General features: G+C 44.9%; 2 protein-coding genes across 2 annotated transcripts in view; both read right to left on the bottom strand.

Moving 5' to 3' along the window:
* Tm9sf3 (transmembrane 9 superfamily member 3) overlaps positions 1-16349 on the bottom strand; it is a 46153-nt gene extending 29804 nt beyond the window's left edge. The window contains exons 1-2 of the mRNA XM_027407338.2: positions 16115-16349; positions 5522-5717 (exon numbers count right to left, since the gene is read on the bottom strand). Coding sequence (XP_027263139.1) covers positions 5522-5717; positions 16115-16210 — 292 coding nt within the window. The 5' untranslated portion in view covers positions 16211-16349. The remainder of the gene's footprint in view (positions 1-5521; positions 5718-16114) is intronic.
* An 8089-nt stretch (positions 16350-24438) lies between these two features.
* Positions 24439-140351, bottom strand: Pik3ap1 (phosphoinositide-3-kinase adaptor protein 1). The gene is made up of 17 exons (XM_027407336.2): positions 140339-140351; positions 130579-130998; positions 90019-90155; positions 85839-85983; positions 84601-84743; positions 83997-84129; positions 80093-80289; positions 77267-77456; positions 60586-60681; positions 55225-55419; positions 50250-50315; positions 48560-48765; positions 45370-45442; positions 37805-37960; positions 32719-32789; positions 31507-31643; positions 24439-26059 (listed from the first exon to the last, which is right to left on the bottom strand). Exons 1-17 carry the CDS (start codon positions 140349-140351, stop codon positions 26002-26004), a joined length of 2436 nt encoding a protein of 811 aa, XP_027263137.1. The 3' UTR covers positions 24439-26001.
* Positions 140352-144179: the final 3828 nt, after the last annotated feature.

The raw sequence follows: 144179 nt of genomic DNA, 5'->3' as shown, positions 1-144179 counted from the left end.
AACTTAAAATCTGAAATGTAATTTTCTCACAGAAACATGAATTTCTTTAGTATTAATGTTTCTTAAAAATTATAGATGAATGATTAATGGCTACCTGTCAACAATATTTCCTTATGAACTAGTGATCTGAATTACAACTTGATATTCCAGAGCACGTCTGAGGAAACAGCTTCCTCTCATGACAGATTAGCCCAGAGTGGATCCATCCCAAACGACAAAGCACAGTCATGTCCTAAGGAAGGAGGAGAGTAAGGACCCACCTACTCTTCCCCTCCAAGTCCAAGAAACTAATGCTGCCTATGACTTGCAAACACATTTTCTTTCTAACTCATCCCTGTTGGGCACAAAGGAATCTAGGATTTTCATAATGGTAGTCTCTAGTGCTGGACAGTTAAGAGTTAGGAAATGAAAGTGCTGTAAAGTTTCCACAGCAAAATCCAGAACTGTCAGCAGGAGGTACCCCCAAAGAGACTTCTATAGAGTACAATAATCTACAAAGGGCAAGGGCGACAGCAGTTCAGAAGGGACAGATGGAACCAAAGAAGGCTTGGAGTGCAACAGTTACTCTAGTGACTGTAAAGACTCACAGCTATCCTGCAAAGCTACTGTATGCTGTTACAAAAAGGTACTGTGTAAACGGTCATTATCAGTGTGGTAGTTTTAAGTACTATGATACACAGTATGCATTTACCTGTATAAAGGATTCCCCACAATCTAACGTCAATTAAACAGCTTCCTGACTAATACACCATCCTCTTCCCCTTCACTCTACCATGGCTTGACTGCCCACAAGCCCTGCAAACATCAACTCTCTGGCCTATGGAACTTGAGGCTCACAAAACTCTAGCAGGAAGGCCATTCTAAAATCTTTATCATCCCACACTTTCTCCTCCACAGAGTACTCAGTGGTTTAAATGTCCTTCTCTTGTAGAGAAACCAGGTTCAATTCCAAGTGCCACATTGGACCCCTTCACAACTGCTGATAACTCAGTCTCCTGGAGGATTCCATGCCTCTGGCCTACATAGGCATCTGCACCCATGCATGTGCTCTCTCTCTCTCTCTCTCTCTCTCTCTCTCTCTCTCAGACACACACATACACACTGCCCCTTTTGTTGAGGTTCCTAGTTTTATCACCAATTTATCATGGCACTGCAAAAAGGACAGTTGTTGGTCATTTTAATGAAATTCCTCTTTCAGACATGAAGGCAAATGTAAACATCACAAATAATTCAACAGCCTGACTGTCCAACCAAAACAGCATTCTTCTCTCAGGTGGGGAACCACTGTAAAGACAATGTGTACAATGATGCCAGGTCACTGTCCACATTCAGCATACCTTCCTAGCGTAAAACACAAACCTACAAATTCCGAAGAAGGAATCTTAAAGAGAGGACAAAAACAAAGCTATAAATTAGCATATGTTGATACTTTTCAAACAGATTATGACACTAAGTAGATTCCAGAACCTAAGTGCCATTTTGTGCCCAATAAAGGTCTAAAAAATAACACTGCAAATACTGAGTTCCCTGGGAATGTACTATGCTACCATACTTACACTTTCTCTTTTGATGGCATTACTAAAATGGAAAAGCAGATTCTGACCTCAAATTCAATAGCACTTAACACAGTTATTGTGAAATCACCATATATGTACAAAGAGACATGGCTAAAGTCTTGAGTTCTGGTTTGAGTTCCACTACTCACTAGCTACCTGAACAAAAGCAAATGGTTTAACCTCTGTGACCCTCACGTAGCCCTCAACTGCGAAACTGAAAACAACTGTGCTGACTCCTTTTAAGGCTGGAGTGTGAATGTATTCAGTGTTCTTAAGTATTTTTGACCTCACACTCTTGAGAGAATCATGAAAGTGTTACTTCCCCTGCCACAAACCCACCCCACCCCACCCCACCCTGCAAATAAATATACACCCACACAAAATTAAGTGCACAGTTTCAGAGTGCCCAAAGAGGGACCCCTGAAGCCAGAGGTCTGGTTAAACTCTACATTCACAGTCCACCACAGCAGAGAAGCATGGCAACAAGCAACAAGCATGGTGGCTGGAGCAAAACCTGAGGGCTCACAAACTGAAACACAAGCACCAAAAAGAGACGGCGAACTGGAATAGCTTTGAAACCTCAAAGCCCACCCCTAGTGACATACTTTCTCCAGTAAAGCCATATCTCCTAACCCTGCCCAAACAGCACCACCAACCAATAAGCAAGTATTCAAATATCTGAACTATGGGAATGGTCTCATAAAAACCATCACAAATGGAATGAAGAGCTTAATACATTTTTGGAGAAGGAAAAACAGAATATGACCAGTGACACATAACACGGGGAAAACAGAACAAAAGAGCTGCACAGAAAAAAGAAGACAAAAAATGGGACCGATGTTACAGAATGCCTAAGATACTGCAGACCTTAAAATGCAAACAACAGATGTAAGGGCTAAACATATAGAGTGATTACATGCAAATACTTATATGGAATGGACAGGATGGTAGCTTAGACCTTTGATCCCCAGGACTTAGAAGGCAAGAGACAGAAGGACCACAAGTTTGAAGCTAACCTGGGATACTTAACCAGATCTTGTCTTTTAAAAATCAAGCTGGGGATGTAACTCAGCGTAATTCCTAGGATCAAGAAGATGATGAAGTAAAAAATGATGACAACAAAGACAATAAAACAATGGCAAAGAAGACAAAGAAGAAATTAAGAAGGCTATAAGGCTGGAATCCCATGTTCTTTCCCCACCCACCATACAGCTAGATAAATATCCTCAACTTGTCTGTCCCCTGCTGCAAGAGACAAAAACAGAGAGTCTCTGTAGTGACAGTGGAAACAGCAGAAGCTAGGGACTGAAATCAGGGTGAGGGACTGCCTTCAGTAACAACCTTCCAGCTGAAGGAACGGACCTGCTATTCCAAGTTCTTTCCCCATCCTTTGGCAGTCAGGACTATTCTACCCAGGACAGCAATCACCATTTCTCAAACATAAACTATAGATCAGGTACTTTTTAAAGTACATTATCTCACTTAATCCTAACAATGATTCTATCAGGTATACTATTCCCCTTGCTTCCCAGACAAGAACCACAAAAGATCAAAGAGATCAAATTATCTGCCTACAACCACACAAGTAGACCCAGGCAGAGCTGAGCTATACCATGTCTGATTATAAAACACAAGTTCTTTCCACTCTATAACAGCAATGTTCTAAGAGATAGTACCCATAATTAGAATGCAATAAAATGAGGCCTGGCTCAAGGATGCCTAATATAGAACTGTCCTTGTATATTTAATGCATTTTCTCTAAATGGTCTCAATTAGCATTTCTGTCTAGCACTAGCATATTAAAAGAAAAAGAAAGGAAGGAAGGAAGGAAGGAAGGAAGGAAGGAAGGAAGGAAGGAAAAACCTGAAGTGAGAGGCATCCTACACAGCCCAGACCTAAACGGTCTATCTTCAGACAGGGACTGTGGTTAGCTCCTTAACATAATCTCTCTAGTGATCTTTACTCTACAAAATGGTACCAATCCAATTAGCTTCACAGAATCTGCTAGGTTAAAAAAAAAGTTTCTGTATACATGTGTATGTGTGTATGTTTCTGTTTATATGCATGCATGTGTGTTTTATGTGTGTTGTTTTCAAAATTTTACTACATATGAATATGCTTTCAGAAGAATCATTAAAAGTCAAATGCTTGATAATGAAAGACTAAAAACATACAGTAGCTGGATATAACGGAACTTGTGTGTAATCCCAGCACTCAGAAGGTGGAGACAAGAAAGTAAGAAGCTCAAGGCCAGCCTCAGCTGCATAAAAAATTTGAGGCCAGTATGAGTTTCTTAAGTCCCTATCTTAAAACACCTCAAAATAGTAGGTAGGTAGGTAAACAGACTGATCGATCAATGGATTGATCAACAGTTCACACTGAGACAGTGTTCTGGTTTCTACTTGTATTGTTAGTATGAGAACATCCTACCTTTAAAAGTTTATAAAAATGAGTAACAATCATGAACACTTTCAAAGCATGATCATCAATATCCATAAACTGAAGAAACAAAAGCCTACAGTATCGGGAAACAGAAAGCAATTGCCACTGGCTAGTTCAATTGGGCTACCCAAGTTAGCAGCTGTTTGGGCAGCATTTGACTGAAGGTATAGAGCTGGCCAGACCCCAAGAACTGCTACCTTTCTGTAACAACTGGTAGTTCTTTCATCCCTCTAGTGCTTAGCTTAATCCGAAAAGAAAACAAACCTTACTTTCAAGCTCATGGAAATGGCCTCTGACTATTTATTTCCATCTCAATCTCAAGGAATTAGAAGAAGAAAGGAAGATTAAGACTGCTGAAGAAATGTTTCTTCAGGTAAGTAAGGCATAAGGATTTCAAATCTGATGAAATCACTGCACCAAAGCAGACTTGAGGGTTTACTCTCTTGCTGGCTCCTCTCTAGTAAAGGAGACATGTCTACTACTGAATATGGAAAAGGAGAAACTAGGTGAATAAATAAAGCATTAGGGTTCTTAAAAACCACATGTTCCAGTTTAGTTTCTTCATATTTGTGATTAAATATTTCAATTACCTTATTAAATTAAAACATGCACTTCAGGGTATGTTTCCAACACTCATAAAATTATAGGCCACGCCACTGTGGTTTAAATTTATAACTCAATTTTATAATTAGGTCCCAAGAGGCATTAGGGAGGAGGTATAAAATATGTACCCATTTTCAAAACAGTAACAAAAAATGTCTGATAAATAAAAACATAATTTAATAAACCAAAATAACATTATCATATATCATTTCATAGCCTAGTCCCAATGCACTAAAAATATCATAAGGCAGGTACTATTCATATTACAAACCACAGACACAATGAAGTCAAAATTGGAGCAAACAATTGTATGTAAAAGAAATGAGGCAAAAAACAGTTCCTGAGTAGAAAGCCCATGTGTTCTATTAAAAATCAAGGCCCCTGATCAAAGATCCTGCAGAACTCCAACTTCCCAGAGATGCTTTAGCCATGGTACTACCAATGCCTGTGCAGGGAGCCAATGTCTGTGCAGGGAGCCAACACCTGTGCAGGGAGTACTCTAACAAGCTCCACAGAGGACACACTAAGAATAAACACACAGTCTCAAAGACAGCTCCAATAGACTCCCCTCAAGTTTAACAGTGTCTGACTTAAATCTTAAATATTCTATAGGTGCTAAGAGAATGAATTAATATAACAATACCAAATAAATTCTGAGTACACTGTACATGTTAAATCTGTGGTTTTACACAAACTTCTCAGTAACTACATTGGAGACCCAATCTCCAAAAATTATTATTCTCTGGCCATATATGTATCTAATAACTAAAGAGTTTACTGGAAAAATACTTTTCAGAAAAAAACTATGTTAGAAAAACATTCTATTAACAATTTACTTAGCTGAACATCCTGTAATGTACAACCTCATACAATAAAATTACCTGGCCCAATGTCAGCAAGAACTATTAATGTTGACTTACCTTTAAATTTAATATCCAGGCCACTAAATTCTAATTCAACTCCTTGAAGTGCTTCCCCCAAAGTTTCATGGTAATGACTGATACTTTTTTTTGACCCTACACAGAATGGAAGTGAAAAGTATTTATACGTTTCTTGGCGATTGTGGTAGGGCCCAACAGTATTCATCCATAAAACAACTTCTTCTTTATCTTGATACTGCAACAAGAAAAACAAGACATGCACTTTTAAAACATCTCATTCAACTAAGCGTATTGTCTACATTCAAGATGCTAAAAAGGTGAAACAGAAACTGAGTACCAATGCCTACACTTTCAAAATCAAGTTTCATGACCCCTAAAACTTTATCCTGACTATGGTCTCAGGATCCATTTTCTCCAAACTTTGTTTTGCAAAAGACAATGTTTTTAAAAAGTCCAACAGCTCGTAAGTGTAGGTTTATAACTAGTAAGTGTAAGGAATGGTAAGCCCCAAACCAACATTATTTGTCAGGGAAACCTGCACAAGGAAAGAGGAAACAAAATCAACAGTTCATCTAGAACCTCATGCTAATCATTAGATTGGCTCCTCCCACAAACCAATGTCAGCACAAATACATACAACTTTCCTCTCCTAGTTTTTCTTACATATACTGGCCAAAGTACTAGACAAGAGACAAATAACTAAAAAAGAAAAGCAACACTGTGAAACCAATGCAAGAACATTCAAAGCCAATCCCACTTGTCAGGACAGACTCACCTTGCATGTATATTTCTTTGAATAATTATACCTCTAACCATCAGTGAATATTACTTGTAGCCACATATAGGCCCGGGACAGTCAACTTCAGGTTTTTATGTCTTGGCAGTGGGATCTGCCAAAGATTTCTTAAAATCTCTATAAATTTAAAACCTATAGCAATATTAACTAGACACTATCAGATTTTTTAAAAAATATTTATTTTAAATATTTATTTTTAAATTGTGTAGTGTGTGTGTTCCTGTGTGTGTGTGTGTGTGTGTACACACACACCCTTGGAGGCCAAAGGCATCATATCTACCTGGAACTGGAGATACTGAAAAAAGAATTAATAAACACTTTCAATAAAAATCTATCATCTTTTTTTCTTTTTTGGTTTTTTTGAGACATGGTTTTTCTGTGTAGCCCTGGCTATCCTGGAACTATCTCTGTAGACCAGGAAGGCCTCAAAATCACAGCAATCCACCTGCCTCTGCCTCCACAGTGCTGGGATTAAAGGCGTGAGTCACCACCGCCCAAAATGTATCATGTTTACAACCAAATTTACCCCACTCAAATCTACCAGTTTCAACTCTGTTTTCCTAATGATACTACAATTCTCTAGACATGGAGATTCAAACCCAAGGCCCTTTGTCTTCCAGAGATCCTGAAGCCACTAACTCATCTACTCTTACCCCCTAAAATCTGCTTCTTCCTTTCTGCTCTTACCACCACCAGCCTAAATCATACTAAATGCCTCATTCTTCATACAAGACATCACTGAGGTCATCAAAGAAACAAAAACTTATCTTATTATTCAAACACACAGGCAGCATACAGCAAGCTCTAAGTTAAATATTAAGGCATATGGATAATAAAAAGATCCTTCTTGCCTGGCATAGTAGCACGTCAGGGCAAGATGACACATTAATCCCGGCACTTGGGAGGCAGAGACAGGTGGTTCTGAGTTCCAGGCCAGCCTGGTTTATGCAGTGCATTCCAGACCAACCAGAGCTACACACACACAGTCAGACCCTGTCTCAAAAATGAAGAATTTTTTCCTTCAAGAAGAATTTTCTTCTTCCCTTCAAGTTCCCAATCCACACAGAACCATACAAGTAAATGATTAACAACGGAGAAAAGGTTATAATTACAGAGAGCTATTACAGCAACAATAAAGGGACAATTATTTCTGCTTTAGTTGAGAAAGATCAGGGTGAACAGTAATACAGGAAACCATAAGCTGCTTCAAGCAAGTTCAGAAAACTACTACAGCTAATCTCCACTTGTGAAGTAAACAATCAAGGTTCTGAGTACTAAGGCCTCCATAGGCCTCTCCATCCATAACTGCTCCTTCTATTTGGGGGCAAGACTGACAAAGGCATATGCAGGCCATTGTTCTCCCATAATGCACAAGCACAGAGCGCTAAACTAAGCACTCTTTCTACTTGCACATCCCAGGAACTCTCCAAACTGAAATCTACAACAACCACTTCTCTCTCATCAGAGTTCCAAGAATTAAAACCTATTCACCAAGGCAAAATGTCACAATGCACAAAAGTACTTAATACCACTGGTAAATACTGAAGAAATAGTGGCATGTAAAGTTCACTAGCAACTTCATCAAAGTCTGAAGTATGCACGACTATAACAATATTCATTCAGAGATAAAAGAAAGGAGAGTGGGCAACACTTGAGAACGGAACATTGTATAGACGTGCCCACTAATGAGAACCTGGCCATGAATCCTGCTGAGACTGTAGAAGTGTTACATACTGCTCTAGAAAATACCTTTGAGCTAAACCTCAATATAAGTATCTTTAGGAATAAAAAAAAAGTGAATATAATTATTTCTTTAAAGTTAAGACATTCACTTATTTTATACACACTGCAACAGTCTGAGTTCGAATGTAGATTAAACCCACATTCTAAAATGAAGTTAGTCATTTTGAACACCTGAGAAGCCTTGACAGGCTGGTATAGAGTTGTGCTGCATGAGCCAAGAACTAGAACGTACATTCTCTGGTCCAAGATTCTCTCTCGGAAGAGGACTAAGGTAATGGCCAGAAACACAAAGTTGCAGGTGAACTGTTAGGACTGTAACAACAATGTGTCCCATTCCACACACAGTCTGCCTCTGGGATCAGAGCTCCAGCAGTAAGCAGAAACACAGGTGAGCTGCAGGTGAGCACCAAGGCACAAACAATGTTCACTTCTACCGGGCTCTTTTTATGCAGTCAAATAAATGAACCTAAAATGTTTATTACTGCATCCCAGACTTTATTTGATCCTGAATATAAGCGTTCCCAAGCCGAGATCAAGAAGTCATTTTCACTGAGCATAGTGGCACACACTAATCAAATGCTCAGCTGTAGCAGGAGGATTATGGGTTTGAAGCTAATCTAGGATACACATTGAGACCTTATCTCAAGAAAAACTGGAGTTTTATCTTAAGAGAAAAAAAAATGTTTAAAAGTATCTTGAAGCTCACAGAACCAAAAGGAAGATTTCAAAGAACCTTGTAAGGAGATAGGGAAGCTTTTTCTCCCCAAATCTGTAAAAGTGTTTTCCTTCACTAATCAACCTCTTAGAAACCTGTGGTAAAAGCTGGTCTACTTCCCTCCCAACACATCCCAAGAAGTCCTAGCAAACTCTTAAAATACTTTGCTCAGAAAAACTGCACTGGGCAACGGCCCTGAGAAAAAGGATGTTAAAATTACCTGAAAAATATATGTGGAGGAAAGGACTGTCAAGGGAGCAAGCATAGCAGGGTCCCTAGCATGGTGGCAATCCCTTCCATGTGAAGCCTCTGGAGGACACAGCCACAAGAAAGGGGGATCTAGCTGCTTGCATTCTTCGCCTAGTCACTCCCCAGCCTTCAGAAGACTCCCTGGAACACTACTTCTGCACTGTCCATTCCAGTCGCAAGGCTTTACCACTGCCCCCTTCCTTTTATACTTCACCGTTTCCTTCTGTCTCTCCCTGCAGTCACCATGCCAATCTTCTCCAGGCAGCCAAACTCTACTTGCCCTCCGAAGTGCTGAATGCTCCTTTCTCAACTCCTGGGTTAGGCCTTAACTGACCATCCCTTGCCTAGCATGACCTTATCAGCTTCTGCAATAGCACCACGCTGACTATCATTTTATAGCTACATACTAGGAACTAGGATGCCTAAAGTCTTTACAGAAACATGGAATCTCTCAAAACTCTGTATATAGGCCATATTATTTCGCCTGTTTTACAGATTCAAAACAAAAACAAGAGAGATGCTAAATAGTTTGTCCAAGCCATGAATGGTAGAATATACCAGTAAATCACAGCCTTTGGAAGGCTGAGGTAGAGGCAAGGTAAATTAGATGCCAGATCAGGCTCCACAGCAAATTCTAGGTCAGTCTTGACTACCTAGCAAGACTGTCTCATAAATAAATTGTTCAAGCTTATAAAATTATTAGTACCAAGTTTACAACCTAGGACTATACTTTTGTTGACTTCTAAATAGCTTTATTTTTTTCATTTTTTAGATTTATTTATTTATTATGTATACGGCATCTGTCTGTATGCCCATAGGCCAGAAAAGGGTGCCAGATCTCATTACAGATGGTTGTGAGCCACCATGGGGTTGCTGGAAATTGAACTAAGGTCCTCTGGAAGAACAGCCAATGCTCTTAACCTTTGAGCCATCTCTCCAGCCCCTTAAATAGCTTTATTAACCAAAAAGAACAAATAAATTTTAAAAAAGCACAGCTGCACAGAGCAACAGAAGTGTATAGCACTCAATGTACCAAACTTTTCCATTTGAGACTTTAATCTGCCCCAAAGGAAAAATACTACTTGTACTCTAATCTCTAAAGTCAAGACCTTCTTCTCAAGCAGTCATAGTATTGGGTCCCGCTTACTCTGTTATGTTTTGAAGTGAGGACCCCAAAACTTTCTTCCCTGACAGAAGTCATTAATTTTCCCCCTCAGGAGGAACACTGAAAAAGTGCTGCTGACCTCTTTGTGAAACCTGAATTAGAGAGAGAGAGGGAGGGAGGGAGGGGGGAGGGAGGGAGGGAGGGAAGGAAGGAAGGAAGGAAGGAAGGAAGGAAGGAAGGAAGGAAGAAGCCCACCAAGTGTCAGGAGCGCAGAATAAGGCCCCAAATTCTACCTTTCATTTTACAGGAAAGGAACATGTTGACTTTAAAATGCTTTAACCAGAGAAAACAAAATCCATTTCTGTATTTCAGAAATCAGTTTCAAAAGCCTTTCAATTATTCAAAACCACACATAAGAATGCAAATACAAATAAACTGGAAGTGCAGTTTTGAATCATAGGTTGAGATAAACATTTTCTTAAAACAGCTCTGTACCTAAACTTTCAGTCTATCATTAAGTACAGCTCCAAACAGGACCAAGTACAGCATTTCCTATAAACAAAGTCTGTCTGCATCAGCACATTCACAACTCACTTATAGGACATGCCTTATTCTAAGATAAATCTTCAAATATGTTTCTAAGTTCCTATACTTCTAACAGGGACTAAGACAAAGGCTGATTTGCCAAGCAAAGAAATCCTACTTCAGGGGCTAGAGAGCTCATTTGGTGGTTAAGAGCACTTGCTGCTCTTGGAGAGGCTTCAGGTTCAGTTCTCAGCAGGCATTAGACAGCATACAACCAGCTCTAGTTCCTGTTCTAGAGGATCTAATGCCCTCTTCTGGTTTCCACGGGCACTGCATGCTCATGGTACCTTTACAAAGACCCATACACAGAAAATAAAAATAAGCCTTTTTAGAAAACCTTTTTCCAAAACACTCAACTGTACAATATAACATGTTTCTGGCAGAGGCAAAGTAAGCCATCCTAGCTCCCCACATCAGAGGTCCTGAAACTACAACTACAAAGGATTACAAGAAATGGATGGGTGCCTACGGTTATGTATGACCTTACACAGGCACTGGTCTGTTTTTGTTCACTGTGCTTTAAGCAAGCTTTGTGTTTCCAGCACTGAATACATTTATCCCTAGTAGTTACTTGATTACTCAAGTTGCTCAGTAGACACTAGCTAAGTACTAGGACTAAGCACAGTGCTGTAGCATACTCAAGTCGCTCAGTAGACACTAGCTAAGTACTAGGACTAAGCATAGTGCTGTAGCATATATGTAGCGGGTGTGAGGGAAGAGGAGGAACACAAATGGCAAAACACAACTTCATGGTCATGTTGAGAAAGAGAACCCATAAAAACCCCAAGTGCTTTTCACCCACTGAGCCATTTTCCTTACCCCCTTCACTTAAAGACCTTAAAGGCATGGGGGGAGGGTGAAGGAATGGGGAGGGGTGGAGGGGGGATGGGAGGTGGGGGGGTTGTCTCTCACTATGTAGTCCTAGCTGGCCTGGAACTCACAGAGATCCACTTGCCTCTGTCTCCCAGTGCTAGGTTTAAAGGTATGTGCTATGTCTGGCTTTAAAGAGACCTTGCGACTACCCTTCAATCATGTCACAAGAGACTGTCTTTAATGAGTGGAAGTATTCTTTAGTTTTAATTTCCTACAGTATATCCTATAATCTACAGTCCAACTTTAAAAAACTAAAAGTAGCACATTCTCCAGAAATCAACAACACACTTCCTTCTCCTTATTTTTCTAAGAATACAAGAACAACTTTGGATAAACAGGGACATAAAGAATGTCCACTAAGAAGGAATGACTACTTGCTTTTCCCCAAAGTTCCCCTTTTCCTGTATCTACTACTTAACTAAGATTTAGCTTGCCATTTGATCCATAAATAGTATGCTTGAAGGAAGGGGGAGTGTGGCTCAGTGGGTAGAGGTACTTGCTGTTAAGCCTGATGATCTCAATGTCAATTTCAAGTCTACATGGTAGAAGGAAAGAGCCAGCTCCCACAAGTTGTCCCCTGGCCTCCACATGCCCACTGTGGCACATGCACACTTACCTACCCAAACCACAGAAAAAATAAAAATAAACAAGTAAATGTAAAAGCATTAAAAAAAAAAAAAAACTTCAAGCATACTATTTATGGATCAGATGGCAAGCTAAATCTTAGTTAAGTAGTAGATACAGGAAAAGGGGAACTTTGGGGAAAAGCAAGTAGTCATTCCTTCTTAGAACCAGGTACTAATTAGGGGAACCCATTACAAACTAAAACTATCTAACCAGGAATAACGATACATGCTAGTAACCGCAGCTATTCAGAAAGCCAAGGCAGAAGAATCACTTGAGTCCATCCAAGAATTCATGACCAGCTTGGCCAATACTGAGACCCTGTTTCCATAAAAGCAAAAGCAAAGGGCTAGACAGATGGCTCAGCAGTTAAAGTGCTAGTTTCTCTTTCAGAGGACCCAGGTTCGGTTCCCAGCACCTACACTGGGTGGCTGGCCACCACATGTAACTCCAGTTGCATGGGATCCAACACCCTCCTATGGCCTCCAAGGGCAAATGCACACACGTGAACACACTCTGATACAGACACATGTGCATAAATAACAGACGTTTACAAATAAAAATATTTAAAAGCATTAAGAAATAGATAGGACCCTTTGTTCAAAAGTAATTTCAAGACGGAAATACAGTCTTGCGTGACTGTTCATGCCACCTGCCCATTGTGCCCACCAGCTAGCCTTATCCCTTCTTAATGCTAGTACAAACATCTCAGTAACACACAATGTGGCCTGGCAGTGGTGGCACACACCTTTAGTCCCAACACTCGGGAGGCAGAGGCAGGAAGATCTCTGTTGAGTTCAAGACCAGCCTGATCTACAAGCGCTAGTTCCAGGACAGCCTCCAAAGTCACAAAGAAACCCTGTCTCTGAAAAACCTCAAAAAAAAAATAAAAAAATAAAAAAAAAAACCACACACACAATATGGATCTAGGCTCATCCAAACATTTCTTCATGCACTTAAAGGGTTCTATCTAGTGTTTTACAGTCCTGTTTTTAAAATGAGCTATAGAGTCCATCACCTGAGTCCACTAAAGACATTAATGTGGCCCAGGAAGATGGCTCAGTTGGTAGAGTTGTCCAGAGGAGGTAAAACGGAACCTGTAACCCCAGCACTTGGGAGACAGGATGATCCCTGGGGTTCATTGGCTAGTCAGTCTAACCTACTGAGTAAGTTTGAGGACCAGTGAGATAACCTCTAAAAAACAAAGGTGGAGAGCAACTGAGGATTCACTTAATTGTAATAGTAACCTTTGACCTCCGTATGCAAGCTCATACACATACACATATACACACACACCATACTCATATACGAAAACACACAATTTGTTTTTTCAAGACTTATTTACTCGTAGAATGTGTGGAGTGATATCCCACCTCTATCCTTACTGGGTTACTGTGAGCTAATATACAGAAAGCACTTACAACAGGATCAAAGCATACTATTCCAAGTTGTATTAGTATTACATCTGGTGATATCTGAACAGAAAATGGTCTAAGGGGTAAGCTTCAGCTCCTGAAAGCTGTTCTTTAATTAATAATTCAATCCCACAAGTGTTTTTTAAACACCCCACTCAGCAATCTTCCCTTGACAATTTGTCTCTTCCCTAAATATCAGTTCTCTCTTCACTAGCTAGTTCTGCCTTCTTGGAATTAAAAAAAAAGGGGGGGGATCACTTGATAAGAGCCCTACTATCTGGCCAGGGTGAAGATCTGGCAATGTAGACATGCAATGAAATAATATTCACTCTCAACTTTTGTCCATCTCATATGTGCCATGTCTTCATATCTTCACACTAAGTCTCTTATCCTGAGAGGAACTTAGCATTTGTGAAGCCAAGCCTTCTAGCTCCAGTATGGTGGAATGGGTGGGTGTAATATCCTGTTATCAAATATTTTGTATGAATAAAAATTAAAACATTCCAGGTGGAGTTAGACATGATAGTGCACGTCTTTAATCCCAGCACTGGGAATTCAGAGGCAGGTGGATCTCTGAATTCAAGACCAGGCTGGTCTACAGAGCCAGTTCCCAGACAGGTAGGGCTACACAGAGAAACCCTGTCTCAAAAGACGAAACATTCCATTCAGTGGTGAGGTTTGTACCTAGAACACACAGGGCCTAGGCTCAATCCCGGTGAGTGAATGAAGACTGAAGTAAATAAATGACATTCCTAGCAATAATATTTGATTGAATTCGGGGTTGCAGGAACAGCTTAGCAGTTCAGAGCACTTGCTCTTGCAGAGTTCCCAGGTTTGGTTCTCAGCATTCACACTGGATGGCTTATAACCACCTGTAACTCTAGTTCCAAGGGATCTGACACGCTCTTCTAGCCTCTAAGGATACACATACATTCATGCTGGCAAAACTATCACATAAAATAAAAATAATAAACTTTAAAGTTGTTTTTCATGGAAATTGCCACTTACATATTAAATTTGTGAATTATGCTATTTTTGTACCACTTACAATTTATTAAATTGTAAACTAAGATGTCCCTCTTCATAGCAAGACTTAAAAAGTATAATATAAACTTGTATGTCTATATGGTGGAACTGTAACTAATAAAAGTTCAGGATTTTACATAGGAACTGAAGTACTAAAAAGTTATCAAAAACTAAACTACTGAACAAAAAGATATTTGCTGGGTATCTAATTACTCCAATCTCTACATGGTTTCTGTTTACTATACAAAAAAAAAAAATACCTTTCATAAACTTTAAGACAAGTTAGCTAGCTGATAGAAGATAGTTTTCACTTAACTGCTTAAAATCTGAACAAAATTATCTTAAAAGGAAAAATCACAAATATCAAAGAAAATTATGTTACCAGTACAATGTTTCTGTGAAAAAAAAAAAAAAAACCTTATCTATACATGCAATTAAAGTCTGGCTAAAATAAGATGTCAGCCAATCCAGGCCTTAGAACAAAGTTTTGTTAATTACAAACAAAATCTAAAGTCTGACCCCTTAAATGAGAATGCCCTCGCTTCATCACCGATCAGTTACAACCGGACGTTCTCCATATCTTTCAAATTTGGCAAATACACAACTTCTCAGGAAAAAAAAAAAAAAAAAAAAAAAAAAAAAAAAAAAAAACTACCAATAAAAACAAAATCAATCATTTGCCAAACAACCTTCTAGATTATCTGACTTTCTCCACTTCCCAGAGTCTACCATCCATGGGGGGGGGGGGAGCCCACAGCGTTTTAGCTCTAGATGAAAGTCCCTCCAAGAGTCATTAAACCCAAGCTTTGATGTGAAAAACCAAAAAAAAAAAAAAAAAATTAAATAAACCGCTAATCAACTTCAGACCCAATGCAAAAGTGAGTGGGGGGTGTGACCTGAGCGCTGGGTGACTCAAGGGCCCCTAGGGTCAGGGCTGCCCGGGTTAGAGGCCGATCACCCGGACCCCACGGGGACTCGGGGAGCGCGGACAAAGTTAGGGGAAAGGCCTGGGGACCTAGTGCGTGCAGCGCGAAGACGTGTCCACGTGTAAACCGTTCACACCTCCGCTTCACTCAAGCTGTCCCCCACCCCACAGCTCAAATCCGGCGGCCGGGACCGGAGGGAGAAGGGTGGGGAAAGGCCGGAGCGGGTCGTGAACTGACGGCTATTTCCTGGTTGGCAAGCGCCTGGTGATCGCGGTGCATCCATCTTCCGCCGGGTTGTGTCCCACAGCGTCCAGTTTCCCGGGTCCAGAGCCCGCTACTGGGCGACCCCCGGGCCCCAGCCCCGAGAGGCGGAGCCGAAGAGCAAGGCCCAGGCCGCCGGGAGTGCTCGAAAATGCCTCCTCCCAGCTCCCGCGGATCCGGCCCCGCCATGCCCGACCGGAAGGAGCGCTCGGGCGGCCTCGGGGCTGCACCGGGCCTCCAGGCCGCGCCGGGCCTGGCGGGACGGCAAGCGGGGGAGCGGACCGGGGGCGGCCGCACGGCTCGCTTCGCCTCACCGTGTGTTCGTGCTCGTCAGACCGAGCCCGGGGCAGCAGCAGCAGCAACAACGCGGCGGCCGCCGCCACGCCAGGAGCGCCCGGCAGCGGCCTCATCCTCCGCGCTCCCACAGGCCGGGCGCCGGCCCACCGACTCCTCCGCCGCCGCCGCCGATTCACATCCACCGGGCGCGGACAGACGCACGGGGCCCGGGCCCAGCCGCTGCCTCCGCCGCCGTCACCGCCCGCTCCGCGCCGCCCCCGCCCCCCGGCCTCCGAGCCTCTTCCTCTGACTCAGCCACGTCATCCGGCCACCCCGGCACACGCCGGAAGTCCTCCCGACGCGGGGCCGCAACCGCCGCCGGCGCGCGCAGGCCGTGGGGCTGGCTGGAGGGTTCCGGAGCCCGTGTGCTGCCGGCCGCTCAGCTTCGGCCTGAGCTCTCGCGCTTTCCAGCCCAAGGCGCCTGCGGCCGGTGGGCCGACGCCAGCTGGGCTCTAGCTCGCGGTGGCTGCGAAGCGGGGTGGGGCGGGTCATCCCACCGAGGGCCTGGGGCTCAACGCGAGCACCCGCTTCGGTCTAGCCCAGAAAATGAGCTCCCCGAGCTTCTTTATGGAAGGTGATCGTTCAGCTTGTACAGGGTGTGTTAACGTCACCCGGTGCTGATTGGAACTTCTATTCAATCCAGAGATGTGGGCTAAACTGGCGTTCTTGTTCATTTGTTTGCCTACGTATTGTCTTTCTCCCATCATCCCCAGTCACAAATGTGCCCTGGAATGGAGGCTCCTCACAGCCCCAATCACTTGTTTTCCGTATCCGAACCGGTAGTGAGGAGCTAGATTTGGTATCTCACTGTTGTCACCTCAGCACTCCGGAGGCTGGGCTAGTAAGGTTGCATTGTCAGTGCTTGCAACTTGGGTTACAGTGTGAGACAAAACAAGAACAGAAAACAAACAAAAAAATGAAATAAATCAGGTCATTGTGATGCAGGCCTGCAATGCCAGCACTTGAGGGACAGAGGCAGGGTTGCTGAAAGACTGGAGCCAACCTTGTCTACAGACCCAGTACCAGGCCGGCTAGGCCACATAGCAAGGCCCATCTCAAACCAAAACATATTAAAGACTCAGAAATACCTGTCAAATGAACAGAACAGTCCTCTAAATGTGGTGCTTGGGAGGAGGATTATCTCATCCATCAGTACTGGGTAGAGCCTAGTGTTTGGTCACATAATATCTCAACAGCCAATATTCCATCACCACTGTGCTGTGAAGAAGTCTGAACAAGATCCCACTATCTTCCTTCCCTGTTCACTACCAAAGAGTGCCAGAGTGGTTGCCTACAAAGAAATTAGATTACATCACTATATCCAAAACATACCCTGAATAGTGAATAAGTAAATCATTGAATTATCACTAAGGATTTCATCTGCCAGGCACTATTTGATACTCAGACAGACCCTATGAAACAGGTACCTTTAGTGTGTTATCATTACAGAAAAGTAGCTGAAGCACAGGTTGGACGACTTGTTCAAAGACCAGACCTGGTTTGCTTCTTTAGGTTTTTTGTTTTAGTTTTATAACTGCTAGTATGCTACTAATCATACCATTTTTTTAAAAGGTGGATTAGATATGCACTCGTCATGAAATGTTACCCAAGAAGTACTTATAAAGAGAAATAGTCTGCTTCCATTTTAAATGGTAACATAATAGTTTACCTGTAGAAAGCAATCTTTTTGTTTGTTTTCAAGACAGGGTTTCTCTGTATATAGCCCTGGATATCCTCAAACTTACAGAGACCCACCTACCTCTGCCTCTCAAGTGCTGGGATTAAAGGTGTGTGCACTGCCACGGTCCTGCTAGGAAACGATCTTAAATAATTAAAACTCAAACCATTACCAGAGAGAATCACATTGAAATTTGTATATACCTATTTGGAAGTTTGTGTGTACATGTGTGTGTGTTCCTGTGTGTGTGTGTGTGTGTGTGTGTGTGTGTGTGTGTGTGTGTGTGTGTGTTGAGGCCAGATATTGACATAGGTGTCTTCCTCAATCACTGTCCACACTTTATTTTTTGAGGCATCATCTCTCCCTGAATCTGAAGCTCAAGTATTCTACTAGACTGTCTGGCCAGCAAGTTCAGAAATCCTGTCTTCACTTCCCAGATCCAACTTTCTATGGGGCTTCTTGGTATCTGAACCCAAATCCTCATGCAAGCAATTTACCAACTGAGTCATATCTCCAGTCCTATTTGGATGTTTCTTATAAGTGTGCACTATGTATATAATGAAGGTGGAGAATGACGCCCTTGCTGAAGGATACAATGCAGCTTCCTCAGTCTGTGACTGTCTTAGTGACTGTCTATTGCTGTGAAGAGAGACACTATGACCAAAGCAACCCTTATAAAAGAGAGCATTTAACTAGGGGGTGGAGGCTTGCTTACAGTTTCAGAGGGTCAGTACATTGTTATCATGGCAGGGACCATGGCAGCAAGCATGGCGCTGAAACAGTTGCTTTATAAGTGACATCCTGACCTCCAAGCAAAGAGTGAGACTGGGTCTGGCATGGATTTTTTTTTAAGGCTCCAAGCCTGCCCCCAGAGACACATCTCCTCCTTGATACAAACTAGAAACCCTTGAAAAGAGGAACCCTCAATTAAGGAATTGCTTCCATCAGATTGTCCTGTGGGTATGTCTGTGGGGCACTTTTTCTGATTCCTGATAGATGTGGTAGGACACAGCCCATGTGAAAGTGCTACCCCAGGGCAGGTGGTCCTGGATTGTATAGAAAAGCAGCTGCACAAGCCATGAGAATCAAGCCAGCGCTTGCTTCAAACGCTCCTGCTTGAGCTCTTACCCTGACTCCCATCAACAATAGACTAAGACTTGGAAATGTAAGCCAAACAAACCCTTTCCTCCACAAGTTTCTCATGGTGTTTAACACAGCAGCAGAAAGCAAATTAGAACTAATATCTGTGTTCTGCCTTCGCTTAAATATACGTCATGTCCTTACACCTCTGTGGCCTGTGCAGTGCTGGGAATAGATCCAGAGCCATCTATAGCAAGGCGAGCACCTTGCCACATAGCCACTTCACCAGCCCTAAGCCTTTGCTCTTGGTTTTCCCTTTATCTAGAATGCCCTGCTTCATCTCCTCTCTTTAATTCTGTCCTTCCAAGGCCAGCTGAATCGCCCATCATGCTTTTGGACAATTGAGCATCCCTTCTTTGGGATTCCCGTAGCATGTGGTATGCCACATCATACTTACTACCTAATCCCAATTCCTCTTCTGTATTGAGGGCTGACCTTCTTTGATGGCAGGAGCTACCATTTGATGATCATTTATCTGAGCTGCCAAGATGGTGCTTGATTCAACAACTATTTACAGAATGAAAACATTAACAAGTGAAAAGGCAAATCACACAGCAGTATTTAGAGAATTCTTTCCAGCTAGCATAAGAGACATCACAAAGCAGTGTGTGATTAATTGCTTATGAATCTTACATTAGTAATTGCTACCGAAATCAGGGGAGGCATCTTATTCGTCTTTGTATATCTTCCAAAGCACCTAGCACAGTGACTGGCTCCTAGTGGAGGCTCCGCAAAAGCTCCATGAATGAATAATCACTGCCTTTGAGTGAAGCAATGATGGGCAATTGAAGAGCAAGCTGCATGAGTGCCACATTGAGATGGATGAGTAGGTTCTTAAACATCCCTCAGCATCAGCCTCCACAGATTTGAGGCATAAGCTTTTGCTAGGTTTTGTGGGGAGCACTAGGCTGGCAAATGCTTGGAATTGCAAAGAACACAAGAAAAATTATGAAGTATTCATTTGGGAAGGGTAAATTTAAAATTAGGAACCCTTAAGTTAAAAAATAGGCAGGGGATATTTTTTTAAAAAATACACAACGCAAGCCAGGCAGTGGTGGCACTTGCCCTTAATCCCAGCACTCAGGAGACAGAGGCAGGTGGATCTTTGTGAGTTGGAGGCCAGTATGGTCTACAAAGTGACTTCCATGACAACCAGCCTGTTACAAATAAAACCCTGCCTTGAAAACCCGGCGGGGTGGGGGGTGGGGTGCACAATGTGACTGATCGTGTAAGTGCTCCTCAAGTGGCAACAGGCGTGAGCAGTAAAAGAAGAAGACACCCCATCTCAGTGGGGAATTTGAGAAAATTTTTCTGGAGGGAAGAACTTATAAAGTCATCAGTTCTATAACCGTAGAGTTCAAATGCTCTATTGAGCATTTACTATGTGCCAAGAACTCTGGTACGTCTTCAGCCAATAAAAACCGTGATAATGACAGGGGTAGATTCAGAGGTAAAGGATCTGATTAGAGAAAAACAAGCATGACTGCAAAGTTCCTTGAAATCTGAAGCCTGAACCACAGGAGCTCTTCAGGGGCTTGGGTGTAATAGAGCACTGAGCCAGCCTGCAGAAATCTCTGGAGTTTATCCCCAGCACCCCCAATAAAATCAAATCATAAAGATCTTTTTACAAACCAGGGAATGAGAATCATGAATGTCTTGTTTTATCCATGTCTTCTAGATTAAGCTCATTGGGCAGAAATGCAAGCAGTGAAAGTCTTCCTCTCCATGGCAGTACAGCCTCTTTCTTTAACAATTTTACGAGGCCCAATTTTGTTTAGAGAGCTGAGTACCCATAAAACAAGTTTAAAAAAAGCCATCGAAATCTTAGGGTACAGATGACAATGTACCTTCTGGTTTCCATCCTCAGTTACACTTTTCTTGGAAAGTAATTATCTTTTCAAGGAAGTTTGGTAGCACAGGCCAGTCTATCAGCATCCAGAGATGAGCCTCCACTATGAACTCAGGATGAGTTCCAGGCTAGTCAGGTCATCCAATCAAACATATATACATATATCTTTGGTGGTATTGGAATTGAACCCAGACTTGGGCACAACTACTCTATCACTGATCTACACAAGTCTTTGGTGTTTGGGGTATTTGTTTATTACTTACCTGTTCTGTATTGCTAACGCAGGATCTTTCAACATAGCCTAGACTGACCTGGAATTAACCGTGTTTCCTGCCTCGACCTCATGGAAATCCTGGGATTTACTGGCACATTGCCTCCTGGCTCCTTGAACCTCTGTTCTTCCTTGGTCTTCATATTTGTCTTGGCAGTCACTTCAGGAAGATGAGGGAAGCGTACTTACCACTTTTCAACACTCCTTTTTCTGTTCTAGCTGAACTGTTCTAGAACTTTATTATTGCTGTGAGTTCTTCCTTTAGGAAGCTATGAGCCAAAACATTCAGTTGTATGGGCTGGCAAGATGGCTTAGAGGGCAAAGGTGCCCTCTACCCTGAGGGCTTGAGTTTAATTCCTGGAAACCACAAGGTGGAAGGAGGGAATCAACTCCTAAAAATTGTCTTCTGACTTCCACCCTGTACTGTGGTACAGACTCCCACCCCCTTCTTCCCCAAAAAAGGCCACACAAATGAAAAACAAAATCAGAACTTTAGTTTGGAGACTGAAAAGCTATTAAGGCCATTCATTTATTTGTGTGGTTCATAGTCAATTGTCTCTGTCTCGGTTTTATTTGGGTTTCATTTTGACTCTATCTTCCAGATAGAGTCAATGAAATTCATGCTAGTCTTGAGCTCACTCTGTACCCCAGGCTGGCCTCAAATTCATAATCTTTCTGCCTTCACTCAGTTGTTGTTGTTTAATTATCTAGTCTATTAAAATGACAAAAGGCAAGAAACAGCAACTGTCACATATTAGAAAGCTCTTGGGCTGGAGGATGCTCAGTTGAAGAGCACTTGCTCAGCATGAGGGAAGGAAAGCCTCGGGTTTGATCCAGTCTCCCTGCCTTCTTCTCCCCACTACTCACACCACCCACACACAAAGATCCTGGCCACTTGGGTGGTGATGGCTCCATTTGGCTGCTTCTGTGCTTCTTCACAAGGGGTTCCCTACCTTGGTCTTGGTCTTTCAGACTTGAGGTGACCTGGAGCATTACTGAATGCACAGTTCTATGCTGCAGTGGTGATGCAACACACAGCTGTGTAGTCACGATGTGAACTCCTCCAGTGGGCAGCTGCCTAAAATAAAAGCCAATCTTCCTGCCTGCTAAAGGAAGACTCGAGTCCTTATACCACGCTGAGTCTTTTTTCTTTTTTCTTTCTTTCTTTTTTTCTTTTTTTTCAAGACAGGGTTTCTCTGTGGCCCTGGAACTAGCTCTTGTAGACCAGGCTGGTTTCAAACTCACAGAGATCCGCCTGCCTCTGCCTCCCGAGTGCTGCGACTAAAGGCATGTGCCATAACCGCCCAGCCCCACGCTGACTCTTAATGGTGCAGAATGATAAAGCTATCTTCTATTCTGTGGATTAAATAAGCTTTAGCAGGCCAGCTTGGAAACCTTTCTTTTTCTATGAGAAAATGAATTCTAAGTTGTGCCTGAGAATTGTAAATCCACAATAAACCCTCCTACTCATCCTCTCACTACCCTGGAAGCCTGGTGTCTGGCCAGCAGGAATGAATGAAGACCATTCATATTAATAACATGCTTGGAAACCAAAAAAATTAATACATACCCAAATATCTTACAGGAAGAGTCCTTCAATTTCAGATTTAATCACTCATCTTTCTCAGAAACAAATCTGTTACTATTACCTCCTCCACCAATGAGGCAGAGCTTGCATACTATTTCCTGAATGAGGAGCTCAGAGTAGCCACTTGCTTCCCTGATGTATATCAGAGAGGAATCTAAGCCCCCCAGCTATTGGGTGTTAGCGAGCTAGGCTTTACAAAGAATCTACTTGATTTGTAAAATCAGTCATTTGAGTGGTCTACATGCATGTTATTTGTATGGCTACAGCAAAGCACAATGGGTCATTGGCATCTGGTAAATATGTCGATTGAATTATTTGCTGGGAACACCAACCTCTTATTCACATTTAGTCTCTCAGTCTTCATATTTTGTTACTTATGTAGTTAGTTGTCTGTGCCTAGTCTTTAACACAAGATGGAGGTCACTTTGCTTATATTTGTAGCAATGTAACTGCAGTGAACATGACTCTGGTAAAATCTTGTGGAAGGAAAGTGGTGGTAGACCTATTGTCAATACACCAGAGAGAAGATCTGGAGACCATCTCTTCACATCCCTGCTTATACTTTAGTTCTGGTCCTCACTGTATTAAAAAAATGTTTTGTTTTGTTTTGTTTAGTTTTTGTTGTTGTTCTTTTTGTTTGTTTGTTTTGAGACAGGGCTTCTCTGTGTAGCAGTCCTTCCTGGCTGTCCTGAAACTTGTAAATCAGGCTGACCTCAAACTCACAGAGATCCACCTGCCTCTGTCTCCCTACTGCTGGGATTAAAGGCATGCTTCGCCACCACTGCCCGGCTCAGTGTTTTTATTATACATAATGTATCCCAAACATGTGAGTAAATGTGTTGTCTATGTAAAGGATGGATAAATATGTGCTTTGATGTGTGGTTCTTTCTAAGTAATAAGAATTCATTCTCACCACTGGGAACACTATGGTAATACTGTTCTATGATAACACTGTCTAGGTGTTCCATCCAGATTCTCCTCCTTCCTCTTTCACACATACTAACCCGCTTGATGGTGCATTGACTATCTCCTCAGGATGTAAGGGTGGCCACTCCCAACTCTGACCAGGACTATGTCCCTCCCAAGTGTGTCACATTCATCAGAGCCAGATTCCTCAAAAAGCATTTTCAATTTTTTTTTTCAAGACAGGGTTTCTCTGTGGCTTTGGAGGCTGTCCTGGAACTAACTCTTGTAGACCAGGCTGGTCTCAAACTCACAGAGATCCGCCTGCCTCTGCCTCCCGAGTGCTGGGATTAAAGGTGTGCGCCACCACTGCCCGGCAAGAAATGGCTCAGCAGTTAAAAGCACTTTCAATTTAAGACAGGAATGAAATGTAATTATGTATCCAAACTTCGAACCCTGCTGTACATCCAGGATGCTAAAACCATTGGCTGGCCTTTCCATGTTATTATCAAACTTGTTCACCAGAATATGTACACAAACCTAAGTTTGGTATCCAAAAAGGGGCTTAAGGTAAAGAGATATAAATCTTTTATTAAAATCCTCAAGATGGAGACAATAAGCAACAGGAGGACAACCACACCAATTTCGACATTTTTTGTTGTTTTATGTGATATTCTCTCATTTCTCCCAAACAAATGACAGAAGGGTTGAGGTACCACCAAAGGCACATTTGCAGAATGGTCACCATGTTCCAGGTTCTCTATGAGATACTTTGTGAGAATATTCTCATGTGGTGGACACGATCATGTGTGTGTTTTATACATGACTCAAGAGTCCCCTGAAGTCAAACTCAAGAAGTGTTAGACTGAGAAATGAGATTGAAGGAGAACATTTAATTATGAGAAAATGACCCAGCAAGAATACACTGGAGCAGATCAATAATAATAATAATATCTATGTGGGGTTAGACAATGAACTCATGAGAAACAAGCATATTACCTGTACTTTAAAAGAAACACTTCTGATAATTCCACTGAATGCATATGTGAGATTAAAGATCTGTGATTTGAAGGTAGATATATATAACAGGAACTCAAAATTCATAACATGGTTACAGTTCTCTGCTCTCTGTACAGATTTACCAGGCCTGATAATAACTATATAGAGTAACAGTAGTAAGTCTGGAAGAAAATATTTTAGCTTTTTTTCTTCCACCACTTCAGGCTCCTCAAGAGAAAAAACGTCAAGGGTTCTTCTCTTTCTTTACGGCCAGAACTATAAAGGCCACAGATTTATAGATGGACAACCTGGTACCTCAAAATTCTGTATCTGACCATTTTCAGTGGTTTCTGGGAACATGACTCGTTTGACAGCAGACTGAGGTATAAATGCCCAAACTGGAGGTCCCATGCCTGGATGACATGTAAGAAGGAAATTCTGGAAGGCTGATAGTCAGGTATGGTTATATTTCCACATTTGGGGGGGGGAGGGCTCTTAAAAGAAAAGAGGATTGACTCGTTAGAGAGAGAAAATGTGGTGACAGGGGCTGGGCAAACGGGTCAGTAGATAAAGTGCTTGCTGTTCAAGCATGAGGACCTGAGTTCAGATCCCCAGCTTCCACACAGATGTCAAGGGGGCACAGCAACCGGCCTGCAATTCCAGCACCAGGAGAGTGGAGACAGGATTCCTGGAGCAAGCGAGACTAGCTGTATCAATAATCTGAGTTCAGTTGAGACACTGCCTTGGTGAAGAGATGGAGAGTGGTTGATGAAGACTTCCAACATTGCCCCTAGTCTCCACAAACATACAAACACACACGCACACCACACACATACACATGTAAGGGGGGGTGTGATAACATAGAACCACCAGAGTTCTCTTAGTTCCATACTTCTGGGGGACCCCAGATGCCTACAGTGGAAAAGGAATCTGGTTTAACCCCTTTCTAAAATCATTTGCTGCTTTTTGTCTGTGACCAGCCCTAGCACATACATAGAAATGTGGAAGAAATACTTCAAAGTTAGGACACTTCTTCTACTGGAAGTGTCATGATCACTTCTAGAAACTAGAGCAGGTATGTATGGACTAATATATGTTTACTACAGCACATTCATATGTTAAGTACATTTTCATCAATCCCGTTAGGCTCTTGCTACAGGACATAAGAGGTAAGTATTTTGACAGAGTCTTCATTCTTTTGACAAACAAGAATGTGAACCAATATACTTGGCGGTGTTGAACAAAGTTCTTAGTCTCAGATTTCACCATGCTTTAATGTCTTCAAGGAAGGAACACCCAAACCAGCAGGGCTGCAACATCAGCGGTGATGGCGGATCTCAAGGTCCTTAGTCATGCAGAATAGTCAATATGAAGACTCCATTAACAGGCTGAAAATTGCCAGTCTTAAAAGTCGTGAAGTACATTTAGAAGGTGGTATCAGCGACCTCTGGGAGGAACTGGTGGGGGAGGAGGGAAGGGCTCCCGGGTTAGAGGCCTGCAAAGAAAGAGAAAGGAACTCTAAAAAATTAACCAAATCCAAGCCGTCTTGGGTATCCACCACCTGTGGCTACTTTGAAGTGCTATGCAAAAGACACCTCCCTTAGTTCAGGAGTCAGGACACACTCCACATGTCTGAATGACATAGATGTCATGGTCTCTAACCCCTGAACATAAGAATCTTCAGCGGAGCAAGTAACTAACACCAATTCCCAGGCTCTAGCCCTGTTCATTACAATTTCTTGAGCTAGATATAAAACCTTTTCAACAGTATCCCTGTCACAAAGCCCTTGTGTTAACTAAACCTTTTATTTTCTGTTGCTCTGTCACCCTTGGGCCTTGTCTGTTGACCCTGGAGGGACTGCATTTCTCTCAGATAACTAATGCCCCAAACGCCTCCTTGGGACCACTATCGACTCACCCTTATCACCTCAGGGTCAGGTCCCAGACAAACAGAGATAGTCCCACTGCCTCAGCACCTATTGTGTTTATCCACACTAGTGATCCCAGGTCTATTTGACCCTGCCTACTCACTGTTTCTCATGGGAACCACAATGAAAAGCTCATGCCCAGGTTTGACCTTTGTCTCCTCTGCCTCCTGACCCAACATGCATGTGTCCCAGTATGAGCCCCAGTGGTATGGTACCCGCATGCTCTAGAGAACCATGAAGTTAGCAAACTATCTTCTCAATAGCAGCTTTCTCCTGTTCTGTTGACCTTCTTGTGCCTAAGTAACAATAGAGTCTAGATATTAAAATGCCAGCAATTTCAATAGGCAGCCTGGGTAGAGACTCACTATCATAGTGAGGCTGGCAAAAAGAGGGACAGAGAATTCCAATGCCTGCTTCTCACTTCCTCATTGAATCACTAAGTGTTGTCCCAACTGTGTGCATGCCCACTTAAAAGCCCCTTTTCATGTTTCTCTGCTTGGATTTTTGTAAAGTCCCAAGTGACACTCCAGGTAGACCAGGGTGGGTCTATTTACAGATCAGTTCAATGATTACAGATGGTATTTCCATGTGTGTGCTGTAAAACCAATATTTAATCTCCAGGAAGCAAATCAATACATCCAGAAAGAGAGCTTTGTTGGGTGCTGTAATTGAACTGTGGAACCCCGGAGCTGCATAGTCCATGGTTGAATGAATCTGTGAGTAAATATTTGCTAAATGCCTCCTGAACACTGCTTTTGAACAGGTTGAGGAAATGACAAGAGTTGGAAATGGCAGGGCTGTCTCAGAAACAAAAGAGGGAGTTGACAAGAGTTAGAAATGGAAGGGCCATCTCAGAAACCAGAGAAGGAGTCAGAAATAGCAATGAATAACCACAGATGTCCACAGGAGACCCTGCAGAGGTCCCCAGTGTGTTTGTCACTGAATTGCTGGGAACTATCCAATGAAAACAAAAGAATGGTGTCCTTCTGTCTCCCTATCTCCTGCCCTACAAACTACAGGTCAGACCATACCACTTAAGCAAGTTTAGGCTGTTCCTTCCTTTCTACGAACACACAATTAACACTCCCATGTGTGGCAAACAGCAGGGAAAATGAGCATGGGTCTCATGGGTCTGTACATGTGTGCATGAGACAGACAATGAGCAGTTGATAGGCGCAGTTCAGGCCTTAAGGACATCTAAGCATGGATGTTTACATACACAACTCTCAATCTGTCTCTCTCTCTCTCTCTCTCTCTCTCTCTCTCTCTCTCTCTCTCTCTCTCTCTCTCTGTGTGTGTGTGTGTGTGTGTGTGTGTGTGAAAAATTCAACTTAGATGACCCTGTTTTCTCATCTGCCCAATCAAGACATGTGGGCGCTTAGAGATGACATGGAAATTAGTCAGCAGCACTATGTCTGGCCTGGAGCAGGCACTCAGAAAGTTAAGATAGAAATCTCACTATGAGGATGAATGGTCTAGTCTTAGACATTTCCCCCCACAAACCTTACAGTCTGTCTTCCTCTATGAGACAGTCTGTATGCCCTCTGGTCCCCTCTCTCATCTTGCTGTCACAGTGACACACCTGCAAACACATCAATTTAATTTCATTCTGATGGGCAGCTCCAGCAAAAGATCAGAAGCCGTATGTCGGGGAGATGGGTTTATAGCAACAGGTATAACAGAACAGAGAAGTGGAAAGAGACTATTCCCAAACCAGGAGTGGTCTGCTGCAGATATTGCCTTCTTGGACACCCAGAAGCTGAAGCTGGAGACACCTGCAAGTGAAACCAGCAGAGAGACTGGCCAAAGCTCAGATCCTGTGTAACTGAGGTTACCCCAGAGAGAGGAGAAAGTTGAGGAGGACATGGGATTACAGGTTCCCAGAGGGCTGCTTGTGACATCAGCTGGTCAGCCATTCAAGACGGCCAGAGAGGGGCTTACTCCATGCTCTGCACAAAGACTGCCTCACTTTTACCCTGAAACCTGCACACATCCTCATGATGCAAGCACATACTTGCAGGTCCTTTCCAAACCCAAAATGCACACAAGTCTTGAGTTCTCTTAATTACAGGTCTCCACAAACACCGTTTGTTTAGCAAAGTGGTTTAGTCCTATGCTCGCCCTATCTTTATCCCAGCACACTTCCCAGCTCCCCACATGAGCCATTGCCTGTCTCTTCTCACACCTAGATGTGTCCTAATTTCTGAAAGCTGTTTTCCTGACTGCTCTCCTTTTCTCTTCCATTAACAACAGTGACAACAATGTCGACGACAACAGCATTTTCAAGCTTGCCACCCCCTCTCCTGGTACTGAGTTCTCCACCTTCAGGAATAAAATGTCTTGGATCTTGGATTTCCTCCTCTCTGACACCTCCATTTTCTTGGCCAGGTGCAACATAATGACTAGAAAACTAAATCTGTCAATCAGAGAATCTCTCCATCCATTCCCTAGCCTCAGCCTCTACACCTGCAAGATGTGATAATTCTAAAATGGACTTTGGGGAGCATTAAGCCAGTAATGCTCTTAATGTGTTTTACATAAGCACTGCCACAGGGTAAGCAGTCACTAAATAACAGCATGTATTACCATAATCACTCCTGCAAAGCACCCCCCCACACACACACACCAGATACATAGTAACTTTCAAACAAGACAATACAAACTCAGGGCACAGCCTTGGGTTATCACCCGCACTCCTTCTGGGAGTAGGAATTCCTAATGTGCATCTCTCAGGCTGTGTCAGGGAAAATGCCTAGGATTGCAGCGCAGTTTAGGGCTGTCAGATGTTCATGCAGCAGGTGTCAGTATAGGAATGTTACTGGGAGCAGCTGGAATGGCAGTAAAAAGCAGAGGCCAAAATGGAGAGAGATGGAGAGGCACAGAACCCCAGACAGAAGGCCTTTCTTTATGTTGCACTTTCTCAGCAAATCCCACAGGTGAGCTTTATTTACATTTAAATACGCAAAAACTTCCTTTTTTCTCATGCACTGTATTTTAACCATTAAGACTGGGCTTCACATCCAGTCCCTGCTTTCTGCACGGCAGCCCTACTAGCTCGCTTGAACCTGAACCCTGTTTACTGTCACTCCACAGACCATACAGAATGTTCCTCCCCAGGCCTCTGCACCAACTGAACCCAGTTGTAGTAAGAGGCCAGCAAGTGAGTCACACCAGTCTGGGTCCATCTTCAAATCCCCAGATGTCTGCTCCTCTCCTGAACAAATATATATATTCATGTTCTTCATCTCTCAACATAGGAAGTTCAATTAGTAACTCCATTTTTTTTTTTTTTTTTGAGACAGGGTTTCTCTGTGTAGCTTTGGAGCCTATCCTGGCACTCGCTCTGGAGACCAGGCTGGCCTCCGCCTGGCTAGTAACTCCATTTTATCGACAAGAATACTGAGGTACACAAAAGTTAAAGAACTCAACCAAGCTCACAAGTGATGGCAGGACACAACCCCATGAGAGTGGCCTAGAGCCTTGCTCACCACCCCCAGACCAGGCTGGGTATTTGTTTTGTTTTTTGTTTTGTCTTCATTTTCATTTTCTTTTAATGAAAGGTGTATGTCTTTTTTTTTTTTTTTTTTTTTTATTTTATTTATTTATTATGTATACAGTCTTCTGCCTGCATGCCAGCAGAGGGCACCAGATCTCATTCAAGGTGGTTGTGAGCCACCATGTGGTTGCTGGGAATTGAACTCAGGACCTCTGGAAGAGCAGTCAGTGCTCTTAACCGCTGAGCCATCTCTCCAGCCCTTGTCTTCATTTTCACTTCTAATTTTATCTCCTGTTCCTGAGAAGCCCAGAACCCACAATTCAGCCAAGGGAATTCAATAACTATGAGCTGAATTCTAGACAGACCGATACAAATTATTAAGGGGCCTGAGGAGATGGCTCATCTGTTAAAGTACTTGCAATGCAAGCATTAGGACCTGAGTCTGGATCACAAGCACCCATATAAAAACCTAGGTGCGGCTGCCACATCTGTGATCCTAGCAAGGGAGGCAAACAGAAGGATCCAGAGTGCTTGCTAGCCAGCCAGTATAGTCAATCACTGAGCTCCAGGTTCAGTGAAAAAGACATTCACACACAAATATGTATATACATACAGATGTGAATAAGAAATTAAAATTTGCTTAAGGAACTGGAGAGACGGCTAAGCAACTGAGAGTACCTGCTTTTCTTCAGAGGACCCAGATTTGCTTCTCAGCACCCAAACAGAGTGGCTCACAACCACCTGTGACTCTAGTTCCAGAGCAACAATACCATCTTCTAGCTTGCATGGGCACCTGTACACATGTGGTATTTCACACACAGAGACATGTGCATACACAAAAACGTAAACACATAAATCTACAAAAGTTATTTTTAAATCAGTAGCTGTATTTGTGTCTCTCACTTGTGCACTTAAGTGTTATTTAAATTGTGAGTGACTAAACTGGGCATGGTGGTTCACGCCTGAAATCTTAACTTTCAGGAGGCTCGGGCAGGAAAAGTAAGAGTTGGAGGCTAGCCTGGGTTCCATAGGGAGACCCTATCTTAAAAAAGCCAAGAGCAGGGGGCTGGAGAGGTGGTTCTGCAGATAAGAGCAGTCGCTGCTCTCCCAGAGAATCTGTGTTTGGTTCCCAGTACCCACATCAAGTAAGTGGTTCACAACTCTCCGTAACTCTAGCTCCGGGTGATCCAGTGTCTCTGGCCTCTGTAGAGTCCTCGTGCACATACCCACGTGCAGACACACACACCGACACATGATTTAAAATATATAAATAGTCTGGGCAGGGGTGGTGCACTCTTTTAATCCCAGTACTTGGGAGGCAGAGGCAGGCAGATCTCTATGAGTTCAAGGCCAGCCTGGTCTACAGAGTGAGTGCCAGGACCAATCTGAAGTGGGTCAACCATAGGGTTCATATTAGCTCTGTCCTCATTCTTTAGTTGTTTTAATAAGTTCCTAAATCCTATTCTCCTTTACAGCTAAGAGAGAGAGAAGAAAAGTTCACATCGACTTCAATGTTACCTCTGTGAGGCAGCTCGAGGAGGTACCCTGGGGGGCCTCTCAAGGGTCATGACTGGTGTTCCGGTCACAGCAGGTGCTCCATCCATTTGGGTAGGACCTGGGCTACGACTTCGAGTAATTTCAGGGACTTCATTATCCTATAGCATGTAAGATGAGAAACAAAGGTGACTATTCCACAAAACACATGAACATACAAAGGTGGGCACCATGGACTAGCCCTCACCATCCTTAGGCTGTTCCCAAACCAGAAGTCAACCTAGTGCCAAAGGCAGTTTTCTAAGTCCTTCTGATGTGGTCTAGGAACATAGCTTTACCCAAGTCATCACAAAAAAAAATGCCTAAACTCGAAGTCCTTGCTTCTCTAAGTACAGTCTTCTGTCTGACAGCCTTCAAGTTTACAGATGTGCTCTCCCTAAAACCCATTCTCCTGAGGCTTCAGTGTTAGCGGTGACTCATGTGACCCTCGGGCTCAAACCAGCCACTGGTCACCAGCCAGGGCAGACACTGACACAAACCGGCCAACTTGAAATGCGGCCTCCCCTAGAGCAGCTGGATCTCTCATCTCAGAAGACTCCTGGAGACCATGCCACCACCCATGTAGAAGCAGGAAAGGCCAGTGTACAGGGAGAGGGATGAAGTGGGGCACCAAATACCCTGGACCCTGGGACTTACAGGGCAATCCCACGGCTCCTTATAGCAGACACAGACTCCTGATCTAGGCCCACCGTGGTGCTGCCCCTGGAATCCTCACTCTCAGACAGCTCCTTCCTGCAGACACCCCACTTCTAACTTAAGTAGTCTGGGTAGATTTGTCTATCTCTACCTATGCTAACTGTTGCCCGTTTCCTTCCTTTATACTGAGGCAAAAATTCATGTAGCCATAAGGCCAACCACTACAAAGTAACAAAGCTTTGGGACATTTGTGGTTTTATGCAGTCACCACCTCTATCTAGTCTCAAAACCTTTTCCTCACCTGCAGAGAAACCCCCAAACCCATTAAGCAGTTCTCCCTATTCCCTCCACCCTCCAACCCTGCCAGCCACCCAACCCTCACTCTGTCTCTCTGGATTTGCCCATTCTATGTTATTCCAATATAAGCAGCATCCCTTAACGTGACCTTTTGTGTGTGGCTCCCTCCCCCATGGACTCCTTTCTCTTGTGATAAAATGACCCCTGAGACCAGACAGACAGAGTGGAAATCCCGGCTCTCACCTCATTGTCTCCCTCCATCCCACTGCTCACACTGAGGAGGCTCCTCGTACTCGATCGGTTACTCGTGCTGCCTAAAGGGCAGAAACAACATCAGCTGGACTGCAGATTCTCCCCGGAGAAAATGAAATATGGAATTCCAGCCCTAAGTGATTTATAGCAATAGAAACAGTACATAAACCGCAAAGACAAGAGTCTTCAAAGGGTAGCCACCTTAAGCCGTTTCATTAGAGTTCAGTTTTTCTGTCAGCATCACACAAAATGGTTTGCTTTCCGATGACCACTTTGGGCTTAACAGCTACCATTTACCCAGGATTTACCACGTGTGGAGTGCCTTCGAAAGCGTGATTGCTGTTTAATCCCTTTGAAAATCCTATTTGATATTACAGCTTTGGCCCCGGAGGCATGGGAGCAGAGGTACTCAGGACTCGGCTGCTCTAGATCTGCAAACTGGCTTTGTTACCATGGTCTAGCTGCCTAATTAGGAATTACAGGCCAGGGGTGTATGTAGGACACAGATGCCCATTAGAGATTCCATGCCAGCACCAGACAAAAGGCATGGCCATGGGTGTGGCTCAGCAGTAAAGCTTTGCTAGCATGCACAAGGCCCTGGGACCAATCCCCAGGACTACAAAAACAGAAATGTACACTACAAATTCAAAAGTGCTCGTAGTAGGAATTCTGTGTGAAAACCTTTTCAAGTTAGGAATTTATTACCTGTATCATTAAAATAGCACTAATCCATAGAACTTTCTGGAAATGTGTGTTATTCATTGTGATATATAGTGTGAAATCAGGTAGAACTAAGAAGTTTTAACATTTGAGTTTGTGTTTTGAGACGGAGTCTCATTACCTAGTCATGGCTAGCCTGGAGCTTTCTATGTCTGAAGACCATGATGGCCCTGAACTTGTGGCCATCCTTCTGTTTTTATTTCCCAAATTCTGAGCTTACAAGTGTGTGTTATTGGAGGCAGATTTAAAAAAAAAATTTTTATTTTATGAGTGCATTTGTCTGCTTGTAAGTCTGTGTACCATGTGCATGCCTGGTGTCCACAGAGGCTAGAAGAGGGTGTCAGATGCACTGAAAATGAAGTTATAGGTGGTGATTATGGGTGCTAGGAACTGAACCTGGCTCCTTTACAGGAGTATCGACTGCTATTAGCTCCAGCTGTCTTTCCAGCCCCAGATTTAGAAACATTTTATTGTATTTATTCATTTTATTTTTATGTGTGAATGTTTGTCTGCATTATATGTATTTACCACACGTGTGCCTGGTGCTCTCAAGGTCAGAAGAGGGTATTGGGTCCCCTGGAACTGGAGTTATGGATGGCTATGAGCTACCATGTAGGTGCTGGGAATTGGACCCTGGTCCTCTAGAAGAGCAACAAGTGCTCAACAATACTGAACCATCTTTCTAGCCCTCAATACAGATTTTTAAATCTGTCAAAAATATTTCTCTAACCCAGGGGATTTGGTTTGTTCATTCCGAGCACTTGATCCAGCCTCTTTCTGTTCAACTTATACTCATAACCCAGCTTACCCACCAAAACACCCTTCTTCTTCTTCTTCTTCTTCTTCTTCTTCTTCTTCTTCTTCTTCTTCTTCTTCTTCTCCTCCTCCCTCCTCCTCCTCCTCCTCCTCCACCTCCTCCTCCTCCTCCAGCACTCATAACCCAGCTTACCCACCAAAACACCCTTTCTTCTCCTCCTCCTCCTCCAGCCAGCTGCTGCCCCCAAGGCCCAAGCCTCCTCAGAACCCATATGTGGAATAAATGCTATCAAAACTCTCCAGATTCCCCAACTAAAAACAATCCCTGTGCTCCTGTGTCCCCATGCTCTATGCCTGAGCGTCCACATGTCATCTATTTCTTGTCTCTCACAGTCCCCATGGTGAACCCCATGGTGTTCTGAAGGTTGTTCATCAGCAAGAAGTAAAAGCAGTTACAGGCACTGGCTCCATGGCTGGAAATTCACACCCATCAACTCCCACTACCCCTTTCCTTGGCATCCCTAAACCTGTGACCACAATGTTTGGCTCTAAACCTTAGCCCCCTGGCATTATCTCCCCTCTGGGCTCATGACTGACCCCATAGTTCCCTGGACTACACAGTAGGCAGCACTCTCTGGTCTTGGCTGAATACTCTGCTCTCATGTCCCAGGGAGGGAGGTAGTGCCACATCTCTGTCACTGGGGAAAAAGGCTCAGACTGGCATCTAACTCACGCTCTATTTGCGCTTTTCTCCATTGAAAGCCCCTAAAGACAGGATCTGGTTCTTTTCATCTTTCTGTCTCCAGTGAATGAATAAGTGAGAGGGAAAAAATGCTCATATAACCCTTGGGCCACATAATCTACATGAAGGTCAACAGTGTTCCACAATCAAGGTTTTGTTCTCTTAAATGTACCACTAATTACTGAGGCTTAATTACTTAGTTCTGGCCAGGTTTAACCTGCAACTGTCTTTCTGTGGATCCCAAGAGATGACAGCTGCGTCATAATAAAAATCATGTTGCTGTCAGGGTGTGACTCCAGGGTAAAAGGCAGCTAGTGGCTCCAAGTCTGGCTTCCCCCACCCTCCCTCCCTGCCAACGAACTAGCTCTATTTGGAAGGCGGTGCCTCCCTGGGCCATAGCATGGGCAGATATGGATATGACTCCCGGACCCTCCGTTCAGTTGCCAGAAAAACGAAAGGCTTGTTTTCCAGCCCCTAACTGTTATCTAGAAATTATAAGCTTTACTGTCTTGGATGAACTAGGTCACACAGGGATATGCTTATCATGGGGCTGGCAAAGAGCAGGTGTATGATAGAAGCTGGTATTCTCACCATCTTTAATTTTAAGTCTTGTCCTTCCTTCCCAGATTCGGTTGCCATGTAAGAAGTTCAGGCTGTTGAGTTAAAGGCCATGTGAAGTAAAGCTTTGGAGAACACACAGCCATCCTGGATGCCAGTTGAATGCAGTCATCTGAGTGACTATTGCTCACTGAACATAGAGAAGACACAAGCCACCCCTTCTGGGTTGTGCCTAGGTTGTGGGATCAGGTGTGATAAATGATTGTATTTCAGGCAACTAGGTTTTGTCATGGATTGTTACATAGCAGAAACTGGAGCAAGAACCAACCTTGGTATACACAAAGAGGAGTGTAAGCCCTTGGCCTGGCATTAAATAGCATTTCCTAACCCCACAAGCTAGCCATTTCTGGGCAACAATTTACTTGGTCCACCCTGTCCTCACTATAGGCTATCCCCAAATTAAAACACACAGAGAACAACTTTTGAATTGCAACACTTCACACCAAAACAAACGAATAAACAAACAGAAAACCAAGCACCTCATATTTGTCTTTCCAACTATGGCTCCCTTTTGCCGTGGGGAGCAGAATCCCACCAGAGAGAATTCTGAACCTTCCCTCCTCTCTCATGTGTTGGAAAGAAGTGCTACTTGCCTCTAGTTTCTTCTGTAGTCTGTGATCCCTGGGGAACTCTCTCCTACTTCTAAGATCAGATCTATGAGAATTCTCAAGTTGCCTTTGGCGTGAGCAGTCTTTGGGTATACATAACTGGCCCCATTGTGTGTGGGGAAATTTTCTTTCTGTCCAGTCTACATTCCCACGTGGTCACATGATGGGCATTAGATGTGTTTCCACAGGTCAAGGTGTGAGGAATATTCAGTAAAGAGGACAAGCTGGCTTCTATCTGCTATCACCTGGCTGTATAACCTTTAACAAAAGAATTTCCCTCTCTGGGAAAAAGCTATATGGTAAGGAGTCTTGACCTGTGTCTTTGGGTGAGCAAAATGTGTGTGTGTGTGTGTGTGTGTGTGTGTGTGTGTGTGTGTGTGTGTGTGTGTTCATGTGTGCATGCATAGGTGTTTGTTGGTATGTGTGCATGTGTGTGATTTGTATATGGAGGGGTACAGACAGGTTTTTCTGGGAAACAGATTTAGAACACACAGTAAATTCTCAAGGAGGCTGTAATGTAAAAAATATCACAAGTGGTTTGGATAGTCTGTTAACCTACATTCATTTGTGGATATTCTGCCTGACTTCCAAGGAGACCTGCCTCCTGAAGTATACTTCTCCCTGTCTCTTTCATCACTTTTTTAGTTGTTTTGAGGATGATGAAGTATAAGGCAAACAAGGTAACTCAATGTATGGTGCTAGTGAAGCCAGCAAGTCAGCAAATGCAGCTCAAGACACAGAAAGAGTCCCAAGCCCTGCAGCCTGCACACCAGGCCTCGTCTGCCACAATCAGACTCTCATTCATGCTTCTTCACCAAAACAAAGATGTGTCCCAGTTAGACCCCGAACCACCCGCGCAGAAGCCAGACTTGTCAAATTTGAGTCTATTGTTGTCTACAGCTCTGATGAGATGCCCTTGGCTTCCCCTTAGCACAGCTGGTGAAGAAGCTGGACAATGGTGAAGAGTCCTGGCTTGGCTCCAGACTGAGTTCAAATCCCAGCCCTGCTCAGTTCTATTAGCTACAAACTGACACAAGGCACTAAGCCTGAACACTTCCTCCTCAGCAGAAAGAGGTCAGGAATCTACATTACAGAGGTTTTGTGGTCATTAAATGATCGATGAAGACAATTCAATTTCAGTAAATGCCCAATCAATGTTAAGAACTATTATAAAGCAAGAGAGAAAGATGGAAAATTAAGGGATGTGAGAAGTGGTGCTGGGCTTCGCCCCCCATCCCTGCTGACAATCACTAGGTTCAGCTATTTATAAAAAAGAAAGTACACTAAGAATTATCAAACCATTGGGCAAATGCCACAGGCCAGCTAGTCTACATACTTCACACCTCTCAAAACCAAATCAGGTCTCAGTTGAGATCTTGGGCTCCTAAGAGTGTTTGTCAAGCTGGGTAGTTGTGGTACACCCTTAATCCCAGCACTTGGGAAGCAGAGTCTGGCGATCTCTGTAAGTTCAAGGCCAGGCTGGTCTACAATTGAGTTCCAGGACAGCCAAGGCTACACAGAGAAACTCTATCCTCAAAAAACAACACAAGACAAAACAAAGAAGAGGATCTGCCCAAGTCTGGGAGTACGGGCTGGGATGCAGGGGCGAGGGCACCTCAGGCTTGCTGCTTACTTGCTGTGCTTGATGTGCTGTCTGTCTTCCAGTCTCCACGTCTCAGCTCTGTCCTGGGCGGAAACACGCTCTTTCTGGGGCCGCTCTCATAAACTCCAAACTCCACTTTTCCAGGCAGGTGCTGAGAATGCCGGATGGGGACTGTGATCTCCAGATCTGGAATCGGAAGGAAGAAGGAGATTCAGGCCGGCTGCCATTGCAACATTGTCTCTCTTGCTCACTGTCCACTGTCTCCTGGGCCTGGGCCTGGAGGAGAGAGGGAGATCCTGGGGTCTTGTCCCGCTGCAGCACTGAAAAGCCATAGAATCCAGCCTGGCCCAGCAGGGGGGAATGGATGGCAGAGCATGAGAAATGGATAGAAGAGCTCCTCCACCTCATAGAGAGGAAAGGATACACTTAGGTAAGGCTTGGGCTCCCAGCCCCATCACTTGGCTGCACGAAGCCCACATCTCTGAATTAGTCCCCGTCTAAGGAGGAGATCACGAACACCACTGATGGTTGGAAACCGTCCCATGCACAAGCTCATTCCAAGAGGCCCCATATTTTTAGTTGACTGAGTCCTCATAAAACCCAAGAAACCACCAGGCGTTGGTGGCGCACGCCTTTAATCCCAGCACTCGGGAGGCAGAAGCAGGCAGATCTCTGTGAGTTTGAGGCCAGCCTGGTCCCCAGATCGAGTGCCAGGATAGGCTCCAAAGCTACACAGAGAAACCCTGTCTCGAAAAACCAAAAAAAAAAAAAAAAAAAAAAAAAGAAAGAAAACACAAGAAACCAGGTCCATTACTATCATCCCCAGAAGAAATGAAGACACTGAAGAGTAAAGCTGCATCCCCAATGAACAGCCAGAAGGACCAAACTGAGACTGAGAACCCTGACTCTGGAGTCCAGGCTCTTCCCCACTCCTAGGGTCAAGGGCCTCTTGCTCCCTGCATTTGTTATGGCTGACCGGTGAGGGGGTATGGGATGGGCAACCTATCCTGACAACAGTGGCCCGGGGAGTGTGTGACCAGAGTCCTCCATGCAGAGAAATACTGTGACTTCTGAGGGTAAAGGCACAGTCTGTACCCAGCTCAGGGTCGACCTGACCTCTTCAAGGCTGGGCTCTGCCAATGGTTTGGTCTTTGGCCCTCCTGAGATTTCCACCCCATGGTGCAGGGAGCATAAGAACTCATTCTAGTGGGCAGAATGAAATGCCTGCTGTATCACCAGCTTCCTCCCCAGAGGGGTGTGAGTGTGAGGCAGGTCATAAAGGAAGCCATAAGAACAAGGGTGAAAGAGGGGGGTGCTTTGGGACTGTGTGCTCTCTTCCGGGTACTGCCTCTCTTCACCACTCTGTTCATCCATGGAACAAGTGTAGTAGGAAATTCAGCAGTGACTCCTCGTGCCAAAGCCAGAGACCAGCCGAGAAAGTTAATGAATAAACTAGAACAATACGAAAGAGCAATGTGAGGGTGGGATGGACGGGACACAGTGCCAACCACCTGAAAGAACACCTGAAGTGTGGATTACTGGTCTTCACAGGCCCCCAGCCTTTCTCATTCTAGAGAAACTGGTTCCAGGAGTAGATCATCAGGGGCCTGGTGATAGCCAGCTCCTTCATGCCATGGGGAGTAGTTTTTGGTCCCAGGTCTTTGGTTACACCCGGAAGCCCTTCCCATGCTCACTGCTCTGGGGCACAGAGCATGGCCAAGGCAGGCTTTTATGGGGTGAACAGTGAGTCCCAAAGTCTTCCCTTTCCTTCTCAGCTTTTATTTACATTTTTAAAAAGTCGATTTAGTCCAGTCTGACTAAATTAATTTTAAAGTGGTATTTTCCCACCCTCAACCAGTTCTATAAAGAAGGAAAGTAAAATACACAGGAAGAAAAAGACCAGAGGTCAAAGGTTCAAAAAACTCAGGGCCAGGCTCAATGTTTCTAGAACACCCCCACTCTTTGCTTGAAGGTACAATATCAGGAACAATTTTCACGATTAGATTACAGCTTTCCTGAACTGTATTCATCTGCACTTCCCTTTGTGCTTTGGGACTTTTCCATTCAGTAGGTGATTACAATCCTATAAGGAAAACGAGCGACACACTGGGTAAGAGAATGGCCCCAGATACAGAAGAGATTAGCAAAGACACAAGGAGCAGAACCCAGTTTCCTGGGCCTCAGCTGGCTCTGCCTCCCAGGACACCCCCAGAACACAAATATTGACTGTCTTCCTGGGGCGGGGCATAGCATCCAACAAGCTACACGTTGGCAGCTGATTTCCTGTGCTACCGACTCCAGGTACTACAAAGAGCAAAGCTACTTCCTGGGGTTGAAGACCAGGAATGGAGCATCCATTTTCAAGGATCCTTGGTCCTAGGTGTTCCAACCCCAATTAAAGCAAAATGAGAGTTATTTTCTAAAGCAACTGGAGTCTCCAAATTTGAGTCAGCCTGGGTTTAGAGTGAGTTACATTCTTAGAAAAGGTCTCTCAGATGGAAGTGCCACCCATCAACCCCGAAGTTCTTATTGGTCAGCAAGATGTATGCTAATGGTTTTCTTAAAAAAAAAAGATCGTATTTATTTATTATGTATACAACATTCTGCTTCCATGTATATCTGCACACCAGAAGAGGGCGCCAGATCTCATAATGGATGGTTGTGAGCCACCATGTGGTTGCTGGGAACTGAACTCAGGACCTCTGGAAGAGCAGTCAGTGCTCTTAACCTCTGAGCCATCTCTCCAGACCCCACCAATGGTTTTCGGTGGTTTTGGTGCAACAGAATTATTTTCTCCAGTGGAGACAGAAGCTTGGCACTGAAGACACATTTTCAAAAGGAACCGTGATGGCCAAAGAAGAGTGACTGACCTCCACCCTGTGGATCCTAATCTACTTCTTCTCTCCCAACCCCATGCAGTTCTTAGCCTGGCCCCATAAGAATACACATAGAGACCCCGAGGCCCCTAAGGAGTGCAGTGTGAAAACCCGCAGACTAGGACATTGCAAGTCAATACACAAATTAATAACAGAAGTTTACAGAGTTCAATAAGTCATAGCTACCCAACCATAAATGATGCCTTTTCTTTGGCAGGTGCCCTGATACCTCCCACCTCACCCTGAAGGACAGAGTCCAACTTCTTAATACCCAGTGCATGATGTCCCTGGCCAGAATAAGGCACCAGATCTCCTAGAACTGGAGTTATAAATAGCTGTAAGCTATCATGTAGGTTCTGGAAGCCACCTGGGTCCTATGAAAGAACAGCAAGTCTTCTTAACCCCTGAGCCATCTCTCCAGCCCTGCTATTTATATTTTACCACAATAAAAATTAAAAGCAAGGGGGCCGGAGAGATGGCTCAGTGGTCAAGAGCACTGGCTGCTCTTCCAGAGCACCCAGAACCCACATGGCAGCTCACAACTGTCTGTAACTCTAGCTCTAGGGGACCTGACTACCTTAACACCAATGCACATAAAAATAAAATTAAATAAAAATTAAAAGCAAGGATACTCCTCCCCAGATGGGCTTTCTGCCATCCTGACCCATCCCCCTGTGTCTGTTTGAGTTGGACCTGGAATATCCCCTAAAGACCCACGTGCTAAGGGGCTGGCCCCTCGATGGGACTGCTTGGAGGTGGTGGAAGCTTTAAAAGGCAGAGCCAAGTAAAGGCCTTTAGGTTATTGGAGGTCACCCTTGAAGGGGACAACGAGACCCCAGCTCTTTCCCCTTTCTGCTTCCATTCCCAGCTAGGAGACGATTTTGTTTTGCCACACATTCCTGCTATGATATGCAACCCCATCCCAGGTCACAACAAAACAGAGTAACCAATCACAGACTCAACACTGCAAAACTGTAAGCCAAAATAAACCTGTTTTTCTTTTCTTTAAAAAAAAAAAGACCATTTTGTTGGGCAAGGGTGGCGCATGCCTTTGTGGGGCACAGGCAGGCAGATCTCTGAATTTGAGGCTAGCCTGGTCTACAGAGAGAGTTGTAGGACAGCCAGGGCTACACAGAGAAAGCTTGTCTCAAAACCCAAAATAAAATTTTATTTATGGTAGGCAGAGGGTAGACACGTGTGCCATGGCATGACAGTGAAGTTCAGATGACAACCTGAAAGACTTAGTTCTCTCCCCCATCACGTGGATCCTGAGGATCAAACTTGGGCCACCAGACTTAGCAATAGGGGCCTTTTAGCCACTGAGTCATCTCCATGGCCCGGGCCTTCCTTATTTATAACTTGATTATCTCAGTTATTTGTTACAGTAATGGAAAGTTAACTAACACAGTGTCCAAAGATACATGGCTTAATCTTTTCATAGTAATGGCACTAATTATAGTCACTGACATAGAAATAGTGAAAATTATTACCCCTCCCCAAAGCAAAATTCCATGTCAGAAGATCCAGAAATGGGGTGGGGGCTGGTCATGCTTCTTCACACACTGATCATTCTGATATACACTATATGTTTTAGTGGGTGGAAACCATTATTTAGAAGCTGAAAAGCCTTGGGTGAACTTTGTGGGGCTGGCCTAGAACTTGTGATCTCCCTGATTTACCCTTCCAAGTGCGGGATTACAGGTGTGTGTCACAGTGCTCAGACTGAACTCAGTAAAATATTTCAAAACTTAGGACCTTTGGGCTGGTCAAGTCCCAGCCCAGAGCACTTACTCTGGGAGGCTCTGTTCCAGAGGACACCAGTCCAAATGTAGGGCCTCTGTGGATTCAGGGGAAATTGCCATTTTTAGAGATCTTCCATGTGCCAGGCCTGTGCTAGGCACAGGATGCAACCATACTTGCCCATTGCAGCACCCCTGTTAACTTCCCATTTTGCAGGTAAGGACTATGGCTCAGGGAAGTAAAAAGTATTTTGCCTGTAATTCCAAAGCAATTAGCAGTATGCAGAACTCCAACCCCAAACTTGCTTGCCCCATGGCCATATCTGTGCCACTCTGCTCCTCAGTGTGGGTAGGTGCTGACCACTGACCCCTGAGTGCATGTGGCTGTACCCTCCCAGCCTTTGGACACTAAGGTCACAGACAAATCACAGGCCAATGTGGCCAATGCTTTTTTTTTTGTCTTGTTTTGTTTGTTGTTTTTCGAGACAGGGTTTCTCTGTGGCTTTGGAGGCTGTCCTGGCACTCGCTCTTGTAGACCAGGCTGGTCTCGAACTCACAGAGATCCACCTGTCTCTGCCTCCTGAGTGCTGGGATTAAAGGCGCGCCACCAACACCCGGCTGTGGTCAATGCTTAAAGGCTTGACAATCTCACTCCCTTGGTGCTTCTGTCTTTGCATGGATATACTCAAAACTTCTAAAAAGCACTTCAGTCCTTCATCACCTAGAGCCCTATTTTCTGAGCCCAGGTGACTGCAGATCATGAGCCTGACTTCCCACCAGGTCAGCTCTCTCCTCCTCTCTATGCAGACATGATGAGCCTGGGGTGGGGGAGGGTGATACATTTAAAATCTAGACACTCAAAAAGAAGTGCTACGATGAGCTCTCTGACCCCTCTTCCCTAGTCAAAATCATGAATATTCTCTAAGCCAACTATTTTTGAAAAGACATGGTGCTAGGCATCATGGGAAACCCACACCTGCATAAGTATAAAGACCACTAAGTCATAAACTAGCAGATGATCACATACAGTGGGTCCTGGGTTTCTTCTTGAGCTGGTGCTGACACTTGGTGGCTGTGTGGAATGACTGGTGTCAGCAGACGTTTGATTGAAACCTGTCATGCCAATACAGACGTCCTGAGCTCCGTCAGGACTATGATGCAGACTGAGGAGCCAGAGGGCACAAAACATGTATGTCCCTGCCATCGCGGGGCTTATAGTAAGAGGGGGGAGGGATGCTGGTCCATGGCCAGACTAAGGAAATCCTGGTCCATGCTATAGGGGCATAAGGAAAATAAGAGAATAGGAAGCAAGGTATAGGGACTCATCTAAAATATAAAAATGTCAGAGAAGCCTCTTTGGTGGGTGAGAGGAGGCAGCAGGTAGGGATGTGGAGGAAAGCAGCAAGTGCAAAGGCCCTGGGGGAGAGCTGTGCTTGCTTGTTAGAGCAACATGAAGGGGTTATTAATGCCCAGGCCCAGGTTGGAGCCATGGAGAATGAGTACAAGGGTCACATAATGTGGGGCCTTGGTGACCACAACAGAAAGTCTATCTTTCCTCTGAGTGGGACAGGAGCCCCTTGAGTGCTTAGAGCAGAGGGGGACATACTCTAATATTTTATTTCTGGCATTATTGCTATTATTTTTAATTATGCGTCTGTGTGTGATGCTGGTGTGTACGTGAGTGCAGTTCCCCACAGAAGCCAGAAGAGGCAATAGATCCCTTGGATTTGGAGTTACAGGTGGTTGTGAATCACCTATATGGATGCTAGAGACCAACCTTAGGGCTTCTAAAAAAGCAACACAAACTTTTAACCACGGGGCCATCCTTCTAGCACCTAGTGGTTTGTTGTTTTTAAAATATTTTAAAATATAATTAATTAGTTTAGTGATAGGGTCTAATTGTGTAGACAAGTCTCAAATTCACAGAGATCTGTCTCCATTGCATAAGCACTAGGATTAAAGTCATTTGTCATTATACCCAGCCATATGATACTTGATTTATAAAAGGACACTGGCTCTAGGTTGGGGGATGAATTGCAGAGGGGTGAGAGTGGGCAAGGGTAGGGATGAGTGCAGAAAATACTGTACTAGTTCCACCAAGAGATGGTGGTGGAGAAACAGCACAGGAGAAATAGCCAAATTTAGGTTGCACCTTGGAGCTAGAATCCCAGGAATGAAGAAATGAATTAACAACAATTACGGCAGTAAAGAGACATGCCAGGGACAACAGGCTCTCCAGATGTCCTGACAAAGGACACAATACAGAAGCCTACAGTGGCCCAGAGCCTTCTCAGAGAAGGGGCCCCCAGTTATAAGAACTCAGGTGTGGAGGAAGATGCCTGAGCAAGAAACCTGTGGGGGAAATACCCATGAGAAGCCAACTGATGACAGTTCAACACACAAGTAGGGCTGGATTTTGCTTAATTCCATAAGGTAAGGGGCTCCTACAGGAGCCTTTCTTGCCTGCTCCTCTTGCCAAAAAGCTGGCAAGGTCCTTGCTCAGGATGCTTGGTGTCACAAGGCTGGTGTCATAAGAGGTTTGGAGGGAACAGAAGAGCCCATCCATAGTGTATGCAACAGCCACTCACACCCTACTATTGCATAGTGTGCCCTCAGACACTGGTGGCAAAGGCTGCCATTCTCAGGACAGTGGGGCTTTCTTGGCTCTGTTAGCCCCTACACTCTCCTAATTGTCAAGGTTGGAGGCAAGAGAGAAATTATAACTGTCCTTTTTGGGTGAGAGGGTCTTCTAACCATTCACTCCCTCGTTGGCTGGGCATGCCTTTCCTGGCACTTCAGATTTACAGAAGGGACAAGACAGAACCATCATCTCATGGCTCTCCCCATCTAGTGAAGGGCCCAGATATGCAGACAGGTGCTGGACAAGCAGTCTGTCCACTCAGGCCACAGCAGAAGGGACAGTCGAGGATGGCAGCAACAGCCACTCCCTGGTGACGCAGCACACCGAGAAGCCACCTACCTGCATGCTTTCCCGATTTCTGCTTCTCTCTCTGTCGTCGGGTGATGCTGTCTCTTAGTCTTTTAAGATTTTCCTGGAAAATAGTGTATTTGTTGTTTAAGTATCCAGCAGAGCGATACCTTTTGGACATTAGAATTCCATTCTTATTTTATGCCCTCTGCAGGGGCTAGCACACTACAGTCACTTCTTTCAAGACTGCTGCCAGGCAAACTGAAGTCTTCGATAAACTGTGCCTGAGATGTGCCATTTTTTTCTACAGTGGAGTGTGCTTCCAGATGCCCAGTCCCATTCTCAGCCTTAGAGCCCACCGCCCTCTTGTTCCTGTACCTCACACCCAACCCCAGCCTGACACACTCACACTCGAATGCCCCACTGCCTCTGACTGTGATCTCTCCTCGGTCCTCTGAACTCAAGGGACCCTAATTTCTATAAATCTGTCTCAGAGGACCCAGGCCTTAGTCCTGTCCACTAGGCCCCAACCACCTGGCCCTTGGGCTACACTGCCTTGCATATAGCATATGCATATGTGTGTACATATATGCCCTGTCTCTTCAGGAACACTGGACTTTCCAAAGACCAGGTCTGGTAACTTTCTATAATTCAATCATTTGGGCCACTGTAGTCATTCAATAAATGTTGATTGGGTACACGAAGGTAAAAATTTGTTTCCCCCTTAAGTCAGCCCACAGCAACAGTGCCTGGGCATTCCAGGGAAGTTAAGAACCTGAGCACACAGTACCCTGGGAAAATGTCTAAGCAGTATGGTTGGGATAGCAAGCAGGTGGATGTGAGAGAGCCACAGGAGGGGCCGGCTGGTCGGCAACTGTGGGCTAAAGACAATGAGCCTCGTCCAGAAAGCATTGGGGGAACAAAGGAAGTAATAAAATGGTCATCGTGATGAAGTTCTCATGATCTCGAGGTGGAGGCAGGAAGACCCATCTCCTGGCCAGGTGTTGCTCTGTTGCCTCCGATGCAGGCAACAGAGCCAACAGTGGGACATGGCTAGGGGAATGGAAAGACACAAGAGGAGACGGACATCTCAGAACAGGAGTGGGTGAGACCTCCAGCAATTGTAAGTGAGTGGGAGTGCGCCATGTCTGTCCGGGGCCTTGAGAGATAAGCAGAAAGTAAGCTACTCTGTTGGGCAAGCCTCGGGTGTCGTGTACCTCAGGGGAACATACCCAGCGAATGGCTGCAACCAGAACTGGAGGCAGACTCAAGTGTTCTCTGTACAAAGAAAGGAGAGCCTGGGCAGTGACCACTCACGAGGGACAAGGATGAAGGAGACAGAGGGACAGACAGAAGCAAAGGGACATGAAGGTGAATGCCCAGGATCCGTCAACACAGTAGAGTCCGGGACAGGGGAGGCTGGCAGGCCATAGACTTATTTGTACTTCCATTGGCTGGGTTTTCTACCATCCAGGAACTCTGCAAAGCTGTGTGCAGGAACGTGTCTACTTGGGTATAGATACAGGGAGAAAGCTGGCCCTCCCTTTGCACCAGGCAGTGAAAGGCTTTTCCTGCTTACACACTCCCCCTGTTCCCTTTGCATTTCAGAGGGGGAGAAATGCAGGCACAGCAGACCCCTGTCACCCAGCTTTAAGGGACAGAATAGGGATGTACCTTGGGCTGCTAGCTCCAAAGAGAGCTTGTAACTAATTTGACACATGGTCACAGGTCTTAGAGGAGAGGGGGAAAATCAATGCTGGGCCAAGGGCAGCCTTTGCTCAGGATGGCAGTTGCTCTTGGACTCTTAAATGAAAGGAGCCTGGAGTCCTGTGTTCAACACTGGAGGGTGCCACCACCCTCTGACCCTTTAGGGAGGGAGGCACCTAGTAAAGAGAGTTCTCAGGTTAAAAACTCAAAGCTAGCAGAGTTAAGGACTTGTGGTAGAGGTGTGGGGAACCTCTCTATAGACTCTAGAGCCAGCCTCTGAGCCTGCATCTGGCCAACTCTTCCCCAGTGTGAACCCCTGCTTTCTGTAAAACAGATGCCATACTATCTCCCTCACACTTGCACTGTGATGAGCCACAGAGGCTGATCCAGCTTTGATTATCCATGCTCAAGCACAGGTGTCTTCTGACTCACCCCTGCTTCTCACCACCTTACACCCCCAAAAAGCACGGCTTTCCTCCCAGGGTTAGAAGCCTCCACAGTTCAGTAGCTGTCATGTCAGATGCAGGGAGACCTTATCATTCACTAGAGAAGTGGCCTTGAATATGTCCCTAATCCCATGGGCCTGATTTCCTCACTTTTAATATGAATATATGAAAATAATAAAAATATATGCAAAGTTGTTTATTTTCTCATAGAAATCCTCAAACCAGAGGGGCATGGTGGTGCATTCTTGTAATCCCAGCATTTGAAAGGCAGAGGCAGGTAGATCCTGGTCTACCTAGTGAGTTCCAGGTCAGCCAAGACTGTATAGTGAATCCCTGTCTCAAAACAACAACAATCTTCAAACCATACAGATAAATCAAGAGTCTGCTGTGAACCCCAATCCTCTAATATGAGGCCTCCCAGAGGGCAGTGCCTGGAATGGTGTGTTTGGCATTTTACACATCTGTGCCTTTGTATTTACAATGTACCTAGAGAAATACAGTGTGTGTGTGTGTGAGAGAGAGAGAGAGAGAGAGAGAGAGAGAGAGAGAGAGAGACAGAGACAGAGACAGACAGAGACAGAGACAGACAGAGACAGAGACAGACAGAGAGAGACAGAGACAGAGACAGAGACAGACAGAAGCTGATTTTAACTCAGGAAGTTTAGACTCTGCAGCTTGTAGTGTTCATTTCATCATATTTCTTGGGTTCTTTCCAAGTGTTCTTCGTGTCCTAAAGATTGATGATCAACTATGAGAGAGGGGTGAAAAGGTCCCTGAAGAACAGAGCTATCTAGCAGAGGTATAAGGCCAAGAAGCAGCAACAGAGGCAGAACTGAGGTACACAGGGAAACTCGCTCCTCACCTCCAGCCTCATAAAGCTTTTAGCCACAAGTTCCAGACAAAAGCACAACTCCTGACAAGGACACTCAAACAATGTTCACAGGTCCAGCCATCCAGTTATAGTGACATACGTGGCAGCTTCTGCAGCTGCCTCTTCCATTGCACTGTGGGGCGGGGGGGGGGTAGTGTGTGGGGTGTCTGTGTGTGTGTGTGTGTGAAAACAACCCCACAGTGGCAGAGCTGGCTACCTGCTGGAAGCGAAAGGACTCGGATCGTTTCTTCTGGTTGAGTTGCCATTCTTTGAAGTGCAGTACAGCCTCGTCCACATTGACAATGCCCAGCTTCACCTGCTCCTGCAGGGTAATGAGCTGCCTCTGGCCTGGTGTTTTCATCCCAGCAAATGGGTCGTAGATGCTCGATGGGGGCCTGTCCCTCCATGGCCTCACCGGTGGCTCTGGAAAGAAGGGCAGTGACAAGTCAGCTGGCTAAATCCCAGCTGGGAAAAGCAGACCTGAGAAATGGCAGTAATGGTGGTGGGTACAGGGCCCAGGGAACAGTCTGCCACAGCCAGAAGGAACAACGGACACATAGAACCAAGACGGGGGTGGGGGTGGGGACATGGAATGAGGAAGGGGAAGTTGCTGATAATTTCAAAGCCTGCTGGAGTAAAGCAGACAAAGCCAGAACATGGAAGGGAGGGGCGAAGTCTGCTGAGCACACTGAACTTTGACCATGAAAGCATCAAACCCAGCATTTCTCTGCCTAGAGACTGCTGATATTTTGAGATGGACAGCTCTTCCTTGTGGGGGCTTGTTCTGTGCATGAGGCAGTAATGAGTAGTATCTCTGGCCACTACTTACTGGGTGGCTTTCCTTGGATTTGGCAACCCAAAATGTTCTCTGATATTGCTAACTGTCCTCTGTGGAGGGAGGGCATATGCTCTCTATTTGAGAGTCACTGCTTTAGACATAAATCCACTTACAGACCAGAACAATACACAGGAAGAGTCCAGACAGGAGGCTTCTCACAGCCCGGTCTCTGAGAAATGGTTATGGACTGATGGACACAAAATACCAATGGAATTGCCACCCAGGTCCAGTGGCATTGGTATAAATTAGGAGCCCAGTTCCAGCAGGCTGCCCTTGGGTTGTTCTGTGCCAACCTCTATTTCAATGTGGTTGAAGGACAGCTGTCCACTTCAGAGGCTGTAAACCAGCCAGCCCCTCTCCAGGCTGCACCTCCAGTTCTCTGGGGAATGAACTACTTGCAGAGATGACGGGGGCACTGGGACATGTGAAGACAACTTGACATCTAGTTCATGTATCGTGTTCCAGCTCTCCCAGGTGACTATTGTCTTTCAGGAATGCCTCTGAACGCTTAGAAACTGCTGGGGCCATTTTCCTAAGTAGTATTAAGTGATATAACACTGAATGCCTAGGCCTAACAAATCCCCACTCAAGGATTATGGGGAGCACTCAGTTCCTTTCAAACTTTCTTAAATGATCTTTGGGAAAACTGGATGTCCCAGTGGTTATTCAACAACAAGAAAGTAACTTTAATCCAAGTGGACTCAAAGCATAGTGGAGCTGGTAAAGACAAGGCAAGCAGATAGTTCAAGAGGGCTGTGCCACAGGCGAAGACTTGGCGCTGGGCCCACTGCCATGCTGTTTGGCACCAGCCTCTATTCCCTGTTCTACATCGACACCTGTCTATTAGTGCCCTCTCTGGGGTCAATTTGCACAATAATCTAGGGCACCCCTGTCTCTCCCCCTTTCCTTTGCATTCAGTAAGAGGTTCTCAGATGTCATCCCTGAGCCACCACTTAGATCTCTCTACATGAATGTCACATTTCAGCTGCCACACTTGGCCATCCTTACTACAGGAATACTCCTGGAAGTTCAGTTCACGTGTGGGAAGCAAGGACAAGCTCTGGTTTACCTTTTCTGATGTTCTCTGAAGAAACATAGAAATTTCCGAGCCGCTCCTGACTTTTTTCTGCAAAAACTGTGATGGAAAGAATATTCTGAGTGAAGGCAAGATAACTTCTCAGAGGCTCTGTCATGCATTTATAAACATTTATAACATTTATAACATTTATAAAATGTTATACATTTACAAAAATAACCTTGTATAAAAAAAGTAATAAACATTTAGTTATGATCATTGTGCACAAATTTCTGGAAGAAAGAGAGAGAGAGAGAGAGAGAGAGAGAGAGAGAGAGAGCAGAGAGTGTCAAAAAGACAGGACAGACACAGAAGTTCTCCAACTTAAGGACAAAGGCAGCCAGAGGGAATCAGCAACATGTCTAGGATTGTTAAAGTAAAGGGTTAGCCATGCAGTAGTGACCCATGCCTTTAATTCCACTTGGGAGGCAGAGGCAGCCAGATCTCTGAGTTCAAGGCCAAGAGCTACACAGAGAAATCCTGTCTGAAAAAACAACCCCACCCCCTGAGAGAGAGAGAGAGAGAGAGAGAGAGAGAGAGAAGAAAAAGGAAGAACAAGGAAGAAAGGGTTGTAGAGTCTGGAGAAATGGCTAAAGTGCTTGCTGTACAAATGTGAGATCACCAGCATCTACATCATCCACATCCAGCATCCACATCCACAATTCACATCCACATCCACAATTCACATCCACAATTCACATCCAGCATCCACATCCACAATTCACATCCACATCCACATCCACAATTCACATCCACATCCACATCCACATCCAGCATTCACATCCTGCATCCACATCCACATCCAGCATCCACACCCTGCATCCACATCCACATCCACAATTCACATCCACATCCACATCCACAATTCACATCCACATCCACAATTCACATCCACATCCACATCCACATCCACAATTCACATCCACAATTCACATCCACATCCACATCCACAATTCACATCCACATCCACATCCAGCATCCATGTCCACATCCTGCATCCACATCCACATCCAGCATCCATGTCCACATCCTGCATCCACATCCACATCCAGCATCCATGTCCACATTCACATCCTGCATCCACATCTGCATCCAGCATCCACATCCAGCATCCACGTCCACATCCAGCATCCATGTCCATGTCCACCACACTGGGTATGGTGGCCCACATCTGTAACCCAGCACTGGGGAGGTGGAGACAAGCAGGTTCCTGGAGCTTGCTGGCCAATAGCTGAATTGGTGAGCTAAAGCTCAATGAGAGATGCTCTCTCAAAAAAACTATGGTGGAACAATTGAGTGCTACCCAGCATCAAACTCCGACCTCCCAAAGGCAACTATACAAACACATGCACCAATACATACGACACACAAGGAAGGGAAGAAAGAGAAAGGGAGGGAGGGAGGGAAGAAAATTCTGTGAGAGGAAGGATTGTGCCAGGTTCCCCCAAACAGACTCATCTGTGAAGACCTGCAGCCAGAGAACAAAAGCAGGCACCTACCACCTAGTAGGTCCATCTACTATAAAGCAGAACTCTACCTGGTAGAACAAGTAAAATGTGTCCCTCCAGAGGAACCAAGATGAAGTCACTCATGAGAAAAGGCATAGGACGACAGAGGGGACTGGAAAGTGAAATGCTCTGTCGGTGGTAGGATGACCAGGTCATCTCATAGCTCCCTGGGATCTGAAGGAGACTCCCTCAGTTAAAGTACCCTGCTCTGCCACTTCTGTGTCATAGGATCTTGGGCAAGAAGCTTGACTGCCTCCATGCTTCTGTTCCTTTTATGGAGAATGAAGACCATAAACAGTACCTCTGTTGGGTTGTCTTGTGAATTAAGGACTAATGCATAGACAGTGTTTAAAACACAGCATGGCACAGGTAAGCAGGCAACATTAGCTTTTATTATCATTATTCATTTCTAAGCTCTGAGGCAGATGACAAAGGAACAGCAATGGCATGCTAGCTAAAGCAGGTGAAGTCTATTCGGTGTCTCCCAGTTTAAAAGTACTTCCTTGGGGAGAACAAGAGGGAGGGGAAACTGTGGTCTGGATGTAATATATGAGAGAAGAATAAAGAAAAAAATGAACTTCCTCATGTAGTATTTCATCTGACCCTCATAGCAAGGTTGTAGCAGAATACTGTCATTTATCATGCATTAATGTAGACACCTATTATCATGATAACCATTTCTAGGTAAGGAAACTAAAGCCAAAATGGGTAAAGTGACTTTATCCCATGTCCTATGCTGTGGGATAAGAAGTGAGAGATGAATCTATTCCAAGCCACTGCCCCCACTGTCACCGTGTGACCTACTGTCCCTGTCTCCACTGCCTCTCTGCAATAAGTCGCCACCTTTTCTCCCATTTAGGAATCACCAAACTGCACATTTGTGGGCTCAGAAGCTGACCCTGAGATAAGGACTGGACGGCTGGCATTCTATCTGGGAAGTGTGGTCGTTACACTTCACTGCCCTCCTGGCTGGATTTAGAATCACCATGGAAACACACTTTTAGTTGTATCCATGAGGGCATTTCCAGAAAGGCTTAGCAGAGGAAGGAAGATCCACCATGGATGGGGGCAGGACCATCCCATGGGCTGATGTCCCAGACTGAATAAAAAGGAAAAACAGAGCCACGCCGTGCATCATATCTCTGTCTCGGGACTGCAGACTCAACATTCCCAGCTGCTTCTCATGCCTGCTGCTGCAGCTAGCACCGTTCTTGCTGCTATGCCTCCCTCACCACGATGGACTGCACCCTTGAACTGTGAACCACAGCAAACCTCTCCTTATCTAAGTTCCAATTATCAGATATTTGTCACAGCAATGAAAAGGCAATGATGACAGGAGGTGACAGAAGTAGGATAGGTAGTGGTTGAGACAGTAAGTGGTGGAATGTCAAGCAAGTTACCACAGCCGGGTGAATGCACAATATGCAATTCAGCGTTCTCCCACAAGAGGGACAGGCACATTGGGATATTTATGTATCTGCTACGGATCGCATAATTGTGCAGAGAGTTCAGCACATACTTTAGGGGTCAATCCATTAGAGATTGATTAAAGGACACACCTCATTTAGCAAGGTGATAAGGAATATTGTCATCAGAGATGAATATCTCAACCTTATCTGCATGATGATAAGGAATACTGCCTTCTGAGTGTGTCAAGCTGTCCTCAGTGCAGACTTCTTGTGTGAAGCACTCTCCCTCACAGTACAGCTAGGGGATCCTTCCCACAGCACTACAGTGTGTTAATTGTTTCCTGGGCACATAGTCTGTGGGTTTTCTGGAAGATGGCTTTTCATTTAGTTATATAGTTTTGACATATAGAATATATACTGGGACATGCTTCATAACTGGATCTATTTGTCCCATAAGGACTGTTGACTCTTAACAGTCTGCCTTGTTTTCTTGCTCAGACTACTGCACACAGTTAGCTCACTTTCACCTCAGAGCAAGTTCCAACTAGACTAAAGACTTTTTGCAAAAAGAAAACTTTACAACTTGCACAAAGTCGAAGCCACAGATATCTACCAAGGTTACTAAGAAAAACATGCTAATTCTTCACTTGCCAGTCTAACAATAGACCTGTGTCTTAAAGTTATCCTTGGGCACTGTGCCCTCCCTGTCTGGCCTTAGAATGCTGTATCGCCATGGTAAATGGCTCAGCTCCTTATTGATTGCTCTAGGAATGTGATTTTGACCAATGAGGGAAATTTCTTTAGCACTTCAAGGCTCCTGAAGGAGAAGAGTTTTAAGGATAGAAGAAGCTAGGACAGGGTTATTAGAGCAGAAACAGAACAATAAAGGACACAGGAAATAAAGAGTACAACCCTCAGATGGTGTGTGAGTTACTATAGAAATTTCTTACCCCCTCCTTCACTCCTGGGACGAATCTCACCTTTGGAACCCTGGATAGGGGCTGGAGCAAGTCTCTTAGCCCTTATACCTGTTACTCATGCCTTGAGCAGTGGCCATTTATGCTAATTCCCCGGGGGTTTTCAGTCTTCCCAAAGAGGACAATGGAGCACCACATGCCAGAGAAAGCCCTCAGGAAAAAAGACACAGCAGTGCACTAGTTGTGGAGACTAGCCACTGGGTAATACCCGGTGGGCATGCCCAAGGAGATAGCAAATCTGGTGACATAGAACTTCCCACAGTTGTGGTGCAACCCAACTTAGGGTTCTTAGACTCAGCAAAATCAAATCAAAACCAAAGAAGGAGCACTTGGGACATAGTTACATTAAAAATGTATTTGTGGAGTCAACTGGGCATCCTCTATTTTATCTGGCAACCCCAACCCAGTTACCTGAAGCTCTGACTGGGTGCTCCCTGTCCACTTTTTAAGATATCCTCAAGTCATACCTTCCACGATACAAGCACAGAGCTTGTAATTATGCTCACACTGAACTTAAAATCATGTTAATATAATCAAGTCCCGAAGGAAAGCAACAGTGACTTCAATATATAGCTAGTGTTCCAGGAACAATAATGAAGAAGTCACACTAAATTCTTCCCAACTTTATTAACATGGGTAAGCAGACAGCCTGAGATGGTAGCTAAAACATCTGCTGTGGAGTCAGGGTCCCCAAGGCCAAGCCCTGGCATTATTGTGTGGTGGCTGACCTTTTGAGTCTCCATTTCCCACCCAAAAAAATGGGGATCATGAACCCTAACCTGAAGGGTTACTATAAAGATTAAATGCAAAGGATGTTCCTGGTAGATTTCAACAAGTGCCAGCCATTAAAATGATTAACAGGGGTGACAGAACCAGTTATGAGATGAAAATGTACTAGGTTCTCATTTACCTCTGTCCTTAGGATTGTGCATGAATTGCCCCTGCTCTAACTCCAGAGTTTGTCCTGACCTATGACCTTTGACTCTGGTCAGAGACCATCCAGAAGAAGACAATCAGTTGAGAAAGCCAGGGAACCAGGAAGTTCCTGCTGAGGGCTACCCCTAGCCACACTTGCCTTTAGAAATGTATGGCTCATTGTCTGGTAGGGGGTGAGGGCCAGGAGCACTGGCCTCTGGCCTGGGCACAGGGACAGGGGGTCTGTTGGCCAGGTCCACAGAAAAGGTCTCATCTTCATCCACAGTGTGATAAATATCTTCCCTCTGGGAATGGTACTGCGCTCTCTCCAAACCGACTGATTTCACGCTGTTACCTGAAACACAGAGAGTGGTGATTCAGTACAGTGGTCGAGGAAATTGCATGCCTGCAGGTCATAAGGCCAAGTGAATGTTCTTGTTACCAAAGAAACACCCTGTGGCAAAAGCCTTCCCTTGAGCATTGTCTAGACCATTTGCTCAAAACCCATGAAAGCCACCATGAGAACACCAAGGTCTTCATCTGCCACCCACTCAGCCCAGAACAGGAGCCATGAACTTGGTTGCCTCATTTTTACAGCCAGGGTTCAGTTATTCATCTCAGTATAACTAAGGGAGAGAAAGCACTCCCAGAACCACTTCCTGGTGTTCGGGCGGCTGTAAAACAATGCTCTGAGTCCTCACCACCAACTGCTCCCTGATGCTCCCCACAACGACTATAGAACATGAGTCCTCCTTGCTGAGCACGGTCCCCAGTGATTATTGCATCTGGTTTTCAAAAAAGCTGTGGAGCTGCTACTACCAGTAACCACCGTTTGCATTTGAAGAAAACAACTGAAGCCTCGAGGATTTAAATAGCTTGTCCAAAGATCCTGGGAACCGAGCTGGTACCCAGGAACACTAACTCTGGAGGGGCCCTTCTCTCCACTATGTACTGTTAATCTCTCAACTGCACATTGTTCCCCACTGAGGACAGAAGCTTGCCTTCCTTCCTGCCCACCAACACCCCACACCCCCAAGCTCTCTGTAAAGATCTGTTTCTTTGATCAACACCGTTCAATCAAAAAATCTTCCTCAAATGCCTGCCTGAGACATAAAAATAGAGTCTGGGTCTCCTTCCTGGGGGGTCACAACTCAGTGATTTACTGGGACTTCTGTGTTTCCATTACATCTTTTCTGAGCTGCAGTGAAGTTGCCTTTGCTTCTTGGTGTCCTGTGTCCAGGGGACTGGCCAGGCAGGTTCCAACTCATTAGAAAACATGAGTTCCTGGGCTTATCTTAACATTTTGCACAAGGGGAGGGGAGGAAGGGCTGCAGCAAAGCAATGCATCCTGGGGGAGCTGCAACTACCCGGCAGGGCAACAGTGGCTCTCAGAACACTTGTCTTTCACTGTCTCTAAGCACGCTGGCTTTGCCTCAGTTTCTCATCCTGCTTTGGGAAGACTGCTCCTCGGCTCAGAATCTTCTTCGTGCTACTGTGTGCTAGGCCAGGGCAGCCCCTCTAAGTCTCAGCCACGCTGTGACCTTCCCAGAGAGGCCCTGTTGACCGCCCAGTTTAAATTGAACTGTTATTTATGCTTGCTGTGTTTCATTCCTTTGCTCCATGGCCCTGCGGTGATGGGAACTTATTATATTAGTGGGTTGGACTCCCTACCTTTCTCCCTTCCTCATCTGTCAGCTGCAGAGGGCAGGCCCTGACCCTGGCCCTCCACAGTGTCCTAGAGGAGAACATGGGGCCTTTCATACCGTACATGCTCAGTCACACCCTTAGAATGGAGGGCGAATGAACACTGGGTAAAATGTGGGCCAAGCAGAGATCCGTGTGTCAGATTCAAGCCTCCCTACGGTCATCCTGCCTTCCCTCCCAGTAGTCTCCTGACCTGGGCTGGGCAGACTTTGGGGAACACCAGGGAAAGCTCAGAGCTGCTACATTATCAGAGCAAGAGGCGGTCTCGTCTTCTACAGAAGAAGAAAGCTTCATGGCTTCAGATGCCAAGAGAGGGGCAGACTTGTGGAGAAAAGGTATAAATAGGATTTCTTCCTTAGCAACATATGTCTACAGGCAGGACATTTGTAAGGACTACTTTTTTGGGAAGCTCTATATTATTATGGGTCCTGTGACATCCTCCCCCATCCTGTCAGCATCTCCAGACAATCATACCAATCCCTCGGCTCCTGCTGCCCAAATAGAAAAAAAATTTCAGGAACCATGTCCTGTCTTACCCAAGCTGCCAGGTTCCCTAGAGACAAAATATACTAGAGAAGCAAAAGAGAGACAAATGCCAGGACATGGGTCACCCACAGCCGAAGGTCACCTCAGAGGAACTCAATCTGCTGTTGGGTCCCTGACAGGACAAATTCTGACCCATTCCTCAACCTCTCCCAGCATGATCCGATTGTGCCATTTAAAGTCATTAACTAATGATTTAAACAGACAGTTGATATGTGCCAGACATTGCTCTGTGCCAGGCCCCACATGTCCCTGGGGGCAGAAAGTTAATCCTGCCTAGATCTCTTTATAACGTTACTGCTGACTGGCTGAAGGCCACATACATGGACTGAAGGACAGGTCTTCCAGGCTGGGCCTGGGCCACTTGTCTTACCTTACATCCACACCTCCCTTCTCTCCCTCACAGAAATCAGATCTGTTGTGCCCCCATCCCCAAATTCTTCAGAGCTGCAGAACACAAAGAAATGCTTCCAGAATCACATGGGGTAGAAATGAGGGGCTACCGGTGATTCCAGTTTCATCGGTCATAGATGCAAAATTCATTTCATAGATGAAACCTCTGCTCAGTATTTGTATGAAAACAGTGTTCTGGTCCCATTTGTAACTTCTGGTAGAAACTGTGTGAGCTCAGACCACTGAGCCACACAACACTATCAACATCGTAAGATGGACTCCCTGAGACCCAGCGATTCTGTTCTGGTGCTTCACAGTATATGTGCTCTTAAACATGTGCAAGACGCCACACACAACAAAGGGCATGCCCTGCACTGAGGCTCACAAAAGCACAAAGCTGAAGACTGGCCAACATATGCGAATGTCTAGGTGTCTGTGGAAAAGTTAATATTTGTGCTGATACAACCTGCGAATTAACAAGAAAGAAGACACATGCATATGATATTAATATATCCAGAAAAAATCTAGAGACTTTTCTCATTGCTTTAACTTTTGGGGACAGATGTGGTGACTCCCATCTGTCGTCTGCGCAGGTGGGAGACAAAGGCAGAATTGCTATGAACTTAAGGCTAGCCTGGGTTAGATAGTATATATCAGACCAAACAGGTCTACATAGTCTTGTCTCATTCAGGCATGTGTATTTGTATGTGTGTGTCTCTGTGTGTGTGCATGTGTGTATATGCCATGTGTGTGCAAGCTTTTTGCATCACTTGAATTTTTATCATTTTTATGTATTATTTTTACAATAGTAAACAACTATAGCACAGCAACAGGTGGGCATTGCAGAGAATGAATGCAGGTTCCATTGTTAAAGATACAAAAAGAAAAGATCAGAGTGCTGTTTTATAGTCAAGACTCTCACAGTGACCCGATGGCCCAGCAGTAGCAGAGTCACCTGATATTGAGAGGGAAGGGGACTACCGAGTCCCACTTAGAATTGATTGCTGAATACCACACTGCTGAGCCTGTGCCTTCGAAAGCACTCCAGGTGGGTGTGAGGCACATGGAGATTTGAGAACCACTCCCAAAGCGGGGAGATGAGATGGGGCAAACTCAGCCCCACCAGCAGGCACTCAACACCTGTGTGTCAGGGAGCGGAAAAACAACTTCCTTATCCCATTATTCCAGAGTCTTGAGGAGGTTACAGTGAATGGCCTAACTTCAGGGTGATTTACCCTAATCTGGCAAGGACCAGTCTGCCTGTGTAGACTCTCTTGATCCCCCTAAATAACACACGGCTCTCCTGCATTCCCACAAGCCAGTACCTTTTTACTTGCACTGAACTATGCTTTTTTTACTAAAGGAGAACTCACTGCGGGCCTGTGTCTCCCTCCTCTGCAGGGCAGAACAGAGTCTTCTGCATCCCTCGACACCAGGGATTTGCAGACTTGAGGCACGATGGAGGACTGCTGGGAAATGAGCATTTCCACCTGGTATCACGTGAGATCAAGATGACAAAAGGCTGTCATCTGGCTCCTAACCTTTCATAAGATGAAGTGCACCCAGTGGTCAAAGGAGGCACCCTGAGCAAGGCTCCACAGGCAGGGCTTGAATTGGGGTTCGATACTCTGTTTACTGCCTCTAGGACCTTGGAAACTCACCCTCTCTGTACCTCTGGTACTTCTCCTGTCTCCGGCTGAATAAAAGGAGCAGTACCTAACTTACACAGTTGCAAGAAGCATAGAGTGGGTGTCATAGAGTGAGGCCTGGTGCACTGCCTCAGGCAGTAGGGCAAGCCTGAGGCCAAATAATGAAGTTGGTCAGGAAAGCCCATCTCTGCTCTCGTCTATGCCCCTTTTGGTGCCAGGTGCTAGACGAGGAACTCACCAAATAGCTGGTCCTCAATTACCCAGCCCTCTCTCCTCAGGTAAAGAGAGTCAGAGACAGAGTCAGCAAACATGTTTTAAAGATTCAGATAAAAAAAAATGCATCAGGCTCTGCAGGCCAACAGTCCATTGCAACTGCTCAGACCTATACTAGGAGCATGCAGGCAGCCATAAATGATAGCAAATGAATGGGCATGGCGAATTCTGATCAAACGTTATCGGCAGGAATGGGCAGGCGCTCAGGCTGTGATTTGCCTACAGTGTCCAAACCATCTGACCTCTGAGCCTCATGCCCTCAGGGCTCTGCTTCTACAGCAACTTGACTGACAGACATGCCACAATCATAAGTCACTGGCCAGAGAGAAGCAATCACTCACACAGTGTAGCACCACACACCTCTGAAAACACCTCAGCCTGCCTGCTGAACGCATCAGGCAGGACGATCTCATCGCTGTTCGGACCACATGCATCTCATTTTACAGCTGAAGAGAACACCTTGCCTGAGGCCTTCCAGATGACTAAAGAGGGAACAGAACACAGATAGGGGCCACATTCAACCACTGCCATGCTGCCTCTGCTTGGTAAAGAGGGTATACATACCTACCCTTTACTAGAAAGCAAAGGCTCCCGTGGGATCACATCTTATTTTTCTTTGGGTTTCCAGCCCCAATATCCAGAACAGTGCTTTCTGCACACAGTAGGTGATTAATTATTTTTTATCAAGTAAAAACATACATGTAGTTTAGATGAAGTCTTTTTAGAAGCAACTAGTTTAGTGTTATGAATGGATCTAGTCGTAGGAACCTCTGGCCTGTCTCTAACAGGTTGATGGGGAAGGTGGCGCAGATGTGGAGGGAAGCAGAGAGCCTTTGGTCATCGCATGCCGTGTATGTGGCAAGCTGTCCCTTGAGACCAGCACTTCACGTGAATTCAGGCAACACCTTCTGCTTGCTTCCTTTCAGCTCTCTAATTTCCTGATCACAGCGACAACTTACCTTCTAGGAACTTGCGGATCATTGAGTCCTTAGTGGGCCGAGAGAAACTTTCTCCAGAGCCTGGGTTACCTGCACTGGCCTGAAGCATTTCAACATCTGGAAGGAAAATGAGACAGAGTTAACGTGCTTTTCTTCCACGAAGGCAAGGAGACTGACAGATGGACTTGGAAGGCTACCCAAGTCCCTTCCTCCCTTCCCCACTTCTCCCTGTTCCTCCTCTCCTCCCTCCCATCCACCCACCCGTCTGTCCATCCATCCTTCCTCCTTCCCTTCCTTTCATCCACCAGTGTTGAGCATTAAGGAAAGCGATAACCACACACCCCAAGCCTTTCCTTGCGTCACAGGCCTCCAAAGACACAGGCATGCTCATCTGCATTGGAAAGACTAGGTTTAATTTCAAAGAGTACACACTGCAGTATTGCCTATTACAGAAAAAAAAAAAAAAAAAAAAAAGGATACCGAAACAACGGAGAACAGACAAATCATAGTGTGTTCGAACGACTGAAGATTATGTAGCAGTTTTTTAAAAAAGAATGTCTTAGAGCCACTTCTACTCTAGCCCCAAAACATAGCAGGCAATGAGGCTACATGCAGGTGATTACAGTGTAATGACAGGTACATAGACCCTGAAGACCTACAACACAGTGCTGTAGATTGCATATAAATTAATAAACATACGGTTGGATTCCTGACAGTGGCTACCTCCAAGGAAGGAGTGAAGATGATCAGGCCCCAGAGAGCTAACAGAGGACTGCACCCAGGGTCACAACACTTCATTTTTTAAACCTTGATATATATTATTGAAGATTCAGCTATATCAAAAAAAAATATCAGGACTTTAAGCCCAGCAGAGCTCTGTGAGTTCAGGTCAGCCTGGTCTATGTAATGACTTCCAGGACAGCCAGAGCTAGATAGAGAAACCCTGTCTCAAACAAACAAGCAAAAAAGAATCTGAATCTTCAAAATGATATTTTATATAATTAATATACTACCTTTATAAGGCAATGTAAAATTTTATCCTTATATTTACACAAATATATATGAATTTTGTATCCACATGCACTCTGCTGCAAGGAGATATAAATAATTAAGACTCTGGTTTCTTGGGTCCTGAGGATATGGAGATAAACAATGGAGAAATTATCCTACCAGTCCCCTTGCTATATTTTAAGGACTTCTTTCACCTACTCAAAATAAATAAATGAGCCAGGCAGTGGTGGTGCACACCTTTAATCCCAGCACTCAGGAGGCAGAGGCAGGTGTATCTCTTTGAGTTCAAAGCCAGCCTGGTCTACAAAGCAAGTTTTAGGACAGGCTCCAAAGCTACACAGAGAAACTTTGTCTCAAAAACTCAAAACTAACTAACTAACTAACTAAATAAATAAATAAATGCCGCAACAATGTTTATGCTAATGTATTATTGTCCCAATAAATTATTTCATAATCCCAGTCCGATCATAGAAAACAGTTGAGAGTTCAACAGGTCCTCTTCAAGAGTACGGGGACTGAGAAAGTCTGAGAACCGCCCAAACTGGAAGGGATGGAGGAAGAATCTGGGGCCATGAAACAAAAGAGGATCAATGGTGGGAAACCCGGGAAACATGAACAAGATTCTTAGTTCCAGCAGAAGGATGCTAATGCCATTTCCTCCCTGAGATCTTTGTATTTGGGGTGATAAAGACGCTAATGTTAGGCAACACGGGGAAAGAAATGCATGGACTTTGGTAGTCTGCAGTTATTTTTTCTAAAAAACAAAACAAACAAACAAAAAACAACGTAAGGCCATTTTTCCCCAGTGTCAAGAAGCAACCCAGGGCCTTGCACAACATAGCTGATTGCTCTCCACTGAGTGCTCACCGCCAAGCTGTATGCTCACCACTAAACTGAGTGCTCATCGCCAAACTCAGTGCTCACCGAAAAGCTAGAACGCCAACTCCAAAATAAAATTCTTTCTGAGGAGAGGAATGGCTGATCAGAGGAGTGACTTCAGCAGAGAAGCATCAGGAGGCCACGTTCTGTCCCCTGTGCCATCAAGATAAGCCCCTTCAGAGGACTTGCAGAGCAGGCTTGCTCGGGTTAAATGATGGGGGTGGGGCTAAACTGGCTACCCTTGAAAATCCAATGTGCTTTACTTTATAGTCATGTTTCCACTAATCCCTAAGAGTCTGACTTCAGAAGCAGGAAACCCAGGCTTTGCCAAATGTCAGCCTTTGTGGGCCTCAGACAGAAGGCTGAGTATCAGATCACAATACACATCCTGTCTTTTTTTTCTACTCCTTCCCTTTTTCTTCCTTCCTTCCTTCCTTCCTTCCTTCCTTCCTTTCTTTTTTTCTTTTTGCTTGTATGACATCACACCTACCAGCCTGACCCCCAACTAGTCTTTTATGGTGGTTCTCAACCTGTGGATCCTGACCCCTTTGGGAGTTGTGTATCAGCTGTTCTGCATATCGGATATTTGCTTAATATTCCTAACAGTAGCAGAATCGGGGTCGCCACAACATGAGGAATTAACTATATTAAAGGGTTGCAGCATTATGAATGCTGAGAACCACCGGTCTAGTAGAGCATTTGTACCCACAAGATGGCCCAGGTCAGCATCATAGTGGCAAGAAAGCCTTAACTTAGCAATCATGGCCCTAGGAAATGTGAACTCCAGCAGGCAGGGCAGAAGCTACTCTGGAAAGGCCTATAACTCTAAAAGCACATTTCTCATCTTATCTCCAGAAGTGCAGTTTCAAGGGTCCCCACAAAAGACACGCCAGAGTTATTTCCCCGAGAGACTAAGAGCACAGTCCCTCACTAGTATTCACAGTTATGTACAGCTCCTCCCATATCCAGATATGTGACCAATCAGGGGTCATTCTCATCCTAGGTAATGTTGCCTAGAAACACAGTTGACATTTGGCTCTTATCGGGTTACCAGGGTAACAAAGCTAGGAAGTCAAACAAAGGTCAAATTCTCATGCAGAAAAGGAAATGAAAAGTGTTTCTATTAACTTTGGCCATCATTATCCTGGGTCCACTCATTTCAATCCATTCCGCCTCTCTTTTCTTGTCTGTAAAATGATGGTGGTAACAGCATAGCTCTTGAAGGTTTGTCATGAGTGTCACCCGAGGAGCCTGCCAAGAGCCTGGCATTGTGCCTAGCATGTATGAATGCTTTCTGACTACTATTTTAGTTATTAAAACCTATACCCAGGCCACAGTCCTAAGCAAAGAACAATTCAAAACAGAAGGCTCGATTTGCATGTTAGGAAATTCTCAGGGTCTGGCATGCAGCTCTCTAGCAGACAGCTTGCCCAGCATGTATAAAATGGTGGTCTTGGTCCTCAGCACCACAAAAATAATTTTCATGCACTAAGGACTGAACTTAGGAAAAAATTTAGTTGACACATTAGTTTATATATCTTTATGGGGTATACAGTGGTAATTTGATATTTTTTACAATTTATTTTTATCATCTTGGTTGTGAGCCATGGCTTTTAACAGCAGAGCCATCTCTCTAGCCTATTTTTATTTGTTAGGGTTTATTTTTAAGATTTATTTATATTTATTATTGTTATTACTACTACTATTACTACTACACTACTACGTGTGTGTGTGTGTGTGTGTGTGTGTGTGTGTGTGTGTGTGTGTGTGTGTGTGTGCCACAAATGGGTGGGTGCCACAGAGGTCAGAAGAGGGCATCAGATCTCCTGGAGTTGGAGTTACAGGTGGTTGTGAGCTGCTTGACATGGGTGCTAAGAACAGAACTTAGACCTCTGGAAGAACAGCAAGCGCTGTTAACAGTTGAGCCATCTTGCCTCTTATACGGCTGTTGTTGTTTTGGGGTTTCATGTAGCCTACACTTGCTACATAGCAGAGTATCGCTCTGAACTTCTCATCCGCCTGCTTCCACCTCTAAAGTGCTGGAATCACACCACTCTCAGTTCACACAATGATAATCTGATATATATACATAGTAACATTTGCTGTGTAAACCAGGTTAATTAGCAATTCCACTCTTCAAACAGTTACCATTTCTTTGTCTTGAGAATCTCTGAACTTCTTTTAGTTCTTTATAAAATATATAATAGATTTTTATAAACTGTACACATTTTACTGACCAGAACAGCAGAATTTGTGCTCCCTGTATTGTGGTGCCCATTAATTTTTTGTTGCTTGTGTATTTTATTTCTTATAATGTCCTTCATTCCCAGCCATGTGGACACAAGTGGCAAGATTCTATCTTATGGGTGAACATGACTCTTTAGCACATGTACCACGCTTTTCTAGTGCAGCGATGGGCATCTCAGTCAATTCAGAACTTGATAACTGTCAACAGAGCTGCAATAAAAATAGGATATCTCCTTGACACCCTGACTTCATCTCCATTGGAGATGTCCACCCAGAAGTGGGACTGCTGGACCACATCTAGGGTTTTTTTCCCCCATTCTCCTTTCCATAATGGTTGTCCTAACAGTACCTGAGATTCCCTTTAATAATGGCTGTCCTAACAGTCTGAATCTGAGATTCCCCCTTCTCTGAATCCTTGCTAACATTTTTTTGTTGATGTCATTTTTTTTTAAGTCACAGCCACTCTAACTGGACTGAGATGGCACGTCATTGTGGTTTTGATTTGCATTTCCCTGGTGAGTCATGGTGAGCATTTTCATATATTTGCTGGCAATTTGTATATTTTTAAAAAGAAAAGCCTATATAGATAATTTCTGATCAGTTTGTGGTTATGTTTTCTGCTGTGTTATTTGAATTCTTCATATATTTTGGACACTAATTTTTTGTTTTGATACAAGGTCTCTCCATGTACCCCTGGCTGCCCTGGAACTCACAATGTAGACTACCAGGCTGACCCTGAACTCACAGAGATCCATCTGCCTCTTCCTCCCAAATGTTGGGATTAAATGTGTACATCACCATATCTAGACCTAATTTTTTCAAAGACTTTATTTTTAATTATATGTATTGTGTCTTGGGAAGTGCACATGTGTGCAGATACCAGAGATGCCACTGGACTCCCCCAGAGCTGGAACCACAGAAGGTTGTGAGCCACCTGTGAATGTTAGGAACCAAACTCAGGTCCCCTGGAGGAGCACAACAGCTCTCCTGGACACTAACTTTTATCAGACAGATATCCACTCCGTTCTGCAGGTTTCCTCTTCAATCTTGATTTCCTTCCCTGTATAGAAACTCCTCATTTTGATATAATTCCATCTGCCTATTCTTTCCTCTTTTTTTTTTCTTTTGAGATGTTGGGAATTGAACCTAGGGCCTCCATTACAGTCAAGCACTCTACCACTGAGCTATTTCCTACCCCTGTTTTTGTCTTTTTTTTAAAAAGAGTAAGTTTGTTTTAATTCATGTCTTCTACCTTATAAATGAGTTTTGAATTTTCATCCATGATCTCAAACATCTCAAAACATCATGTTTTAAATTTCCTTGTTTTAAGCTTCCATGTTTAAATTTTCTTATACTTAAGTACACTTAAAGCATGAATAAGATCTAAATACAGAAATTCCAATCCTTACAATAGAGTCATGTGTGGAAATGTGACTTGGCTTGCCAGGCATTTTTCTTTACTAAGGCCCATAACACCCAAATGTCTTGCTTCCTTTGCCAGAGACCAGGGACCATTTCATTTGCACTCTCCAGAACCCCTTTCATATTATTAGTGAGCTGGGTAATGCCCACTAGGTGGCACTCTACAGCCCATGCTGGCCCCATCCTGTGCTTCTAGGACTATAGAGGTGTCCTTAGGGAAAAGGCTGAAGCCAGGGGACATGAGAAGGAGTGACTTTAGGACAAGTGTTCAGGAATGAGATGAAGGAAGCGTAAAGACTCAGGAGAGTGCAGTAAGGCATTGTCAAAGGCAAGAGCCACACAGATAGTCTACACTGAGAGGACAAAGCTAAGTCAGAGAAGGGCAGCATCTGAAAGCCAGCAAGCAACAGAGCTCAGCAGACTGGATGCTAGGCACCAAGACAGGTTGGCATTGTGGAATGGCCTCTAGTACCTTGAAGACTTATGTTCTAATCCTGCCTCTCTAACTAGGCTCTATGTCCTTGGGCAGGTCACGAAAAATCTGTAAGCTGCAGTGTCCCACCTGCAAAGTGGCTTTGTGAGATGGCTGTGTGAGATGATTAAGACAATGTTTATGAATGCATAAAAACAGTGCAAGACACCAAACTCCTGGTTATCATTATTACTCTGAGGCTATTGAGACAAGCTACCACTAACACGACATGGATGGATTATCCTACAGCTCTGTGGTTCAGAAGTCAAAGTGGGTCCTGCTGGCCACAATCAAGGTTTTATGTGGGCCACATTCCCTAATGGAAGCTCTAGAGTAGGATTTGTTTCCTTTCCCTCCCCAGGATCCAGGGGTTGCCTATGCCTTGGCACCAGGCCCCCTCCCTCTATCTTCAAAGCCAGCAGTGCCAGGCAAAAAGATTGGCTGAATGAAGCCCTTTTCACCATGCCATCCGTCTCTTCTGTCCCCTGATTCCCTCTTTCACTCTTAAGGATATCTGTAGTTATAATAAAGTCACACAGAGGAGCCAGGTTACTATCCTTATTGGAGGGCATCTGTCTAACAAGTTTGATTCTGCCTATAACTGTTGCGAAATATTATTTTAAGATGCATTACATTTGTTTACATGGTGGAACATTTGTTTTAATGATGTAAAGATGTGCTGCATTCGTTTATGTTGCATCTGTCTAACTCTGTGAAGCTGTGATTCTTTGCCTGTCTAAAACTCCTGATGGTCTAATAAAGAGCTGAAAGCCAATAGTGAGGCAGAAGGGAGGATAGGTGGGGCCGGCAGGCAGAGAGAAGAAATAGGAGAAATCTAGGAGAAGGGAAGAAGGAGCAAGAGAGATCAAGGAGCGAGGAAGGGGTCAGCCACCCATCTACACAACCAGCAACAGAGTAAGAAAGAAAGAAAAGTCATACAGAAATAGAGAAAAGTAAAAGCCCAGAGGCAAAAGCTAGATGGGATAATTTAAGAAAAGCTGGCTAGAAACAAGCCAAGCTAAGGTCAGACATTTATAAGCAATAATATGCCTCGGTGTGTTTTATTTGGGAGCTACGTGGTGGGCCCCCCAAAAAGAGCAAAGAGTAAAACAACTAACAACATATAACCCCAGTTGCCCCCTGCACAAACCCTCAGCACATGTGAATGAGGAAGAGCTACACGCTGAGAACATTACTCTGCTTCCGGAGTCGCTGTGAATTCCTTCCCATGTAGGGCTGGTGGGGGGACTAGGATTGTTGATGTACTGGAGGAAGTCTGTTGTGCTTGCACAGTCTGGGCAACCTTGTCTTATGCAAATATTGAGCTTTTGTGGAGCCTCTAGATGTGTGTACTCCTTAAAAAGAGTTTTTGTCCTTTTATATTCTAAACAAGGTGGTTCTCCTAAGACTTAATTGAACATATAAATCTTTGAATTTGACCACGAACAACAGATGTGTGCATAGGCCCCCATGCCCTAGTCTGTATTCTTGGTAGACATCATTAATCTTAGCATTCTCTCTGACCTCACATCTTTCTCAGCACAACACTCAGGCACTGAATTGTGACCTGTTGGGAGGACTTGCTGGTCAGAGTTTGCAATCTACCAGGGCCTGGCAGCTCTCTCTAAGCTTGGCAACATGGAGGACTCCCTCCCCTTGAAGGGGGCTTACTGCTTCCTACCGGACCTTATTTTGAGAATGCCTCTAGGCCTGGATGTCTGACTTCTGTCTAGTGTGACCCTTGACACAGTTCCCTGCAGAAGCTTCCCCCCTGCTCCCATATGGTAATCAGACATCCTGTTAGGAGCTTTGCTATAGGACCCTGCTGACACATAGGGAGCCTTATGAGAGGAGCGTGCTGTTTAAGCAAATTCAGTGATGCTCCAGCTACTGTCCTAGCCTTTGTATCTCCCCTCACTCTGGAATAAAGCTGAGCTGCAACCCTGAAGCAGTCTCCCAGAAGGCTATTTCCACTGTACCACAGGCAGGACACCGCCCTGCTTGTCCTTGTGTCCTGGTGGCCAACAGATCATGGGGAAGGAAGTCATGATTTGGGGGGTTGCCGGTGCAGAGACAGACTAGCTACAGATTACAACTTAAATTCCCCAACACCCCCATAAAGCACCTTGAATGCAGCCCCAAAACTTGTCCTTCTCATGCCTCCCTAATCCATACTCCCACTATATAACAATTAGGTACCAATTTCAGAGGCCTTAAAGCCAATGCCCTATGGCAGATCGATATCACCTATATTCAGTCATTCAGTAAACAAAAACTTGTATTCATCACGATTGATACCTATTTACATTTCACCTGGGCTATACAGCGCAGGCTGTATAAAACCAATAACTACATGCTCTCCACCTTCACTATTATGGGGACTCCTTTCCAGATTAAAACTGCTAATGGACCAGCCTTTATTTGCCACCAATTAAAAAGATTCTGTGAGACTTGGAAAATAGACCACCATACTGTCATCCTCCCCAATCCTCAGGGCCAAGCCATCATTGAAAAGACACACCAAACTCTCAAAAAAACAAACAATCAAACAAGCACAAGGTTCACTGCCACCAAACAGCCAACTAAGTCTGGCACTATTCACACTCAGTGTGCTAAACATTTATGCTAACCAGGACCAACCGCACCACCACCCCAACCCAACCCTGTTGTCTGTCACGGAAGCAGCACATCACACATATGACCCATCCTGGTCCTTTGGAAAGATCTGCTTGACCGGCATTGAAAGGGGCCGTCCCCTTGTTAACAGTTGGGAGGGGATTTGCTTGTGTCTTCCCACAGAATCAACCCTGCCCTGTTTGAATACTGGCCCACAATGTCTGACACAACCCCTCCAGTCAGAAAGATGGCACACCTGTCAATCATGGAGAAAAAGAAAAAAATGACACAGACACCCAAGGACACACAGTCAGATCACCTGGAATGACCCCCAACAAAGCTGCCCCACCCCCCACAGGCCTCCTTTTTGTCATCCTCATTGCTCTGTTTACTCTGCTAAACACCAATGCTTCAGCTGCCTCCACCCTCCCTAATACTGTGTTTTGGAGGTTTTATGTCAGGGAAACATATGGGGGGAAATCAGATAGTAGAAACGGGGATTGCCCACTAGAGGGATGCCGAAAGCCCATAGAGTTCCTGGTATATACAGATGCCAGCACTAGTGCTCCAGGCGACTTTGTCTGCTCCCCTTTCCGACAGACAGGCACATCATGTCTTAAGGATGGAGATACTTAATGGAGGAGGCCACTGCTACACTTGCCGGCTAGAAGGGTTTACTCAGGGTCATTTTGACCAGTTAAAGGGGAAAACCATTTTTCTAGTAAATAGTGACGGTGAGGGTCTTGCCATCCACATTCATGTAGTACACATTTCAGGCCCTGGGCAAAGCTGCTGGTGTAAAGGGAGATGGGCAAATCCTATCAAGGTGGCCTCCCCTTTTCTAGATATCCTGTTCCTTACATTCACATTTCTCAAAGCTTGTACCTGCAGCTAAGCCTGTCTTAACACACAAGAACATGAAACAAACAAACGGGCGAAACAAATAAAATCTGCAGTGTCCTGGAGTCAATACATTCAATATGCCGCTCATTTCCTCCCATTCACCACACATCCAAACACCTCTCATTGCTTCTTTTGTACCTCTAGCACCCACCCCTTGCTCACTGTAGTATCTACAAATACCTGGGTGATAACGCCGACCAGGAGAGGTGACGCCCGTCCAGACCTTCATGGCATTCCCTTCAACGATTCGGTGACTCAAACTCACTGAGACCAAATGTCTACCCCTTTGCCTCTCTCCTAAGCTCACACCAACAGACCACAGATGTGCTGTCAACCAAACTGCTACCTGCTTAACCTGCACACCACCTCCCTTCTTCCTTTGGTGTAAGGAAAAGATAACCCCCCTGCATAGACACTCCCCTGCCAGGATTTTGCACCCCTGTTGTGGTCGTTCCACAGGTCTATCTATGTAAGGTGGAGGAGATGGCACTGCTGCTGCAAACGAGACAAAGATGAGAGATATTCCTCCCTTTGCTGGTAGGAATAGGACTTGCTGTCTCCCTTGGATCTGCTGGGGCTACAACATGCCATCCAGACGTATCATCTGGCCAGAGAATTCAGAGGCAAGCTTGATCAGGCCATGGCATCCACCACTGACAGCCTTGAATCCCTCCAGCAGTGGCAGATAAACTGTTGCCAGGGCCATGCTCCAAAACAGAAGAACACTAGACCTAATAACTGCTGCACATGGGGGACTTGCTTGGTATTGGGGGAAGAATGTTGCTTCTATGTTAACGATTAAAATGTTGTCGAAACTAATGTTAGTACCCTCAAAAAACTTCACAAAGACCTGCTTTCAGCCCATTGAGCAACTAAACTAGTTCAATAACACCTTGTTTTCCTGGCCTTTTTCCTTTATGTCCTCCAATTATGCTACGTTTTATTCTGATGCTCGCCCCCTGCCTTATTCAATTCTTCTAGCGACAGATCACCACCATTGCTAAAATTGCTTTCTCCCTGCTGCCCACAGTAATCAGACATCATGTTAGGAGCTTTGCTATAGGACCCTTCTGCCATATACAGAGCCTATGATAGGAGAATGCTGTTTAATGCAAATTAGGTATGCCCAACCACAGTCCCCAGCCTTTATAACTCCCCTCACTCTGGAATAAAGCAGAGCTGTAACACTGAAGCAGTCTCCTAGAATGCTCGTACCATAGGCCACACAAGGCCCACTTGCCGCTTTTGCCCCCTTTGCCCTCATGGCCCCTTAGCCAATGGATGATGGGGAAGGAAGGGGCCAGCAATAACCAGCCAACACTAGTATACATGATTTTTAAAACATGATTTGCCATACCTATATTAGCAATAAGGCCAAGCAGGTAACAGGTACTATGTAATAGTTAAAGGTACCTAATTGGCAATCACAAGTGGTAAGACACCAGGTATATATCTGAAAACATTTTGCATCCAGAAGCCAAGTGGACAGACTGAAGTGGCCAAAACACAGAAAATTCTTTGGGCAAAGGGACTCTGTTTGCAGACAAAGAGGATTTTATAAAGCAGCAGAACAGCATTGCCCTGCATTGCTGGATATTCAAAGCTTGTAATTCAGACTCCAAGCACTTAACCTTCACCACTTGCCAGTTAAAAATAAACTGGGATGTGTCAAAACCTGCTGGTCTAAAGGAGAAGTGCAAAGTTCTTTCATTTCAGCAGAAGAAAAACAACAAAAGAAAGCAGCATGAGTCGCAGTCTCTTTTTGGAAGAGTGGCTGCAGGCTCGCAACATATGCTATGGAGTCGATCCTCAAGGATGTATTTCTAGAATGTAAGAAGCTTGTACTCAAGATAACAAAGCATCCCAGCAGTTGCTTAATTGGGGAACAAATCAACAGCAGTCACAAATTCCCAGAGAAACCTGTGTGATGCTCCTCTTGGAATAGAACTTTAGTCAGGACCACTTAGCTCCAGGGGACACTCATTCCATCCAGATTACATGCTAATGCAATATAAAGCCAAGAAAACACGAGCTACTAAAAGACTATTCTACAAACGTTCTCCAACCCTTGTTGGGGACCAACAAGACCCCACTTCCACCCTCTAGTAAGTATCTTTTGGGGCCAAACAAGGAGTCTCAGAGTTTGGAGCACATGATAAGACCCAAAGATAACCTGAAATCTAGCTGGTCCCATCCGGACCCGGCTAGGTTGGGGTGGTTTGACTGATGATATCAACTTAAAAGCCCAGCTTTTCACATACGAGTGAAGAAGCAGTGGGAAGGAGAGAAGGAAAGATGGACGAACAGACACACAGAAGAGAATGGCAATGTGAAATCAGAGGGGTGCAGGAGTGATGTCTGGTATTGGGGATGAAAAGAATGGGGCAGAAATGCCAAGGTGAAAAGGAGAAATGAGTCCAGTCTGCGGCTTTATACATGGTGAGCAATATAGGCGGAGTTTTTTTTTTTGTCTAGACTGCTGATCACCTCTGTCCTGCCAGCCACTCCCCAAATAACCATACTGAGACGTAATATTAATTATAAATGCTGAGCTGATAGCTCAGACTTGTTCTTAGCTAACCCTTATAACTTAGATTAACCCATTTAGATTAATCTGCATGCTGCCCCGAGGCTCATTTACATACTTCCCATCCTGCTAGCTCTGCATCTCAGGGCACCTCTTCTCACTTCATCCTTCTTCCCAGCGTCCTCTGTGTCTAGCTGCTCCTCTTTTACTTCCTGCCTAGCTAACAGCTATTCAGCTTTTTGTTAAACCAATAAGAAAACACCTTGGCAAAGACACATCTTCACAGTGTATAAAAAATTACTCCACAACAGAGCAAAGAGCAGATCCATGGACTGTGCTTGTAGTGGGGTCTATGGAATGTAGACTCTGGAAGGCACGGATCATGACAATTCACTCACTGACTGCTTATCACCTGGCACTTACACACAGCACAGATTTGATAAGGATTTGTTGAATGAGTGAGTAGGTGAAAAACATATGAAGAAACAAGAAATAAGCTCGTGATGTAATGGACTTTGGGCTTTGTGAAGGAGTCTAGGCATTGCTCGAGCAGAGAAAGAAGGCAGGCAATTTAGGGGGACGAGCTAGCATAATGTATGTTGACATGAAACAAAAGGCAACCTGAACCAGCCAGGGAGTTATGACCCCCTGGAGGTCTCACACTCAGCAGTAACCTAATCGATATCTCACTATACCTGTCAAAATCAAACAAACAAAAAAAAAAGGGCATTGCATCAGGATGTGGACAAACTAATCTATACTTGAACTTCCACAAAGTCTAGGATTACACCTTATTTTCCAGTCCCTCTACTGGCTGAACACATCTTATGCACAGCACTGGGCTGGGTGCTGGGGATGCCACAAAGCTGTAAGTCATTCTTCCCATCAAAGCCAGGAGCTCATAATCAGACAGACGTAATTAATGAGGGCTCAAGGTGATCTGTGTGCAGCGCCCCAAGGGAAACATAGTCTGGAAACTGTGTGGGTCCAAGGGGAGCAAGGCTGGCTGCTGGTGGTAGAGAACTTTATCTTATTAACTTGAAAACATTTGACCTGGTGCGTTCACCAAGCACTAGGAGATTAAGAAGTGCAGAGGCCCGATCTGACCGCTAGATAGTCCACATCTGAACTTGTACCCAGAACTAATGCCCCTGCAGTAGTTCCAGAGTCCACTCACAGGATCTTCTCAAACAGGTCAGCAAGGGGATGACAAGGTCTCTGCAGCTGCAGGGAGGGGAGACTCCTGAGAGAAAACAGTATCTGTGGGGCATGTCTCAGAAGCCCACCAATAACTTGGCAATTTTGCTTAGAGTGAGACCTGCAGGCCTGGCTGCAAGGCCCTTCACAGTGCCTAGCTGTGCCCCCAGCACAGACGGCTCTCAGAACCTGGCTCTCGAAAGAGATGGAAAAATCAGAGAGCTCAAGCAGGGATGGTAAAATCAGAGAGCTCAGGCGAAAGAAACCACAAACTGGGAATGATTTGTCACAAGACCCCAGTTACTAGGGAGTTGCTGAGGAAAGCCAGCAAGATAGTCGGGACCAAACCAGTGGTACACTACCATATGCAAACCTCAGCTAGAGAAATGTCAGAGGTGAAAAGAAAAGTTATTCTAGGGCAACATGGAGTTCTCTAGGATTTTATCACTTCCTGTGAGCCTGCAGTTTCTAGCAGCATAATGTACCTTGCTCCATTCTCTGGTGGGTAAAGATGAGCCTCTGAGATACGTTATATAAGTTAAGCTATAACCCATTGGGTTACCCTGGAAACAGACTGGACAAGGGCTTCCAGATCAGAGACCTTGGGTAATGCTGAAAACAGAAAAGAATGACTCCCATCAACAGACCACGGGGATCTTAGTTCACCCTCAAAGGCAAAGGTAGAGGCACAAGAGCCAAGCAAGGAAATTTGCGGTTAGTGAAAACAGATAACATGAAGGTGCCCTGATTTTATCCACTGATTGTGTCATTTATCCTTAACAAAGATAGTTCTTACTTTGTGTTGAAGTTAAATTGATAGCTTAAAACTCCAGATAAAAAGAAGTAAAACTGAAGGTCTGAAAACAGACCACCTGGTGGCAGTATATCTAAAGTAAAGACTGAGTGTGTGAGAAGGGGTGTGTGTGTGTGTGTGTGTGTGTGTGTGTGTGTGTGTGTGTGTGTGTGTGTGTGTCAGGGAAAGGAGGGAGTGCAACAGAGCCATAATCTCCAGGCCAGACCTCCCAGCTCCCCTTGATTAAATCCTGAGAGCTCCGCTGTGATTATTTGCAGTTCCCTTTGGTGAAGAAGTCCTCATTATACCTTTCCCAGACTTGAGCAATAAAGGGGCATATCTGTCCCAACAACACTCATGAGCTCTCCAAGATAACTGGCCTAAAGCCTTGTACTCTGTAGTATCTGAACCAGTGAAATACCTAAGTGGTGAGTGAATTCTCCTGGTACACAGATTTTCAGCATCTAAGAATTGCCATTAGGAATGACAGTGAAGGTGAGCATTGCTAAACCAGGTGTTTAGACATAGAAGCAGCTCCTGAGGAGTGTCCACCCAAGGACGGTGAATGCAACCCCAGGACAGACCTGAGGGTTCCTTTACCCTAATGTGATGGCAGACTGACTTTCCTCTGGAAACCTGAAGACTTGGATTCCTGAACCAGTTTTCCCTTGATGGACTTAAAAATGTTACTAACTCTTAGAGCCTTTAGTTTGCTCCTTATATAGTAGAATGGTTTCTATCCATCAAGACGAAGAACGATTGGGTAAGATAACAGAGATAAAGGCAGCTGCTCCACATCTGGGGATGGCGAATCCATGGCTATCACCATGCTAGTGCTGCCACAGCATCCGAGATGGATCTGTTTGCTCTCTATCCTTTTTCACCCAGGCAGTCACTGTGGGTAAAATGATTCTCCCAGGCCTGATTGCTGCGTCTTCTGAACCAGCAGTGAAGAGGTCATTCTCGGGTTAAAGCGGACAACCACACAGACGAACAAACCTAATCTACAGTCAGAAACCTCAGGGACTATACGATCTGGCAAATTGAATGTGTCCCTGTTCTAACGTGGAAAAGACAGGTCCACCGTAACTCCAATACCCAGGGGGAAAATCAAGTCGCTGCAACAGAAATGCCCCTGGAAACACCTGCTATGTTTGGAAGTGGGTAAGCAGACCTATGAGGGGAAGGGGTATCACAGCTGGCGCTTCTTTGCTTTGGGGAGGAGGTTGTTGTTTTGTATTTGAGACAAGGTCTCTTTGTAACCCATGCTGGTCTTGATCCTCCTGCCTCCATCTGAGTGTTAGAATTATAGGCATGAGTAGCCTTAGGCTGTTTTGTTAGCTAGCTTCTGGATCTGCAGATAGGGGAAATAGCCTTGGGGCAGAGAGGTTTACTAAAGGTGGCCAGAACTAAAATGTCTCATGTTAGAGACAAAATTCTGGCTTGAGTTAAAAAGTATGAAATCTGTGCTCTCTAGAATGTTAGCTAGAGCACCTGAGGCAAGTTAACCCCTCTCTGCCTGTGTTTCCTCACAGCAGCTAGTGACAGCATCCCAGGCTACAAGTCAGAGACAAAGAGTGGATGGTGTGGATCATGCTCCCTCCTCACAGCCCCACCAGGCCTGGGCTCATCTGTGAAGAGCCTCCAGGTGTGCTTCTCCTTCTTCCCAAAGGTGCTGGGAGGGGACTTTACACCGCCTCTGGCTCCCTGTGCCTCCTACTCTAAGGACTCCTCATGGTGGCTTTTCCATATGCTCAGCTCATGCGTGGGAAAATCGGGCTCCCTTCCCTGCAGGTCCTGAAAGGGTAGCGGTACTCAGCTTAGCCATCCCAGAAATCCCTCCATCCACAAAGCCATGTGTCGTGGGTATTTATCTTAGTCTTCCTTGAATCTGTTAAGTAGACCCAGAGGGAAAGAGAGCTAAGTCCTGGGCAGCATTTCAGAGCGCTTAGCACTTCACAGTACATGACACTAACACATCAATAAGCCTCAGGGTGGGGGTGCAGCTGTGCTCACTGGCCTCTGCTCTGAAATCCAATCTCATTTAGATCAACTTCTCTGAAGGGTGGCTCACTGCTCCCTAAAGGGTGCTCTAAAGACCGTCAGTGGAGATTCTAAGTGTAGTTGCCTGCACAAAGCTATTTCATATGTTTGTACATGCAGGCATGCCTACGCATGTCTTCTCCACTCATTTCATATGTCTGTACATGCAGGCATGTTTCTAAGCATGTCTTCTCCACTCATTTCTCTTTTACAACTCAATTAAGGCAGTGTAGCAAAGCCAAAGAGTTCATGTGTGAGTAGGTTATGTTATACATGAATTGCATGTCAGACAGAAAGGGGACATTGTAAAATGCTTGTTATAAAAAGGGCCCATCTATACTGGTAGGGCTGAGAGTTTCTTCATTAGAAGACAATGCTATCAAGACTAGTGACTTCCTGGCAAGCGGTAGAGAAAGTTGGGAGAAGGGCTCCGCTTGCTATGACACATGACTGCAGCCCTGATGCCATGGCAACACAGGATCTTCACTGGGGTGGTTGCAGAGGGAATCGGGGGCTTTCCCCCTTTGGACTAGAATGAACAAAGCCATTTCTGAGCAACAGGATGGAGGCAGAAGTAGGCTGAGCTACTCACAGAGGTCTTCTGTAGCCTCTGGGGCAAAGGCAGCCATGGACTCGTAGAGCTCCTCATCGCAGCCAGGGTTGAGGGAGCACTTCATGAGGAGGTCTGTGGACAGGTGGGCCATGGATTCGTACACATCATCGGCCTCCTCACCCTGCATCAGCTCCTCCTTAATGTGGCTCTTCAGCATGTCCACAGTCTCCTGCAAGGGAAGATGGGATCGCTGTACACGAGGCACCTGGCTAGCCGGCCGACTCAGGCCCCAAGGAGCCTTGCAGTGGTCAAAGGGAGTAATCATGGATCAGGGTTACAATCGCTTATGGGAGCTCTGCTGAGCCAGGCATCAGGCCCTCTTCTCTTCTTCATCTTACCCTTCTTGTTCTAGTCCTTGTATCTTCCTCCAACACTAATCACAGAGTTAAGAACTTATACCCTGGTTCAGGTGAAAAAACAAAGTTCAGAAAACCTGGTCTTCCCTTCCAAGTTTCCAGTCTCCATTTTGATCATTTTACTACATCCCTGCGGGTGCTCAGAGAGAAACAAATGACCCAGGAACCATGAAGATGCTCAGTGGTTAGGTAGAACTAGGCTGAAAAGTTCCTACCCTCGTGCAGCCAGCGATCCCTGGGGTATGTCTCCATCCCTGTCCTTCAGGAAGGTTTATCCAAGTGGCGGACAATCACAAGGACAATCACTAGGAGGACAATCCTCCTCCAGTTTCCACACACTAGATGTCCTCACAGACAGCTGCCCTTACATAAAGGGCCCTGACATCAGAAAGGCTCCCTGTCCTTCTGCCTCCAAAGACTTTGAGGCTGACTTCCCTGCAACCTCTGAGCAACTTTTCCTGGCCAGACACGGAGGGTGTCACAATCCTTACCTCAGCCTCAAACCACAGAAACCCTCCTCATCAGCACCAACTGGCAGAAGTCACCTTTGCTTGACAGTGTGTTCATTTCTTGGTGAGACCCAAATGAACTAAATAACAGATTCTTAGTGGTGGGGACTCCAGGTGTAACATTTGACAGATAGGTAGGTAGGTAGGTAGGTAGGTAGGTAGGTAGATAGATAGATAGATAGATAGATAGACAGACAGATCAAATCGGACACTCCATGAGTATCATGCGGGGACAACCTTTGGTGGCAAGGCTGAAAAGATGCATTGGTGGAAGGTGACTTAGCTAAGGGGTCAAGACGATATGAGAAACGTGAGTCAGAGTGCTCAAGGCACTCTGAAAGTAGCTGTAACCTCCCCTGCTATGCAAAGAAAGATAACAAGACCTGACTAGAGCACTGAACTAGGTTCCACCTCTACCTTTATCAGTGTAAAGCTCTAAGCAGTCACCTTGGCTTTCTCCATCCTCACTTATAAAATGAAGGCCTAAGTCCCTTCAGCTTCAAGGGAATGTGGTGAAAGCTAAATGAGACAGGGCATTTGCTGATCAAATGAGCCCAGTAACTTAGTTACTACTCTGAACAGGGTGGCCTAACTAAAATTGACAAGCACAAAAACGGCATGGTGTGTTTAGCAAATTTGTGATTTTGAAGTAATACCCAGTAAATAAACTTAGAGGAGATTATGAGTGCCTTTATGCCCATTTGAGCCAGTGAGGACCCAAAAGAAGGACAAACTATTCTGATTGTTTTAAAACACCTACACATCTCCCCAAAACATCAGAAGCCCTTCTATGCCCCCTTGGCACCACTGCCTTATAGATTTTCTACCACAGAGTAGAGTTAGGTTTCTGAGGCGGTATCGGGCTCACTCCTGTATGGAGGTAGCAAGTAGATCACAGTAGTCTGGCTGCTTATTTTGGGTGGTCACAGCCAGATGAGCTAGGCTTATCTGGTGCCCCTTGTGAGTTTGAAAAGGAGGAACACCCAAAGTGGGTGGAGTCGGGAACAGCTTCCTCCAAGACAGTGGAGACAATCTTGGTCATGGAATAACAACCAGGCAAGCCAAGGATGAGCTGCTAAGAAAGCTGGGTGTATCCGCCTGCCTTAACTTCAGATCCAAGCAGATGGCCAGAGAGAGAGAGAGAGAGAGAGAGAGAGAGAGAGAGAGAGAGAGAGAGAGAGAGAGGATGCTAGCAGGGAATAAGGTCTCAAAGTTGGCCACCTTGATGCCTCCTCCGGGTAGAACCTCACTGTGGCCTTCACCAAGGAAGGAATCAATTCTAACACAGTTTACCTGGGCCCAAAGGTGGGCAAGGCAGCTACACACATGCCACCAAGGAGCCTTGGAGGTAGGTAAGGAGAAGAAGCAGCATCAGCCTTGAACAGACACGTTATGTGCAAGTTCCTGTCAATATTTTGGAAGTGGCCTCAGTGTTTTACATATGTTAGTTCCCTTTAGTCTAAAAACAACTCTGTGAACAGACCTCTTAGGACCTTTCCTTCTGCATATGAAGAAATGGGAGAAGGAGGCTGGGAAGATGACTCCGTGGTTAAGGGCACTTGCTGCTCCTACAGAGAACCTGGGTCTATTCCCAGGACCTACATGTCAGGTCAACAACAATCAATAACTCCAGTTACAGGGTATCTGATGCGCTCTTCTGGGGGCACCAGGCATGCTTGCAGTATGCATATATACCCATACACAGAAAATAAAATTAGGAGAGAGAGAAAGAGAAAGAAGAGAATTTGTTGCATGCCCAAAGTCACAAGGCTACCAAGTAGGAACAGGAATTTGAACCAGGTCCACGAAAACTGTCCACTGCCAGAGAGACACACGAGGATATGTTAGAGACAAAATCCCTGAGTGTCTCTGATGAAAAGGCAGGCCTGGAACCATTCAGCACAGGCCCTATCACGGGGCTTTGCTCCCCTTGACCTTACCACATACTCGTCGATGAACTGGCGCAGGTCCCTGAAGCCATGTTTCTCGGCAATGGTGTTGGGGTAGTTGCCATGCTTGTTGGCCACACTATATGCCTGGAGAGCCCCTGGACAGGTGAGCAACAAGGCGGTGAGGTTCTTCAGCCCATACTTTGCAGCAAAATGCAACAGGGTGGGTAGCTCTTCATCCCTCTGATCTAAAAAAAAAGCATCAGGGAGGACTTAACTGAAGGAAGACATAGGAAACCTTTGCTCCCAGAGGTGACACTGTTGAGCCTTGGTCTAGCAAGCAGTAGGCACTCAATCATTGCTTCCTGGCTGACTGACCTACCGTCTGATAGCTTCCTCTGGGGAACCTCTATGTTCCTGCGCTGGCATGATGGAGGAAATGAGACTGTAGTTAGTAGATCTAGTACTTTGTAACACATCCTCTGCTTTAAACGAAATGGAAAATCCTTAGAAGATGTTGTCTTTGCTTTTTCCTTTCCCTGAGGCTAAGGATTAAACTCCGGGCCTGAGGTGCTGAGTGAATCTCCCCATGCGCTACAATTTCCAGCCCCATGCTGATTTGTAAGGCTTACACAGCAGCCACAGAGTAGGATAGGAATCCCATTTTGTCTTCTCTGCAACACTCAACCCTGCTCTAAACGACTGTCTTGTGCTGCTGAGAGAAAGAAGGTCCTGGCTGGAGAAAGTGCACAAGTTAAGAGCACTGGAGATGCTCTTCCAGAAGACCCGGGCTTAATTCCTAGTACCCATGTGGTGGTTCATAACTATCTCTAACCCAAGTCCCAGGGGATCCAGCACCCTATTCTGGCCTCTGAGAGCACTAAAAACACTTGGTGCACAGACATACATGCAGGAAAAAAAAAACCCATATACATAAAATAAAGGCTGGAGAGATGGCTCAGAGGTTAAGAGCACTGACTGAGTTCAATTCCTAGCAACCACATGGTGGCTCACAACCATCCAATATGAGATCTGGTGCCCTCTTCTGGTGTGCAGATACACATGGAAGCAGAATATTGTATACATAATAAATAAGATCTAAATATATATATATATTATATATATATATATATATATATATTCCTAGTTTGAGGCATTCCTTCTCCTGCAGCGTTGAAGATAGGAAGGCTCAGTATCACCAAGGATAGAAAGACATTCAGTCTCAGGATTATCCAGCCATGCTGAGAATAGGAACGCCCCAGTCCTTCTAGAGGTCAAAGGAGGTGACGAAGATGCCCCAGTGAGGACTGGAGGACTAAAGGAGCTAGAAGATGGGGACCTTTCACTGCTTATAATGTTAGAGGAAAGTCAAATTTTGGTATTAAAATTGCTTTAAGAAGGAATAGGTTGTCCAGGTGATAATGAAAAATCACACACACACACAAAAAGATACCTTTGGGACATTGGTGGCGCATGCCTTTAATCCCAGCACTCGGGAGGCAGAGGCAGGCGGATCTCTGTGAGTTCGAGGCCAGCCTGGTCTCCAGAGCAAGTGCCAGGATAGGCTCCAAAGCTACACAGAGAAACCCTGTCTTGAAAAGCCAAAAAAAAAAAAAAGAAAAGAAAAAAAGAAAAAAAAAAGAAAAGAAAAAGAAAATCAAATCACTGGTATATCTTTAAATGAGTTTTTCTTTGATTACAATGGAATGATGTGCCAGCTCTCACCAGCACAGTGCTTTGTAAGCAGGCTAGGGAGGCACTCGTGCTCCCAGTGACGATGTGCAACAGAAATACGGGGAATGCCACGATTTTCATCAGCTTTAGCAGTGGCCTGCAAACTCGGCTTTCGTGAATGAGATTTTGTTGCCCTGTAGAGTGCTTGAAAGAGGCAGACATGATCTGTGAAATGATGTTTTTTTCTAAGAATGTCTGCAAAAGATCATTCCAAAGATAATGTGCCACAGATCTTTTATTTTTCTCTGTAATGAGGATTAAGTGCTGTTTTAAAAATGTAATTATTCATCTTCAGTCTTTCCACAAGATCAAACTGTAGAAAAAGATATTTAATAAAAATTTAGAGAAATCAAAAAAAATTTCCCTCTGTTAAGATAAAAAATAAAAATAAAGGAAGAAATGTTCAAATATTAAGATGTCTATTTTGTAAATATGCCAAGAAAACCAATAGGCTCATGTTGGGGACTTAGGGGTTTTTCTTTTTCCTTTTCATAACAATTGGTTTCTTGGCCCTGTCACTTTCTGTGTTTATTTATTTTCTCCTTTTTCATATAGAGTGTGAGGTGCAGCACATGTGTGTAGCGTATTTGCAAAAATATAGACATATACGAGGGGAACACACATGGAGGCCCAGGATAATGTCAAGAACCTTTCACTATCACTCTTCCACTATATTCTTTGAGGCAGGGTCTCTCCCTCAAACCCAACACAGCCTACCTGCTAGCTCCAGATATCTGTGTTTGTCTTCTGAGACGAGGATTACAAGTGAAATCATTGTGCCCGCTTGGCTTTAAGAGAGTCTGAAGATCTAAACTCCAGTCCTCTTGCTTGTATGGACAGTGATTTAACCACTGAGCCACCTCTCCAGCCCTGGCCTTGTCCTTTAAAAACAAATGATAAATGCAGCTTCCTGTTCACCAGGATATGATCCTTGGGATGAAAGGTCTGAAAATGTCCCCAGGTCCTATGTTGTCAGGCTATGAGGTACTCTCTCCTGGGCCTCAGAATAAGAGAAGCATTTACAGCAACAGACAAGAACATTCCATAGTAGGAGGAGGAGAGGCAGCAGGAAAGAGAAGGCCCCTGGAGAAGGCCTGGCAGGTAATTCTCTTCTGTGTGTGTGTGGGGGGGGATTAACAACACTACGGCAGCTAGAGCTCAGTCAGAAGGTAACCAGAGACTTGAGCACCACTGTGCAGTGCCACGGTGGTGGGAAGCAACAAGCAGCCTGTGTAACATTCCAGGTGACATCCCCAGGCAAGTGGCATGCCTGTCCTGACTCCTATTGCTACCACAGTGTACGTGCATAAGTCCTGCACCTTGCTCAAGTTACAAATATTTGCTTAAAGCCCACAAAGAGCAGCACCTGAGGATACCTCCCTGGGAAGACAGCCTAGTGAAAATGACAGCCACAGCAGGCAAACTGTAGGACAGAAGGCCGGGTATGCCAGCGGAGCCCTCAGCAGGGGGTGGTATAGACTCCTGGAGGATTGGAGGAGGCCTCCCTTCCAGAGGAAATGCTTCCAGAGTTGATGAAGAGAAAGCCCCAGGAGAATGGCAACCAAGGCAGGGACAGAGAAAAGGTGTTTCTGTGAGCAGAATGACAAGACACAGACGCGGAAAGTATATAAATTTGGGAACAGAGAACCTCTAAGAGGGCATGCAGAAAGTAGCAATTGCAGAAGCAAGCAACCACTGAGAACCACACATGTTTTTAGAAGGCAGCTGAGCATAGTTCTGTGCCACGCAATGACACTTCGGACACAGAAGTCTTATCAGATTAGAATGAAGTTGACAAACCCCTATCCCTTAGCCATGCTGTAGCCCCTGCAGCACAATGCATTCCTCACTTGCTGGTGACAGTGCTGGTGTGAATGAACCTATTGGGCTGGCTGACAGTCAGCTGAAAGTAGGACACACACAATTATGTGCAGTACATCATACTTGATGATGGTACGTGATTACGTCACAGGAGTTTCTGTACTCATCGTATTTTCTATCATTATTTTAGACTACATTGCTACTTATTAGAAGGTTGCTTACAAAAGCATGCTGTGTCATGCCAGCAGCATCCTCATACACATTGCTAGATTGAATCCCTTGTCTTTTTGTTTGCCTTGGTGCTGGCAGGCAACAAGCTAGATAGATGCCTTTCCCACGTCGCATAGCCCAGGTGTGTAGCAGGCCATACCATCTAGGACTGCAATGACAGTTGACTTACTTGTCATCATATCTTCTTCTTCCAGTTGGTTGATCCCAAAGAGGTGCAGTCCACTTGCAGGGATGTTGTTCTTCAGGGACTCCGTGAGCAGTTTATCAAGAGTCTCTGTGTTGTAGGGCACAATTTTAAAAGCCTACATAAAATAGTGAAGATAATCAGGCTTCAAATCCAGCTAGATGCTGCCAGTCGTGTGGTGATATATTGTTTATGATCTAATAAAGCTTGCCTGAAGATCAGAATGCAAAGCTAGCCACAACCATAGAGGCCAGATAGTGGTGGTACACACCTTTAGTCCCAGCAGCCACACTAGTCAGTCATAGAGGCTGGGTGGTGGTAGTGCATGCCTTTAATCCCAGCACTAGAGAGGAATATAAGACAGGAGCTCAGGGTCTCATGTGGCATTCAGACTGCAGTCACACTGAGGACAGGATCGCCCCAGCCTTGGTAGAGGTGAGAACTCTCTAGTGGTTGGCTGCTTTGCTTTTCTGATCTTCAGCTTGAACCCCGATATCTGTCTCTGGGTTTTTATTATTCATGCTACAGTCAAGGTTATAGATAGAATTCCTATGTCCAGAAAGCTCAGGTCTTCTCCCAGCAGCCTTACCTGACACATGAACTCCACTGGATTTGCAGCACTGGACAATAAGTTCCCAATTTCCTCCATGTCAGTATAATAGCTGATGGTGGTTTCACAAACCACCAAGTCCCCAGAATAGACCTTCAGACAAACACTGCCAGATGAGAGGTCTAAAGGGAACAAAAGATACTGGTGAAATGCCAGGAAGAAAAGGGGTCCTGCAAAAAGCGGTCATGGGCAGATGTGTTAAGTTTGAGTGGTAAAGCAGCTCACCGGGGCTAGAGGAAAGTGTCAGAGGTGAGCTGGAATGAAGGGGAGGGGAGGGAAGGTGAGGGGAGATGAGCAGGCCAGCATTGCGATCTTACACAAAGTAAGCATCCTTAGGTTGTCAATTGCATTTTTAAAGGATTTTCATCTGATTTGCATAATTATCAGTATCGCGCACACACATGAGCGTGTGTGTGTGTGTGAGGTGTGTGCGTGTGTGTGTGAGAGAGAGAGACAGAGTCAGAGACAGAGAGAGAGAGAGAGAGAGAGAGAGAGAGAGAGAGAGAGAGAGAGAGAGCACATGCATGGGTGCAGATGCCTACGTAGGCCAGAGGCATGGAATCCTCCAGGAGACTGAGTTATCAGCAGTTGTGAAGGGGTCCAATGTGGCACTTGGAATTGAACCTGGTTTCTCCACAAGAGAAGGACATTTAAACCACTGAGTCAAATCTGCAGCCTGTTTTACTGATTCCTCAGGCCTTGATGAACAAGAGCAACAAAAAAGTTAGTGTCTAAGGTGCTTTATAGGAAAGCCATTTGTCACCAAAGGCTAGAATCCTGGGGGCTAAAGGATAACTCTTTATTCCTGCCACTGTGGGCCAGTGGAATCAGCTGACTTGCTCTATACTACGTGCTCTTCCTGGGGTAGGAGTCTATACTACCGGAAGAGGTTCTGAGGGGGAAGAAAAAACTAAAAATACACCAACCACAAAGATTCGATTTACCAAAGAGGAAATGTGACAAGTCGTGAATATGGAAAATTATTAAATCTCAATGGCAATCCAGGACATGCAATTAAAATCACACATACACACACACACACACACACACACACACACACACACACACACACACACGCTGCTTTTCAAAACATCAACTTAACAATGCTGAGCACCAATGCCTAGGGCTGGAGATGGTTTGGCAAGTGAGCTTGAGGACAGCAGTTTTTCCAAAGGCAGCTGAGAAGCACACTCTCCTGTCAGCACAGGGCCACTTACCTGGAGCCTTCACCGAAACCGTGTACTCATTCTCCAGTGTCCCTTCCACCCGGATGGAGGGCGAGTCCTCGGGAGAAAACTCTGCTGCTGTCGCCACCTTCTCATCCAGCTTGCATCTCACAATGACATACACAGTGGTTTCTGCCTGGAGAGGAGACAGGTTCTGGTGTCTCTCCCTCCTATATCCCTTAAGGAGTTGGGTCAAGGATGTCTCAATTCCTTGAGACCCAGCTCCCTCTCTAGTAAGCATAGTCCTGGTCAGGGGGTCTTGGCAGACCAGTGCTGGACAGAGAACCACAGGCTGCCAACCCAGTGAAGCAACTTACAGAAAACAAACTAAACATTTGTAAACTTTTACAGCAATTAGAAACTTTGTCTATTCATGATACTCCGAATTTTTTTTAAACCTAGGGCTTACTAGTATTTATCTCATTTTATAACATTTGTAAATGTTATTGCTTTTAAAATGTATACACCTATAAAAGCAATTTAGATGGAGTTTACCATACAATGGGGGAAACAATGCCACATATGCTACCAAGTAAAAGCCCCAGTACCAGAAATAGGTTATATCTTTTAGAGCCATTGGCTGAAGTGATCCCACAGACCACCCCCTAAAAACCATTACAGGCTATTGCCAATGTTATTGGTTACCCTCCACCACCTGAAACTATGGCCCTATTGCTGTAGACACTGTACACTTATGTCATCAAACATGGAGAGATCAAGCTGGTGAACAACTAGAAGTTTCACCCCTACTCTCAGGCATTCACCCCTACTCTCAGGCACTTACCCCTACTCTCAGGCATTCAGTCACAGTGATGGACCTGCAGAGTTTCAAGCCAGATATCCCAATATGGAGAAAGCAAGTGAGCACAAAGTCCTACCATAACCAAAAAACTATTTATAACTGATACCTGCTAGGAAAGAGAAAATCAGTTTTCTCAAACAAAGTGTGACTAGGCACATCAACCACACTCCAGGGTGGGCCTCATAGTCAGTAGTTGGGCAATACAAAATTGATTCTGTGTTCTTTTTTATTTATTTTTTTATTTTTTATGTGCTTGTTTGTTTGGTTTGGTTCAATGGGATTTTTTTTCTTTTCCTTTTACTTTTTGAGAAAAAGAACATGAAATTTGATAGAAGAATCTTGGAGGAGTTGGGGGAGGGGAAAGAATATGAACAAAATATATTGAATGAAAAGTTTCAAAATATTTGAGCAGAAAATTTTTTTTTACAAAAATCTCTGTAGCATCAAATAACTGGACTTTTATTTTTTGAGGCAGTGTCTCACTGTGTGGCCCTGACTGTCCTGAGCTTGCTATGTAGACCAGACTGGCCTTGAATTTAGAGGTACACCTGCCTCTGCCTCCCAAGTACTGGAATTAAAGGCATGTGCCACCACGCCTGGAAGACTTTCATTTATTTTTTTAAGTCTTTGGCCGGAATATGAGAGACTCTGCTCTAGACAATCCTTGCTATTTGTAAGGATTCAGGCATGATGCTGGCCTGCCCCTGTCACCTGGCAGAATGCACTCAGGCAGTGCCCTGGTCAGCCCAGGGTTCCATGGCTGCCACACCGCTATTGTAGTCTGCACACAGGTACAAAGGACCCTTTAAAAGAAAAAACTCCGCTCACTTCTGCCTTTCCCACTGTTCCTCTAAAGGGGCAGACAGGACTTTTCCTGCAGTCTCTCTCTCTCTCTCTCTCTCTCTCTCTCTCTCTCTCTCTCTCTCTCTCTCCCCATCTCTCTCCTTCTCTTTCACTTCTGTTCCCTTTCTCCCTTCCCTTTCTAATAAAACTCATGTTCTGTTGGCCTTACATGCTTGTCCCTCACCCACCATGAAATCTGCCAAGGTCCCCCACGCACAAAATTATAACACTATTGCATGTAGCCAAATGACCAACAACATTGCCACCCTGGAGCAAGTTAGACAGGCAAACTGTGAGGTACTTCTTGCCACTGGGAGTGACCAGGATCTCATGTAGCTCAGGCTAGCCTCATACTTCCTATGTAGCTGATGACCTTGAACACCCGATTTCCCCGTACCCACCTCCTAATTACTAGGATGATTGATAGGCATGTGCCACAATGCCCACTTTTTATGTGGTGTTGGGAATCAAAGCCAGGGTTTCATGCATGTTAGGCAACCACTCTACCAGCCGAGCCACATCCCCAGGGCTCCAGAGTCTACATTTTAGCAAGATGCCCAGGTGACTGTAATACCTAACACTGAGCCCAACAAAGCATCCCTTATCTAAACTCCAAAATCCAAACTGCTCGGACCTGATATCACAAGTGGAAAGTTCCACACTTGGTTAACATGGCCAAAGCCCAAATGTAAGGGCAGTAGCATGTTGTATAAAACTATTGTCAGGCTGCATATAATGAGTATACAAAACAAAAATAAACTTTGTTCTAAAATATATCCTGTTATGCATATGCAAATAATCTAACATCTCTCTAACCCCCAAAATTCAAAATCTGAGACACTTCAGGTCCTTAGCATTTTGGGTGAGGGATACTCTACTTGTCCATTGTTTTACTGAACTTGGCAATGGTCACTTTAAACAAAACCAGTAAGGCTGGGCCCTCCCCAAAACCAGAAAGGCAAGGAGAGATTTCTGGTCAGAGCTAGTCCTCAATCATTCATCCAGGACTATTATATGGTTGTCATGACAACCCTTTACAAAGGGCTGCAGAAGGGTGTGCCAGGCTTGGGCTTTGTAACAGGGAGAGTGTGTGGCCCGGACTGCTGAAGGCTGCTATGAAGCCAAACTCATATTCTGTGGCTGTCATCATTCCTGCTACACACCTGGTCTTGCACCTTGTCTCAGTAAGATGAGGAGTCCAAACAAATGTGTGTCAGTCCTGTTGGCAGTCAGGACCATAGACCTGGAGTAGGCAATTAGGCTAATCCTGGGTGAGAAGGCAGCCAAGAGGCATCAGGAAGGAGAGTGATGAGATGAAGTACACATAGGCCCCAAACATCCCTACCACTGCCCCTGGTGTCTGACCACACAGTCATGAGAAGACATAGCACTGGGAGAGTGAGCCTGAGATGTCCACACAGGCCTAGCCATTCATGAAGGGGAAGCCTGAAGCCCTCTGAGTTTAAAGGACAGGGGGTGGCCAGGTGTGGTTCCAGAACTGGGGCAAATGAGAGGAGAGGATCACAAGTGTAAGGCCAACCTGGACTGTGTAGAAAGACTGTCTCAAAACCTCAAAAAACACAAATAAACAATGGAGATCAGAGAATAGTGGGGACCAGGCTGGAAGATGCATGTGTCATGGGAAAAAAAGAAAAAGGGAAAGGGAAAAACATCACAGAGCCCCACCAATTATTTCAGGCCTAATATCACAGTTTCTGACTCACAAGAAGCTGAGAAACATCAATTTTTATGCCCAATTTTTTAAAAACACTCTGAAGTCCAAACCAATCATGTTTTGGGGTCAAATTCAACCTGAAAAACAGTTGACAACTCCTATTCGGGGAGCCCTTGTGAAGCAGCTGCTGCCTCAGCCTCAGAGGAAGTCAGACCCCATGCTTGTCATTGCCAAAGTTATGGTAGCCTGTAGTCCTGAGAAGCCACAGTGGCGAGCTTAGCAAACAGCATGTACCCAGGAGGAAAGCATTCTGCTGCTCTAACTATTCACAATGCCTCAGGGAAGGAAAGAATGCTAAAAAACTATCAAATAGTGTGACAGTCTCACATACAGCTAGCTCACTTGTGAATATATGACCATCCTAAAAGGCTAGCCACATATGGTCTAGGTATTTAGCCAGTCTTTTTAGCAAGCGATATTGGTCAGCAAGTGTCAGCCATCAATCCTTAAAGGTTCCCAGAATGTGCCACTTCCTCTTCCCAGGGCTGGGCCAGTGGGAAGAGATCAGGCCTCTATGTCTGGAGTATCTGGTCTGCTGGTGTCCTGTCTGCCCTGTGTTACACATTCGTGAAACAGAATTCTTGCACTGAGGACACATACACCCCCCATGTTTAAATCTCTGACTCAAAGGAGCTATTGGCATCCCAGGCCCTGGTGACCCAGGTCCCAAGGGAAGGCTGTTGTTACAACAAGAGGCATCACAACACCCTCACACCCTTTATTGCAACAAAAGCATCGACTTGAAAAGTCAGTGCTCTGATAGGGATCTACCAGACCCCCCAGATGCCTACCCCACAGCGAATGCGGTCCGGCTGCACCACCATCAGGTTCCCAGACGGTATCTCCGGAGGCCGGTTTGTCTGCTTTGAGAGAGGAAGAACTCTCTCGTCCTCAGGCTCCGTGTCAGTTACTGAGTCACAGCCAGAATCTATGGAATACAGAACATGACTAAATGGGAGCAGGAAAAGGAGAACTGGTAGACATGCTTCACCCCCAAAAGCCCCACACATCACCATGCAGGAAGTGGCCGTGAGTGTCACACAAATCCAAGCTGAAGGGAGTGACTCACTAAGTCACAAAAGAGGAGCCAACCACTTTGTAGGCTATAGAGCAGAAGTGGACAATATCACGGAGGGAAGGCCAAAAAGTTTGAGGCAGGCAAGCTAGGTTCAACCCACCAGTTTCTGGGACTTCCTGCAGGGCTGAAGGGTGGTAAGGAAAATGGAATCAGAAAGGAATTGCCTACTTTAAAAGAGAGTAAGAAACTCTGCAGTAAATAAATTTAAAACAAACAAAACCCCACAAGAGGCAGGTAGGTATTTTCATTCATACAACAAGGACATCTGCTCAACTATGTTCATAGCAGCATTATTTGTAATAGCCAGAACCTGGAAGCAACCTAGATGCCCCTCAACTGAAGAGTGGGTAAAGAAAATGTGGTACATTTACACAATAGAGTACATGATTCAGCGGGGAGGCAGGGGGACACACAACACAATGGGATCTTGAAATTCGCAGGCAAATGAATGGAACTAGAAACCATTCTGAGCGAGGTCCACCCAGTCAACAAAAAGACAAACATGATATGTACCCACTCATATGAGGATTTTACACATAGAACAAAGGATTACCAGCCTACAATCCACACTGCCAGAGAAGCTAGGAAACAAGGAGGACTCTAAGAGAGACATACATGGTCCCCTGGAGGAGGGGAAAGGGAAAGGGGTGGGGTGAGATGGGATAGGATGGAGATTGGGGTGGAATGGGGTGGGGTGAGATGGGATGGGGTAGGGTGGGGGAGGGTGGGGTGGGATGGGGTGGGATGGGATGGGGTGTGACATGACTAAATGCTTGAGTTTCTATCTTGGTTTCCCCTTCTGTGGCAGTCTGCAACCTGGATATTAAACCAAACAATCTCTTCCCTAACCTGCTTTAATTACAGCATCAGAAATGAAACACAGACTCTCTGGGCAGGCAGAGGTGTACAGATGTAAAAAGCGTGGCAAAGATGGTGAGGACATATAAGACCTCTCTCTTCAGGAGGGCTCCTAATCAGCATCTCGTAATCGACAGCCCTCTTTGTGAAGTTATACCCTAGACTCTGTAGATGCCTATACACAGATGACAAATCCACACATGAAAAGATGAGTCACATCATGTTACTAGGAAAATGCAAATCAAAGCAACAATGACATACCATGACACATCTATTAGAATGGTCAAAATCTAAAACATAGATAACACCAAATGTCTTCAAAGACATGCAACATCAGGCTCCCTCTACTAGTGGGAATGCAAAACAGTACAGCCACTTCGGAAGACACTTGGGCAATTTCTTACCAGACTAAATATACTTTACCATGCAATCCTACAAAAACACACTCTCTGATACTTCCCCAAAGCTGTTGCAAATTTATGTACACACAAAAACCTGCACACAGATGTTTATAACAGCTTTCTCCACAGCTGCCTGAAGTTTGAAGCAACTAAGACATACTCTAGTAGCTGGATAAACAAACAGTAGCAAAAGCATGGAATATATCCCTGGACAGAAATGAACTCCTTGAAGACAAAAGTGGTTAGTTCTTGTCAACTTGACACAAGCTAGGCTCATTGGGAGGAGGGAGCCTCAACTGAGAAAATGGGCCCCATTAGCAAGCTTGTCGGGGCATTTTCTTGATTAATGATTAAGTGAGAAGACCCAACCCACTATGGGTTGGGTCGCCCCAGAGCAGTGTGGTCCTAGGTGGTTTACGAAATGAACAGGCCGTGAAGAGCAAGCCACTAAGCTTATCTTCCTCCTCTCTGCTTCAGTGCTTGCCTCCAGGGTTCTGCTTCTGTAAGCCAGAAAAAATTCTCCCTCTCCAGGTTGTTTTGGTCGTGGAGTTTATTACAGTGATAGAAGGTAAAGGGGGATGCTGAGTGAAAGAAGCCTGCAGACTCTGTGGTTCTAACTATGTGACACTTAGAAAAGGACAAAACTACTGGAGAAAAAAAAAATCTATGGTTGCCAGGGCTTGGGAGGAGGGAGGAATAAAGAGTCAGACTTCATAGGCATATTTTTTTAGGGCAGTAAATGCATTTTTTATGATACTATAACGTGGATATACACCATCATGCATCTGTCCAAATCTACTGACTGGACAATACCAAGAGTGGTGTACAGTAGGCTCATGACATCAATGGATCCATGGAAACCTGTGTACCATCATGACATTGGGTCTTGACAGTGTTGGACACTGCTCATAAGGTATACGAAACCTTCATACTTTCCACTTGATTTTTGCTGGAAACCTAGAACTACTCTTAAAAGTGGTCTTTTAAAAATTAAAACAGAAAAAGCAAAGTAAATCACCACAAGAAAAGGAAATGGTAAGATGATGACTCAGCAGGTTGTCCTGGCAGTCCTCGGGGAGGGATGGGATACTGTGAAACCCTTCCTAATTCACAAAACTCCCAGACAAAATTAAGATGAACTACAGATTGAAACACAAAATAAAAATAAGATCAAATTTTTTAAAATTAAAAGATGGAAATACGGGTGCATGTATTGTCATTGATTTGGGAAAAGATTCGTTTTACAATTGAAAAAACTGCCATCTCAGTGAGCAATAGACTTGACAAGTTGAATTTAACATTCTAGTAAAAAACAAAAATGATGGAAACAAAATGACTAAAATGTGGTATAGAAAGAAACTATTAGAAGAAGACTATTCAGCAATGAAAGGGATGAGTCTTTGATATGTGCCATGTTAGGGATAAATCTTGAAGTCACTGTGCTAAGTGAGAGAAGTCAGGCGCAGAAGACCACGTATGTCACGTGATTCCAAATACCTATGTCCAGGATGGACAAACCTATAGAGGCAGATGAAAGTTAACTCTGCTTTATCCTGAAGAGTTTGGGTGACTTCAGGGAAGTAACTGAAGGATATAGAATTTTTTTCTGAGGTGATGAAAATATTCTAAGACTCTATTGAGACAACTACACAGATCTGTGAATGAAACAAAGACTATTGAACTGCACTCTTTAAGCACGGGTTCATACACATGAGAATTATTTCTTATAACACTGTTATCCAAAAACCCTATGGGAAAATCATAAACTGTTTAAGTAATCGTAACAAGAGGATGATTTCCTATATGAAGAAGACATAGAAATCTCTTTAAAAACATCCCATGTTCATTAAATGACAAAATAGAAATACAAAACACCTCCCCACTCAAAAGGCACAGTGTCACTCATTCTGAGCAGCCAATGGGAAATGAGAAAGAGCAAACTGTGTTGCTGTTTCACTTCTCCCAACTAAACCAGTGACAGGTTCCCGCACTCGGTGACAGGCCAGATCTAGCAGAAGAGAAAACCATTGAACTGTACAAACACTTGGCCACATAATTCTTCTTCCAGAAGCCTCTCTTTGGGAGAAAATACATGTCCAAAACATAAATATATTAAAACAAGATGTCTTTGTATCAGGGACAAAGTAGAAAACAGTCTGCATGTTGAGTGTTTCTGTGAGTTCCAGGCCAGGCGGGTCTGTGTATTGAGCTCTGGGTCTGCCAGGGATACACAGGGAGACCCTGTTCTCAAAACAAACAAAATCCACATTATTTTCAAAGAGTTTGAAGAGACATGCTAAGAATGGATATAAAATTACATATTTCACACTACAGGATTTAAGTTTTACTAAACTCATCTTCGAAGGTCAGAAGAAAATCTGTGACTTTTTCCTTCCTGCCTATTTCCTTCCTTCTCTCCCTCTCTCTGTCCCTCCATCCATCCATCCATCCATCCAACCCTTCTTCTCTTTCTTCCTCCTCCCCTCCCTGCTTCCTGCCTCCCTTCCTTCCTCCCTCCCTCCCTTCCTTTCTTTCTTTCTTTCTTCCTTCCTTCCTTCCTTCATTCCTTGCCTGTGTTCTTATATTTTCCATAATGAGAAAGCCCCACTTTGATTATGAGTTTCGGTGATGAATCTCCTGGCTCATTATCCTGCTGTTGAGGTCATTGGGACCTAATGAGACTGACCCCAAGGGCCAACCCTCCGTTCAGCTGGGCTATGTAAACACTTCTTTCCAACAGGTTCATGAACCCTGCTTTAGAGAACTACCAGCAACCAGCAGAGTGGTTTCGGGAAGTCAGGCAGGATGTCATTCACTCTCCCATGCTATTGCTGATGATGACTGACAAGCCATAGAGGTACAGTACAGGGAAGCTGTGACTCTATGGGGCCACTTCAGCAGATTCAACGCTTCCATCCAAGAAAAGCCAACCCCAATGCAAACAACACCTGAGTCCACCCTTCAAGTACATTGATCCCAAGCCTCCCTTCTTATCCTATTTTATTTTATTTATGTGCATTGGTGTTCTGCATGCCTGTATGTCTGTGTGAGGGTGTCAGATCCCCTGGAAGTAGAATTACAGAGAGCTGTGAGCTGCTGTGTGGGTGCAGGGAAGTGAACCTGGGTCCTCTGGAAGAGCAGGAAGTGCTCTTAACCGCTGAGCCCTCTCTCTACCTTGAAGCTTCCCTTCTTGAACAAGAACACTCTTCCATTCCACCTGTGCCACTTGTGCCCGAGCCAAACGCTAAAGGTCCGGGTGAAGGCAGTGGAAACCCAGCACCCACGACCAGGGTAGAGCAGGATTAAGACACAGATAGACTCTTTGCTGTTGAAAATGCAACGGCATTGGCTCAGCTTTCAGGAAGTCTACAGCACATTTGGAAACTATAGGAGACTCTGCATAGCCTGTTTCCCCGAACCTCATCTGTATCGGATGCATGGGACAACCCCTTATATTCAGGAAACAACTGGCCTGATTTCTCTTACTCAACAAGAATAGAAAGCAGCACATTTCATCCTTTGCCTTACTGCCGGGTAGTTCATAGGCAAACTGACTTGGTCCTCAAGCACTTCCAGACTCTTTATTGGATAGTTTTGTTGTTTTGTTTCATTTTCCTGGGACCTTTGTGGAAGCAAGATCTGTCTGTCTGTAGTCCAAGATAGCCTCAAATTCAGAATCCTCTTGCCTCAGCCTCCAGGGTGATAGGATTACAGGCCCATAAACCGTGCATGGCTTACCTTTTACTCTCTTGCCCAGGTCCTTGGTCTCATTTCTCTCTTTTCATGTTGTGTTAAATTTTGGAGACTACCTCAAATCCTCTTTGGTGCCAGTCAGTGTGGGAATCACTATTTCTCTGACCGAAGTCCTCAGCTATATACTTTGTGTGAATTTCTGCCCGAGCTCTTCATTCAGATGAAAATGCCTTTGAAATAGGACAAGCGCACATTGGAGAGCATGTTTGCCAGGCTATAACTAGGTGTGGCCACAGGATTTTGGTAGTGTTTGGGTGTGCAACTGCTCTGTGGCTTGATACTGCTATGTTGGGTTAAGGCAGACACAAGAGTTCTCTGCATATCGCTTTCAGTAGAGAAATGGGAGATCCAGGTCTTCTGATGCCCCGAGTCCCCCAACAGCCTCAGCAAGAAGTGGGCTTCTGTGTCACATTCACAAGGGTCCTGCAAACCACTTTATCTTTGACTAAATGAATCTAATCAATTCAACTCTTATGTTTTTTAACTTGTCCATTTGTTTCGCTTTCAAAATTGAGGCAGAATGAGAGAACAGAGTGTCCATACAGGTCTAAACAACGTCAACACAAGCAATCCTTCCACATGGAAAATCCGCAGCACTTCTTTCCTTCCTTTAAAAGGGAATCTATTCACTATAGACTTTGGGGAGGGCTATGATTTTTCAAAATAATTAGCATGCCATACAGTCAGACCCACAACTAAACCACACTCAATAGCTCACCTTAGGCAAGAGGGCTGCTGACACATTCACTATTATTAATAATCCTGGTAATCATGAAAGTTACCTTTTACTGGGCATCAAGGTGACCACTCACTAGTCTCCATGTCATCCTCCCCACAATCCTGTGAGATGGGAATTATCTTCTCATTTTAAAGATAAGCTTTCTGTGTCTAGAAGGGATTTGAAACAGCATAACTAAGGCGAAGCAGCAATCAGGGGGCCAGTGACTCTGTACTTCCTTCCCTGTGGTCAGTAGAAGGCAGTGTCACGTGCTCTTCCTGGGCTGGGCTGTGACTGTGCAGCTCATAGGACATGACTTGTACCTCCACTGTCTTGAAGGCCTGGTGCTATTGTGGGCACTGCTATTTGCAGTGCTGTGACCTCCCACCAGGGCAAAGGGCTCATTCCACAGGCAAGGGTTAAGTCAAGAGGCAGTCACTACCAGCTAGACCAACTAATATCCTTCATGTGCATGTGGCCTCTGGCCCAAACTGTGCTCTTTCTTTCTGTCAAGTTTTCCTACCACAGCACCGATGGGCTCTTTGCTGAACTCCTGCGGCTTCTCAGTCTGTTTTCCATAGCAGAGGGCAAAGAAGAACAGTGCCTGCTATCCTGGGAGGGCCTTTCTCAGACAACACAAGCTACGTTCTCATGTGATGGGATGATACCACTTGGGGAAGTATAAACAAATACTGTTCTCAAAACCAACTACAAATGCCACTATTGTGCATTTATGCTATGCCAAGGGCATACTATAATATAGGTCATATATTATAAAATCTAATATAATTTCATTTTACTATAGCTGGGAGATTGGTGTGATTCTGCCCATTTTATGGATAAACATAAATAAGTTGTCCAAGTCACACAGTGAATGCCATATGGACATGTAAACCCCAACTCCATACTCTATCCATCTTCCAGGGCTCATCACACTGCAAGCCTTGCGCTCTGGGAGAACAGGTATGATTCTAGGACCATACAGCCAATGCTGTGGTCACTGACCTACATCTTTTAAAAGCAGGGCTGGAGAGGTGGCTCAATAACATACTGATGACCTGAGTTTGACACCTGGGACCCATGTGACGAAAGGAAAGAACCGAGTCCCACTGCATTCACGTGGTGTGTAGACATTATTTTAGGCAAAATAAACTAATAGAAATAAATAAAATCTAAAGAAAGGAAAAACAAGTAAGCCATTTCAGCACAGTAAGAGGACCCTTTAATATGCCTATGACATGCTTAGCTCTCACTGCACCATGTTGGGGACCAGTCCATAAGCTCACAGCCTTCCCTAAGCATCCCGATGAAGGATTTAATACTGATGTTTAGATTTATTGTCTTTTTATTTTATAGTTAACATAAAAAAACACTACATAAAAAACACTATGTACTCTCTACATAAAAAAAAAAACACTAGTTCTTACATTTACAGTAGCAAAGTTTACTTTGAAATAAACTTACTTGGATAACAAACATGAATTGTCTTATGAAAATATTAAGTACAATGAACACATTCAGGGGCAGGTATAGTTGAGACAATTCACACAGTCTTGTGATTGTAATGAATGTCACTGAATTTTATGCTCCAAACTGGTTTCAATGGCAAGTACTATGATACCAAATAATATACCCAGGCCCACTGAATTGCACACTTTGAAGAAGTTCACTGGATGTTCTGTGTATTACATCTCAATAAAATTGTTTTTTAAATAATAGAACTATGGCACAAAAATAAGCCAAAAATCCCATCATCGATTCACAGATTGCTGAGGGGTCAAAGGAAGATGTGTTATGCTCTAGTTCTCCCATTTAAAAATATTTATTTATTTATTTATTTAGAGTTTTGCTATGTTTTGTAACCCAGGCTGGCCTCAAATCCAAACACCTCATGCTTCAGCTCCCCAAATGCTGCAATTATAGACATGCAGCACCATACTATTTTTGAAAAGTTGAAATGAGGCAAACCGAAGGTGTAAGGGCAGGAGGAAGTCCTATAGCATACGCACACTAAATTACTCTGAGTTTTAGATGATGGGGAAAAAGAAAGTTACCAGAGAAGGAAGTCAAATAATGACCTTCAGCAGAACTAGAGTTTTCTGTCAACCTAGTCGAAACAGGAATGAAACAGAAATGGGTCAGAGGCCAGGCTGAACACGTGTGTCTGTGAACTGGAAAGGGATGGGAGGCCAGGCTGAACACGTGTGTCTGTGTGCCAGAAAGGGCAGGAGAGGCTCTAAGACTCTGCTATGTGGCTGACAAAATTCACGAGGGTGCCAAAGATTTCTTGCAAGCAGTCTAAGGCAGGGGGTTGTTCATGAGCAAAAGAGTGTCTTTCCTCTGCATTTATATGCAAGATCCAGGACGGCACCTCATGGGGACAGCCATCAATCTGGAACATAGAATTGCCCTACCTCCAGAGGCGTTTACAGGGTTTTTTTCCACTCAGGGTAAAACATGTCAGCTGTTTGATACTCGTGCTCATCTGTCCTATCTATGTGACCATGACTAAATCATGAAACAGCTACTTCTCAAAATGCTGAATAAAAGCTGAGTTAGCTAGCAGTTTCCTAAGTATGTAACAGATGTCCAATGAACAGGTATGGTGTGTTCTGGCCCTGACCTGGGTCCCATGGGAGAATGCCAGGGGTGAGGCCTCTATGTCTGAGCCCTTAAGGAGCTAAGTTGAGTGGGAAGATGAGGCTCCATGTGAGAGCTAGTGAGCGCTACATGATACTGTATTATCAAGCACTGGTCTGCACACTGAGACCGAAAATACAACTAAGTTAGGTGAGTCAATGTCCCAAACTGTTCAGAGATGTATGGACACATGACGAATGCAACCAAAGTTTGAAGAAGCTTAAATAAAGTGGACAAAACTGCCAGATAACAGAGATAGGCATGGTTAGTGTAAGTCGAAGAGCTCCGGGAGGCGGAGCTGATCCTTCTGAGAAAAGATACAGTATTTCCCAAAGAAGTTAATAAAATAGTTCATAACTCTAATTTCACCAATGAATTCTCACTGCTTATCAGTGACTGTTCAAAGCCTATGCCGTCCACCCAGACATGTAAGGGCAAGAAACCGTGTGTCCTCGCTAGCGCTGGACCTCCATAGATGAGGACAGGAAGGACTGTGCTGGCAAGCGGGAGACATAACGGGAGGCAGGCAAGTGATGTGCGGCTGCCACGGGAAGCTGTGTGGGGCACCTCCCACATTGGAGACTGTGTGGGAAAGGAAAACCTAAGCTCCCAGAAAGCCACGCACAGGGGTTTAGTCTCTCTGTATTGAAGACTTATTGTCAAGAGATGGTCAAGATGCAATTTTATTTTGCTTAAAAAAAAAGTTAAAGAATTTCTTTTGCTTTAATTTTTTAAAAATTTGTTTGTTAGGTTTCATTGTTTTGGTTTTCTGAAACAGGGTCTCACTATGTAGCTCTGGCTGGCCTGGAACTCAAAGAGATTGTTGACTCTGCCTCCCCAGTGCTATCTTCACTTAGTTTCTGAAGAATTCCAGACACACTCGAAAAGTCTGGTCAGAACTGAGGAGGGGAGTGGCTGACCACCCCATCACACCCTGCAAACTTGGCCTTCAAATGCATGAAACAGCACGAAGCAGTGGCCAACAGTGTTGCCAAGCCAACATCCTGCCCTATCTGCTTTATTTTAACCGATGTCTAAAATACTGCACCACAGGCATGGTCTGTTGCATGCTTAGAAAATGATTCTTAATTGGGCTATAAACACTTCTCCTGTTTACACTACCTTCATCTTGTTTATATTTGCTAGTAGCTTGGAAATGTAGCATCTTGGCCATTGTGTTCTTGCAACACAGAAAAGAAGACCGTGAGCCTGGCTCTGACCCCGATTTCTAAGCATATAGACTCAAACAGCTAGCTGAAGCAGGAGGAGGCTGGCTGGCAGTGGTGGGACTTCAGTGCAGAGTTTCAGTCTACTCCCCACAGCTTCCTGGCAAGCATTGAGATGCCTCTCCATTTTCGTCATCACCCACAAAGCTTTCTTAACCTTGCTCACCCACCTTGGTTAATGAGTGTTAAATTTCCCATCCAACTAACCCCTTTCACTTACAGAACTCCCCAAAAGAGTAACTGTGCACAGCTGGCTAAATGACCAGCTACTTCCAGTTGTCAGCGGTCACCACACTTGTTAGTGGAAGTGGCCAGTGGGTTGCCAAGTTCTTACCACTAAATATGGTTCTGGGATTCAAGTCGGGAAAGGGAGGAAGTGAGGACTGTTTACTGGTATTAAGAGTAAGTCAACTACAGTGATGTCATTATATTCTTCATATTCATTATCCCTCCTCATCCCATGATGCCAAACAGTACAGGCTAGAATCCTCTAAGGACACATTCTTAACTCCAACTTTAAATATGTTCATGGTGGCCATTCTACCTCCCTGGAAACAAGGAGGAAGAAAGGAGAGGAAGGGAGGGAGGAAGAGATCCATTCTTCCTCCCATCTTTAGGTGTTACTGACTCTTGGAACCTGGCTGACTCACCTGTCACACTCACCCTGCTTTGCCATCTGAGTGCTCTGCACCAGTTGCAAAATCCTAAAACTGTCAGGCTTCACAACACATCTGGATTTGCAGTACTAGCCAAAATAGTTCTGGGTAGAAGCCTCTGTATACCAGCCCAAGTCTTGTTCTTGCCTTGTTCTCACACAGGCAAGTAACCGTTTTTTGTTTTTTGTTTTTCCCTACACTTACCAAATAGTCCATTTGGTCCTCTTCAAGATACTTAAGGTTCAGAATCAAAACATCGGACAGAAGGAGAGGGGACCTCAGGCCTCTGTGGCCTTTACACAGATGTGCCCCTCTCATAATCAGTCTACATAAACTGAGCAAAATGTTAGCTTTGGATTTTTTAGTTCTGTTTTTTCAGGTGAAGAGTGACAGCTCTTCTCTGCTCTTCTCCACCCTGCCCTACCTGCTCTTCAGCTTGAACAAAAATAGCACCACAGCCGAGGCTACCATGGCAACCAGAGTGTGTGCTCACCCTGTCCACTGAGGATAGATCTGCCTACCACTCTCCCGGGCCCTCAGCTCATTGGAGTTGGTGGCCAGGGTCCTCCAACCTCCCAAGTTCAGCCCCCAGGAAGCATTCCTGAATAGTAAGGTCGAGTTGCTGCCTCCTCATCTAAGAGCTAAGGGTTATCCAGAATTCTCTCACTCTCCAGTGCCTATGAACTTTTATATTTGTTCTTTTCAGTGTTCTTAAGCACTTGCAACACAGGTGATCATTTCTACTTTGAAGATGAACCAAAGGAGGCAGGGGCATGAGGGCTGCCTGGCCCTGGGGCCCAAGCTGCTGGTGTAACAGAAGGATGGCACTCAGAAGTCAGAGCTCTCAGCTTCAGGCCCAGTTGACAGAAAGGCTGGAGACAAGGTGTATCTACTCGGAAAAAAAACATGACCCCCATCAGGTGGAGGAGGGAGCTGGTGCTGGGCCACAGACCACAGTCCTGGGTGATCCTGAGCAGGGGGAAGGGGAGAAATCTGCTTCCCCTTCCTAAACAAACAGGTTCATAAATGCCCGTTTCTGTCCCAGACTTGGCATCTCTCAGGTTGCTCTCATCAACCCACGGACAACCCAAAAGAGCCAAGGAAGACTGCCACCGCCCTTAAGGTCCTTGTCAAGGTCCGTAAGAGGAAGCATCCCAGTGCCCAGTCCTGGGAGGAAGCCCCCCTACCCCACCAAGGCAAGGGCTGGAGGCCCTCTGGCCCCTGTTTCATTGTTCAGGAAACCCCAGTGTTGCTAACAAAGCCCGAGGCACCACAGGCGCCCCTAGCCCCCAACCCCCACCCTAGAGGCTTCCTCTTTCTTCATCTGTTTCCGACACTTATAAATGTGCTTCCTCTCGCTATGTAAATTTGGTTCAAAAGGCACAGCGAAGGCTTGTAATGAGGCCATTAATAACTGGTCTTTTAACCAGCTCTTCTTGGCTTCCTGGTACAAGAATCAATTCTAATCTAAACAAACAGTGAAGTCGGGATTTACTAGTGTAAGAACAGACAAATGGGCTTTGTTTGGAGCAGGCTGTGTGGTTTATTTTCACCCCAGCCAATTGAAGGCCAAAATCAAGCCTTGATAATAAAATCAAGCATGGATATTTGAAATTAAAATCTTGTTCCTTTTACACCTCCACAACCCAATGGAGAAACTTCCGGAAAGACACAGTCAGCATTACTTTCCAACTCTGCTGACCCCTAGCATTCCAGCAGCTGAAGTCAGAGATTGGTTGGCCAGTTTCACTTTCCATTTCTAAGGAGGGCATTTTGGTCATTTCTCCTTGTCAGAAATGCTGTTTTGGCTTCGCAACATGGTCAAGGTGAGGTGAAGTGTGTTGTTCCTTGGTAAGAGAATTAAAGAAACACAAATTGAGATGACACTTCAAATTCTGCTCTAAGGGCTGGTGAGATACTTGACTGGTAAATGTGCTTGCCTCCAACCTGACCACCTGAGTTCAATCCCAGACCCACATAGCAGGAGAGAAATGATATCTGGAAGTTGGACTGACTGACACATGCACATGGTGGCACATGCCCTCCCCCAACCCCTAACATCACACACACACACACACACACACACACACACACACACACACACACCAACAACTACTAAAACTTTTCAAAATATTAAGTTAAAAGCTGTAACTCCTTTAACCCAAGATCTCTTAGCTGTCCCCAAATAAAACCAGGGCTATTGAGAGCACGGTTCTTAAGAATTTACTATTTCCCCAAGTCCACAGTTACTGAGGGACTCTGAAAAGACATCCAACTAAGCTGCAGAAGCCTGAACTTAATTCCTACCTGTCATTTACTAGCTGGATTTTCCCAAGCTTTAGCTTTCTCTCTTTGAAAGGCTGTTTATGCCGGCCTGGCCCATCTCAAGGCTTCTGTGGATGTGATGGACATCAGGAGCCCTGTGAAACCTGAAGAGAGCTTGACAACGCTAAAGCAATTAGTGTTGTTTATCTGGTGTCTAAATTGCTCTTCTTTGAGAGTAGATTTCCCTGGCATTTATTCATCTTTGTATCCCCAGAGCCGAGAATATAGTGAGAAATCAATAAATGCTTCTTGCATGAATGGATGGATCGATGAATGAGACAAAACGAACCATCTAAATTACTAGCAGGGAACCACCTCCACCTCAGGGAGGGTGACTGCAGGGCCATGGGAGCCCGAGGCTTTCAAGATAGAACACGGAGAGAAACAGGAAGCTACTCGACCCCCTGACTTATGTCAGCAGGTGGAAACAAGATGCCTCAAAAACTTGCCATGGGACTGTAGGGTAATTCAGTCTTCTGAGAAACAGAGGCTTCCTGGGACAGAAAACCCGGAGGAGGCAGGGAGAGCCTTGAGCCTGAGTCCAAATGCAGGGGATGGGAAAGAAAGGTTGATGTGGCGTGCTAGACCACTGACCGTGGAAAGCTCTGCAAACCTGTCAGGACAACGCCTACCAGCACTCATGGGAAATGCCTGCGTTTTCTGGGAAGGGACATGTTGTAGCATGCACCCCTGCCATGGGCAGTACCTGGATAACAGAAGCTAGCCGACCCAGCCTACAATCCACAATGCCAGAGAAGCTAGAACCCTCTTCCAGAAACAGATGGAAGCAGATGCAGACATCCACAACTAACCAATGGGCAAAGTGAGGGAGGAGCGATACTATGAACAAAGGAGTCAAGGACATGAAGGGGAAACCCACAGAATCAGATGACCGGAGCTAGTGAGAGATCACTGACTCAGGTCTGACAGATGGGGAACCTGCATAAGACTGAACTAGACTCCCTTAATGTAGTGACAATGGTGTGACTGGGACAGCATATGAGGCCAATGGCAGTGGGTCCAAGATCTAACTCTAATGCACAAACTGACTTAGTGGAGCCCATTCTATATGGAGAGATACCTTGCTCAGTCTAGACACAGGGGTGTGGGGGTGGAGAGGTGCCTTGGTCCTGCCTCAACGAGATGATGGGACAGAGTTAGTAGACTTCCTAGGGGAGGCCTCACCCTCTCCGTGGAGCAGATGGGAGGAGGGAGAGTGGAGGGAGTGGAAGGAGAGGAAAGAGGGGAAACTGGGATTGGAATGTAAAAATAATTAATTAATTTTTTAAAAAGAAGCTAACCTTTGGTCAAATGCCATGGGTATGGAGTGAGGCTCTGGGTCCTCGGACAATTCCACTTTGGGCAGCTGGGGGCCTGCAAGGTACATTCTCAAAGTCATCGCTTACATGGCAGCATGGGGTTTAGTTAGCAGCTGATCACCTTGAGTAAGTTATTTAATTTCTCAGAGACTTAATTCTAAAATGGAGACTGTAATTACTAATTCTCAGGATTGTTATTATTGAGCACTAATAATTAACAGATACTAATAATTAACAGCACTAACAGATATTCATCTATCTGATCATTAGTATCATGATTATTATTAATAAAGAGCTTCTACTAAAAATTAAGACCTGAGGACAGCCCTCCTGTTATATCCCAGTGTCAGAGTCCTGGGAGGCCACACAGAGGATCGGATCATAGCCCAAAAAAATCTTTGGCTTGGCAGTATTACAGTTCAAACAACCAAACCAGTTTGTCCAATAGATGAAAGGTCAAGGGGACTTTCCCAATTTTGCTATTTCCTGGAGGGGCTGCCAGGATGATTTGGACTACCAGAATCTACCTGCAGCCACTGTGTCCTCTCCCCTTCCTCTGGTCTGAGTAAGTCTAGAGAGCCTCACTCTGTCTTTACCAGCAGGGAGTCCGCTGTCTGTCTTTGCAAGGAAGTGCTGGCAGGAGTCCTCTTGCTGGAGTGGATGGTTCCTGGGCCATGTGGGACAAGGCTCTGCTCTTCTGCTCCTATCAAGTGCTCGTATTAGGGAACTCCTGCTTACCTAGATGCCTGAGACCCTAACTGGCTTGGGTTTTTTGTTTGCTGTTTGTTTTGATGAGGGGGTTAAAGCAAGGTCTTGCTATGTAACCCTGGGTCCTTGGAACTTGCTACATAGACTGGACTGGTCTCGAACTTACAGCAATCCTCCTGCCTCTCCTTCCCAAATGCTAGAACTAAAGGAGTGAACAAGCAGATCTGGCTTGTTTTGGAAAGGAGGGGATTGTTTTAAATGTGGTCAATGTTCATCACCTGGCTACTGCTAACCATTGGTCCCTGTCTTATTGGAATCACACAGTGTCCCCTCAGGCCACCGGAAGTGACATCGTGTTTCAAGGCCCCACCTGAGCATCTCAGACCTTCCCAGCCTTGTCATTGCTCACACTAGAACAACCAGAGGGAGGGGAAATGTCTGAGCAATTTTATAGAAAGGGCCATAGGTGTACTCTGGGTTGGTTGGTGGCAGCAATGGCCAAGACCTAAGAAAGAAAGTCACTTAAAGTGACTAGTGTACAGCTCTCTTCCTCCACTGCCTCAGAATCCTTTTCATTGATCCAGCCTCTAGTCTCCAAAGGGTCAACAAAACACACACCATCATTTCCTGGGCTTTTGTGTTTGAAGGAATGACTTTCAGTTTTCTGTACAGATAAGTCCCAAACTAAACTGAAGAGAACATTGATATTGTTTAATAATTAACAGCAAAGTTGGTCAGATTCTCTGTTTTAAAATAGCTATTTCCATTTCAGGGACTTTTTCAACACTCAGTCTGCCTGGTTTCTGTCTGAGGTTAGGTAGCTCACTGCACAGCACAAAGAATTGGTTTCCTGAAGCCTCCCAATAGCCAAACTGGCCCTTCCCACTGGAGGAAAGCAAAGTCACTCTCTGGTGTTGAATGGAAGCCATCAGGTCTGCCCACCGGCCTATGGCCTCCAGTATAAGCACAGAGCTTGTCTCTACACACAGGTGTTTCTTCCAATGAGAGCTAGAAAGGGGCCAGGGCAATCAGACAGCAAACATGCTCAGTGTTCAGCAGACAGCGACAATCACCAGGGAGAAGTACTGGTTAAGCCATCTCTGCTCCTTTACACACAACATTTATGAGATTAGTAATTAGCCTGGTCTATCACCACTGTCTCCTGTTTGTATTATTCTCTCTCACCAAATGAAAAAAACAATTGTGTTTAGTTTCCTTGCAAATCCTAATTCTTTAGGAAATGATATCCTGGCCAGGTGGTGGTGCATGCCTTTAATCCCAGCACTGGGGAGGCAGAGGCAGAGGCAGAGGCAGAGGCAGGTGGATCTCTGTGAGTTTGAGGCCAGCCTGGTCTATATAGCAAGTTCCAGGACAGCTAAAGCTGTATAATAAAGAGAGCCTGTCTCAAAAATAAACAAAAAGATTGTGTGTATCGAGGGGAGCTGAAGAGATGTCTCATCTGTTAAGAGCACTGACTGTTCTTCTGGAGGATCCAGGTTCAATTTCTAGCACTCACACAGCAGCTCACAGCCATCTGTAACTCCAGGATCCAACACACTCACACAGACATATATACAGACAAAACACCAATAAAATTAGAAGAAAAAAAAAAGAGACCAGGTGGACGATGAAATTTGCTTTCTCTGCCCAGCCCTACACTTTGTGAGTCCATTGGCCTTGCTAACCACTTTCTCACTAAGCATGAACATGAGCTCTTTGTCCTTCTTCTGCATCCCAGTAAGGTCATGTGCAGGCCAAGATGCAACATGAGAGAAGACATGTTTGGGTTTCTGTCACAATCGTGAGGACAGAGTTTCAACTGTCACTTTATAAATAAAATTCAGCAACCGCCGGAAGCTGCTCTGCAATGGATGAAGATGAGGAAGCATCTCCTCTAATGCTTGTCTCCTCAGAGAGAGGGAGGGCATCTGCAGAGGTCCTACCACATGGTGAGCCGCCGTGAAGATGCACAGTGCCTACCCACAGCACAGCCATCATCACAAGAGAATCTCCCGTTTTGAAATAGGATGGTATTTTCATATGAGCTATGAGAGGGTCTATGGGTCAAGGGGGACTTGAGGAGAAACTTGTTTCTATGGGATCCTTGACACCTTCATCCTCTGTCTGCCTGTCCCCTCTGCTTCTATGCTTTTCCTGTAATATTAGTCCTTCATGTACCATCTCCTGCCAACCCAGCAGTCACAATGCAGTTCGTTTCCTACGTGGCTAGAGCTCAGTATCTTCCAGCAGTGGAGGCACAAGACACAAAGTCCCAAATGGGGAAGAAGAGAGTGGGCCCACACAAAGCTGGCTGGACTCCCCCACCCCCACACTCTGCCAATAAAAGCTTTATCTCAGTTATTTCCCTAAATATAATGCAAATGCTTGGGAAATGTTCCATTTCGTTCTCTTTCACACCTTAGTAAGAATTATTTTTGAGTCTTACATCATCAAAGAACCTTTCAAATCATTTAGAATCAAATTACATTCAATAAAGGATTTTTTTAAGAAGTCAGAGTCAGCCTCTATTTGAATACTATAACAAGAAGTCTACTCAGCTGACGAATTTCAAGTGACCTATGATCACATTCCTATCTACACTTCATCCCTGTGGAATCTGTGAAGATGGTTCTGCTGCTAGTGAGAGAAATCCCAATGCAAATGTCTTAAACATTGGAGACATACATTCCTTGGAATAGAGTCCAGCAGTCAGGAGGCCTGGGGACTGTATGTCTTTCTATTCATCATCCTCAGCATGAGCCTCATCCTCAGGCTGACAGAGAGGCAGCTGTGGCAGCTAGAGTCTCAAAAATGTCCAGAGCAAACCATCCCCACGATCATGGACTAAGCCTTTCCATGCTCTGCTTCAGCTCATGTGTCACACATAGTGTAGTCACAGAAGAAACACATGAAGCCGTCAACTCCGTACTTAGAGTATGGATAATGCAGAGTGGAAGCCTGTCAGTGAGACCTCCAATAGGCTAGAACCTCCCCCCTCAGACAGGGAATAATGCCATAGCCCTTTCCATAAAGTGGTCTTTACTCCCTGCTTGTCCCTCTCTGGACATGCTTTAGTCAGTCAGTTTCCTAAAATGATGGCGTGTAAAATGGAACACCATTCATGGCAGAATAGAGTAAGATTACAATATTACAGGATTTGGAAAACATATTTGTATTACATCATGTTCTTATTCCTTTGTAAATAAGTAGTTAACCTCATAGTCCATTCTCATAGGTGAGTACCATGTGGGATTTCAATCAGGCCCTACCAGTTAAACTGGCTTTAGGAACTTGGGAGCAGGGCTTAGAATCAATTGAACTAGATCAGGATCATTTAAATAATGCTCTGTCCCTTGGTGCAGTAACTACCAGTCACCTATACATCTGAACAATCTTTAAATTCATGCTAGTTTTTTTCAGGCTGCCATAACAAACACCACAGGCTTGAGTGATGTAAATGACTTCCATGACTCTAAAGCTGCAAGCCCCAAACCAAGGTGTCCATGGAGTCAGATCCCACTGGGTCTCTGTCCTTTGTTTGCAGGTGACAGCTGCCTTCTGTGCCCTCCGGTGGTCTCTCTCCGTGTGTGCTTATGTTGTCTTAACTCCTTCTTCTTGGAAGGACACCAGTCACAAGGGGTTAGAACTCATCCTTGTATCTCCAGTTTACCCCACTTGCTCTTCACACTCTGGAGTCCTGGGGGGTTTGCCCCCAGCATGTGCATAGAAGGAGAGTGGGGTCACAGATCAGACCATGACAATGTGATGTCAGACCTCCAAGTTTGTCTTAAGAGCAAAGAAAACCTGGATACAAGGTCTAAGGCCAGAGCCTCCAGCATCCCTCAAGACTCTCCTTCAGAGGTGATCGTCCAGCAAGTTCCTTGCCAGGTTATTCTGAGATCAGTATATATCTAGGAGAAACAACATCCTAGAAACTAAGTGAACTTTAAGAGGGCTACATTAGGGTGCTACCTTATTCCCACAGTCCAAGTGTACCATCCTAGACTCTAGGTGGTTGAGCCTGGGGGCTCCTGTCAGATGAGCCATAATGGAGAACATTAAATGAAAATATAAATATAACTTAAGGGAGGCAAACCCATTGTTTCTAAGTTTTACTTAGGACACAATAGCAGCAACTGTTGGTGAGACACTAAAAGTCACCCCAAGTCCCAAAATCATGGATGGACCATAGGAGTCTTCACTGCCTTGTTCTGTGATTAGCCTGACAGGCAGTGGTGACTTGCTAGCATTTTGCCCAGGAGCTTGAAGACCTAGGTTTCTAGTGGTATGGCTAATGGAAGCAATTGGTACAGTATCCTTCTCACTCTGTTGAAAACACGAACAAGCTATGCATACGTCTATATATAGATGCACTGCAGAGCAACTACATGTAAACATGTAAGAACTAAGGAGACCACACTAAGGAGATTTAAATGAACACCTGTTCAGAATTTGAGAGGAGATTTTTGCTCCCTGACTTTAAGCTTAGACTGAACTATATAGTGAGAGAGGGAAGCCTGTTCTCTGAGTGGATTTTAGAGCTCTGATGACTGGGCTGCAGCAGCTTGGTGTTATGGAGCCTTGCAGTGGAGTTTTCTTATTCCTAGTAAGAGCAAGGGTCTGAGGCTGAAGACTCTGTTAAGACCACCCCACCCATCTCCTCCATCTGATGCTCCAGGCTCCTGTCTCATGCTCCAAATCAATCCTGAGAGTCAAGAGAACCCAGCACATTATAGTTCATCTATGCAAAAGCCACCTTCTTCTTCCCAAACCTCTCTCATTAATTTCCTCAGTGAAGTAATTGTCCAGGAAGGGCAGAGGCACATCTTTTGTGTTGGTCTATTTTGCTACAGCCGCACATAATGAGTTAGTCTGTGCTGAATTACACAGGTGGGGAGGGTTCTCAATGGCCCTTTTGTTCTTTTTAAAAAGTCTTCTCCATTAATAGATGTTTTTAGCCATTTCCCTGACATCAAGCCTCGCCTCCGGTCTCTAATCAAAACCTGAGCACTGGTTTTACATACATAAACTGGAATTTGCATTAAGTCATCACCATAGCAACCATCACATAGAATTAGATAAACTTTCCCTCTCTAATATAATCTACTTCAAAAAAAATCTACATTCCTTTCAATGTCAAATCCAAGCTATTCAAATGATAGCAATTAAAAATCTATTTGGAAAAAAAGCACACTTAAATAGATGGTAATGAAGTTTGAAAACCATATTTGGTTTCTAAGCCCTCTGCACCAGTCATTTATTTATTCCGTGGACTGGAGAAGGTACACTGTGAAAGTTTGGAAGACCTGGTCTACCTGTAGAAATTGCTGAGAACAAACAACACCAAACTCGAAATTGTGACAGCTGCCCTCCCAAAGGTGCCCCAAGACAGGACTCCAAAGTAGGGCAGAAAATTCTGTTGATTTCACAAAGCTATGTTTATCATGTTGAAACAAAAACAAACAAAGGGTTCAGTTTGACTAGTCAGTGTGTAATCAGGAAATGCCTTGAAAATTCTAGAATTCACTTACTCTCAGAAGAGGGGCTATTCAATTGCTAATATGGCACATAAGGCTTGATGGGAATATTGGTGAGGAGAAGAAAGACACAGATACAGATACTAGGAATGTATGCTTCAAGTAGAAAAAGATCAGCAAAGATACCTTTCAGAAATATTACCATGACCAATAAAAACATAGTACTACCAATACTGGCACCACTAGCAAATGAATAACCACCTCCCATTTCATCACCTAGCTCCCTACTCTTGTCCTGAAAATCAAGACAATGAAATTCGGCCATTTTTCCTAAGCCAAGTAACTTTATCTTATAAACTAGCATACAGTGTGCCCTAACAACTCGGCTATTCATTTGTTAAGTATTTACAGAGCACTAAGGGCCATTAGACCTGCATCTAATGGAAAGAAGAGATTTCAGTCAAGACTGCATTTGTCTTCTAATTCATTATATGGCAAGTGTTTTCACACTAAAATGTCACAGAAAGTTTAACACATTTTCTCTGAATAAATATTCAAGGTTTTCTCTCTACATAGGAGGCAATGCCAGTCACAGTGCCGTGTCATTCATTTTAATTACCTCAGCCTAGACACCAGAACAAACCTAGGAGCTAGTGATCAATGCTTTCATTCATCAGATGTGGTAGACCTCTGCAGAAGAGATTTGGGATTTCTGAAAACGCCCAAGCTTGGTCTCACTGAAACTTTGTCACTTTGGAGAAAATGACTGAATCCCACCCTCAAATGCCTGACAATCAGAGACTGTGAAACCCAAGATGGCAGTCATTAAAGAGTCTCGCTTACTCTCTTCATGGAAGAGTTGACTAGTTAGATAATGTGAGCAAGAAGAGCCTTCTTTCCAGATATCTGCCAAAATATCTGATATGTCTAGAAGTGAGAAATCTTAATTATTACATAATAACGTGTCTAGACAACGGATGTGTTTTTCCTCTTTGGTGTCCACAGTAGTGGATCCCTTGCACCAAGACTGAGGCCAGAGCCAAGGCTAAGTCCCAGCGCAGGGAGAAAAGGTACCTTGATTCACTAATGAAATCTGACCTGGCACAAGCAGGCTGCAACATACAGAGTGTCCACCAAACAAGATACTCTAGACCATGATTGGGACCAGGGGGAACCTATGTGCCAATGAGCTACTCAGAAGGATGCATATAAGTGATCAGAGAGAAAATGCCAGCACACTCAAAGGGCCATGAACCCATGTCAACAATCTTAAGGCTCTGAGAACAGCTGGCAGAAGTCAACAAAACTGTTGCACTCGAAATAACCGTGAGAGGCAAAAACCATCCGAAAACATTCCATATTGGCAGAATTGCACCAAGACGCACAAAAAGAAGAGAAACTGATTGTGGTCGTGTGACTGGACATACCACTTAGCCAATTAAGAAGCCAATCCAGGGGCTGGAGAGATGGCTCAGAGGTTAAGAGCACCGACTGCTCTTCCAAAGGTCCTGAGTTCAATTCCCAGCAACCACATAGTGGCTCACAACCATCCATTATGAGATCTGGTGCCCTCTTCTGGTGTGCAGATATACATGGAAGCAGAATGTTGTATGCATAATAAAAAAATAAATCTTTATTAAAAAAAAAAAGAAGCCAATCCAAGGATTAGGCAAAAACCCTTTTGTAAGAGCAACAGTATCTAAGCGATGTACACACTGCAGCCTACACTGAGATTTCACTTCAACTCTGCTTTTCTTTCAGCAATGCCTGTAGGAAGATCACAACCTTCTGTCATTGCCTCCTAGTAGTGATGCGGATGTGTGGCTTTTGTGGTTAAAAGAAGCAAAGAATGTCATTCTGAGCATCTTAAAGCTGAAGACTTACTGCTTTTGAAAAACATAAATAAAAATATCCACAAAAGCCACAAAAGTCAGCTTGCAAGTTACTTACATCTTGATTTTTCTCAGAGCTTCTTAGATGACCAGGGTCAGATCTCAAACAAGTCCTCATGTGCTCTCTGGTTGGTCATCCTGGTGGTCATCCAGTTAGAGGAGCACAAACCAATCATAGGTTGTGAACTGAGCAAAGAGAAAGCACTCCTCAGCCACTCCTCCCCCCAGTTCTGAGGTCTTGCGGTCAGGCCCACCCAGGTAGAAAGGGCGGTGACCATCAAATCGGTTCCTAGGGTCTGACACCAAGCTGCCCTGGTGCTACCTCTATAGCTGGGTTGGTAGCAAATGATGGCACTCTGCATTGAAAATGACAGTATCTCCTTTTGTTCCCATCACAGACAGAACTATCACATCTAGTACAAACAACACAGGGCATCGTGTAAGATGGGTACCCAGTGCTGAGCTAGCTGCTAGAGCACAAATGTGCCCAAATGCCAGCCTGGCACTAAGGAGCCTTTTTTTAAAAGGATTTACTTATTTACTTTTATGTATGTATGTATGTATGTATGTATGTATGTATGTATGTATGTGTGTGTGTGTGTGTGTGCATGTATGTATCACATGTGTACAGAAGCCGGCAAAAGTCAGAGGACATTGGATCCCATAGAACTAGGACTACAGTGGTTGTGAACAGCCATATGGGTGCTGGGAACTGAACTCAGGTCCTCTGCAAGAGCAGTGAGCACTCTTAAATGCTGAGGATTCTTGACGGCAGCCCCCGTGCTTGCTATAGAATCTGCAATCCCTTTGCAGCCCTGAGCTACACACATCTTCCCTGGTTTTTCTGAGTGGGTGTTTAATAAATACATATTAATGGGAGGGCAGCGGAATCACAGGAACACACTTGAAGCTGATTCTGATTCCTTATTTAGATTGTGAAGAGAGTTCCCAGGGCATTGTTTTTCTCATCGAGTTGGGGTGTCAGCTATTAGTGTAAATGTATGACAGATAAGGACTGTAACCCTAAGGAGAGAGCAATCTAATCATCCTGTTCTAAAGCAGCTTTGGCTGAAAAGTAACTGTGTATCTGTGCTCTAACCAAACTGGACTTCCTAATATCACCAAGTGCTCACACTGGGCTAGGCATAACAGAGAATCCCATGGAATAACAGACTGGCCCTGCCTGCTCCCCCAGTCCTCTAGCTGACAATTTCTCCAAATGCCATCTTGGTCTAAACCCAATGCTTTAGTATGGCACCTTTAAATTTTTTTAAACAAACAAAACAAAAAATCTCTACAAATGTTCTTCCTTTACTCTCACAGAATTCTGTCCTCAGCTCCCCCTGTCTATAACCCTGCCCTGCCCTGGGAGCCTGGCCCAACAGCACAGTGCCTGCTTCTCCACTAGCTCCTACAGACGCCTGGTGGTTTTCCCGGCTTCTTGAGCTCTCCTCTAGGAGGACATGTAGCCGGTAGGACTGAGTTCAGGGTGGAGGTTCCTGGCTTCTGCCCAGCTGACTGTCCTCAGGCAAGACACTTGACAGGGCTGAGCCTCACCTACACTGCAGCCTAATTCTGTGGCAGACAATCACAGTTCTTTCCTGTTTTCAGGACCCCCCCAGAATGGCAGGTGTATTCCACATTGCTTAAAAACAAACAAACAAACAAACAAACAAACAACAACAACAAAAAAAAACAGCAGTCCTGCTTGGGGAAACTACCAGCACCTCACACTCACTAAATTCTCTGAATGGAGGCTGCCAAGTTTTTAGAAAACTCACACCCAAGGCTACTAAAATGGTCAGTCAGTGTCCTCTAATCTCCTGGCCACAGATAGTAGCCCACAGACACTGATCCAAATAGCCCATAAACCCTGAACCAAGTTTCCTTTTCTCTTCCTTACTCTTTTTTTGAAGGGAGGGAAGGAGGAAGGAAAGAAGGAAGGATTAAAAGGAAGGGGAGAGGGAGAAAAAAGAGAGGGCGGAGAAGATGGGGAAGAAAGAAGAAGGGAAATATGAAAAGAAAGGAAGAGAGGGGAGGAAGGCGGGGAGGCAGGGAGGGAGGGAGGGAGAAAGGGAGGAAGGGAGGAAAGGGTCTTTTGCTATGTTGACAAGGCTGTTACAGAAGCTATACAGCGCAGACTAATCTGAAACTCTCAATTCTCCTATCTGAGCTCTAACACTCGGGGGTTACAGGCAGGCAGCACCATGCCCAGTCTATTTGAGTTTGGGAACCAGAAATAATGAGCATCAGTTCCTCTTGTAACTGGGGCTAAAGAAGTAAGGCAGAGAGCTGAGGAAGTGCTGGGACCCTAATTCTTATTCTCAAGGACAATGCACTAAAGAGAATGATGATAACATGCCATAGGACAAGAGGCCGAGTGACACACAGTGTCCAAGTCCTTGGTTGCAGATGGTCCAGGACCAGTTGCACCCCCATCCTTTCTTTAGTTTTGTTAATTTTTCTTCTAACCATGTTAAGATGCTCCCCCTACAAGCCATGGGGTATGGAGTAAGCAGGTCTCACAGGAGGACAGCCCTCGGCATGGACACAGTTCCCCACTTCCCTCCATCTAACTCCCTACTCCTCACCCCCCCGGGAATGACCACCCTAGACAGATTAGAGTAGGAGTCTGTATGTAATATTGGAAAGGCTGTCCCTTTTTAGTTAGCATCTGGCAGCTGTTCTGATGGGCGACTGGATACTTTATCTTCCTGCAGTAGCCCATCTTGCTGAGGAACATTGAACTTGTGGTCACCTCAAACCTCCAGATCTTTTTCATGTAGACCATGGAAGCCAGCCTTTGCCTTTGTCATACCACAATGGTACAGTGGGTTTGTTCAGGAGTTTCCAATGGAGTGTGAGAGGAAGTCTAGGACCTCAACTGTTGGTCTGAGGACATTGTTTCAACTGTTTCTACTCAGAACTTCATCACCAGTGGTAGAATTTCCCAACTGGTCTCTCGAGTGGAACGCATTGCCCATGTGATAGGATGTTTAGTCCCTCAGTTCTTGCTCAGTGGAATGAAGCTTGGGGCTCTGAGCCAAACAATGGCTTCCAACACCTTGCTGTTTCCTAAGTACCTCTATTGCAATGCCCTGTGGTCAGCATGGTATTAGGAAGCCACCTTTTTTCAACATAAGGTAATTTACTAGCAAAGTCAACTCCTTTTCAAAATTGGTCCCTACTTAAAAATCCCTCATTCTCCCAGCACTTGGGAGGCAGAGGCAGGCAGATCTCTGTGACTTCGAGGCCAGCCTGGTCTTCAAAGAGAGTTCCAGGACAGTCTCCAAACCTACAGAGAAACCCTGTCTCAAAAAAACCCTCTCATTCACTAATCTTTTTTAAATTTATCGTTCATTTTTTTATTTATGGAGTGGTGTATGACACACATACTGAGATGTGCACATAGAGGTCAGAGGTCAGAGGACAACCTACAGGAGTCAGTTCTCTCCTACCATGAAGATTCCAGGGAAGAAACTCAGGATGTCAGGCTTGATGGCAAGCATCTTCATGAACTGAGCAACCCAGCAGCCCTGCTTGGTCAGTTCTGATGTATCTTATGTTCACACATGTAACAATTTTAATGTTTGGTCTCTATCAGACTTGAGTTTTTTCCACAATAAAATATGCATGAAATGTAACTTGATTTTATGAAGAAATTCCAGATGTTGCAAAAGATACAGAGTTGTATAAAGTTGATGGAAGTGATGTTTGGAAATAGCTAGATCTAACCAGGAGTGGTGGTGCCTGCCTACTATCATCCCAGCCCTAAGCAGATGGAGGCAAAAGAACCAAGAGTTCAAAGTTATTCTTTGTTGCATAATGAGTTTGAGGCCACTACGAACTACATGGAGACCTTGTCTCAAGCACACAAGCCTTCTGGGTGCTGTGGATCCTACAGGCATGTGTCACTATGTCTAGCAAACATAGTGCAATTTTAGCCTTTTCCCCCCTCCTGGTACTAAGGTCAAACCAAAGGCCTTATACACATCAGAAAACGTTCCTACTATAGAGCTAAGCCTTTATAGTGAAATTTAAATATATCCCTTTTAGCTAGTCACTCTCCAGGAAAAGCTGGCTTAGAATGAGTGTCCCAAAGCCTGGATTGTTGCCACCACTGCAGATTTATTCACTCTCCCTGTCCTGTCTCCTGGAGAAACATAGAAAAGGTTCTGCCCCTCTGACTGTTCCCATGACAGGCCTTCAAAACTCTAAAGATAGTGCTCCTGGTTCCAATAAAACAACATCCTCCATGACAAAGACATATCCTCCAATAAGTTCTCATCTGACAGAACTTGAAATTCCCCATTCAGTCATTCTACAATGTATGGAGGGCTTGCAATGTGGCAAAGTACTGTTTTACTTCCTGGAGTTAGTGAACAAAGTCCTGGTTCCCCTGAGATTTACTTAATAAATAGTACAGAGTTTAAAAATGTTTAGTACAGAGTTTAATAAAATAGTACAGAGTTTAAATGGGTAGGTAGGTAGATGGGTGAATAGGTAGACAGCTACGTGGCAGGATGGGTAGATAGCTGGATGGCTAGATGGCTAGATGAATAACTCTACTTAGTCTTGTTCCTTTGCCTCCCACTGAAATGGCAAACAGTTTTTCAGTTAAGTAAACCAGTTCAGGGCAGAAGGAGAGTCTCTTCTCTGATATGAAAATTTCTGTTCATGAGCCTGCATGGACTTGGTTTTCAGACGTCCTTCTCTGGGCTCTTGCTTAGCTTGCCTTCAGCTAAAACCACCAGGTCCTACAAATATTGCTCTGGAAACAGGCTCATTTTTTCCCCCTACATCCAGGTTCCATCATTTTTCTTGGATTTTTACACTGACTCTAATTGATTTTCTTTTTGTCTTTGTTAATTTTCAACTTAAACTTTGATACATTTTTTCCAAGCAACACGCATGTAGACAAACTAGAATGTGATTTTTCAAGTTGTGGGATTATGTCAGTATGCACATATCAGCATCCCTACAGTCTAGAAACAAGCAAGATAGTAGTTTGACATGGAGTGCTTAAGGAATGCTATTCTAAATGTTAAACCATCCTAATCACTGTTCTGAGGAAATGATTCCCCTGAGAGCTGTGATTAACGCTGGGTTACCACTAATGACTCTGAGCAGAGCATCTGCTGTAAGTATAAGCTGGGCCTGTTCTCTTTTTCCAGGATGGATGCTCAGGACACACATCCTTCCTTTAAAAGATGACATAAGGAACTACACACAAAGGATTTCCAGGAATGTTAGAACCCCTTCCCAAGTTAAAGGGAGGTTCCTGGCTTCTCTTGGCAGTTGGTTAGCTCATCAGTGGCTGTTGAATGCCCTTCTCCTGGTATGACACATGAACTCCATTTGGACAGGATTTGAATCTCACTCTCTGAGCGTGTTCCTTTTGGATCTTATGTGATGCCCATGACAGTCCCTCCATAAAGCTCAATGACATCTGTGGGACAGAAATGTCAACTATCTCCTCTTAAGAGTAAGGGAATCTAAGCCATCTGCATCCTACTTTGCTCGGTTTTAAACTAAATGATTGCGACAGGTGGCCACAAGTTTTCTTCTCTGCTATTCATATTCTACGTTTCCACCCAGCAACCCCCACTTTGTGGTTTTCCCACCAAAAACTGTAAAGTTTGATGGCTTCCAGAGTGTGGGCAAAGTCTAGTTACCTAAACAACCTTGATCATAGAGAGGACTGGAGCAAAGCAACATTTAGGATTTGTATAACCAACCCATGAGGACTCAGAATTCCAGATGACTTCAAAACAAAAATAAACCTTTAAACTCCAGATTACTGTACAATAGTTTCAGTATTGTATGCTTCCAAAAAAAATCTCACAAAAGTATAATCGCATCCAGTGGCCTCTGGAAACAAACCAAGGCTTTGACAAATGTATCAGACATGAAAAGGGGATAATTGGGAACAAGTAACAAGTTGGCTAGTTTGGGAATGTCAGATGCCATATCCTAGAACAGAAATGTTTTTCCCACATTTTACACATTCAAAAAACCATATCAACAACCAGGCAGTGGCTCTGAGTTTGGGAGGCAAAGGCAGGCAGATTTCTGAGTTTCAGGCCAGCCTGGTCTATAGAGCAAGCTCCAGGACAGCCAGGGCTACATAGAGAAACCCTGTCTCAAAAACAAAATCAAAAACAAAATTTTAAAAACAGATCAGCAGCTTGTGCAAACATCATTAGTTTTGATGCATGTCCTATTTGACTATAGGAACAGTTTCCACCATTAGTTAGTTATACATGTAAGTGGAAAATTATTTTAGTCTAATTTAAAGTAGAGCATTTTCATTTCATCATAGGCCTCCTCCTCTATTTCCTGTGTTATCAGATGTTCAAGAAAGAGCCCACAGGCTGCTTGTGAAACTAGCACCTCGTTGGACAGAATGTGCATTTTATATAAGAGCCCACCCAATACGACTGTAACTGTGGAAAGGTGATAGGAAAGTCACTTACATTCAGACGACATAAATCCCAAATAGTCTTTAAAAAAATAAAAAAGCCAATTCTAGAAATTTTCTCCCAAATTACAGATATCTTTACTTTCATGATCCCTTTTTTGAAGAAAAAAAAAGACAATTTAATCTCCTGCTACTGTAGGATCTGCACACATTCCAATGGGCTTCAGCCTGTTTTCCTCAATTCCTTTATGGGATAAGTAGTCTTACATGCTTAAGTGTAGGCACAGGATAAACTGAATGTACTCTACAGACCTATTTTGCGTTGGATAGACTATTATAAACATCTGGACTATGTGACACAAGACAGACCATTCCATAGCATTGGTTCACAATGCAAAGGACACAGTTATGTGGGCCCCTCAGTAGGACACACATGGGAGAAATCTTTCTCTTCAAACTGGTTTTTACCAACTCATCCAGTCATTGGTCCTTCCACCACCTATCAGGCACTTACACGTATAAAACATCATCTGTAGAGACTAGTAATTTTTATTTTTTTGAGACTAGTAATTTTTATTAAGCATGAAAAAGTAAAGCCAGAAAATCTCCTCAACACACACACATAAAAAAAAGCCATTTTCTTCAGTTACTGATTTCATTCATTTTTCTGTGTCTTGCATATAAACTGCCTTTGTTCAAGTCTACATTTTGTAAACTGGCTAAAATAGATAGTTTTCTGCCCAAAGGTCCATATGATAAGCTTAAATGTGGCTTCAGTGATTTGTCTAAATAGGCAGGCCAGGAGTCATTCACAGTATTAAACCATCCTATTTGGGGGCCTCTCAGACATACTCTTGGTCATGTGACTGACTAGTGGAAACTAAATTGAAAAGCTGTGAAACCTGTAATAGAAGGAAACTAACAGATCTGCTCTGTCATGCTCACTTGCTCTCATTTCCCCTGCCCCCATCATCTTACTAAGAACTCACATGTGTGTATCTTCCTGTAGACCATAGGGGAAAAAAAGGAAAATGTTAGATGCAGATGTGTATGCCCTACCATTCCACAGGATAAAGGTGTGATGCCATCGTCTAAGACTGAACCAGAGCTCTGTCCATAAACTAAAAGCAACTATTAACAAGTCAGCTCAGGCTTTACTTAAGCCCTGTCATGAAGGATGACTTCTTAGCTGAAATAAATGCTGTAAATATATTTGATGGTATTTAGAAAAGTCTCACTTTGAGACGCAGCAATGGAAGGGAAAGGATTTTAAATGCTACGGGACCAAAATCATGGGATTTTACATCTATAAATGTCTGAGGTCTCAACTCATATCACCACCCCCACCCTAAAATTTTAAAGAGGACTGGAACAGATCCAGAATAGCCAAGCGACTGCTGCAGCTAGTGTCCACCAATGCAACACACACTCATAATCTCTTAGCGGTCCCCGTAGAGATTGTGGTAACCTAAGACGTCATCAGTACAAATGCAACAAGAGTCAAATCCTATTGACTCTCTTAGAAACAGCAATTCCTGCTTCCCAGGCATGGTGCCACATCAGTGGGTAGCAGTGCAGACTTCGCAGCAATGGTGCAAACCAATGCTATGTCACTTCCCCTTACCAGAAGACCTGTCTCGGGGAAAAGGCCGAAGGGGTTTTCACAAGGAACTCAATCTTCAGTTCAACCTACTTGAAGTAGAGAACAAAAACCCAACACCTTCCTTCCTCTATGTACACAAAATCCCCATCCCCAAGACAGTCACTCTCTCTTTCTCCCTCTCTCTCCCTCTCCCTCTCTCTCTCTCTCTCTCTCTCTCTCTCTCTCTCCCTCTCTCTCTCCCTCAAGTTCCTAACCGAAAGGAAATCACAACTATAGAAAAAATGAAACATTAGGGAAACATCTACAACAAAAGTTCAAAATGCCCTCCGTCTACCCCAAAGTACCCTCCTGTGACAGTTTCTTGTGCATCTTTCTAGAAAGAAAGCTAAGAGCATATCCTCATAGTTATGCATATCAGCGTGGACATGCACTCCTTTTAAATATCTAACTAACACTGTGAGAGACATGCTTTTCTACCTCTTGCTTCTTCCCTTTAATCAGTTTTGTCTGACTTTCCATATCAGCATGAAGAGAGCTGTCCGGGTCTTTGTGCAGTGGTGGCAGTGTGCCTCGCGGACAGACAGTAATCTACATGGCCAGGACCTGACCTGGGGAATGATTTCCTGAAGGGCAATCAAGTGCCCCCTTGTGATTTGCTCTCCACAAAGGCTCCCGGGAGCTCAGTCTCGCCACTTCAGGTGGTAAACTTGTCATTTTCAAATACAGAAGCTTGATTGGTCCACATAGATAATTTGTGTTAACAGAACTGAACTTCTAGATCTTGGGATCAGAGCTAAGCAGCTGGCAAAATACAGAAAGTTTGGGCTTAGAGATGGGTAAGAGCACATATAGCTCTTCCAAAGGACCCAAGTTCAGTCCCAGCACCCAAGTCCATCTGCTCACAACTGCTTCTAGCGTCAGAGGATCCAACGCCCTTGTATGTCCTCCTCACACGCTACACTCACCTGGGCATACAGACAGACATAAGTAATACACATGATTTAAAATAAATTTTTAAAATACAGGAAGTTTCAAAAATTGAGGGGAAGAGTGGGAAGGAACACACAAAAAAAGAAGAGACCAGTGAGAGACGAGGAGGATGACGAGGATGAAGAGGGAAACTACACAACATGCCCGCACCTGGCAGGTGCTCACCCAAAACTGCTCAGTGACTGATGCATTGATAATAGAAGAAGACCTGTTTTAAAGCACATGCCATGTGACTCATCTCTCCCGCTCCCTAAGTAGCTTTTATACTTAATGTCTATTAAAATAAAAATAGATTGAGCTACATAAATCCTAAGATTAATTTTGCCTCTCTTTTTATGGCAATTTTTTTCCTGACAGCAACTACTAGAAAATTTCACATTTCCCATGCAGCATGCACTGTGTGTATCTCAGACAGTGACACACGACAGCAGTTCTCATATGACCCCAGCATGGGGCCTTGAGAGCAGCCCAACAGGCACCATCAGAGGAAAGACAGGCTTTGCCATCTGGATAGAGTAGCTAGACACCAGACTACAGAGCAGGCAACCTTGGTCCCAATCATCTGCAGATGAAAAAGCTGTGACCTTGAGCAAAGGATGCCACTTCTGGGGCCTTGCCTGTCATCTTGAAGATGGAGGTAATATTGGCATTGCCTCATAGGGAAACAACGGAGATCAAATAAAGTGATGTCTAGAAAAGGGCTTCTCAGGAGTGAGAGAGTGTGGATCCCTTCCGAGTTTCCATAATAATGTTCCCAGGGGAAACAAGATGCAAAAAACATACTAAAACAGCATCGTAAGAAATGAATGAATAAAATGCCTACATCTAAGTGGATCCAAGCACTTGGGATGCAAAAGCAGGCAGATCTCTATGGTCTGGGGGCCAGCCTGGTCTACATATTGAGTTCCAGACCAACCAGAGCTACATAGTGAGACCCTATCTCAAAATCAAACACACAAACTCCTTGTCCAATGACACCATTCCCACCTACATTGGTCAGTTTACACAGATAGGTGGAAGCTTGAGACTCCCACCCCAGAGGACTTCAGCACTTTATACTACCTTCCCACAGCAGCTCACAACCAAAGGGCATCAGATACTTTCTCTGAAAGAACACAGACACTCCAAGTGAATGGAGAGAAAGGTGAAGTCCATTGGGCAGCTAGCTGAGGGGGCAGTTGGGGGAGGGGTTGTCAAGCTCACCACCCCCTGCCCCTGGAGCTCACAACTTTGTGGGGAAATATGGAGTTCCAAGGGACTTGGAGATTACAATGGAAAGAGCCATGGGCACTGGTCTTTCATTGGGCATTGGGCTTGATTAACTGGTTCAGGTACATTTGGCAGTAAGCCATGCAGTTAGGAGAGTAAGCAGTTCTCCTGGTCTCACAGGATAGTCAGGGAGCCTGTCAGCGGAAATCATAATGACATTTAGGCAGACTGTAGCTTTTCAGTGACACCAGGAAGATTTCACCATCCCAGCCAGGCGCCTCCTTCCCCAAAGCAGAGATAATTTCAAAAGGGAAAGTATGAAGAAAGCACCCAGCAGTGGGGGGTATACAAGGATATGACAAGGAGCTGGCTACAAAGTCGACTAAACTGTGACGCAGAAAGATCAAGATTGGAAGTCCACAGCCACACGGGACAGTGGGACGAAACTTGTCCTGTCGAACAGATTTCAACCCATCTCCTTCCCCTCCGTCTCTGCAAGGAACCCCAGAAGTCATCCATAACTCACCATCCACAAGCCACCACACAGCGAGCATACCAACTTCCCTTTCTCTGAAAGGGTCTGACTTCTCTGAAGGCCTGTGCCAACAAGTTACAGCAAACTCTGAGCCCCTGGGACTACTGTCCCCGTGACTTTCCGGAACAGCCCTCGGTTTGCTGCCTCTTCTGACAAGAAGAATCAAATGGTGGAACACCAGGCCCCAGACAGAGCCCAGACCTGGCTAGTGAATGGCCGTTGAGGCTTTCTGAAATTCATATTCCCAGGGCTAACCCCAGATACTGTGGTTCAGTGGGCCAGGGGTGGAGTCCTGTACACAAAACACCAGGGCAACCCCAGGGCCCCATGTGGCCTGGGAATCTGAGGTCTGGAGAGTCAAGAAGACTTCCTCTGCCCTTTTCTACTGTAGCGCCTTGCTTCATTTCTAGTCTGAACAGGAAAGAGGAAGGTGGGGAAGGAAGACAGGAAAATGCAAGGCAAAGGGTAGGGGGGATATTCTGAAATAAAAAGGCCTTTGGTGCCAAACTGAGCAGCTTGTTCCTCACACAGGCATTGAACCTCCTGAGCCTCAGTTTCCCCATCTGTACAATGGCAGTAAGACCATCTGCCTATCTATACTTGTGCAGAGATAAAAACACATAGAATGTCCAGTTCATTTTACTGAGTATCAAAAAAAAAAAAAAATTCACCCAGGTTAGAGATGGCTCAGTGGGTAACAGTACTGGCTGTACAAGAATGAAGACCCAAGTTAGCATCCCAGCATCTGTTATATTATTTTTTTAAAATGCTTTTAAAGCCATAACGGCTGTGTGCCTACAATCCTAGTGTTACGGGAAGGAGATGGAGACAGGAGTCAGAACTGGTAGCTTGCTAGCTGTCGGCTCAGCAAGTTCACGAAGCAGAAAGCAATTAATCAGGACACCTAACATCCTCCTTTGGCCTCTGTGAGCAAATGCACAGGCACAACAAACACTTGCCCACACGCATGAACACACACATGTACACACACGTGCACATGTACACACACATACACATACACAGAAGCTTTCAGCTTATTACTGGCTGTTCCATATATTGAACTAAACCAGGGCGCAAAGGGAAACCTTAAAAAAAGAAAGTACAACCACCAAACCCACAGCAAAGCCATGGATTAAGCTCATGGGGATACAGGGACACTCCGTGTAGCCGCTCTACTCCATCTGTGGGAACACTAGACATGATATGAAAAGGAAGAACAGGTGTGAAGCATGGGAAGATCCTCTTCATTTATTTGCAAAATGGGAAACATCGCTTTTAAAAACCATTTTTATGCATTGTGATAAGCATATATTACTTTATTTGGGGAAATATTCATTTTAATTTGAGAAGACACATAAAGGAATATTACTCAGTTACAAAACAGTAGAAAATCCTGTCATCTGCAATGTGAATGAACCCAGAGGACATTGTGGTAAGGGTCATGAGCCAGATGCAGAAAGATGAATTCAGCATAGCCTCCCTTACACATGAAATCTAAAGAAGTCAGACTCATAGATGTAGTTAGCATGTGATGGCCAAGGGACGGAGGCTGGGGAATGGCACCCCATCCAAAGGTTCAAACTGCAGTCTGGAAATGAGTAAGCTCTGGGATTTACTGTGCAATATAGAAGTCAGAGTTAATAATAGCATAGTATTTACTTGGACTTGCAAAGAGTCCTCAGCACACACACCACACATACACACACACACACACACACACACACACACACACACACACACACACACGGGAGGGGGGGATGTTAACTAATTTGACCATGCTAATTAGTTTTTACACTAAATATGTATTACAAATCCTTATTTTTGCACTTTAATTTCATTTGTCAATTATTCTTCAATAAAACTGGAAAAATAAAAACCAATGGGATGCTAATATCTACAGAGAAAATCAGATATAGACATTACCCTCTCATAGCTCCCCATGGGCACCAAAGGGGAAATACATTATAATTTTGGGTACCATGAGGCCTCCTGAAACATAGACGGTGTGGTGAGGCAGGGGAAGCAGATAGAGGATAATGCAAATGAAGAAGGCAGACAAGGGCTGGGCTCTCAGTTGGTACAGTACTCTGTGTAAGCCTAAGTACTTGAGTTCAAGCCCCACCATCCACCTAAAAGCTAGGCATGGTGGAGCTTCCTGTAATCTTAGTGCTACAGCAATGATGGTGGGGTGCAGTCCGTCTAGCTAATCTGTAAGCTCCAAGCTCAGTGAGAGATCCCACCTTGGAAACAAGGTGGAGAGTAATAAAGGAAGACAGCGGAGGTCAACCTCTGGCCTCTGCACACCTGAACACACACAGAGAATAAATAAACCATTTCAAAAGCAGGGGAGGTCACCACTGTGGTGCTAAACAAAAGCTTTCCGTGCCTCTGTCCCCACTCAGCAAGTGGGCAAGCATGCATATGCTCGTATGTGCAAACAAACACACAGCAGAGCCTTTGAAACAAGCTCGCTATCACCCAACACCGAGTTCTTCCCCACATAGTCTCACAGAATCTATTTTTATATTCCAGTGAGATTTGCAGCAAAGAATAGAGCTTCAGTCAAAAGAGGAAATAATTGCTGTGCTGTAAGCCTGGGTTTTCTCACTTCCTTATTTGAAAATAATCACTCAATGAGTCCAGAAAAGAATCCAGAACAATAGCCTCCCATACTGCATGCACTGTTGCTGGGAACTGAGCTGGACCCATTGAAAAGTTTCGGTGACTTGCCATCTTCTTAGCAAGTGTATAATGATGTATTACAGCACAGAGGGATGGAAGAAACCTTCCACGTCATTGGTCCAACCCCATCATTTTACAGATGAAGAACTTGGAAGATAAACTCCAACACACTGCAGACTCTAATTAAAACATCTGTTCAATTTTAAGGAGACAGCAAAACTTAAAGATAGCATAAATCCACCAAAATATTTTTCATGAAATAGAAATATTTATCAATTAGTAAGTGAAGAAAGAATAGGGATTAATGTAGCAGTAGGACCATTTCAAAGTCAGGACCATTTCTATCTAGAGAACTGAAAGATTAAAACCTGTCAGACTGAACACACTGACTTTGTAAGTAGAAGAGAACTCCAGGGTTCCACACTGAAAACTAACAGTTTAACCATCTAACACTGGTCTAATTTTATTCCCAGACCAGTGGGTATCCAAGAGCTGCCCTGGTTTCCAGAGAACTTTGAGAAAATGGTTCATGCACAGTAGAGCTGTGACCAGTGGTCTGAAGGTGGTGGACCATGCGCCACACTGGCAACAGAGCTTGTTAGATCTGAACATTCAGGCCTGAAGAAATGGATCAGTGGTTAAGAACACTGACTGCTCTTCCAGAGGACCTGGTTCAATTCCCAACACCCACCCATATGGCAGCTTGTAACTGTCTGGTACTCCAGTTCTAGGTGATCTGACACCCATGGCAAAACACCAGACACCTATGTCAAAACACCAATGCACATATAATAAAAATAAATAATTAGAAAAATAAACGCAGGTTCTTCAACCAAGCAGGGCTCATAGGGGCTCACAGACACTGAAGAAACAGAGAGCCTGTGTAGGTCTGACTTAGGTCCTCTACAAATATGTTATGGTTAGGTAGCTGGGTGTTCCTATGGGATTCCTGACAGTTGGGAATGGGGGTGTCTCTGACTCTTTTGCCTGCTCTTGGGACCCTTTTCCTCCTACTGGGTTACCATATCCAGACTTGATGTGAGGGTCTGTGCCTAGTTTTATTGTAACTTGTTAGACCAAGCTGATAGCCTTAGGCCTGTTCTTTTCTGAAGGGAAAAAGGGAGAGGAGGGGAGGAGGGGAGTTGGGAGGGAGGGGCTGGGAGAAGTGGAGGGAGGGAAACTGCATTTGGGATATAATGTATGAGAGAAGAAGAAATAAATGCAATAAGAAATAAATGAGTTCACCCAGTCTTCAGTCAACATATGCTACTAATAAGGTCCTCAGGCTCCTCATTGTACATGAAAATTTGAGAGGCATTGTAATGATAAATCTTTCTGCTGAGCCGCCCGAACCCTGCTTCACAAGAAAGGGACTGCTGAACTTACAAAACAAGATGAACAGTCCTGAAGTGTTCCTGCTGAAATGGAGAAGTGTGTCAGACACACTGTGGCCTATAAGCTGAAGATGGATGCCCCAACGTTACAGAGGAACTTTGGGTGACTGTCCATGCAACGAGATGTCTCTGTCAGTTCTTGAGTTTATATATCATCCTTCTGTGGTCTTTGATGGAGTTGAAGACAGATTGTTATGGTTATAGTTTTCTTCAGCTATTATAAAAGATAAGTTACCCTTCTTTTTATTTAGACAGAAAAGAGGAGATGATGGGGGAAGTGCTTCTATGTATGTGTTTGTCTTATTGGATGATAAATAAAGTACTGCTTGGTCAATGAGGCAGCAAGTTAGGCTGGACTAGGAGTCAAGAAGGATTCTGGGAAATGTAGAAAAGAAGTGGTGATCCAGGCAGGAAGTGACATAGCAGGGAGACTCATATATAAGCAAGGGCAAGAAGGAAGTCGGCCCTTCTCTCTTCCTCCTGGTCTCTGCTCTGGAGTCGCCATGTGATCTGCCGGCAAGAGAGGGCGCCAGCAGAAGACGTCCTTGATAAGATAAGTCTTATAAGATATATAGATTTATGATAATTAAGATTGAGCTAGCAGATGAGAAATCCTAGTCATTGGCCAAGCAGCATTTGTATCTAATATAAGTCTCTGTGTGTTACTTGGGACCTTAACGTGGCGGCGGGCAGAACTTGGGCGGCCTGGCAGAAAGGGCCCATGTGGAAGCAGGGCTCAGGTGGCTCAGCAGAAAGATTTATCATTACAAGGCATTTATTCAAATTCAAGTATAATTGACTATGTATGAGCACCAGCAATCTGAGTCGCCAATCCCCTTTAATTCTGTATGTTCCTACACCCATTGATTCTGAACTGCAGATTTTCTACTAAGCAGCTTATTTTAATTGTTTATCAAAATAATCTGTTTCCAATGACAGGTTTTTTTGTTCTTGGAACAGAAACACTACTGTGAAATAATTCACCTTCTGAAACGCTGGAAGTTGAAGGCTCACAGAATGCCCCAGAGTCCGGAGTAAAAAGTAAAATACTAGAGGAGATCAATGTATGCAGATGTCTAACTGCATACACCCAAATAATATTAAAAAGCAATCTTTTTTACTTTTCAAGATTTATTTTTACTACTTAGTTATATGTGCACATGTGTGTCTGTGTGCATGTGTGTGGGGGGGAGGGTAAAGATGCCCCAGGAACCCACAGCTCCTAAAGGAGCTGAAATTCCTGGTAGTTGTGAGCCACCGGAAGTGGGTACTAGGAACCAAACTCAGGTTCTTTGCAAGAGCAGCACAACTTCTTAACCTCCAGCACCCACATCTTGGGACTTAACAAACATTAAGCAAGCACTTTATCATCGAGCTTCTTCTCAACCCTCTAATAGTTTTTAAAATACAGCCACAATACTGTTTAAGAAAATAATCATGAATACATACTGTGAAATGGCAACACTCCCAAGGAGCTCTGAATGATTGATTGGCAGATTGTGGTGGCCTACAATGATTGGGTTGCATTGGACCACTGCAATGACATAACTCTTGGGGAGGAACAACTAGGGTGTCTGGGTTCTTTGTAAGTTGGCTCACAGCTCCCAAAACAGCAATGAAATGTGATCATGCACATTCGAATGATGTGCTTTTTCTGTCATTTCAAAGTCAAGATGAGCAAACTCTAGAAAACTGCTAACTGGGGTCCCAAGCCTTTCAGGTGAGTCATCTCTCGAATTAACACTAGTAATTTGTATTACAAAGTGAGCACTGAGCACGGCTCTGCCATGCTGTAACCTGCTCATACTCAACAGGGAAGAAAGAAACCTCAACTGAGGAACTGCCACCATCAGATTGGCCTGTGGGCATGTCTTTGGGGCATTCTCTTGATGAATCATTGTCTGGGAAGGGCCTACCTGTGGGCTGCTGGTCCTGGATTGTATAAGAATGCAAACTGAGGGCTGGAGAGATGGCTCAGACATTAAGAGCACTGACTGCTCTTCCATAGGTCCTGAGTTCAATTCCCAGCAACCACATGGTGGCTCACAACCATCCGTTATGAAATCTGGTGCCCTCTTCTAGTGGAAGCAGAATGTTGTACGCAAAATAAATAAAATATTTAAAAAAAAAAAAAGAATGCAAACTGAGCAAGCCATAGGGAGCAAGCCAGTAAGCAGCTCTCCTCCATTGCTTTCTGATTTGAGCTCCTGCCTTAAGTCCCTGATGAAACAAATCCTTTCCTCCCCCAGATGGCCTTTGGTCAGCGTGTTTTATCACAGCAACAGAAAGCAAACCAGAACACAGGATCGTTGTTCTTGCTTCAGTCCTAGGGGCTGAACCTCCAGCCTTGCACATACTAGGGCAGAGGAAGCGTTCCAGATCTCAGTTACATCCTCAGCCTCTTCTTATTTTCCTCCTACTCCACCCTAAACAGTCTTACTAAGTTATCCAGGCCTGGTCTTGAACTCACTGTGAAGTCCAGGCCAACCTTGAAATTTGGATCTTCCTGCCACTGTCTCTCAAAAAGCTGGGATTTCAAGCCCGCATGCACCACCAGGCCCAGCTTAAAGCTGGTTAATTCTGGATTTGGATCATGAGAAGGGAGAGGGGATGGATGAGCTACATCAATGAACAGGTTACACCTGGGACTGCAGAGGCACAGTGAAATTGGGCCGGGAATTGTCCAGTTTTCTTGGCTGGTGCCAAGATCTCAAATGGAAAGAAAACACAAGACAGATGTATAGCCTGCCCACAACACACACAAAGGCCAAAAAGAAAAGCCAAAAGGGGAAGAAAAGCTGCGACCTGTGACCATCCCAGTGCCCATCTTCTGCTTTTGTGAATCAGAGTGTGTCACATTTCCTGGGCCAGCTGAAGGCATTAGCCCTGCAGGAAGGGCTGGAATGTCACCAATTTGAAAGGAGAAGCAGTGCAAAAGACACAAGGTGGGCTGGCCAGAAAAATAGAGGGTTATTTCTCCATAAACAGGTTATCTTTAATTGACACTTCAACAAAGTTTTGGAGGTCATTGCAAAGAAAAAGTGGAAGTGAACTGCAAGCAGGGGGAGCTGCAGCAGGAGGGCTGACAGGCAAGCCGCTCACACCCATAACCATCAAAGAAGAAGGTCTCTCCTTCGTATCCCCTCTTCTAGTAGGAAACCTGGATTCTGTGTCTTCCAAAACATAGAAAGTTCTAGAAAGAAGGTTCAATCTATCTCATCTTAGAAATCTGACTGCTCTAAACCAAGAAATACCTAAGTCTCTGGGGGATTGAATCCAGGGACTTGCAGATGCTAGGAAGTGCTCTATCCCTGAGAGAAAGCCTCAGGGGACACAGCATCTCCGGAGAGTTTTTGTCATTTTCCAGAGCAAATGACCAATGTTCAAATAAAAATACTTCTCCTGGATCTATAACGTGGCTCTATAATTGCTCTTGAGCTCACCTCTCTTTGCCATGAACCCTTACCTTCAGAAATGGCTTTCCTCACGGCCGCCAGGTAGGTCTCTGGCTCATCATCACAGGTGAGCTCCTGCCAGTGCTCCCATTCGGGAAAGAAGGCCTGAAAGTTCTCATCTCTGGACTGCACTCCACACAGCAGCCGCACCACACGCCGTGGAGGGTGGAAGGCACGCTGCAGCATTGGCAGCAGTCCCGGCCGGCAGAAGCATTCCACCAGCCCCGCAGACAGTAGCACCAGCATGCACCGTGCATTCCGGAAGACCAGCAGGTCCTCGGCAGAGAAGGAAGCATCCGGGCCCAGCCGGTATGTCTGCATCTTCTGGCTGCGAACCTGACGGCATGACACGAAAAGGTCCTGTAGGTACTGGCACCATTCCTCCGCATCTGGGCTGTAGAAGATGAGGATGTCGCATCCTCGGCCCCACCCTGCAAGGAGACACGAAAGCTTGTTAATACCTGCTCCCTCTCGGAGAGAATCTGAAACCAGGGAGATAAACCATCCTTCAGTGCCTGGCATACTACAACCTCCCAGGTCTACCTGCAGCAATTGTCTAGCCATTCTCCCTACTCACAGCCCACCAATGTGCCAGATACGCCACACTCTTCACCCAAACACATGCCACTATTCTAGATCCTAGAAGGTACTGCTTCAGCCACATGCTGCATGGCCCTCTCCTCCATAGCTGGTCTGTGCTAGCTTAATAACAGCAGGCACTGTACATAAAGCCGGTGCTGTTCAAGTCTTCTTCCACACACACTGCCTGGTAAGTTCACTTCAGCATCCTTGGGCGATAGTACCACTGCTAAAGATAAAATAAAGGTCAATGTGGCACACTGTGTTTACTTGGCTAGGGATCACAGTGGTAGCCAGCAGCTGAACTCTTTGATTTGACTCGGAAACATGGTTCTGTTTCAAATACAGTGCTCGGGAACACAGGAGTGGATCAGACTTTGAGGGTTACAATTCTGGCTCTGCCAACTAGCTGCACAACCCTAGGAAAACTACTAAGATCTTCTGGGCCTCGGTTTACTCATCTGAAAGTAGAAACAGCACGGCAGTTTTTATGTGTATTTCAGGTCAAGTTCTCAGCACAGAGCTTGAAATAAAAAAGGAACCCTCGAGAGTTGGAAACTGGTGTCATGATCCTCACATTGCCAGTGGAAAGGCAGTGAATCGATGCTTTGACCTACACCACAATATCTGCACACTCCCCACAGCAGTTCTGTGACATGAACTTTTCTTCTCCCTCTAATGAAGCACGGATGCCAGAAACTAACAGGCAAAGAGGGCAGAGGTGGAGTCGTCTGGTCCCTCACTCATCATTTACAGGTGAAAGAAACACTTTGTTTGAGAAGATGAAGGATCTTATCAAATTCACAATCAATAAATTAATAGTACAGCCAAGACCAGTTCAACCTTTTGCCCAAGCCCCTACTTCCTCCTATCAGAAAGTATGCCAGACTCTTACAAAATAAAGGAAGAAAGAAAGAAAGAAAGAAAGAAAGAAAGAAAAAAGTCATGTCACATCTTCCAATGATCAAAATTCAAAGAAGGTAGGCTCTTAACATTATTGTGGCCACTGCCCCATGCCTTCATCACACCATGGCTTTGACATCCTATTCTGGAAGTGACGTGGAATAGATGAGCACAAAGTTTACACACATCCTACAATGAAGCAGGAGTCCGTCTTCCCCCTGGGAGAAGGACAGTGGACTGTTCGTGAAACAGATATCTACGTTGTAGGCCTTTACAATTAAATGTCAGCCCCCGGGGTGTCGAGATGTCTCAGGGTGTAAAAGTGCTTTTGGACAGCTTGGTCACACGAGTACAATCTGCAGAGGTAGAAGGATAGATCAATGCCACAAAGTTGTCCTTAGACCTCCACACTCACACCACCATACACATGTACTACAACACCTATGCACATACAATAAAAACAAAGAAATAGCATCTCAGGTCCATATATCACTGAGCAGTTCCAGGTAAGGTCAGAGGCAGGGTTAAAGTAAGTCCTTGGGGTTCTAAGCTCCACAAGAACCATAGGAAAAAAATCCTTTTTTTTTTTTTTTTCTGGCCATCTCCCTGGGAAGCTAGCTTGAACTCTAGAACCTCCTGGTTCCACCACCCAAGTGCCAGCATTTAGAGGTATGTGCCACCATACCAAGCCAATGGCAATGCTTTCAGAAAGGTTAACAAGTGGACAAAGAAGGGAGAAGAGGTTGTGATGGGGGAAGTGCTTCTGTGTATGTGTTTGTCTTATTGGGTGATAAATAAAGTACTGTTTGGCCAATGAAGCAGCAAGTTAGGCGGGACTAGGAGTCAAGGAGGATTCTGGGAAATGTAGTAAAGAAGTGGTGATCCACAGGAAGTGACATAGCAGGGAAACTCATATATAAACAAGGGCAGGAAGGAAGTGGGCCCCTTCTCTCTTCTCCAGAGTCACCATGTGATCCCGGGATGAGGACGCCAATGGAAGGCGTCCTCAATACGATAAGTCTTATAAAATATATAGATTCATGATAATTAAGACTGAGCTAGCAGATGAGAAATCCTAGTCATTGGCCAAGCAGCATTTGTACCTAATATAAGTCTCTGTGTATTATTTGGGGCCCTAACTCGGCAGGCAGAACTCAGGTGGCTGGCCGAATGCGCCCACGTGGCGGTAGGGCTCGGGTGGCTTTTAGCGTGAAAAGATTTATTGTAACAAGGTTGTCCTGGACATAAGAAGCATCATTAAGAAAATAAGGGCTGGAGAGATGGCTGTGTGGTTAAGCACACTTGTTCTCCCAGAGAATGAAGGTTTAAATCCCAGCACCCATGTCAGGCAGATCACAACTGCCTCTAACTCCAGCTTCAGGAGAGCCAATGCCTCGCAGACACAGACATGCACACACACATGAAAAAATAATTTAAAAAAAATTAAAAATAAGCCAGGCAGTGGTGGCTCACACCTTTAATCCCAGCACTCGGGAGGCAGAGGCAGGCAGATCTCTGTGAGTTTGAGACCAGCCTGGTCTACAAGAACTAGTTCCAGGACAGCCTCCAAAGCCACAGAGAAACCCTGTCTCGAAAAACCAATAATTAATTAATTAAAAATAAATTAAAATTTTAAAAATGAAGAAGGGGGAGGAGGGGGGCTGGAGAGATGGCTCAGAGGTTGAGAATATTGGCTGCTCTTCCTGAGGACTTGGGTTCAATTTCCAACACCCGCATGACACCTTACAGTAACTCAGTTCCAGAGGGTTCAACGCCCTCACACAGACATTCATGCAGGCAAAACATCAATCAATTCTCATAAATTAAAAACAAACTATTTAAAAAAAGAAGAAAGTGAGACTAATAATCCCAGCACATGACAGGTTGAGGCAGGAGCATGAAAATTCATGATGAGGCCAGCTAGACATCTTAGCAGGCAAAGGCACTTGTACCAAGCCCGATTACCTGAGTTCAGCCCCCCAAAACTCACATGGTAGAAGGAAAGAACCAACCAACTCCCACAAATTGTCCTCTGACTTCTACAACTTCCAAGTTGAAAGCCACCTTTGGTGGCCACATATAGAGTTCAATGCCAGCCTGAGCTACATGAGACCCTTTAAAAAGGGTGACAATGCACAGATGACCTTAAGACAGATGGCCTTAGAAGAAAAGATGAACTGCCTGAAGACTATGTATCTGTGACTACTCCAATCCTATGAGAAAGACTGTTGCCCAGCACTGGTGTCACTGAGGAAATGAAAACACACAGGACCCTGGGGAGTCCTCCATAGCTTTGGCTTCTTTGTAACAGTTGCTATTCCTTAAATACCAATTCATCAGTAAAGCTTGAGCTGTAATTAAACATTCTTTTCTGAGCACTGACCTGTCAAGTCTTCTGAGCCCTAAGAGTACTCTCTCACTCAACCTTCAAGACAAGTCCAGGAACACAGGATTTCAACAGCCTCATAGGTCAGGCAACATTAAAACTCACTGATGATGAGGGGCTGACAAAGAGTAAACCATGAGGGCCATACCAGGTGTTGACTACAGAGCCCCACACTCTGAACTTCTCAGGTGCACCCTATTTTAAAGATTAAAGAAACACAAAATGTAACTTAGCAAATATACTAAGTTATTTTAACTTAGTATATTAAAACTTAAAGCTTAACTTAAACAAAAAACTTAAAAAAACACATCTAGTGCCATTTGTTTGAAATAATATTTTCTAATAACAAAAGAACCTGGGATTCTTAGAGAAATGGCTGGCTCTCCCAGTGATTCTAGGAATATATATTTCAGATGACAAGAAGTATACAATGAGCACAAAGCATTTTGGATGGCAATAAATAAGGATGTGCTCAAGCAAAAGTAACATGATAAGTGAAAGGAAATGAGAGCCAACTGAAGGAGCTTCCCCAGTCCAAGCAGGAGTAGTATGGGAATAAAAATAGATGATACAACAAGGCATTGCAAGCCAGAGCATAAAATAAGTGCCCATGAGTCCATATATAGTGGCATAATTAGGTGACTGAGCAAATAAAGTAGGGAGACGGTGGGAAGTAGCTCAGTGGTATAACACAAGGTCCTTACTTCAATTTCCAGCAATAATACAGTAAGACAATAGTAATTTTAAACCTAAGGAAGCCAGGCAGTGGTGTCACATGTCTCTAATCCCAGTACTTGGGAGGCAGAGGCAGGAGGATCTCTGAGAGTTTGAGGCCAGCCTGGTCTACAGAGCAAGTTCCAGGATACCCAGGGCTATACAGAGAAACCCTGTCTCAAAAAACCAAACAAAAAACCTGAAAGAAAATACTAATTTCTTATGCATACAAATCCCAGACAATTTCTTAGATAACCCCGCCTGAAGGAAACACAACACGTCTCTTGCTAAATGTGGGCTGTGCCTAGTGTTTCTTTCCAAAAAGCCCAATATGGAAAGACAGAGGGAATCAGTTCACAATGAATAAATTTAGCCAATACTGTCTCCACCCAATGACCAAGATTGCTATCAACAACCAGGAGTTGTGTTAACAGTCTGTGCTCTTAAAACTAAGAACGGACTTCACATCTGTGATCTACCCCAAAATCTATCATCCCAGTTAATGGTGAGAAACATATCAGACAAACCCAACTATGGGACATTCCACAAAATCACTGACTACTGCTTCTCAAGACTTTCAATGTAAGAGATGAACTTGGGAAGAGACAGTAAGGGGTCAAGGATGAGTTCTGGGGGTGAATATAATCAAAACACACTGTTTGCACACATGAAATTCTCAAATAATCAATAAAAACACTGCATTTTAAAAAGACTGTCAAGGATTTCGAAGGTAGGCTCAGCAATTAAGGGCACTTGTTGCTCTTGCAGAGGACTGGGATTTACTGCCCAGTCCTCTGGGCTCACACCTTCTGTAATTCCAGGAAATTCAGGAAAACCGATGCCCTCTTCTGACCTCCTCGGGCATCAGGTGTGTATGTGGTGCACATACACACACAGGCAAAACACGATACTCATAACATCAATCTTTAAAAAAGGATGGTCCAGGGTGAGGAAAAGATGATACAATCCCAGCTGAGAGGCACCTGGGGAGACATCACTGGTAAATGAAGTGTGGTACCTTGACTGGAAACCTGGGACATTGTGTACAAACTAAGGAGACTTGAATAAAGCATAGACTGAAAAATAACTGACCACCCAGAACATGGGAAGCTGGGGCAGAGGAAGCAAGCGTTATAGAGTCCAACCTGGGACATATAGTGAATTCCAAGCTAGCCTGAGCTATATGATTACATTCTGTCTTAAAAGGCACCCTCCAAAAACAATAATTATCAATACTGGTTCAGCTATTTCAGTAAATGTATTACATTGATGTAAACTGCAATTAGAAGGATGAACTGGGCCTGGCGGTGGTGGCGCACGCCTTTAATCTCAGCACTCGGGAGGCAGAGGCAGGCGTATCTCTGTGAGTTCGAGACCAGCCTGGTCTACAAGATCTAGTTCCAGGACAGCCTCCACAGCCACAGAGAAACCCTGTCTCGAAAATACAAAACAAAAAAACCTAGATCATTTGGGGGCTAGAGCTATTGCTCAGTGGTTAAGAGCTCTGGCTGCTCTTCCAGAGGACCTGAATTCAATTCCCAGCTCCCACATGGCAGCTCACAACTGTCTGAAACTCCAGTTCCAGGGAATCCAACACCCTCACACAGACAGACATACAGGCAAACACCAAAGCACATAAAATACAAATAAATAATAAATTAAGGTATGTGAGAAGAAAGCAGTTAGTGCCTCAGTCAAGTTAATATCACAACCTCTGTGAGTGACTCTGTGTGTGTGTGTGTATGTGTGTGTGTGTGTGTGTGTGTGTGTGTGTGTGTGTGTGTGTGTGTGTGTGGTGTAACTTCAATCAATATCACAACCAGTGTAAGTAATTGCAATTCAGTTTACCATTCTCCTGAATATTTCAGGGCTGCTGAAACCAAAAGCTGGGGAAGTTGTAAAAAAGTCCAAAGTGGAAGTTCAAGTTCCTCCCTGGAGGAGCAACACAGGGCTATCTGCTTTGTCATCAATTCTCCCAGTGTGGGGGAATGCCCCTTTCCTCCCCAGTAATTCCCTGCCTCTAGCCCCAAGTCATTGCTCCCCGTTCTAAATCACTTCTTTTTCCTATTCAGTAAGACAAACAATGCATGGGCCAACAAAGAGCCCATGAACCCCCACAGACTGAGAAAAGGGCTTTGTTCTTGTGGAGCCTCAAAGAACAGGTTTGTCTACAGGAGAGGGGAATGAACTGAGGACAGGAAGGGGCTGGCTGACCACAGTGGGGAGTCACAGGACACAAAAGAGAGGTGAAGCTGAGTCAGTCAGCAACCATTTAAGAAAAGAACAGAGAGGAAGTGCCTAAAGGTGACCCTGGAACCCTGTCCATTTGACCTGGAGCCCATGTTTGAACCTGAGCACCTTCATTCATTCATTCATTCATTCATTCATTCATTCATTCATTGTCCTATGTGTCTGTGCACACTGTGTGCATTCGTGAAACCACGGCATATATGTGGAGGCCCAGAAACAATTTGCAGGATTCGGTTCTCCCTCTCCCCAGGGACTCCCATGTGGGTCCCAGGGGACCAACCCAAGTCATCAGGCTTGGTGACAAGCACCCTTACTAGCTGAGCCATGGTGCTGGCCCTGTGATCCTATAAATCCAGGAATAATAGGAAGATCTATAGATGAACCTGGAAAGAGGGGGCAGGACAAGGTCTGAGAGCTTTCCTCGGGCTCTTGGGGGACCAAGGCCTGGAAGTGGGGACTCCAGTTCTCACCAGCTGCACACTTGGTGCCCTCGGGGAAATCCTAGTCTCTTTTCTCGATCTCTCTGGTAAATAAGGGAAATGATTCCAGCACAAGCTGGTGGCATTTCACCTCATTACTCAAGGTTCCTTCAAGGCCAAAGAGCCAAGATTCTCCACGATGTCAAGCAAAGGAGCATACGCATCTTTCAGGAAACAAGACTGACATTCACCCTCCAGTGGCAGGGAATTTGAGAAGACCAAAAGATTAGGCTACAACTGAGCAGCTGAGTGGACTTTAAGCACATTATGCAGTGTGAAGGAAGTCAGTCACTAAAACCACAGACTGCACGATCCCATTCATGAGCAAGTCCAGGACAGGGCAATCATAGGCTGAGGCAGATCAGTGCACTAGAAAGGAAGCAACAAAAGGAAGACCTCTCTTTGAGGTGGTGACATTCCTCTCAAAGTCACGTATTTGTGAAGACACTAAAAACCACTGGGTGCATTCCTTCAGGCATGCCCAATCAGTAGCCCATAAGCTGAATGTGTCCCAGGATAGCTATGAATGTGACTCAACTCTTTTGGAGATGATGTCATGTCACAAAGTCAAAAGGTTAGACACATAGCATTTTGTATAAACATATTATAACATTATTTTAAAAATAAGGACACCATACAGGAGGGGGCCTGGATGACTCTCCAGCCTATGGCAAACTAGTGAAGAGCTTGGCTTTCCCCCAACTTGACCTGCTCTCAGGAGTATTTATAGCAATAGACCTCAGAGACCCCAGAGGGACCCTGTCTCGCTCACACAACCTGGCATGGTGTCTCACCACAGAGAACACTGACAGCAAGAGGTTTGGATAGCTTTATTCACCACTCCACCTAGCATGCCAGGTTTGGTTGCTGGGCTAATTCTCATCTGAACCTGAGTCCACCCACCTAGCTTAGCCTCTGCAGCTACACCCCTTGGAGCCAGCCTTCTAGACAAACAGGTTGCTTGGCCTCCTTTGCTCAAAGGCTTCCCACTTTGCTGTTCACCTGTTCCAGCCAGGAAAGGAGACAGAAGAATGGCCAGTTTATTTTCTCCTCTGGCCAACCCCTCCATCCACCCAGCCATGATAGCTGTTCCCTGTATCTTGAGAACAAGGCTCTTCCCTGGAGCCCTCTCCTGCCCAGGGCCCTCTACCTCCCCTCCTTTGGGTCTTGACTAATTTCCCTTGTTCTGAGACTTCTTCACCTAGCCATTCTGTTTAAAATTCTAACTCAGACCCCTCACTCCTGTCCATTTTCCCATCACACATACCCATGCCAAGTACTTTCTTCATTAAATCAGTTGTTGCCTTCCCTGTCCTCGAACCACCCTCCCACTGCCTTCAATAATGAGCCTGTACCATCAGAGCCCTTTGTACCCTTGTTCCTAAGTACCATGGCCTCAGGCTAGACCTTAGCAGATCTAGAGAAGGTTGGTTCTTCAATCTAGCATCTGCTCCCTTCCTTTCCAAGGGCTGACTTTCCCCCAGCCCACTACAGTTCTTTCTTCCTGTTTTCATGTATTGTCTCTAAAAACATCAGATGTGGGCTGGGTAAACACAAGTAAACCAAACCGAAAACATGGCAACTCTCTCTTCTCACCTAGCAATTCTCCATTTACTGTTTTCTTTCACACCACCAAAACCCGGTGGTGAACAGAGACCAGGCCTGCCTTGTCATCACCAAGACCAAAACACATCTTTTGTCCACTAAGGTGTACAGACAGGGCTCATCAATTGTCTTTCATCATTATCATTATGTGGCTTGTCCTAGACCTCAGCGAGCTGAGGACTTGCCAAGTGTACACGCCCATGATCCAGAAAGAAACCCAAAGCCAGCCAGAAGAAACGCTGTCACCTTCTGATGGATAGATTTGTCCACCAATTTCCAATTCTCCTTGGACCTGAACTTCCACAGAGAACACAGTGAGAGTAACACTAACGAAGCAGCAGTCTCGGGTGTCAGCAAAATTCCAGAAAAAAAGAAAGATACAAACGCGGTGGAGGAAAGGGACTTCCGAAGCTGACCCAGGACCACTTCTGATCTCCCAGGAACACCTAGGACTTCCTGAGCGCCCCCTATTGGTCGGAGAAGACCCTAAGAGAAAAGCACCTCCTTTCACCTGTCTCAATACTCAGAAGTTACAGAGGAGAAAGAGATCTTAGGACTACTTGGGCAGAACTAGAGAGAGAGAAGTAGACTTCGAAACTGGGATGGGGTAAGCCTCAGGAAGGAGCTGGAGAGAATCGCTCACAGGCCGGCCAGGCGAAACGAGAGAAAGTTGGGAGGGGAAGTTTGCGACAGAGACCTGAGAAAAGACCGCAAAGAATACAAGATTCCAGCACTAACGACTAAAAAAAGTGAGAAAAAAAGTCCCTCAGGCTGTGAGGGTGGCGCCAGAGAAACTCGGGGACCAGCGGCGGGGGCGCGAGCCGGGAGCCCAGGAGCTCCGCGCCTGCTACCCACCTGAGGCTGCCATGCCGTCGCGGGAGCAGCTCGCATCCCCGGCCAGCCTGGAGCACGGTACCCGGTGCCCGCAGCCGCAGTGGGCGATGTCGCTGGCACGGGACCGGAGTGGAACCCAGCTGCGCTCAGGACAGCGGCGACTCTGGCGCTTCCTCCCGCGGGGCAGCGGGGACTCACACGGGGGCGTGTCCACAGGGTCCGCCCCGCCTGCCTGCGGGGCTCCGCTGGGCACCTGCACGCGCGGCGGTTGGGGAAGGGAAGTGAGAAGCCCACAGGGCCAGCCACCAGCTCCCGGCGCTGACCCCTGCTCGTGCCACGTGTGTCCCGTGCTTCAGGAAAGCAGGCAGCCACCTCGGTGGCCGCAAGGAGCAGCCTGAGATGCGGGAACTCGGGGGAGGGAGAGCAGAGAGGACAGGGCTGTCTGGTCTGGGGGACTTGAGGTGGGGATGCGTAGCACAGCTGTCCCAACCACCTTGTCCCTTGGGGCTTGTCCTTCAGACGCTGCCCCCCCCCCCGCCAAGTAAAAGGAAGGCCTGCGGAAGGGGAAGGAGGAGCACCTGGCTCTTGGGGTCTCGGCGTTGCCCTTGGGTGCCCTCCTGTGACCCTTCTGCATTTTCTTGGATCTGGGCCTCTGAGGGCACATGGGTGTTAACTATAATCTGTGATAGATGGATGTTATCACCGACAAGGGCCTTCCACACACTACTGCTCCACTTCCATTATCAGAGCTCTTTCCCTGGCTTTCTTCTATCTCCCTCCGCTTTAAAAAGAAAAAAAAGTTTTTATTTATTTGTTTCGTGTGCTGTGTGGGAGTGAGTATGCATGCACATGCTGCAGATCACATGGAGAGATCAGAAGACAACTTGCAGGCGTCTGTTCTCTCCTTCCATCGTGGAAACAAACTTTGGCTCAACGCCAGGCAGCAAGCACCTTTACCCTGCGCCATCTCACCAGGCCCCTCCCTCTTCCACTTTCAAGGACCCCAAGTGAATGTACTGAGCTGCCTGGATCCTTCAGGAAAAGCTGTCTAACAGCTCCTTGGTGGCAGCCTCAATATCACCTACAACTTAAGTTCTTTGTCCTATAATGTAGCAAATTAACAAATCTAGAGATTGGGGTCTGGGCATCTTTGGACACAGTTTCTCTGCCTAACACAGGCACACACAAGGATTCCTAAAGCCAAAGTGAGCATGCTGCCTGCCATTCTCCCTGTTTAGGGTATCTTTGCCCTCCACCCCTCTTCTGATGTACAGCGATGCCGTTCCACACTATTAGAGTTCTTTGAAATTATAGAAGCATTTCTGTATTGTCAGAATGGCTTTAATTGATGCTTCCTGTATCCACCTCTAAGTCCTTTGGAGTTAACCCAGTCCTTTTTTTTTTTTTTTTTTTCCCTATGGAGTCTATTCTCTGGAGCCAACTCTGGCCACAAAATATGCTCAGAAACTATTTGTGGAATGTGTGCATGAATGCCTATGACCAAGAAATCCTTTCATCTGAGATCCAGGGATAGAGGGGACTTTTCAGACACTGAAAATTTGGGAATCCTAAGGCGAGAGGAAGGAAATATAAATTGCCAAAGTTAAGCCATGTGTTATAAAAGCTTTCAGAGAGCAATGATAATGGGAGGATTATAAGTTTAGAGATACTGAACTTGAAGTACCTGTGCAATGGCCTGGGTAGTTCTGTCGTGGCAGAGGTGGGGGATGGGGTGCTTTGAGCCTTGCCAAAGATGCCATCCTTGGAGTTGAAGCAGCACCAGTGGATGGGGAGACAAGATAATGAGCCAGAACCAGAGCAAGAGCAGAGTCATGGAGAAAGCCCATGCATAGGGACCACACACAGAGCATCTTTGAAGGAAAGGTTGAATAAGAGCTGGAAACCAATGTGTAGTTGTCGACAGTATTTGAGGGTCACTGTGAGGCTCTGGGAGAATGTCACAAGGCATAAGAACAAGCCACTGCTGACATAGTTATCAATGTGCAGGAGACCAGGCTGGAGCAGTGGAATATGAACAAGGAAGAGAGGTGGATGGTGGGACCAAAGCTTAGAGCAGGGACAGAGGTCTGGACCCTGAATTCTTATCTGAGTCCTCCACCTGCCACTGTGGACCGTTAGGCAAGCTGTAGTCTGAAAGTCCTCAATTTCCTGGTGTGGGTAGTGAGGGACTCCAAGGTCAGAAAATACTGGGCTCAAACAATAGCCTTCCAGATCCCGTCTTGGCCTGAAGCCTCCTTCATGCCTCATGGACCACTAGACATGGCTGATCTACACTCTGTTATAGTCATTTATAATTAACCTGCATTTGAAGCTATGTCCCCAGTGTCCTCACCTCACAAACATGCTCCCTTTTCTGGCTGCAGGTTCTAGGAAGTAAGGGCCCTCTCTTTCCTGCCTCCTAACAGGGATGATCCAGACAACTTCTAACCTAAATATTCTCCAGCTGTTAGAGGTCATCTGTTAATTGCAGGCAAAGTCTTGGTCATGGAGTCTGCTGTCACATCATAGAGCAGCACTGACTCCTGGAACCCAGAGGCTGATACTCCCCAGTGAAAGAGCATTACTAATTCTTTTTTGTTTTGTTTTTCAAGACAGGGTTTCTCTGTATTGCTTTAGAGGTTGTCCTGGAACTCGCTCTGTAGATCAGGCTGGTCACCAACTCACAGAGATCCCCTGCCTCTGCCTCCCGAGTGCTGGGATTAAAGGCATGTGCCACCAATGCCTGGCTGCATTACTAATTTCTAATGCACCCCATCATGTTTCTGCATTCAAGGGGAGGAACCAGGTTAGGGGAAATAGCGTCTCCAGTTTTGCATCTTTGATAAGCAGAGTGATGACTGGGAGAGGGTTGCATCTGCCATCTAGAAGACCCGCCAGGTCAATGGAATGGGGAGGGGAACTCAGACCTGACTGTTGCGTTACAACCCTGTTTGATACTGGCAAACAGGGGGAGCCAAAAGATGGACCGGGGAGCAGAGAAGGAAAGAAAATCCTAGTCCTTGCTTTAAGATGTTGTGAATTGCAGGCCTGAGGACTGGCACTTTCTGGGACATAAGGCAGAGGCGGAGGAGAATGCTCTAGTGGACAGCGTTCCCGGGACAGTGGTATACTTCTGCAGATCAAGAGGTTAATAACTCCCAAGGGCACACACTAACAATTGCAAAGTTGTTTGAACCCAACCATTCTGGCTCCAGAGCCAATGCACTTGATCAAGTAAAAATGCATATCAGGCTCTGCTATGGCCTGAAGATCTCCTTTTAAGTCACCAGAAGCCTCTGCTCTTATCACTTCCATGACAAGTGGAAATGGCAGAAGTTCTGTCACCTGTGGGCTCCCTCTGCTATGCCTAGATTGGCCAACTCTCTCAAGAAAGGAGTTCAGGGCCGGATGTTGGAGGCCCATGCCTTTAATCCCAGTACTCGGGAGGCAGAGACAGATGGATCCCTGTGAGTTTGAGGCCAGCCTAGCCTACAGAGCAAGTTCCAGGACAAACTCCAAAGCAATACAGATAAACCCTGTTTTGAAACTCCATCCCCTCTCAAAAAAGGAGTTAGGTGTGGGAATTCACCTAACATGCCTTCCTCCCCATCTCTGCTGTGAACTTGGCAGCCCATTGGAGTCAAGTGTCCTATTTTTATCCCCACCTCAAGTAACCTAGCAGGGGACTCAGCACACACTGTTTTTAAATCACCAAGTACAAACCATTCAGTTTGTAGCTAAAGTTGCTAATGTGCCGGTTAAGTGACCTGCCTTCATATGGAGAGCTTGGTCTGCACCTTGTCCCAGAGTCCCAGGACATTAGACCCTGTATCAGGGTGGGGAGTATGAAGACAGGATTAAA

Source organism: Cricetulus griseus, chromosome 3 (genome assembly GCF_003668045.3).
Source record: "Cricetulus griseus strain 17A/GY chromosome 3, alternate assembly CriGri-PICRH-1.0, whole genome shotgun sequence".
Lineage (NCBI taxonomy): Eukaryota > Metazoa > Chordata > Mammalia > Rodentia > Cricetidae > Cricetulus > Cricetulus griseus.
This window is presented reverse-complemented; position numbering and strand designations above follow the sequence as displayed.

Excerpts from the sequence above, each read along its gene's own strand:
- Pik3ap1 (XM_027407336.2), bottom strand. Across the intron at positions 84,130-84,600 it reads CAGTGGAGTTCATGTGTCAG|GCTTTTAAAATTGTGCCCTA; the intron begins GTAAGGCTGCTG and ends TATTTTATGTAG. Across the intron at positions 77,457-80,092 it reads AGTTCATCGACGAGTATGTG|GAGACTGTGGACATGCTGAA; the intron begins GTAAGGTCAAGG and ends CTTCCCTTGCAG.